At 47.2% G+C, this 144,179-nt stretch overlaps 1 protein-coding gene and 1 pseudogene across 1 annotated transcript; one reads left to right on the top strand and one right to left on the bottom strand.

The window, feature by feature from the left end:
- Positions 1–40,756: 40,756 nt before the first annotated feature.
- MAP2K6 (mitogen-activated protein kinase kinase 6) lies at positions 40,757–104,796 on the bottom strand. The gene is made up of 11 exons (XM_075559686.1): positions 104,657–104,796; positions 69,400–69,448; positions 68,615–68,728; positions 65,287–65,406; positions 63,036–63,152; positions 61,805–61,856; positions 59,622–59,749; positions 58,046–58,123; positions 56,488–56,627; positions 43,713–43,758; positions 40,757–41,022 (listed from the first exon to the last, which is right to left on the bottom strand). The coding sequence occupies exons 1-11, from the start codon at positions 104,794–104,796 to the stop codon at positions 40,945–40,947; spliced, it is 1,062 nt and encodes a 353-aa protein (XP_075415801.1). The 3' UTR covers positions 40,757–40,944.
- On the top strand, positions 46,508–46,999 carry LOC142458399 (S-phase kinase-associated protein 1 pseudogene; annotated as a pseudogene).
- Positions 104,797–144,179: the final 39,383 nt, after the last annotated feature.

The raw sequence follows: 144,179 nt of genomic DNA, 5'->3' as shown, positions 1-144,179 counted from the left end.
GGGGGGGGGGTGCGCGCAAGCGTGCGTGGGACAATCTGCACGTACAGACATCTAGCGCTGCTTGAAGGAACCTGTAAAACTATTGTGAAGGAAGGAGCGAAGCTGAGAGGCAGTGTGGATTTCCAATCAGGAAATCCCACCTGGAAGCAGGCCAGCTTCTACTCCTTTGAATCGAGATGAGACAGGGCCTTTCTTAGAAGTGAATGAACAATACCGCTGACTCGACCACTTCCGAAAGCTTCCTCCTTGAGTGGGACTCTCAGGCATTTGGGTAACATGTGGACTTCTGAAAACGACCAACGACCATGGCTCCCGCAAAAAATAAAAGTCTGAATATTCAAAATGGCGGGGGGAAGCTGCCGGGTCAGTCTCCTTTAAAAAAAAATTCTCAAGTAAAAAGCAAAGGTTTGGAGAATGATGAGGGCAACAAGTGTACAAATGTGCTTGACACAGTGGATGTTTGTGTGGATTGTGCTAGGAATTGTACGAGCCCCCAGTAAAATGATTTTTAAAAGAAAGAAAAAAATTTTAACCCTCTTTCACAGTGTGTGGGTTAAACAATAGGGTGGGGAGGAACTGTGAACTGTGATTAGTAAATAAGCCCGAGTAAGGACCTGGTGGGCTGGGCACTCACCGTGTGGTGGTGGTGCCCACCTGACACGTGAGCTGTTGCTTTGAGTCGTTGCTGACATTGGATCATGATGATCCCGGTTTTTCCCTGTCTGTGTTCAGGGAGGAGACTGCCAGACCTTTCCTCCTGGCACAGAGTTCACCTTAGTCTAAGGGCAGCAGGGATTGCACGTGCGGTGCCTTGGTAGAGAACGTTGTGTCTCCATGGAAGGGTGGGGTCTAGCACAGTCGAGGTGGTTTGGACTCGGGTTGAACCTGGGTGTGCAGAGTAGAATGGCTCCATTGGGTTCCATGGCTCTGACCTTTGGGATGCAGTCTGGCAAGGCACCTCTGGGTGGTTTCCAACCACCAGTCATTGCCATCCTAGGGTCCCTTCGTAAAAAGCATCCAGGCATTACTTAAAGACAACATCCTTTCAAATGCTCTTAACCTTTCGCACAGAAATAGTCCCAGTTTTAGAAGGGTATCTCCTGATCCAAGTTCCAAAGATTTGGCCAAAGGAATGATTTGCATGAAACCTTCTCAAAGACTAAAAGTTAACTGCAAAGTACTTTAAATATGCAACAACGAGAGGGTATAGTCTTACAAAAGTATAAAATGTAATTCTCCAAAGACAGACAATACTTACTGCTAGGAATAAAAGCACAATTCTGTCACTTTTGACCATTTCTTTTTGTTTGTGTTGGCTAGAATGAGACACACGGAGTGACACAGATAGGCATATTGCAAGTCAATATCAGAAGATTTTAAACCCATGTATCTTTGGTGTTAGGATCATGAGTGATTTCCACTTTATCCTTCTTGTTAGCTACATCTTCAAAAGGTGTATCTTATTTTCACACTTTCTATTAAAAATTCCAGAATTGGGGAAGGAAAGGAGGACTTTGGACTGTTTGGTTTGGGCCTTGTCTCTTGTGGTTCTTGTTTTAACAGGTCAGGCTATGAACCAGAACCAAAACCAAGCCCAATCCCACCAAATCATGAGACATTTGATTCTAATTCATCGTGACCCTCCAGAACAGAGCGGAACGGCTCCCTAGGCCTTCAGAGATGGTAGATCTTTCTAGAGCAGACAGCCTCATCTTTCTCTAAAAGAGTAATGCAACAGGCTATTAAAACCAAAACCAAGCCCACCACCATCAAATCAATTCTGACCCATAGCAACCCTATAGAACGCGGTAGAGCTGCACCCCACCCCAGCCCCACTGGGTTTCTGAGACTGTAACTCTGTGGGAGTAGAAAGCCTCATCTTTTCCCCAAGGAGTGGCTGGTAGTTTTGAACTACATACCTTGCAGTTAGCAAGTCACATAAGCCACACCACCACCAGGGCTCCTTGGTCAGGTTCCTAAGGGGCCTTGACTTTCCCCAATCTCTTGTGGCACACATAGGTAAGTACTAACTGCATTGCTGGCAGTTTGAGCTCATTCAGGAGGGCCTTGAAAAACCCTGCAGGTGGGGTCACCATGCGTCTGAATTAACGCCAGGGCAAGCACCACCAACAACTTCACAGACAAAAAGGATTTCTCCTGAGTAGCGTTCCAGATGATACCCTTGTGTATGTATCCATCCCTGTTGACCTGCCCAAGCCGTTCTCACCCACATCTGGGAGGAAAGGGGACTCGGGATGGAGAGTCCCAATAGCAGATGAGATCTGAAGCCTGTGCGAGCAGCAAGGGTGTTGAAGGGGCCATTGTAGAGACAGGCATGGTGGTGGTCACCGCATACATCAGGTCCCATAATTGTCCTTCCTGTGCTCTCGGAGCAAGAGCCTTGCTTTGCCTCTTCCCTGGGACATGGGTTTGGGTGGGGAGGGGGGTTGTTTATTTGTTTCTGTTAAAACACACACCCACACGATTGAATAGTCTTTCATCTTCCATATTGAGCAACGCAAAAGTGCCACCGTCACAAAGAACAAGGAGTCTCCAGCTACCATCAGACCGTGCTACTCGATGCATTTCTGTGTTAGTCTGGGGGCTTTAGAGAAACAAATCCACAGAAACTTGTGTACAAGAAAGAGTTTTATATAAAGGTTAAATGTGCATCAAGAAAACATCCCAACCCAGTGCAGCCCAAGCCCACAAGTCCAACATTAACCCATTAGCCCATATGTCCAACACCAATCCACAAAGTCCTCCTCCATCTCACAAAACACACCTATGATGCCGACTGCAGGAGGAAAGCCATGTCAGTGAATGTGTCAGCATCTCAGCACTGGCAGGGGTCTCCACACGGCTGCTCCAGCATCTAGGGTAGGTCCACGATGTGGCTTAATTCTCAGGGTTGTCTTGCAGGAAGTGAGCCTTGTCAGTTGAAGCAGGGAACTGGCTAAGGCAGCTGCACCCTGGTGCAACCATCACCAAGCAAGAGACCCAAGAACTAGAAAGGCGAGGTTCATGGAGCCATCTAGCTCTCCCCCTTCAATTAACCCCACCTGTGTTTATCGGCCAGGTTGGCACAATAAACTAACTACCTCAATCTCCTTCTCCCAAAACTGCTGCTTCTCACAGACAGGCGTGACCTATTCTAACCTCTCCGTTTCTTCCTGTGCATCACTTTTTCCCTGAGGTCATGTCCAAAAGAGGAAGGTAAATATATGTTTCAAATTATCTTTGACTAGGTCTTAAGTTAGGCTATTATTTAAAGACCGAGGAGGAAGAGGGAGTTAGAGGAAGAGAGAAAGAAAAGAAAGCAGAGGAATAGGATGGGAGTGTTTTAGTTACATGCTTAGTTCACTCCTTTTAGACTGAGATGTCGCCTATGGAGAAGGCTGATCCGACAGGAAAGAGCAGAGCTGCCCCACTGAACTTCCACGGCTGTCATCCGTATGGAAACAGACAGTCACATTGTTCTCCACCGGCCCCTCCTGTCAGAGGTGGAACACTGTGCCACTGGGCCACCAGAGCTCCTCTGTGCACGCGCACGCACACACACACACGTTTCTGATTAAATCACTGTTACCCCTCTTGAGTCACTCCTTCAACAAGAACATAGTCTCAGGACGGGAGGACGGGAGGGAACACTCTAGAACTGATGGTGATTCCACAACTCATTTTTAAAGTGATTTACCTGGAGCGGGGGGCGGTGTCTCAAATTGATTGTGGTAACGATTGTACAACATACAACTCTTCTGGATATGATTGAATGATTGGAATGTGGGATATGTGCATTGAGTCCCAATAAAACTGCTAAAAGCAAACAAACATGAAAAACAAAACACCTAAGTAGAGGTACAGAGGTAGCCCCCCTCCAAAAAGAAACGGAACAAGATTCCATGCTGAGGAAGGACCCTCTCCTTTTGCAAGTGTTAGGAAATGTATCACTGCATTTCTAAAATTGAAGACACAAGGCCAAAATTTAAAAAAAGAAAGAAAGAGAGACTGTAGTGTTTTAGAGTTTACCAATGGTCAATAGATACATCTCTGGGAAGAGGATCGTTTAGGTATTTTCTTATACCTAATTATCTATTAGCTCTAATTTTTCCAGAATCACATCCCATTGGTTTAAATAAACACCGGATAGGGCAAGATATGACAAAATAACAATGTATAAATTACCAAGGGCACATGAGAGAGGGGGGAGCAGGGAGGGAGGGGGAAAAAAAGAGGACCTGATGCAAAGGGCTTAAGTGGAGAGCAAATGCTTTGAGAATGATTGGGGCAGGGAATGTGCAGATGTGCTTTATACAATTGATGAATGTATATGTATGGATTGTGATAAGAGTTGGATGAGCCCCTAATAAAATGTAAAAAAGAGGAGGGAAAAAAAAGAAAATGATTAGGGCAAAGACTGTACAGATGTGCTTTATACAATTGATGTATGTATATGTATGGATTGTGGTAAGAGTTATATGAGCCCCTAATAAAATGTTTCCAAAAAATTTTTTAATAAATACAAGCAAACAGAAAGCCACTGAGCATAATGTATTGTGTTATAGTAGCTTCATAGGTGGGTATATGATATTGTTTAGTGTTATCGAGTTGATGACTCGCGGCAACACTATGTACAACACTACAGGAGCAAACGCCACACAGTCCTGTGCCATCCTCACAATTGTCCCTATGCCTGAGCCCATTGTTGCAGCCACTGTGTCATCTCGAGGGCCTTCCTCTGTGTGCCTGCCCTGTGCTTTACCAAGCATGATGTCCTTCCCAGAGACTGCTCTCTCCTCCTCTCACGACCAAAGTGCATGAGAGGACATCTCGCCATCCTTGACTCTAAGGAGCGTTCTGGCTGTGCCTCTTCCAAGACAGACCTATTTGTTCTTTCAGCAATCCATGGAACGTTCAATATTCCTCATCAGTACCATAATTCAAATGCAGTGATTCTTTTTCTGTCTTCCATACTCAACGTCCCTACGAGGCCATTGAAATACCATGTGCCTATGGTCAAGTGCACCTCAGTCCTCCAAATAACATCCTACCTTTGTAACACCTGAAAAGAAGAGTGTCTTGGGAAACAGATTAAGGGGTGACGCTATTTGACGTCTTGACTGCTGCATCCAGGAGCATTGATTGTGGCTACATAATGCCACAATGAAGATGAGGGAGCTAGTGCTCCGAGTGGAGGCCCTGCGTGGTGCAGGTGGTGCAGGTGCTCCGCTGTTACCCACAAAGTTGGAGGCTGGAGTTCACCTAGAGGTACATCAGAAGAAAGGCCTGGAGATTGACTTCTGAAAAACCGACATGGAATGCCCTATGAAGCACACAGTTCTACTGTGACACACCTGACATCGCCATGAGTCCAAATCAATGCAATGTCAACGTGTTCCGCTATCCAGCATACAGACCATGGTAGTTATGCAATTCCACATCAACTTGATAAATAGAGGGAAGGGGTAGAGTTTAGCCTGTCCATTAGGTCACAACCTGATGATTCCTCCTGGTGGGCATGGCCTTCTCATAAAGATTCTGTGAATTTTCCGCTCTTCCTCCCTGGAGGCAGGCCACTCTCTCTCTCTGCCTTGGTCTTCCTGCTAACAAGCCACACTGATAGCAGCCAGAGCCCTGGAGATGCGTCCACTACTCTTGGATCCACAGATTTTTCACCCACCAGCCTATGATCTTCCTGCATCTGGCATCATTGCATGTGCTGTGTGAGTCTGCAGAGGAATGTATACACGACTATTGGACATATGGACTAAAATTGAACTTATGGACTTGATCTGGGCTGGCCTGTGATGTTTTCTTAATATGCAATTGCTCTTTGATATAAAGCTCTTTCTTATACATCTCTGAGTGCCCTTGGGTTTCTTTCTCTAGTCAACTGGCCTAACACAAGACTGCACCCTTCAGCATGTAAAACCCACTCAGTGGCATCGAGTCCATGCCCACACAGAGCGACCCTGTGGGCCCAGTTAGAATTTCCACTGTGGGTTTCCAGGACTGGACTGTTAATGGGAGTAGAAAGTCCCCGTCTTTCTCCTGCAGTGTTGCTGTTGGCTTTGAACTGCTAACCTTGTGGTTAGCAGCTCAACTCAGAACCACTATGCAAAGGGACTTCCAAACGTTGTGGATACAAGAATTTAAAAGAAAGTTCATTTCTTTCCCACCCGTGCCTCAACAGTGAACAAAAGAATGGGGGGAAAAAGTCAGGGTGTCAGAGGCTCTTGATCCCCAATCTACATTCTGACCTGGTCACCAAATCCCCTGGCCCTGTGAAGACACAAAGCAGAAAGCCAGCATGTGTCACAGGTCTGCCTTCAAGAATAGAGCCGATTCAGACCTCCAGCAGAGGCCCATAGAGTCTAAAATTTCCCCAAACCCAAGCAATCGAATGTCAAGGGCACTGTAATGGAAAACACGTGATTCCCAATTAAGTCTGCGTGCATAGCACTCTGAAATATGATTTTTAACGTTTACAAATGAGAAGATATTTTAGGAGAAACCTCCCTAGAGTCCAGACCTTTTGAGATTGATATCATGACGGGGCCAGATACCACCTGGTATTAGAATAGAGCATCAATTGGCAGACTATCCATCAGGATGGGTCTCGGACAAACCCTGCTTATATGTTGGATCCTCTCGTTATCACACGAGACTAGCTTATTGGCAGGCACATGAGAGTTTGGAGTCACATACATGGTGGAGATAAGTAAGCTACAAAGGAAGTTTCTTATGCTGCTCCCAAGAGTGTATTCATTGGCAAAGCCCCTCCTCCCCACCCCACACCTGTACACGATTGGTCTGAGTACTCGTTGCCACACAAGGAGTCCTGTTGGCCAACTGTTTTCAGCACTGGATTTCTACCTGAAAGGTTGGTAGTTCCATCCCACCCAGAGGCCGCAGGGAAAAGGACCTGGTGGCAGGTCTTCCTAAAGATGACAGAAGCAAACCAAGCCTGGGGGACAGTTGGACTCTGTCACCAAGAGTGGCTCTGAGTCGGAAACACCACATGGGACCCAACCACATACTGCCGACCCATGGGAAGTCACGTGAATGCCTGCTGTCGACCCGGCTGAACTTCTGAGTCACGTGCAAGAGCTGTCACTTGACCATAGGAATGAGCAAGAGCAGGGAAAACATGAGGAGAATTCACCTCCATGTAGAGGCAAGGACAGGGAGTCAGAGGGCCATGGGTTCGGGTCTCATCCTCTCTGTTGAATATCTGATGTTGGCCAAATGATGGCGGACAGAAGACCCACCTTGCCCAGTGGTGCGCATTAAGTGACGTCACATAGATCATACCCTCTGATGATCATCTGGGCAGCAAAACACAATTTCCCATCAGTATTGGGTGGCACGGGGTTTACAGTGCTTGCCTACTAACCAAAGGGCGACCCTTCAAACCTCCCAGGTGTCCCAGGGGAGAAAGATGCACCTCTCTGCTCAGGTAGCACTCGTAGCTTAGAGACCCTACAGGGAAGTTCTACTCTGCCCAGTGATATGCTGGGAGTCAGGGTGAACTCAGTAGCAGTCAAGGGTTTGGGGGCTCACAGGCACTCATCTATTATAATACTTTTCCCTTTAATCTGTGCAGTATGACACAAAGGAAAACATACTCAACACAGGTCACCAATCCTATCAGAACACTGGCACTACCCAACCCCGCAGCGAAGTTGTTTCTCTTCCTCCTCCTCCTTTCCCCCAACTCACCCTCCCTCCTCCCCTCTATGCCTGCTGCTCTTCTGCTTTCACCCCTGCAGCCTCGGGCCTCACTAGAGTTCCCCCCCCCCATTATAATACTTTTAAACTGCTACCCAAACAAACAAAACCCTCTCACTGCCATTGAGTCAAACCTGACTCGAAGAAATCCTATAGGACAGAAGAGAGCTGCCCCTTGGGGTTTCTGTGACCTTACATTTTACAGGAGCAGGAAGTTGCTTCTTTGTTCTAAGAAGCAGCTGGTGGTTTTGAACTACTGACCTTGCAGCTAGCTGGCCAATTCATAACCACCAGACCACCAGGCAGGAAGTCACCTCACAAAAATAAATAAATAAATCGACTGCCCTCAAGTCAATTCTGACTCATAGAGACTCTGCAGGACAGGGTAGAACTGCCCCTGTGGGTTTCCGGGATTTTGGATCTTTATTAAGGATGCAGGCAGCCTCACCTAGGTCCCATGGAGAGAGTGCTGGGTTCCAACCGCTGACGTTGTGCCTAGCAGCTCAGCGCATACCCCACTATGCCGTTAGGGTTTCTTTCGGATTTAGATCTGACCATATTTCCAGGGCATTTGGGGAGTGGGGGAAGGGCGGTCTTGTACTTAATCTTTATAACAACCTATTGCAAGATCCCTATGTTACAGGCGAGGACAAACACCTAGAGATTAAGAAACGTGCCCAAGCTCCTGCCACCTCACACCAGAAAGAATCCAGGGGTACCAGGACCCCAAACTCCATGGCATCATTGTAAGGGGTCTCTGTGCACCCGGCCTGGTTACTTAGCACATGTGTATTTTTATTTATTTATTTATCTATCTATCTATCTATTTATTTATTTATTTATTTCTATGGTAGAGTATCTGTTTCCCTAGTCCAAAAGATCTGAGTTTATTGACACTTCTTCCAGTGGTGAAACCTCCACTGAATGGAGGAAAATCTCCCTGCATGCAGGGCAAGGGGAATTCACAACCGGCTGAGCTGGGAAATGCGCTGAGAAATTACCAGCTTTTAGCCTTTTGGTGTGTGAATGCCCAGTAGTTCTTCACTGGGGACTCCCAGAGCTGCTGTCTTCAGTAAGCAGTTCCCCTAGGAAATGTCGTCCCTCCCCCACCTCCTTCCCCCACCCACTGTGTGTGCGCTGAAATTGCTGCGGCCCAGAGCCATCAATTAGCTCCTTCACTGGGCCCCAAGGCTGGGTGCCACCTGAGGCTGTATAGGAATTTAGCGTATTTTGCTGCCCTCTTGTGGCCGTCATCAATTTCTACTTTTCAGGTGGCCCCACTCAACTCCTAAGGAGGCTACAGGACAGGGTAGAAGCCGCAGAGGGGCAATTGAACACGCAGGTGTTTGTTTTCTCACAGTTCAGGAGGCTGGGAGTCCAAGTTCAGGGTGCCGGGTCTGGGGGAAGGCTTTCTCTCTGTGTCAGCTCAGGGGCTCGGGTCCTTTCTCCTTGGTTTCTGGGTCATTTTCACACCGCCTGGCTTCTGCCGTTCCCATCTCTCAGCCTGCCCTTCCTTGCTTATCCTGATCCTTCTACATCTCACTAGTGATTAACTCGAGAAACACCTGACATGAAAATGGCTCCGTTTCCTAACAACCAAAACGCAATCCCAATTGAAAGGATAACCACAGGTATTTGAGAGGAAAAAAAAAAAAGCGCTACACATCACCTGAGAGTCCATTCAGAATCCTAGAGACCTCCTGTAGGGTTTCCAAGATGACAGTCTTCACTGGAGAAGACGGCCTCATTTTTACCTCTGGGAATGACTGGTGGATTTGAACTAATAACCTTGCAGTTAGCAGCCCAATGCCTAACACAAGAACAGGAGTCTGGATTTATAACACATATTTGGGGGGCGGGGGGACACAATTCAATTCAAACACAAAGCACAAGAGAAAGGTTATGAATCTTTTTATAAGTGGTTTGCTCATCACAGCTATAGAAGTTGGAGAGAATTCAGTCACCGCGTGGAGGCTAGTAGAGAAATTTTTAGAACTATAGACAATGCTAACTAAATATATGAGCTGATCAAAATAGGCTGGGGAATGTTTTACATGCTGTTTTTTATTTTTATTAATAGCGGAGAATCAAGGACCTGATGCTTGGAAAAGCAGAAAGGCTGCAAAAAAGGGGGAAGGGGGCCTCGACAAGATGGATTAGCAGGGTGGTGGCAACAGTGGGCTCAAGCATAACCATCGTGAGGATGGTTTGAGAGTGGGCTGTGTGTCCTTTTGCCGGGCATGGGGTCACTGTGAGTCTGAGCCAACTGGACAACACCTCACTGCAAGAGCAGCTGCAGTCGAGTAAGTCCATTGAAGCCTCTGTTAACTTCTCGCCCTCCAACTTGGTCGTCCCTAAATCCTACCCTGACTCACAGCATCCCTGCAGAGCAGAATAGAACTGTTCCCTGCCATTGTCTAGGTTGTCAACCTTAGGTCTCCCAACTTATTTGGTCTATTGTCCTCTTTTTCAGGAAAAAAAACATACTCCTTGGACCCCTGGCAATTCAAACCATTTTTAAATTGCCCATCAAAAAAGAAAGCATAACAAACAACCAAAAAACACTCCAAGTCACTGCGCTTCAGTAGATTCTGACTCACAGTGACCCTAATGGACAGGGTAGAACTGCCCCCTGGGGGGTTCCGAGATTGTAACTCTTCAAGAGAGTAGAAAGCCTCATCTTTCTCCCGGGGTATGGCTGATGGATTGGAACTGCTAACCTTGTAGTCAGCAGCCCAACCTGTAACTACAACACCACCAGGGTTTCCGCACGATTCAGGATAAAGTGTAGATATCTGCTTTTGCAATGCCCTGTGATCTCAATACCACATAGGGCCACTGTAATCTTTGTTCAGTGTAATCTTTCAGGATCGGGTCATCAAATCTTTCTCCTATGGAGCCTCAGGTAGGTTTGAACTACCAGATTTTGGGTTAGCGTGAAGAGCTTAACTGTTGCACCTCCTGAGTTCTGTATACACTTGCTGTCGCTGTTGTGGAGTGCCACTGCGTCCGTTCCCCCTCATGGTGACCCTGTGCACAACTGTCTGAGACCCTGCCAGGCCCTGCACCATCCTCATGATTGTTCTTATGCGTGAGGCCACTGCTTCAGCCTCTGTGTCCCTCCACCTCTTTAAGGACTTCCCTCCTGTCGCTGCCTCTCTTCTCTACGAAGCATGACGTCCTTCTCCAGAGACTGGTCGCTCCTGACCACATGTTCAAAGAATGTGAGAGGAGACCTCACCACCGTGGACTCTGAGGAGCATTCTGGCTGTACTTTTCCCAAGACATATGTGAAGACACTGAAATTGCCCATGATGTCATAGAAATACTCAAACATTTAAAAAAAATTGGGTGGGGTGCTTGGATTGATCTCTTTTTCCCCAAAATTATTTTCTTTTACTCTCACTCCTAAGACTTGAGATTCTTTCCTAAGACTCATTCTCTAAGCATCAAGGTAAATTGTTATTGGATTAGAAAATCATTCTAAGGGTTATTTAATATAAACTCTTACAGCAAGCCCATAAAGAGACCTTGTTTCACTTGGTGGAAAGCTGGCGTTCATATTTGGTTGCTAATAGGTTGCAATCATTCAATTATCTGGTCTGGCACATTACTAACATTTATAATAAGTACTGTATTGCCTATGAAAAGAACATTTATTTTTGAAAGGAGCTCAGCAGTTTCTTCTCTCTCTCTCTCTCTGTCTCTCTCTGTCTCTCTTTCTCTCTCTCTCTCGACATTTTACCCACTAGGAATACTTTCGTAAAATTTGCATACATTCATTTACACACAATTTCACGAGGTCCACAGCCCTTTTAAACCATTTTGATGGCTCCAAAGGTAGCCCTGGAGACCTTGCTTTGAAAGTTGCCCAGGGCTGTCCAATCAGCACCAACCCTGCTTCTTACATGGATGGAAAGACTGCAGTGCAGGGTCAGACCAGGGACTTCTGCCTGCTTAGGGAATGGACACCATGCTTACTAGGGACAAACATTCCACTTGTGAAGGAAGTGAGCCTTCTTGCAGGCTAGCAAAGTAAACAATGGGCCCAGAAATAACAAGTCAGCTAAATGTCTCAACACGGGTCAGTCTGGATGGACATCCAGCGACATCTTACCCAGAATGATAGCCTGGGGGATGCTCCCCACCAGACTTATAGCCTGAGCTAACACACGAGACATCCTGGCACCAAATTGTAGCCTAAGATACAGTTGAAAGAACAATGTAGCAGACCCAAGGATGAATGGAGTAGTTTAGTAGAAATGCCCTTCTGTGGAGCTGCAATCTCCCTTTTGAAAGTACTCTTTAAAAGCAAGAAACAGTCCCCTCCTAAACAATGTCCTCCTCCTCCTCCTCTTCCTCCTCCTCCTCCCTCACCTGGCTGAGGGGGGTCTGTTTTGATCTCAGCTGCCAAGGCAAGACATATCTCATCTATGTTTAAAATGTCCTCACCTTGAGAGAGGGACCCACTTCATCACTTCTGAGGTGCTCCTGTGCTCAAATAAACCTTTAATGTCACTCCTTGCTGTGGTGTGCTTGTGGATGGGTGAGCTCTGCTGATCTCTAGCTTCTCCGAAACCACATGGGGGTAGAACTGACTGGTTCCCCACTAGGGGTGGCTACTCAGACTTGACCTGGCTCTCCTCTGTGCGACCATACGTCCCCATAGGTGAACCAAGGCTGAAGACAAAAGAGGATCTGACTGACTGGGATTTGCTATGGAAATGCATGAAGCTACGAGGCCCCTGGATCCTGATTCCTGGACTGGCGTGTGTGTGAATTCCCTTCTCCAGGCAGTTTTTGCATTTGGCTGATCGTGTTGGATGAAGAATATTGAGAGAAGCGTGGACTATCAACAGAACTCATAAGTCAGTTTTAAAATGGAAAACAACATAATGCTTCTTAGAAGGGAGGTGAATGAGGCTTGAACTCACTAACTTGAAAAGACCCATCACTAGAAAAAGACGTCACATTGGGTGCAAACGGGGGGTTGGCAAAGGCAGGGCAGTCCTGGGCAAGACAGATCGAGAGTGTCTGAACACAGTAGGCCGGCACATCGCACCAGTCCCGGGGACAGCCTAGCGGACAACACATGGCAGCTTGATCTCCCCGTTCTGACTGCTGGCAAAGCCACTCGTGCACCAGTGAAAACCTTTTCTCTTTTTTTTTTTCTAAATCCAGGGTGTCTCAGCAAGGACAATGGTGCGATTTTAAATGGAGGACATTCTCTGACGAGAATGGCACTGAGACAGCGACGCCCTATGAACATTCTCAGGAAGATGTGCTGAATCGCGATCTGCCAAAGGTTAGTGTGACAGATGTCTGGTATAGAGTTAGCCACTGACCTCGGGAGGACAGTGTGGGCAGGGAGGGCGGTGGCTGAAACCCTTCTCTGGTGCTGCTGCCTGTGGTTTGCAAACCCCATCTTCTGGAATCTAGTGCACCCCGAAGGCCAGGCCAGTGAGCATCTTCTCCTTTTTGAATCGCCCTTGGACATGGCCCACCTTGCCCGCAGACGGTGCGTGGGGAAGTGGACTCACGGCAGGTGGAGGGGGCGGGGGGGGGGTGGCTCACATTGAACACCTCACCATTTGTTCTCTCTTTTGACCCATTTGAAAACCAGTCTCGTTTTTATTATTTTCTGCTTTCTTTTCCATTGAGGTTTTTCTCAATTGTATTGATTGTTGTTGGGGTTTTGTTTTAGGTTTTTCCATGTGAAACCCAGACTGGGGCAATGGGGCGATGGTACAGGAACTGGAGAAAGAGTTTCCTGGGGTCCAGACAGGGCAGTTGGGGGCAATGGGGAGCTAACAAAAATGAGAATAAAAAAGAAAAGAAGGTTTCAACCTGTGGCGGTGATTGCCCAACTCCTTTCAGCCAGTTTAAAGGAATGACTTGTATGGTCCGTATAGTCTGTGTGCTAAAGAACGTTCTCCTCTGTTCGTCGGCACTCCGAAGAGAAGTTAGAATGCCACGGGGTTCGCTCCTGCTAGGCAGATGGAACTCCATGTAACAGGCCCGTGCGTATGATCCATCGCAAAATATTTCCATCTGCTTCTGAAGTTTCCATACGGGAATGCCAAAAAGTCTCTTACAGATTAACAAGAGGGCAAATGGAGATTTTCCCCAACCACATCTTTCCACCCCCTGTCCCACACCTAGAGAATGTTTGGTATCATGTAACTCTGAATGAGCTCTCTCTGCACATGCAGAGAAGATTAACTTCCCATTTTCCATAACTGACTCTGACCTCGAGAGACAGCTACTCACTCGATGTCAGATGATAATGGGACCGTGGAAACCATTTCTCCACGTTCCTCTGGAGGAGCTCCTGTATTGGGGGAAGCTTCCAGTGAGACTGGAGGGCCCTGGCGGTGGAACGGTTATGCATTTGCGCTGCGAACCCCAAGGTCAGTTGTTTGAAACTGCAGGCGCAGTGAATTATTTAACGTGGCTTTCAGCCCACGTCTCTTAACTCCTATCAAATGACCTTTCCCTGCAATGGAAGAAGGTGGGAGAAGATACTGATAGGATTCACCTGTGAGTGACTGCGAACAGGATTCCCTGGCATGTCATCCTGCTGTGTATAAAATGAACCCCTTGAGGAACAGGAGGAAAAATCTCATTACCAGCAAGATCCAGGAATGAAGTGTGTCCTCTAGACCTGAGATCCCTGTGCAGTGAACCCCCTGGATCCAGCAGAACCAGAAACCAGAACGATGGCCCTGTGGGTTTCTGAGACTGTAGCTGTTTGTGGGAGTAGAAAGCCGAGGTGCTGGTGATGGTTTTGAACTGTGGACCTCGTGGTTCACAGCCCAACAAGAAACCACTACACCATCAGGGCTGCATGTGAGAAACTCTTCCTCCCTCCATCGAGTCTGTGCTGACTCACAGCAACTGCCTGTGGATTTCTGAGGCGGTAACGGCTGATGGGAGTAGAAAGTCATCTTCTCCTGAAGACCTCCTGGTGGTTTCGAACTGCCGACTGACAGTGTGGATCGCAGCCCAACATGTAACCACTACACCACCAGGGCTCCCCAATTAGAAACTAGAAAGGTAATATAATGGACGTGAACTAGGACAGCAGCCGAAACCACGAGCTACTCCAGAGAGAAAAATGAGACTGCCAGCTCCTGTGAAGAGTGGCAATCTCATGAGCCCCACAGGCAGCTCTGCTCTGTTCTACACGCTTCGTGTGAGTCCACATTGACTAGATGGCAGTGCGTTTGGTTTGGTCCAGCATGGTCCTAGGACAGGGTTTTTTCCTGAACATGTCTGGGGGCGACGTTCAAAGACGCTGACCAGAGGAGTTTGTCCAGAGGTGGGGCATGATTGCCCTTTGAAACAGCATTGGGATTTGGGTCTGACCCAGGTCTTAAAGAATGAATTTCTGTCTATTGCCCGTTTGAATTCGGGGAATGGACTTCGCCCACATGCTCCGCTGCACTGGTTTCAACAAGTGGCCTGGAGTCTTCGCATTCCATCCGAATGGCCTGGGCAGAGTCGCCCGCTCGCATGCCCCAGGTTCTACAGTCTAAAGCTACCCTGCAAAAGGGTGACACCCCCCGCAGACAGTTCTGAAGTTTCCTTGAAAGGAAAGAGTGAAGCACCGAGGTCCCCCCTCCCCAGCCCCTTGGCCTGTACTTAGCATGTGTTCCCAGTGGCATACAGGCGTTTGTGTCATTGACATGAGCCCTGGATCATGGCCCTGGGTCCACAAACAGAGGCTGAAGTGTAAGAAATGACTCCTGCTAAACTTAGCTGGGAGGCAGTCAATCTGAGCCATTGAGCCAGCTCTGCCTGCTGTGACAGCCACAAGTTATCCGCTGACAGACGCTGTCTGCTTTAACTGAGAACAAGCACAGCATCCCTGTGTTCAGGACGTTCTCCAGTCCGCCGTGTTAGATTCTTTCATGGGTGCTTGTCAGAAGGCAGAAGGATTTTTGTTTCCAGTTCTTGTTGTATTCTGTGTGTAAAGCATAAGATGCCAGGAGAGTATGTGACTGTTAGGGGCCTTGTCTCCAGAAAGAAAATCCACAAACATGGGACCAGCCCATTGGTTCTGATGCCTCACGCTTCAACGTCAATAAATGTTGAAGTTCAAAGATCAACTTTTCAAACTTTTCTTCCCACAGACATTGCGTTGGGCATTTCAAAGGTGAATCTAAGGAAGCATGTGCTTTATTGGTGATTTTCTATACACAGTTTGAATTCCAGAGTTGCTGGCGGTTGGCCGTGTCATGTATTTGAGCAGGCAAACAAAGTATTTTGCCTTAATCGACTAATATACTTGCAAACTGAAAAGTAAGCACGTTTGTTTGCGACTCCGAACTTGGCTCAGGTGCTCCATCATTCACGTTCAGCCAACAAAAGCCAAGTGCGATGGTGACGGGCTGGGTTCTGTGGTCTAAAGGTCAGTCTCCGGAGATGGCTTTAAGGACATCTTTGCGTTTGAAATGGCTTGGTTACATTTCCTGTCAGCACAATTGTGTTTAGTTGGATTTGTTTTCCAAAGGATATGATCATAAGCTATTAAGATGGATGGCAAAATAAAGATGTGACAGAGACTGGGAAGTATTTCATTTAATCCTCACAAGCACTGTGATGATGGGGCCTGTGAGTCCTGCCAAGGAGCCTGGCGAGAGTGCACAGAGTCATTGTGCTCGGCCACCAACTGAAAGCTTGGAGGGCCAAGTTCACCCAGAGTCCACTCCGAAGAAAGGCCTGCCCATCAACTTCCAAAAGAGTCAGTCATCAAAAATCCTCTGGAGTAGAGTTCTACTCGGAGTTGTCGTGAGCACGCATCCACTCCATGGCCACAAGGTTTCTGTTTTGTTTTGTTTGGGCTGCTTTGTTTACCAGCAAGCTAACTTTACTGTACAGGCAATGGGGACTCCGTGCACGCTTTACAAATGGCCGCTTCTCCTTTTCCATCTGCAAGCTTTTTGGTTCATTATCTAAAACTGAAAGGCAAATTGTACAAAAACCCCAACCCAAAGCAAACTCACTGCCATCGAGTCAATGCAAACTCACCGTGATCCTACAGGACAAGGTAGAACTGCCCCTTTGAGTTTCTGAGATTGTAACTTTTTATAGGAGTAGAACACCCTGTCTTCCTCCCACGGCCATCCAAAATCATTTCGATGATTTGATAGTTGGACATGTAGAAAGACATCTAGCATGTGTATATAAATAACCAAATTACAATGTTAGGTGGTTGAGCTCACACAGCATGGATGCATGTGGCTTTTGTTGTTCACATATCATGACCACTTACCCAGTCAACGTCCCAAAGCCATGAGTATTTGACAAACAATAATACATGCCAGCACTAAAATGGATTGTGTTCATGTATATGCAACTCTATTAAAACGCAAGTTGACTATGGACGTTCTGATATGGGAACATTATATCAAGAGAACTACTAAAAAAGAAAGAAACCAAACTTGACCCATGATGACTATGGGTGATGGAGATAGAGTTGTCCCTTCGGGGACATTGAGCTTATGTTAGTGGTGGGAAATAATTTGGAAAAAGACATCAATAATGGTTGTACAACACAAAGAGTATAATCAATGGCACTGAATTATACACGTAGAAGTTGTGAAACCGGAGGCTGTTTTGTTGTGTACATTTTTATCACAACTTGAAAAAAAATAATTTCATGACAAACAATGAGTACAAGGAAAAAGAAAATGTTCTAGAATTGATGGTGGTAATGATTGTACATCTCTTCTTGATGCGGTTGAACTATTGAATTGTATGGGATGTGGATGAAGTGGTAAAACTGTTTAAAAATAATAAAGTGACCATAAATATTAAAAATAAATGCAATAGGCTGACTCAATTAGGAAAAGAAGCAAACACACAAAGTCTTCTTTTGGAGAGAGGAAATAAAAACCATAAAGGATAAAAATGGTACCAGGTCTCTAGACATGGATATTGGCAGAGTTTCCATTAAAATACTGCATTCCCTTAGTGCTCAACTGGTTTTTATTACCATCTACACCTGAGGAAGCAGAGCCTGGAAGCACCGAGAGGTAAGATGTGGGTCCAGGGTCACAAGTGGTGGTGTCGGACTTTTGAATGAGCCTGTATGTCTCTGCACGGGAGCCCTCCTCTGCTTCAATTGCAGTTCTACCTCCTGTTACATTATTTCACAACCGCTTTCACGATCTTAAAATAATTCCCCACCCACTTTATGAGCACGATCAAGCCCTCTCTCAACTCACATTACCCTGCAAAGGCAGGCCATGAATCATGGCTATTTTGCCACTCCGACCTAATTCCCGGCGAAGCTAAATTAAAAGGCACTGGCTCCTTTTCTTCTCTAGAAATTGCTTACATTCTGCAGATGGACAGAATTCCTGCTTTCTGTTGTTGGCACACACACAGAGTCTGACTGCCACTCGCCCTAGGCTTGTGTTCTGAAGCACACGCGATCTATTCTTCACTGTAAAAGACAGCTTTGGGAGCTGGGGGCTCTGACAAATCAGATGTTCCATTCAGCTCCAAGCAGTGGACCAGTTCCCCAAACCGGCCAGCTCAAGAAGATGGCTCATCCAAAGCTCTGACAAAGGAGACTGATTCAGTCACTTTGCAGGCGAAGTGGTGAATTGGTCAGAAGTTTTCTAAAGCACAAGATGTCACTGGCTTGGACTTTGCCGGCTGCCAAGTTGGAGGTGCCGGGAGAGATGGCATGCTCCTGATAAACGGGTCTGCAGCTGTTGAAAAGGTCAAGTGGTGTAGCAAGTTCTGGTCTACGAGCAACTCTTTGCTTCCCCCTCCAACAAGTCACTCTGGATCATCGAAAACAACAGACTCTGTGGAGCTGAGCTGACTATTCTTGGGTTGTCAGGCGAGTATCCTCACATTCTTCATTTGCTTAGTGAGCTTTCCCGAGAGACGCGGGGCCCATCCGTGCCAAGGGAGCTTCTGACCAGATGAGTTGTGCGTGGAGACCCTGGCGGATGCCCTTGAAAGGCCGGTAATGGCATTCGATTTAGAAACAGTGCAAGTAGCACTCTTTTAAGTCATTAGTTAAGCTTCCGGGTCTCCATGGCCTAGACCTTCCTTACAGTGAACCTCCCACGATGGTTTGCCTCTGCGAGGTGGCCTTTCAGGTGGAATCTAGAAGATCATTTTAGCTGCACCTGGGAGCGAAGTGTCAAGGATAAGAATGTATTTGTTTCTCCCCGCAATACTTTAATCATCTTGCAACGGAGAGAAGAAAGTAAAGCATCCAACAAACATCAGAGCGTGGAGACAGTCAAACATCCGCCTCTACCCGATACGGGTACTGGGCATCATAAAGCATACACTTTCTGCTTCCAGAGACATCTTCAGCCTTAATGAGGATGACTTTCAAAAGAATCGTAACAACAAACATCATATTTTGAGAGAGAGTTGTCATTTAAGAAGAAAGAGCCCAAGGTCTGAATTTCGCTAGAGTAGATGTCTTAGGTGACATTTAAACTATAAGAGTTAGCCTGAAACTTTTCATAAAGAGTTTAATGTTTCTAAAGTGAATCGTTTCTCCCACATCACAGACTTTAGATAACACTTGTTTGATTGCAACACATTTCATTAAGATGTAAATAATAAACAAAAATATATTTCCTTCTCTTCCGTTGGCGGGGGAAAAAAAACCAAAGAATCATAACACGGTTGGAGAGGTCTAGCCATTGAATCTCAAAAGGATAAGCAGTGAATATCAAACTCCAACGTGGTGACGAGTCACCTGGGGATATTGCTCGGCACTCCAGATTCTGATCCGTGGGTATGAGGTTCTACTAACAAGCTCCAAATGTTGGCCAGGAGGACATAGCCTGGAAGAGCGATGGGAAGACAAACCACAGGGCAAATGCAAACCTTCTCAACGACCACAGCTGCAGGGCATCCACAAAGCATTTCTGGAATTGGTGTGACTGGTTACGTGATAATTAGTTTGTTCTCAGAGTTCTAGTTTGGGCTGCATTGAAGACTTGAGTGGGGTGGGGGTGGGGTGGGTCTTACAGGAATGGAGTGCTCACTAGATCAACCAGGAACGCTGCTCTTCAATTTGATAGGATCGGAATTACAGCCATGATACCAAAACTGCAGGTGTCTTATTTAAATGCAGACTTTTGCCTCTTGGAAGCAGATTCTGCATCCCTGTTCCCACGCCCTCTGCTTTTCCATCCAGCCCTTTCTGCTGAAAATGCCTTCCCCTAGGGATCCCTGATAAGCTGTCCTTGGGCTCCAATCTCTCCAGGAACAGCCCTTCAAGACATCAGCACTCCATCTGGTGGACAAGCTCCCACACTGCAAATTCCTAATGCTGGTTTACTGTCAGGCTAATCTGGTCTCTAAAACCTGACCTGAAGAACAGAATGGGTTAGGCAACATGTGGAGGGATGGTGTTGAGATAAGTAAGCGAAACCACTGCTGCTGTTCAGCCCTGGAGAAAAGGGCTGAAGTCCTTGCTGCACTACAAGGCTATTCATGAAAACAATCCAGAGGAAGGAGTCAAAATTTCCACCAAGATGAAGGTATGCTGGGGGTGGGTGGGATAGAAGTGTGTGTGTGTGTGTGTGTGTGTGTGTGACATCAGTACCAGCTGGTGTGTGTTTTGTGTGTGTGTGTGTGTGTGTCTGTGTTTTCAGTAACAGCTGCTGACAGCTAATTGGTTCTGACTCACAGCGACGGCAGTGTGTCAGAGGCAACTGGGCTCCATAGAGATTTCAATGATCATTTTTCAGAAGCTGATTCCCATCCAGGCCAACTGGATGACCCATTCGGGAGCAAACCAACTTCTCTTGAAGGATTCCCTACAAACTGCCAGATAGTAAGGAAGCCCATGCTGGTCGCAGAGAGAAGTCACATGGACAGAGAGCTGTGCCCCCAGCTATTCACACCAACCCAGATCAGACATCAGCTATATAAGCCAAGAAATTCTCAGGGACTTCAGCCGCAGCCACCATCTAACTATAGCAGCCTCAGAGAAACCCAGCAAGAACCACCCAGCTGAGCCCAGCCAGCCCTCAGGGCTTGGGAACATCATAATAAACTGTTGTTTTATGGGACTAAGTTTGGGTCTTTGGCATGCTCTATTAAATTATGGATAAACTTAGAAACAAGATCCTGAAATCCTTTTGTCAGTCACACAATTGACCTTCGCTGTGGGAAACAGAAAGATTTCTCCCAATCGTATCCCCCAAATATGTTAGACTTAGGACAATTCTTGCTGCTAATGGTAAACAATTGTCAAGTTAGTGGCCAGACAACTGTCTAGTCCCACCACAGGTAGGCCTGCTCTCTGCTGCTAAGGACAATGGGCTACTTCTCCCTAAAGGCTTGAAGACATTGATTTGGTTCTGGAGTGCACATCCTACTGATAATGGAACAGGTCAAACCGGCTCAGTGAGATCCAGAGTTAGGCTGGCATCCTGAATCTAGGATCCGCCCATCTTGCCACATGTCTACCCCCCCATCCCTTCTCTGCCTATTGTGTGTATACACCTAGATCAACCTCCTCCTATACTGTGTTACCTACAGCACAACCCTTTCCTGTGACATGTGTCTTCACATGTAATTAGGGGGCCTGCATGTCCCCAGAGAATATAAAATCCTTCGTTAGCATTAAATATCTCTCTCTCTCCACCAAGTGAGACAGTGGTGAGCATGCTACCATGAAATGTGTCTGACTCCATTATTTCAATCTCTCTTCTATCTCTCAGGCTCTTTATGACTTTACTATAATCTTTACTGATTATCACTGTACAATTGCACCTACCGGACTCGTGATGATGTGTTACAGGCTGGATTCCCCTGACACTTCACCATTTTCCACTTCAAATTTATTTCCTACAAATTCTTGAGTCATAGGGGGCGATTGCCAAGTCCATGGTCCACCAACATGAGGGGTGTGGCAAAGCAAGTATGCCTTAAAGTCAGCCAGTGAAAAACAGGTTAAAATCTGATTGTATTTCTAAGTGTGAAAATAAGGAAAGACAGGAAGCGGATGAACCAAGAGCCTTCAGATCTATGATGCTGGTGTCTTCAGGTTGGTTGGTGCCTTGGCGTCCCCCAACGGAATCCCGCCACCTGTAGCAACTTAGAACAACATTCCTAGCGATGAAGAAGGTCTAGCAATTAAGAAAGAGGAAGGTGTGATAAGACCCACTTTACTGGGAGGTCACTGAGGGACTTAGGCAGAGTCAGAGCTTTGGGTTCTAACCCCTGAAATGAGGAAAACCAGGAAGGAAATACCAGGGCTTTTAAGATGTCACTCCTGACTCAGCAGCATCAACTCGTTTGAGCAAGGTATTAATGGGCACATGCCTCTTGAGAATGAGTCCCTGAAACCATTAACATTAGTGCTGCAAATCTCTCTAAATGAAAATAACGTGAATACCAGTTGACTAGATCTCCTGGTCACTCAGCTTCTAGGAGCAATGAGCGAACTCTGCAGGCCTGAAAGGGTCCTTGTGGTGCTGTGGGTAAAGCCTGTGAGACGCTAACCACAAGGTCGGTGGTTCAAACCCACCAGCCACTCCTGGGGAGAATGAGATTGTCTGCTCTCATAGAGATTTACAATCTCCGAGACCCTGTCTAGGGTCATTCGGAGTCATAACCGACTCAGAGGTTAGGGGTGTGCAGATCCCATCCTATTTACACCTGTGCAGGCAGACCTCCAAGATATGGGGTATTTGGGTCCAGATGTCCGCAAGGGAGTGAGTCTCCTGAATTGTTGGGTTCTATAGAGCATGTAAAAGTTATGTGTCTCCTGTCATCTATGGAATGTGCATTATGGATAAACATGCGACACAGTGAGAATGACCAGAAGGTGGTGCTGAGAAAGCGCACCGATAGACTTGCTCGATCGAGGATGGTCCCAAACTTGGCATTTGTCTACCTGCAATGGCCTGTACCCTCTTCCCCAGAGCTTCTGACTCACTGTGCCACATGGCTGTACACAACAGGTACTTGTGTTACCCGGATGAGACCAGGTAAATCTCAGAAGGACTCGTTGGTCTCAGCCAGAGGGCTCGGGGTCAGAATCAAGTAGAAGTCAGAATGTCATGTTGCCCATATTTTCACTCTAGCCATCTGGACTCTTCCTCACCACAAGGCGTCTGCTCTTAAGACTGAAACCGCGCCCTTCACCTCTAACCTTGAACATTGAGTGCCAAGTCCACAGGAGAAGACATTTGACTGCCTCATGTACCTTCAAGCCTCGGGCACCAATTCGTTTCATCATGTGTAGGCATTGACTCCCTGGGAGTGAGTTTGGAGGAGGAAAAGATGGGGGAGGATGAGAATAAATAGTTCATGCAAGGCATTTACCTGGAGGGCTCTGAGATGGAAGAGCAATATTCCTGAAACAATGGAATCTTTCCAAAAACAATTGAATTAATATGCAGACACTTTGTGCATTGGGGGAAAAAAAGTCTTTTATTGGTTTTACATTTTCAAATGAGATCCACACACCGCTGCTCCCAAGGACACAGTGCTCCCCAGACTCGAGGTTGTTCCTGGAGTTTAGCTATGGAAGGGGTCACAACAAGCATGTTTACAGAAAGGGGCAGTTGACAGTTCTTCACCTGGGCCCTGCCTTCCTCTTTTCTGATCCTTCTTTGCACCATGTCCTAGATAAATGCAGCCTGGAACCTGACACACACCACGTGAGGTTCTACACACACACGTGCACACAAACACCCAGAGAGTGTGACGGTACCTGTAGCTTGCTCCTCTGCAGCCGCAGGAAGAACCCCCAGAGCATCCGGAGACAGGAAGCCAGAGGGCTAGCTCCCCATGGATGAGTAGTTCAGGTTGAACTTGGTCTCCCAGGCTCCTTTTCATTTGGAGGGCAGTGAGGAGAGCCAGGGGCAGTCCAGCTCCCCAGTGACCACGTGATTCAAATTCTCAGCTATGTCCTTGGCCAAACACACAGATTGAAAGACACACTCATATTCCACAGCACAGGGGCCCATCCTCATTCTTTGTTTGGCTCTTAGGTCAGAAACCCAAAGCTAAACTCACTACCATCGAGTCGATGCTGACTCACAGTGACCCTAGAGGACAGGGTAGAACTGCCCCTGTGGGTTTCTGAGACTGTAACTCTTTATGGGAGTAGAAAGCCACATCTTTCTCCCAGGAGCAGTTGGTGGTTTTGAACTGCCCACCTTGCAGTTAGCAGCTCAACAGATAATTTGCTATACCACCAAGGCTCCTTCTGGGTCAGAAAAGAGGAAGGAAAATAGACAAGACTGTGACTGGAACTTTCATCATAGAGCAAAAAGGGTCTTCCCCCTTTGGCAAGCGTGCTAATCTCGGATTTCGTGGCAGCTAAAGGCTATTCAGTACGTCCTATCAATGGTGTTTGCATGGAAAGGTAAACTTTCCAAGATGAAGAACCTGGGGCTGGTTGTTCTCCAAAGGTTGAAACACGAACATGACTCCCTGAACGTGGCATTCTCCCTCAATTCAGTGTTCCTTGGAATTCGATTAGAACGGAACTTATATCAACATTCATGTTTCCATCTGCCCCCAGGTCCTAAACCTTACTTATTTCCATGGCCTTGGGAATTTGAGATCACATGACCGATGAGCAAGCATAGTTTATAAAAGAAGAAAGAGCACACACGCACACACACACCTGTAGCCTGAATACTGCAGGAAAAGCTGGACTAAGAGGCAATGCATGGGGTCACCAGTTTCAACAGAGCAAAGACAACCTGGGCCTGCTTTCTCTGAAGCAGGTATTTAAAATGCACCCAGAAGCTGTCCTAAAATCATCATTTGTCACACAGAACTCCCCTGTCCCCCCACCGTGATGGAGAATGATTTTGCCTTCAGAAAGCTACTTCCAGATTCCCACACAGGATAAATCAAAGCATCTGATTTAAAAATAAACATCAACTCCCTGCGGTTCAGACTCATAGCGACCCTGTAAGACAGGGTAAAACTGCCCCCTGTGAGTTTCTGAGACAGTCACTCTGTACAGAAAGCCTCATCTTTCTCCCAAGGAGCAGCTGGGGCTTTGGACCAGACCAGACCTGGCAGTGAGCTCTCCAAAATGTAACCACGCCACCACCAGGGCTCCGTTTTAAGTATGCGACAGGGCTTCAACAAGTGCACGGGAAAATCCCATTATCTTTAAACTCTCTTTCCCGTGAACTTTGGGAAGCCCTGTCAGACGCCCCAGATCCCTTCTCTCCTTCTGCAGATGACAATTCCTGGGCCCAGGACTCCAAGTGAACACGCAGCTCAAAGGCCTTGAAACATGGCGCCACCATCTTCCAAGGTCCATACTTAGAGAAGGGGTAAGGAATCCCACCCCTACGGTCCATCTACCTTGTCCATTAAAGGAGGCATCACAAGGATGAAGGGGAGAGGGTCCCCAGGAGGCAAGGCTGAAGTGTGCTGCACGTGGAAGCCAAGGCGAGTCCCCTGAGATGCAAGTCCCCCCAGAGCGGCCTTTCTTCTGCTCCAAACTCTCCGGAGACACCAAGCTCCACAGGGTTTCCCAGTTGGGTTTGGAAGGACAGAGTTAACCAACCTCTCCCATCTCTCTTCAGAATATGTCAGGAACCAGATGGATTACTTTCATCTCAGGGCCAAGGGGCTAGTTTGAGACGAGGCAGAGGGTTAATGTGCTTAGGGGCTAACCAAGAGGTTCGGGCCTCAAGTCCACCCTGAGACACCTCAGAAGAAAGATAGAGCTCAAGTTTCCACGGGAAGTGTATAGAGCACAGTTCTTTGTATGTGACACTTCTACTTATGCCAACACACGTGGGCAACAGGTGACAGTCAAGGGGCCACAAGGACCACGCATATTTCCACCTGCCCACAGCTGTCCTTACATCAGGAGTGGTTCACATATTGATGGGAAGGGCAGCCTGGGAAAACAGCTAAACAAATAAGACATCTCCATTATGATGCACCGAAGGCAAGGGAACAAGTGTGCTTATTCTGACCAAGACTGCATTCATAAATGGTAGCAGCATTTTTTTTAAGCCAGCAATGAGAGTGGAGCAAAGAAGTTGGGGGGAAAGCCACCAATGTCCCTGTAAGTCTCATGAAGTTCAATGCCATGTGCAAGTCACATCTGGGCCTTCATCGAGGCTTACAAAGCTATCAAGGGTGGGTGTGGGGAGGAGTGTTTCTATACTTAAATAATAAATTGGAACTATATCGCCAACATTTCTTCTAGACTTGTAAATGACCCGAGGTGTTGATTTAGTGTAACACTTGTAATGGTGGGGCGTGGTGGGGTACTCATTGGGCATGGTGGGGTACTCAAGGTGAGCAGTTCGAAACCACTGATGGTTCCTCGGGCAAAAGATGAGGATTTCTCCTCTCCTAAAGATTGACCACCTCAGAAAGCCACAGGGGCAGTTCCACTCTGTCCTAAAGAGTCCCTGGGAGTCAGACTTGGCTCGATGGACAATAATGGCATAAAAGCAGCACAGATGTGCTGGATCACTGTGCTCAGAGAATCAATGTGAGACTAAAGAAGAAATCAAACACAGGGAACAGAGACAGAACGTGTTCAAATGTCCTTAAATGAACCTTCTCATAGGACTTCTACCCAAACAATTTGGCTAAAGCCACTCGAGTCATTGGGAATGTGAACTTTCTGACTCAGCATTCTAATGGGGCCACAGTGCAAGTCCCCCAATGACATATTCATGGTTTGGGGGCAAGCATACTACTGTCGGGTTTACCACCAGCTCTCTGTTGGGGGGAGGCACCTGGGATGAGTCAGCTGCTGCCTTAGGATCCCCTTGAGTCTTACACAACACAGTTGACACCGGTATATTTTGCAGCACCTAAGGGGCACGTCAAAGTTCTTGGGAGGTGCAAACAGTATCTCAGCTACTAACTGAAAGGTTGGCCATGCGAGTCTACCCAGAAGCACCTCAGAAGAAAGGCCTGGTAACCACTGCCAATCAATCAGCCATTTGAAACCCTCGGGGCACAGTCTACTCTGACACACATGGGGGCGCCCGTGAGCTGAATTACCAAAAGGACAAACAAATCAGTCTTGGAAGAAGTCCAGTCAGAGGGCTCCTTAGAGGCAAGGATGGCAAAACTCGGTCTTGCATACTTTGAGCAAGGTTCTCTCTGGAGAAGGAGGTCATGCTTAGTAAAGTGGTAGGGCAGTGAGAATGAGGAAGGCCCTCAAGGAAATGGAATGGACACCCCGGCTATTACCATAGGCTCAGGCACTGGAACCGTTGTGAAGAGGGTGCAGGACCGGCTGGTGTTTCGTTCCGTTGGGCGTAAGGTCGCTGTGGGTGGGCGCCAACTCCATGGCGCCTAACGGCAACAACAACCAGCTGTGGTCGTGCCACCTTCAACCTATGAGACCTAATGTGTGTCATAGGAAAACTGGGCTCCACAGTTTTCTGAAGCGGATTGCCAGGCCTTTCTTCCTCAGTGCCTCTGCGTGGGCTTGTGCCTCCAGGTTCCCCTTCAGTTATCAGCCACGTGCACTCACTGCCTGGACCACCCAGGGCCCCTCCCACAGGCTTCGTCTCCATAAACCGTGCAAGGGTAGCTCTGTTGGCTTGAGGATCAGGTAGTACCCATCTCGGGGTTAAAATTGCCCATGGAGTGGTACTTCCCCCCCATCGGCCCAGCCACAAAAACGATGATTCCTATCTCTCTACAAACATAGAAGTAAAAAAATAAAATAAAAGTCCCACTGTCTGTCAAAAACGAATCACGCCACTCATTCCTCAGCACAGATCAGGCCTTTCTGAACCACTCTACAAGAAGAGGCAATGTCTGGCTCTACCTGGTCTGTCCACCATATATTGATTCCACACCTTTGTTTCCAACTACTCAGACTTTGGCCGGAAAGTGGATGACTTTGTCTTCGTGCGGCTCTAGCTGCCCTGGCAGGCTCCACACACCCCGAGGCTCGCAGGCATTGCTGGCTGTAAAATTCCAGGATGGTTGCGCTGCTCGGGGTCTTCAGGTTGTCCTCTTCGCCAGCCTCCTCAAGTCATTCAGAGCCCCAGACCCCTTTTGGTCAAAGGGAATGCTATTTGGCAGCAAGGGTTTGCCCTTCACCACGCGGCCTTCCCTTCCCTCCCCCACTGGAGGTTCTCAGGTCTGAACCCACTTCGATCCCCTCACCCTGGCCTCTCCAATATGAGACACGGACTCAGACGAGGCCCACACATCCAACTACTACTTCCCCACAATCCCCGCTGCTGAAAAGCCAAGCTAGCTCTGCGTGTTCTCTTTTAACATAATAAGCCACTGCGCCTCCCGAGCAGGCCTAACGGGTCTTTCTAAGAGCATTCGCGGTTCTCTGCAGCGTGGGGAAAATCACATTCATCCAATAGCCTTCTTTGGAGTTAACCCCTTCTTCAACATGCCTGGCCCCAGCACTGGTGTTTCAGTATTCTTATATCTTTACGCAGAGAATGGATGGGGTGGGGTGTGGGGGTGGTGAGCTGGGTACTCTGCTTCTACCACTTTTGTTTCTGTTTCTCGGCCATCCGATCACCCTGTCATCATTTTATTTCTCCAAGTGACATCGTGTACACTGGTAAGTACTTAGCGTGAACGAGGTGTGGGGAACAAGAGAAAGTGTTCTGGTGATCCAAAGGAATTAGCCTGCGCGGGACCGTCTTATGGCTCCGTGTTTTTAAGAGAAACAAATCATATAAACTTAGCTTTTCAGGGTGGCTTCGAATTGGAGAGCATCTCGCTAGTTTCTCACAGCTGCCAAGTCAATTCCGACTCAGAGCGGCCCTGAAGCAGACAGTCTCTCCTTTCCCCCAAGTAGCTGCTGGTGGATTCAAACTGCGATCTTGCTGTCAGTCGCTCAATGCCTCACCCATAGACCAGCGGTTTCAGCCTGTGGGTCATGATCCCTTTGGGGGGTAAATGACCCTTTCATAACAGGAGTCGCCTGATTCATAACAACAGCAAAATGACAGTGATGAAGCAGCAACTAAAATAATGTTATGGCTGGGGGGTCACTACAACATGAGGAGCTCTATGAAATGGTCGCAGCATGAGGAAGGCTGAGAACCACTGCCTTAGACTGAAATTAAGTTCAAGGCTAATTTTCCCACTTGCTGGCCTGTTTTAATAGCTTGCTTGCTCTGCCAGCGGTTCCTAAGATGTGCCCCCTTCTCATAGTTCCCAACCCGTCCCCCAGCATGTTTTCACGGCACAGATCAGGCCTAGTGCCAGTGGCCTAAATTGCTCGGCTGCAGTAATGTGCAGACCCCCGTACAAATGTCAGCAGTGAAGGGTCCATTCTAACTGGGCATGGCTGGCCCTTCTCTAGGCTTGCTAGAACATCACTCAGCCCAGCTGCCCTTCCTTTGAGGCCCTTTAGAAGTTCTTACAAGCTTTCAAAACTCCAGAGAGGGGTTGGCTAAAAGTCCTCTTTGATGGCCTTGGCGTGTTTCAGGACTGGAGAACAATAGAAGCAGGCTGATGCAAACTTGCTGACTTTGATATTTGACCCAGGCGTTGGTCTGAATCCACTTCTGTCTGCAGGACCCAAGTCAGCCCAGGTCATTTGTGACTCATGGAGGGAAAATAACCAGCAAATGCAACAGACTGTTGATGGCTTGGGCTGAACCCCAAGCCTCAGGGATTACTAAATGGGGATGTTCTGCTCCCCATTAAGGGCCTGGACTTGCCTTCGCAGTACCCTCACCCCTCCTCCAAGCCACTGAGCTAGCTTCGGCGTCATTCCTGGACCAAACCTGTCAAAAGCAAACTCACTACCATCAAAATGATTCTAAGTCATAGTGGCCCGAGAGGATGAGGTAGAACTGCCTCTGTGGATTTCCAAGACCGTAACTCTACAGGGCTAGAACGCCTCAGTATCCTGCAGAGCAGCTGGCGGTTTCAAACTGCTTCCCTTGCAGTTGGCAGCCCAGAGCATGACCGCTACTCCACCAGGACCCCATATGGTGAGAAAGAAATAGAGTGTAAAGCTCCCCAACTCTGTCAACTCTCCCTAGTCAGGAGCTCAATCTCCAAGTTCAATGTCCATGTTCTATAAATTCAGAGGACAATACAAATAGGAGTCTCTCGGGTTCTTTAGTTCTTAGCAGGAGGTGGCTGGATGTTTGTCAACTCCATTCACGCTTATTTGTGTTACAAGAGGGTAATGGTTTCTTGTGGGGGGGGCGGTACAGGGGGGGGCACAACAATCCACTAGAGGAGGGCATGGTCTTTGCTCCAGGCTCAAGTTCTCTCCACCTCCTACAAAGAGGCTTTTCTGAGGAATTCTGCTCAAGAAAGGAACTGAAAAGATAAACACTATCGAAGCTTTGATGGAGGACTCCTGGTGCTGTCGTTATGCAATGCACTGCTGAGGTCAGCAGTTTGAAACCACCAGCCATTCTCTAAGAGAAAGAATAGGTTCTCTATTCCCCCAAAGACTTAAAATCACATAAACCCATAGGGGACAGTTCTACCCTGTCCTGTATGGTCACTGTGAGTCGGCATTGGCACCCTGACAGTGAATTTGGTTTTCAGTGAATTTGGTTTTTGAGTGAATTTGGTTTTGAGCTGTAATTCCAAACTATCCCACTTGATGAACAGCCTTGGTTACATGGACAGCCACAGGGATGTAAAAGGTGACTCGAGGCCACAGAAAGAGGACACATCTTCTTGAGAGTCATCAGGGACAGATGGTGAGTGATGTATTCGGTGGCCATGTGTTTCCCCTGGGAAGGATACTTCCATGATGAAGGTTCTGGAAGCCTGGTTTTTGTTTCCACGGGTGAGAACCTTCTTCTAGGTAAACTGACCAGGTACTGTATGCCCACTTAAGCTTAGGTTTCCACATGGCCAGCTAAGTGCGACTGGGGTGCGCCTGGTGATGTGGCAGGGGGAGGGGTGGGAGAAATGCCTGAATGACAGAAATCCTGCAGCTTAAACTCCAGAGGTGTCTATTCAGGAAAAGGAAAAGCAAGAGGACGCCTCAGTGGTCCCTGTGACAGGTAGTTTAGCAGGTGTGCGGCCAAGAAGGCCCAGGCAGTGACAGAAGGAGAAGAGAAATAGACGTACAGCCGAGCAGCATCCACAAGGAAGGCAGGGCTTACTCAAGAGCTCAGAAAACTCAGCCAGGCACCACAGCCCACGATGATTGCACACACCCAAAAGCCAAGCCGAACTCACCGCACAGACTCGATTCCAACCCACTGACCCTAGAGGACAGGATAGAACCGCCCCTGTGAGCTTCCAAGACGGTAACTCTGTATGGGAGTAGAAATCCCCATCTTTCCCGAGGATCACTTGGTGGTTTTGAACCACCGACCTTGCAGATTGCAGGCCAAGGATAACCACAGTGCCACCAGGGCTCCATAGTAGTGAGACAGGGTTAAGAGAAATAAATAAAGAAGGCAGGGCTTACTCAAGAGCTCAGAAACTATGACAGGTACCACAGCCCACGAAAATCATACACACACACACACACACACACACACACAACAATCTCACTGCCATTGAGTCGATTCTGAGTCATAGCGACCCTAGAGGACAGTTGGAAACTCCCCTGTGGGTTGCCGGGACTGAAACACATTACGGAAGCTGCATCTTTCTCCCAGGTATTTTACAGACTCGAAACAGAAATTCACTGATAAAAAAGGGAGTTATAGGGGCCCAGGTCACCCACCGTCATCCCACATCCAGGCACAGTACTCAACAGGGCAGACCTGAGTCAGTCCTGTGACCCCAAACGACACTGTTAAATGTCTTAAAAGAGAGACAAAGAGATGGAAGATGTCCAGACGTGGGCTCGCCATTGGCAAGCCCCTGGGTGGCATTCACAGCCAACAGTGCCCCTCAACTGCCAATGAAAGATCGGACGTTTGAGGCACATCGCAAAGAAAGCCAGGCGATCTCCCTGTGAAAGAAGAAGCCACTGAAAACCCAGCAGACGCCAGCTCTACTCCAAGGAAGATGGGGTCACGGTACAGGTTGGAATCACCTCAAAAGCCACCGGTTTGGCGAGTCTTCTGGGAATATCTGCTGAGCTTAGTATGCGCTCCCAAATTCCCAAAGGAAATGGCATTCAGGAGACAGAAACCCAAATGATGTGTGCATGAGTTCCCGACTTCCCATGTCCGGGATGCACTGCTGCAGAGAAAGCTTTGTTTCCAAGGTGAAACATGTTCTGCCAGTTGATATATCAACCTCGCTGACACGGAGTCAATTCCACCTCTGAGCGATCCTCTGTACCAGGGTAGAATGGCCCCTTTGGGGTTTCCTGAGACAAACTTGTCATGGAGTTGTTGTGTTGACCACCCAGGGGCTTGAGAATGGGAAGTCCAATGCTTAAAATCTTTGCATTTGGCCGCCTCATCGTTTTCCCACAGAGTGAACGGTGGTTTCAAACTGCTGACGTTGTGGTTGGCAGCCCAACATGCCATACATGACTCCACCAGAGCAATGGACACAGTAGAAAGTCAGCTTAATGTGAAGCTCTTTATTCCATTGACCTCGAGAGCAATTACTACTTATCTGAGGAAATTAATAGTCTACTTTCATGAGACTGAAGAGCCTGCCCCACCTCCCCATCCCACCCCCCAACAATTTCTGGTTTCATAAGTAGCCTCAACAACTGGACCAATGCCAATAGAAGGAAGAACTCTGCACCTGTAGCTAATCAACTGAAGTTTTGTATTTCATGAGCTAAGACAAGATGGACCGCATATGGTCCATTTTGCCTAATATTGCAAATAAAGTTTTATTTGAATGCAGCCACCATACTTGCTAATGTGCATATTGTTCACAGATAAGTTTATACAGTAAGAGCAGACTTAGTAATGGCAAGAAGCTAAACAGACTACAAATCCAGAAATAGGTAGTATCTGGCCCTTCATGGAAAATGTTCAGTAGCTACAAGCTTATAATACAGAGGTTTAGATCTCATGGGTCTCTAAACTGCACTGCTCAACAACAACAAAAAATGTTTGTAAAGGGATGTGTGTTTTCTATTATGTAAAGATTCCCAGAGGTGTAGTGCATTAAGCACTGAACTGCTAACCAGAACATTCAGTGGTTCAAACCCAGCAACTGCTCCCGGGGAGAAAAGATGAGGCTGTCAGCTTCCATCAAGATGTATAGCTGCGGACGTGCTATGGGGCTTTCCTGCTCTGCCCCACAGGGTGGCTGTGAATTAGCATCAAGTGGATGGTAATGAAGTTGTCGCTGTTGCTTTTCTCGGGTTATGTATTATGTGCATATTGCAAGGGAAAAGGCGCTAGCTTTTGCAGAGGACCAAAAGAATTCAGAGAGCCCCAATGAAAACCAGTAACAACCAAAGCCGATCTTCAGATGCCCTCGTGTTTAGCAGTGTCCGATAAATCCCTCAGTACCTACGCAACCAACACGTAGGCAAGAGGGAAATGGACCTCTTAGAATAAAATAATCTCTGTTTTTCACCTTATTCTAGCAGGTGTGATGGCTTGCTTGTCTCAGATTCTACTCTGGCATTTTCCAGGGTGAATTGGCATAACCAAATAAGAAAAAAAACAAAACAAAAACTATTCCTATGAAGACAACACTCTAACTCTAATAATTGTCCTTTGCCAGTTCTGAAAAGGGGAAAACTTCCATTAAACCAAGTCCCATGTAAAGTCACAGATTATGGCAAGAAAACGGCAAATTCACCAAAGCAATATGCATCCATTTGGCAAGATCTGATGGCCTAGCCTGGAGAGTTTACTAACTCTAGGAATTCTCTTTCCGGGTCAGAGGGCATTATCTAGCCACATCAGTGTCTGGGTGGGGAATGAGGAACCTGGTGTCCTTTGAATGTTCAGGCCAAAGATAAAAGGTATTATTAGTCACTCTGGTGAGAAAGAAAGTGATTTCTATGAGCAGGGCCATTAAGGTCCTTTGGTCAGCAAAGATGTTTTGGAGTAAATAGGAAGACGGCAGCTCATCTCTGTCTCCATCATGACCTTGGTTGTTGACACCTGCCTGCCGCTCGATTCTGACTCAAATTCGATCAAGCGCATTTGGGGAGAAACCAGTGGTCGCTGCAGTGTCTGCACTGGTGTCCGCCTATGCTGGGGCCTAGGCATCGCTTCCTTTTCTGAAGTAGGACAGGCAGTAATGCAGGACTGCTAACTAGCTAAGGCTTGGATTAAAAAGCTAACCAGCCAGAGGCAAACAAAATACACAAGTCAAGGGAGAGGGGCTCAAATCACCAAGAATTCCATGATGACAGCCACCACCTGTGAGCACCTTAATTAGGAGAATGTCAATCGCTGGTCCCACCTGGACCACTGCAGTGACACCTGGTAGGTGCTAGGCAAACTCAGACAACAGTAAAGACTGAGAAAGCCAACACTTCTAAAAGACAGAAACTGCCCAAGAAAGAAAAATCCACTATTTTTCCACTGCTGGAAAATACTAGGAAATTGGTAAGAATATACCCTGTCAGAGGTGAAAATTATACAATACAGTCTCATGGAGTGCCTTGTTTGGCTCTAATCACTTAATGGTTGCAATGATTGATCATTTATTCTGAGGTAGGGCCATTACAGGAAAATTTCATGTAGAAAATTAATGGTGTCATAAACAGAGATGGTCTGGGGATCTTTGGCATGTGCGGTCTGATAAGTTGTTGTCAGGCTTAGATGATGTGATGAAATCTTACATACAAGCAAGCTATCCCCACAGCTGCCCAATTCCATTTCAGAATGGTTTAACGAAGAAACTGCTTATTTAACCAAATGGTTCTGAGTATACCAGTGTAAAGGGTACACTGAGCTTAGAAATCACTGGCTGTCCTTCCAGCCAGAGACTTCAATCATGCCTCCCAGAGCAGAGCCAGGTGTGACATCTGTAGCTCTTGGTTACTGGTTTTGTCAACGAAAAGATTCACCTGTGCAAGTTCTTTCTCCTTCAGTTACCATTTTTGGAGACTCTGCACTTGCCCCACCCAACAAGGTTGATTTTACTTAAACACACACACACACACACACATTGGAGGGGATGAATCTTCACTTCAAATTATATTCAAAATCCATGATAGTATCTTTTTAAAAGCCTCAGCTCTGAGGACTGATGTGGTTTCTCAGACTGCTAAACAGGGCTGTGTGCTCAGCTGATAAGGTGGATAGTGTACATGGTAAGTCTCCCGATGGGTAAGTCTAACCTGATGACTTTACATATTACATGGATGGGTGGAGACTGGATTCAGAAGTCTTTTCTGAAAGTTATGTGTCAAAAATACTTCGGTAGCATCTATTTCTATATAAATATAGATAGATAGATTTTCAAGGTAGGTACTTTGAAGGACAAAAGTCAGTGATATGTACACATACCTCAGATAATCGTTTTGAAAATCACTCTCATTATTTTCTTGGCATACCTCTGAAAACAACAATATATCTCAGTATTTTTTATAAACATCAGGACCATTTGTAATGTGGACAGATATGATACCTAATCAAATACACATAGAAAAGAACATGATCTCTGTTGTAGAAATATACTGACTATGTAATACACTGATAGAGATCGATGGCATTCTGATGGCTCATGCTGGCAGAAGTACAAACACTGTTAGTGATGGGATAATACTCAAAGCCTGCGATGAAGGTCAGTTAATAACACTATTAGCCAAATTTATGCACCAACTACTAATGTTAAAGATAAAGGCATTGAAACTTTCAGCAACGCCTACAGTCTGCAATTGATGAAACATGCAATCAAGATACATTAGCAATTCCTGGTAATTGGGATTCCGATTCTTGGAAACCGAGAAGGACCTATAGTTGGAAAATATGGCCTTCGTGATAGAAATGACATGGGCGATCACATGACAGGATTTTGTAAGACCGGCTACCTATTCATTGGAAATACTTTTTCTGACAACCTAATAAGTCCACTAAAGGGTGACCTCACCAGGTACAATACATAGGAATCAAATCAGCTACATAGGTGGAAAAAAGACCAAAGGGAAGTTGGGTATCATCAGTCAATAAAACGTTCACGGACCAGTGATGGAACTGACCATCAACTGCTCCTATGTAAGTTCAAGCTAAATCTACAGAAATGTGTTTAAAGTTCATGAGAACCAAATACTGACCTCGGGCATATCCCCCTGAATTTAGAGACACTCAGAAATAGATGTGATCCGTTGGATTTATGATGTCCGTGATGCCATCCTAGAATTCATCTGGTCCTGGACATCACCAATGAAGAAAGCAAGCCGTCCTTAGAAGAGAAAGAAAAGACCGGAATGTGTGGCAGATGAGACTCTCAACCTTGCTGTGAACACCTAAGTCCCCAGGACACGTAGCGAAGGAAAGAAGCTGTACAGAAGCTTCCAAAGGACGTCTCAGGAAAACCAAGAAAAATCTTACGACAAACTATGCAAAGAACTCGAGTTACAACACCAAAAGAGAAGAACACACTCAGCAGTTTTCCGGCTGAAAGAACTAGCGAAAATAGTCAAGCCTCACGGTTAAGAATTCTTTGGACAAAGTATTGAACGAAGCATCCAAAGAAGATGGAAAGAATACTGAGTCACTGTACCAAACAGAATTGGTCAATGATCAACCATTTCAGGAGGTAGTATCTGACCAAGAACCAATGGTATGAAAGAAGTCCACGCTATACAGAAGGCATTGGTGAAAAACAAGGCTTTGGGAATTGATGGACTACCAACTGAGATGCTTCAATAAACGAACATCAGACTGGAATTGTTCGACACGTACACCAGAAATTTGGGGCCAGCTATCTGGTCGACCAACTAGAAAGAGATCCATATGTGCCCATTCCAAAGAAAAGTAACCCAGAAGAATGCAGAAAGGATATAATAACATCTTCATTACCAAAGGCAAGTAAATATCTGATGAAAGTTATTTTTTTAAGAAAAATAGTTACAACAGAAGATCAACAGGGAAATGCCATAAATTTGAGCCACATTCAGAAAAGGACATGGAACCAGGGATGTCATTGGTGCTGTCAGATGGAGCTTGGCTGTAAGCAAAGAATATTAGAAAGATGTGTATCTGTGTTTTATTGACTATGCAAAGACACAATGGATGGATATCAAATTATAGATAATATTGTGCTTAATACTGCCCGTGCATAACTTGTACATCGACCAAGAGGCAGTTGTTCAAACCAACCAAGCAGATAGTGTAAGGTTTAGAATCAGGATGAGTGTGAGTTATGATTGTGTCCTTTCGCCATTCTTATTCAATCTACACACTGCATAAATAAGCCAAGAAGTTAGATGATATGAATAAGAAGGAAGAATCAGTATTAGAGGAAGTCTCATGAACAGCCTGTGATGTGTGGATGTCGTTGAATGCCAAAAAAGACTTAGATCACTTACTGATGAAGACAAAAGAATAAGGCCTTCATTATGGATTAAATCTCAAGATAAAGAGAGGGAAAAAAACTCACCTTTGAACCAATAAGCAACATCATGATAAATGTAGAAATGATTGATCTTGTCAAGAACTTTTTTTTTCACATTTAGATCCACGATTAATGCCGACGGAAGCAACAGTTATAAATCAAATGGCACATTCCCCTGGGCAGATCTGCTGCCAAAACCTCTCTCGAATGTTAAAAGGCAACGATGTCCCTTTGAGGCCTGAGGGGGGTCTGCCCCACGCCATGGTGGTCTCAATCATCCCGCATGCACATGGAAGACCAGAGAAGGGATGCCATTCAACTACGGTGTTGGAAAAGGATACTGACTCTATCGTGGGTTGGCAAACAGATGGAGAGACTTTGTCTTAGAAAAAGTCCAACCAGAATGCTCCGTAGATGTGAGGGTGGTGCACTGTTTTTGCCTCACGTACCTTGGAAGAAGCAGTCCCTGGAGAAGGATATTGTACAAAGTAAAGCAGAGGGTCAGAGAGAAAAAGGAAGATACTCAACACAATGGATTGAGACAGCAGTCACAATACTGGGCTCACAGACAGCGATGATTACAAAGAGGAAGGAGGCCGGGGCAGTGATCTGTTGTGTTGTGCATGGGATTGGGATGAGTCAGAACCGACTCAACGACTTCTAAAAACAACACGCTGGCAGATCATTAAATATCTTGAAAAACCTTAGGGTTTTTTCTCTATAAACACATTTGCCTATACATCCAGGATACTTCCAAACTAAATACAGTTCATGCACCCCATATATTTATTTTATAACTGGTGTTGACAATGACCAACATAATTCTCTAAACCGAACCTATTATAAAATTTAGACTCAAAAGTTTATCAAGCCAGTCCACTTTAAGACACGTGACACTTAATTATCAGGTCACTATCACTTACTTGGGCAAAAGGGAGTCCAAATTTCCAGTGAAGTATTGTAGGAATACAATAGATTGCTTTCCCCCAGAGTAGCAACAATATCGTCCCTGGTGAGGTAAGGGGAGATGTGGGAGCCCTTGTTACTGTTCATGGGGAGGTTTCTGCTCTCACACCAACATTCAAGAGGAAGGCATTTTTAAAACGCTCAATACCGGTGTTCTGCCCATCAAAATCATAAGAGAAGTTTGTTTAAAAGAAATCACAGCAAAGAAGCTACCTGTGCCGAAACCCCACCCTGAACGAAGTAATTTCGGATCTCTGGGGGCTAGCACGTTGACATGGATAATCTCCTTGGTAATTCCGCAGTGTCGGGGCTTAGAGTCACAGCCTCACTCCTCCGCTGCTCCTGGTTACCCATCAGCATTCCGACTCTGGGGTCACCGTTTGGAAAGAAAGTGCCCCCCCCCCAAGAAACACCCACTTTGTTAAGAATATTTCAAAGCAAACTGAGGAACGTGTTAGAGTCACCTGACCCAGGTGAGAGAGATTGTTCGGTGATTCACCAAAAACTATATGGGAATGGCCCCCAGATGTTGTCCCCCTACTACTATTGTCTGTTTAACACAAACGGGGTGAAAAGAGTCAGGAATACAATTGTGATCCCTACACACAGCCCCCTATGGTCTCAAAAGGAGACCTATTCGGATTTATAAAGACGTGGCAACGTGACTCGATCGCCATCAACAGAGATAAGAAGTGGTTTCCTAGCTGCAGAGTGACAGGGCGACGATAGCCTCGGAGCAGGTAAAGTTGGTGTCGAATCAAACAGACAAGAAGGAATGGACGGGGGTGCCACTTCCACACGAGGCAATCACCATGAAGTAGACAAAAACAAGCAAACTCACTGCCATCGAATCAAGGCTGACTCGTGGCGACCCTATAGAGCAGGGTAGAAGTATCCCTGTTGGTTTCCTGGCCTGTCACTGTTTACAGGAGTGTTCAGTCTCATCTTTCTCCTGAGGAGCAGCTGGTGGTTTCGAACTGCATAACCACTCCACCACCCAAGCTTTAGGAGAGTTTCCCAAAGTGGCTATCTGACCCCCTAGGGAGTGCCGGAAGAAAGGAGGGGCAGGGAGGCAGGGCTCAAAAGCAGATAGCCACGTTTGATCCTGGAGGATGGGCTATGGCATAAACGTTTTTAATTGCGAGAGCGAGCCGCTGAGCAATTTTCAATTTTTTCCTGGAAGGGGCGGTAAGCCAAATCCATTTACTGGGCAAAGGCAACGAGAAGAAATGCAATTGGAGATCAAATGATGACTGACTTAAAACTCAGAAAATGGCAAGGGAAGAGGAGTGGCTTAAAGGACCAACCTTTTCTAGACTCGCAAACAAGGGCAAGAAACCGCTTGGCTTGGTTTTTCATTCTCGATTCCTGTCCACATCTGAATTCTCTGTCCCTGTACTCCAGAACCCACCTGGCAAACAATGCCTTAAAGTTATACACCTACCTCTTGCCTGGTTCTCCTGGACCCCAGCGAACCAGAAGCCGCCCATCAGAGAAACTGGGAGGGTTAAGAGGCTTTTCCGTGAAACCCACCTGCTAAGAATTTACATGGTGCACTGGAAAGGTCAGACCCAGCAACAACAACAATGGGCTCAGAGGCTGGAGCAGGACCGGGCAGTGCTCTGTTCTGTTGGACACAGGGTTGCTGGGAGCTGGAACCAGCTCAAAAGCAGCCACCAAAGAACAGCAAAGAAGTTGCCGCAGAGTTCGTTTCCTGCCTGGATCTAGTAACTGCACGCCTTGAACTCAACCGGCGGAAACCTGGAAGTCTAAGGGCATCAGCCAGCTCATGCAACAGCCCCGTCACCACTGTCTTCTCATCCGCGTCCGACTGGCTTTTCCTGTCTTCCACGGATGGTGGAAGGCCCCTTCATTGAACCCGGAAACCACAGAGCGCAGATGAGGACATTCCTACAAAGGCAATCCGTGGGGCCTCTGGATGTGGAAGGAGAGGGAAAGGCGCCAAATCACTGTGTGGCTTGACATGCTATTCCTCCTGAAGCCCCAGCCCCAGCCCCAAGTCCTCCTTGCTGGATAGAGACGGTCACCGAAGCTGCTGGGCGGTGCTGGGGACTAGCCCCGCAGGTTGATGGCCGGAGAGGGAAATGATCACGTCACGTGTCCCTCTTCTGAAGGACTACGCCTGGAGGCCGTGATTAAAAGTGAATTTCGGGGTTTCCAACGTTAGGGACACAAGGGGAGGGGGCCTGAGACGCACGGCCACTTCCGCTGAATCACGGGATGGAAGTCCAGGGAGGTGGTAGTGGCCACGACAGCAGAAGCAGACATTTCACAAGAAAAACTCCTTATTGACACTTTGATCATAGTCTCCGAGATGCAGATCAGATAATGCCCTCTACACGGCAGCTACAGCAGAATAAAAAAATCCAAAGGCCTCTAAATCCGGTCTACCCAACCTTCCTGTTGCGTCCTCAGGCTTACATCACACAGGATCTTTTCTGCCAACTGCTTAAACATAAATATTAAAATCATAAGTAGGACCCAACTACAGATCTACTTACAATTTCATCACTACCATAGCACCTTTTTTTTTTTTTCAAACCACGGCCAAGGTATTCATTTTTGTACAAAACGAGAGGGCACTGAGAAGCTTAAGGACTCATATGACACGTCATTAAATATTTAATCACCTTTGTACAGTCCTAAGCCTTTATCATATGTCATCCATCTAGACAGTTCATTCTATCCTAGATTCCAAGGCCCCCTGGTGGGGGAAGGTGGGGGAAGGGAGGGGAGAACCTTCTGAGCAAGTGGCCGGGTTAAGTGATCTCCTCTATCGGGGTCTCCATGGGTGTGTCCGTGACCTTGATTCGCCCTGTAAAACCACCAATCCGCCGGAGGGTCGGTTGACTGAGTCCATTGCTTTTAATCTCCAAGAATCAGTTTTACGAAAGATGCCACATCTGTTGCTTTGGATTCGTGTAAGGTGAAAAAAGGATGTTGCTGGAGGGGGGTCGGGGTGGGAGAGAGAAAAAAGCAAAGCCATGATCTCAATCTTAGTTACAGACAAATAAACAGATCTCTTTGGTACGTAGATTAAACAGGCTTCTCGGGCTCTTGCAATCCCTCCCTCACTGCCTTCGAGTCGTTCTGATTCAGAGTCCCTGGAGAACAGGGACTGTGCGTTTCCGAGGATGGGCACTCTGTACAGGAGTAGAAAGCTCCCCTTTGCTCCCAAGGACCAACTGGTAGTTTTGAACTGCTGACCTTGCGGTTAGCAGCCCGGCAGTCCCCACCTAAAGCCACCACTTCACCCCAGCGGTGTTATCGTCAACGACCAGCCGACCAGTGGAAAGAGCGCGACTCTGCAGGCAGCCACGGGGCTGACGCGCTTTGCCTTCCTGGGACTTGGGGCGTTTTCCTTGGCAACCTTCCTGTGCTCAGTGTAGGCTTTCTAATTTGGTTTTCAACCTGACAGCAAAAGGCCGGGTGAATCAGCTGTGTGGAACCAAGCGCCCACCTCTGGGAGCAAACAATGCCAACGGGAAAGCCACGCAGAATGGGAGGTGGCCCCTGGAGAGGGCTGTGACTCAGAGCATGGAAGGGACAGGCTGGGTGCTAACCAGAGTACTGGGTGAGGGTTGTTCACACTAAGCTCCCAGAACCGTGAAATCACTCCCCAACTTCTGACCAGGAACCACGTGCATAACACCCTCACCAAGCACTGTACCATTGTGCTTATTTGCTTTCCCACATCCTCTTGACATTTCAAGATTTCTGTAAGCGCTAGAAAGCCTATGCCTATCAATGGTTGGGTTATTGCAGTCAACTTCTGCCAAGCTCACCTTGCCTCTGGTTCTGCTGATGGCTCTTAGCATGGTGGAGGGAGACTGAGCTGGGGGTGAATTTCATGGCCAGCCAATGTCTTATTAAAAAAAACAAAAACACAAACACCCTCAACGCATCTTTCAGTCTTTTCTCGGGCTAGGGGAAACGCAGAGGGAGCCAGGGGTGGGGAGGGGAGAACCGGCAGGCCTGTCAAAGTGGAAAGTATGAGTCTCCTTCCTTGTGGGCTGCTAGGCTGGAAGGGAACCGAGTCCCAGGCGGAAGTACTGCACCAAGCATTGCAAGGACAGCAGCAGGAGCAGAGCACACGAGACACCAGGGAGTGGCCCCAGGCCCAGGCTTAGTGTTGGCAAAACAGGGTCCAGGGACAAGAAGGGGGGTCAGTCCTGCCTTTGGGGTTCACTGTTGTGCACCAGGAATCGCTGGGTGGTGGCACATGGTTCAGGCACCTGGCTACTGGCCCCAAGGTGGGTGGTCCAATCCACCCAGAGTCGTCTCATTTATTTCTGAAAACGCTACTACTGAAAATCCTGTGGTACCCAGCTCTCCTGTGACACATCTGAGTTGGCCCTGAGTCAGAAGTGACTCAGATGACAACTGGTTTGGGTTTTCGTGGGTTTGCTGCTGCTGTTGTTGTTGGTTTGGGGTTCACAGATGACACAAATGTTGCCCTTGCATGCGAGGCGGCATAAGCCAAATAAATAAAACTCTGTCTAGATGGAGGAAGCAAAAGGGCTCTTTCCTACAAAATAAAGCAGAGGAAACAGTGAAACGGTCCATCGATAACTCTTAGATATTCTATCAAATCCTTTATTGGCATGGCGTGGGGTCTGTCAGCTGTCATTCGATCCCGGCCTTGTGTGACTCCTGGAATCACACTCTGGGGTGTAGTGGATGAAACATTGGACTGCTAACTGCAAGGTCAGCAGTTTGAAACATGAGCTGTTCCTTGGGAGAAAGTCGAGACTTCTCTGTAACCCTGAAGCAGGTACAGTCTTGAAAAGCAACAGGGGCCGTTCTACTCTGTCCACCGGCTGGCCATGCATTTGGTTTGTTTTTCGGGTAGCCCTGTGGGCTCGGTGCTGCACTGCTAACCTCACTTTACGGATGATAGGGAGTTCAAATCCACTAGCTGCTCTGAGGCTAGGCTGCCTGCTGCCACCAAGATGGCCAGTCTCAGAGAACCTAGATTGCGGGGTCACTATGAGTCGGAATAAAGCTGACTGCAGGAAGCTTGTTTGGTTTCATTGAAGATAATTTTTAAAAAGCAATTTTGATGGGCATAACTTAGTCTATAGCACCTACTAAGTTTAACAGCCTGGAAAAACTGGGGGTGAAGGGCACCTTGTCCTCGGTGGTCTAGGAATAGAAGGCTCACCTTCCTTGGTGGAGACGGGGTGTAATTCCCAGGCGACCTCTCTTGTGAGCAGCCACTGCCTGCCTGTGAGTTAGAGGCATGGGTGCTGCTGGGGCTGAACAGGTTTCATGGGAGTTTCCAGAGTAAGATGAGGGAGAAAGGCCTGGTACTCTACTCCCAAATATCAGCTCAAGTGCACTCTACAGATCACACTGGTCTGATCCACAGGTGATCATGGAATGGCACAGGCCTGGGCGGTGTTTTGATCCACTGAGCAGGGGGGTTACCATGGAACAGGGTCCAACTTGATGGGGGCAGCCAACCAGCCAGCCACAGGGACAGGAGCAAGGATGCCAGACTCGGGGCTCTTTTTTCTGGAGTGGGATCCCTGTCACTGATGTCTCCATGAATTAGGTCTTCTAGAACCTGTATCATGAAGGTCTCTGCGACTCTCCCCTCCCTACCTCAGACTTGGCTTAACAACACTTACCATAAGCTCTGGATACGTTGGCCTTTCTTTGGAATTCTTCTTCAAGCTGGAAGAAAAAGAGAGAAATCACATTGAAATCTAGAAACCGCCTTTGTATTGTCTTTGGACTAGGGTTTCAGAGTCTGCAGATGATTGAATATCGCCAGTTTAAGATCATATTGAAAACATAGGCCTCCTCTCTGAGCTTCCCGCTTCTGATCAGCTTCAACTCCAAACTCCTTTTGGGAACGTATTGCTTGGAAGACTCGGGGGGGGGGGTGGTGGTGGTGGTGGTGGTGGTGGTGTGTGTGTGTGTGTGTGTGTGTGTGTGTGTAGTTGGCTCTAGTCTTGTTCCTTTATATTTTTATTATCCCCCCCCTTGGTCCTTTAACAATGACACACAAATCAGCTTCTCTGCTCCATGGCCATCATATTTGAAAATGACCTACCTATTGTTCTTCAAAGTGGTTTAACCCACCCCCACTGGAAAAAGAAATGGATAGTTGTTAGTTGTTTCTTCAATTGCATCTGTGTTATGTTCAACTCCTTGTCGCCCCATCTCTTTGTTCCTGGGTCCTTTCACATAATCCTACCCCAACCTGCCTGAGAGCAAAGCAACTGATCAGTAAAACACCTAAAGCTGATGAACTACAACTTGGTTGATAAATAAGAAAGTACTGCCTGCCTGTCCTTGACTTAACAATTCTCATTAGGAGTATTTGGTAGCAGCCCCCGACAGTCAGGTGACTTCGGTTCATTCAGAACAGCTGTTGTTAAACAAGTACTACTGGAAGGAAGAGCAATGTGAAGAGGCTAATCCCTTACCCCCCCCCCAACCACCCCCGCCTTTAAGAATGGGATTTTAAAAAAAGAAAAGAAAAGCAGTTTATTTGGAATAGGGGGATAAAAACTCCAATGTACAGAAATGGAGACAAGGAGGTGCTCTGCCAGGCAGCCTCCACATCCCTAGACCCCCGGGGCCATCACACCATTGATGGATGGAAAGGGCCATTGCCTGGGTTGGAAGGAACCAAAATGTGACAGGTTGTGTACGAATGGATCATTTGGAGCAAATGAGATCTAAGATAAGTGGTGGGACTGCTACTGGGAGCAGACTGGCTCATCATGACTGGCAAGGCCCAGACCTCCCAAGAGAGTGAGGCCATGAGGTGCTTTAGGAAACTAAGGTTGAAAGCAACAGGAAATGAAATAGAACAAAGGCAGCAGGGAGAAAGGAGGAAGCTGTTTAACCCCGACAAAGAAGGTGGCCTACGGGTTTATTCCAGAGTGGGCTGTGGGAGAAAGCCAGGGAACCTGAGAGAGGGTGCAGGTAGAGGTGAGGAGAGCCAGCCGTTCCAGCTGGGCTCCTGGGCACACCTAGGACCTAGTGACGTCGGTGTCCAGATAACCTCTGAGAGAAAGTCTCATCTCCACTGAGGACACAAACGAGAGTGAATTAGGCAGAGGAAAGAGCAACTGTCAGTCAGCTTGATGTGAAAAGGACGTGGCGGAGGAAGATGGAACCACCCGGTGAGTGAACTGGGTCATCGGGTTGCCTATAACTACAGCTTCAGACTCTAGAGGGTATAGCCGGTGGTGATGTTTGCCTTCCCTATGGGATATGTAGCAGCCCTAGAGGCACTGTGGGTTAGATGTTCGGCTGCTAACCTCAATGTCAGGAGTTCAAATCTACCAGTGAGACTGTCTGCTCCTGTAACGCTTTAGTCACAGAAACTCTATAGAGCAGTGTTTCCCTAAGTAGGCGATCCTGTACACTGTGGGGTATGCGGAGCGCGGGGGGGGGGGGTGTTTAAGGGGGGAAATGCAAAAAGGATCCCTGGGGGAGAGCGCTTCTCAAAAGCAGATCCCTATATTTTATCCTGGATTATAGGTTACTGTTGTTAGGTATCGTCATTCATTTCTGACTCACAACAGCCCTATGTCAAGCGAGGCACGTCCCTGTCCAGACCCTCCTCATAATAGTCCTCGTGTTTGAGCCCACTGTTGCGGCCAATGGGTCAATCCATCTTGCCGAGGGCCTCCCTCGTTTCTGCCCCCCCCCCCCGACTTTACCAAGTACGAGGTCCTTCTCTGGGGACTAGTCTCTCTTGACAACATATCTAAAAGTACATGAGACAATGTTTCGCCATCCTGGCTTCTAGGAACATTCACGCTGTCCTTCTTCCAAATCAGGTTTGTTCTTTTGGCAGTTCCTGGTACCGTCAATGTTGGTCTCCGGCACCGTCACTCAGAAGCATTAAGCCTCCTTCAGTTTCCTGATTCAACATGCAACTTTCACACGGGTGACAGTACAAGAGTTTTTAATCACCAGGGGGAAGTGGAGTGAATTTTGTTTGTTTTTCTGAAAAGGAGGCCGTACACCAGATGCGCTTGAGAACTTCGGCTATCGAGGGTCACTATGAAGAAGAATGAACTTGGTTCCTTGGTTTTATGGGATACTTGGGAATCCCTGGTGGCACAGTGGTTGAGCACTCGGCTGCTAACTGAAAAGGTTGGCAACTGGAGCCCACCAGCCACTCTGCAGGACGCCGAAGCTGCAGTTGGCTTCCATACAGACTGTTTAGCCTACAGGACAATTCAGGAGCCATGGTGGCATAGTGGTTCCACGTTCAGCTGCCAATCACAAGGCCAACAATTCAAAATCACCCGCCACTCCTCCGGAGAAAGACAGGGCTTTCTACTCCTGTAAACAGTTACAGTCAGTGGCCTTGTTCTCTGCCTTTCTCTGCGGTAGCCGCTGATGCCCCACAGTTCTCAGCAGCCTTGGGTCCGCCGCCTCCTGAAGAGAGATCACCATGCCTTCAATTAAGTTGCAGAGTTCTGCTGGAGAGAGATTTGAAGGTGATGTGGAAATTGCCTAGCAATCTGTGACTATCAAGACCATGTTGGAAGATTTGGGAATGGATGATGGAGGAGATGATGACCCGGTTCCTTCACCAAGTGTTAATGCAGGAACATTAACAAAGGTCGATCAGTGGTGCACCCACCACCAGGACGACCCTCCTCCTCCTGAGGATGATGCGAACAAAGGGAAAAGAACAGATGATGTCCCAGTTTGGGACCAAGAATTCCTGAACGTTAACCAGGGAACACTTTTTGAACTTATTCTGGCTGCAGACTACTTAGACATTAAAGGTTTGCTTGATGTTACATGCAAGGCCATTGCCAATATGATCCAGGGGGAAACTCCTGAGGAGATTCGCAAGACTTTCAATATCAAAAGCGACTGTACTGAGGAGGAGGAAGCCCAGGTGCGCAAAGAGAACCAGTGGTGTGAAGAAAAGTGAGACGTTGTGTAAGGATGATTCCAACTACTAGTTGCACTTCCCTGTTTATAATTATTAATATTCGACAACACAGTAGACAAATGGCAGCAGCAAATCCATTGTATTCGCAGAATATTGCTCTCGTTGCATGTGGAGTATGGATTCTAAAATGGATAGCTGAGATTCGCCTGGTGTGATCAAAAGTTTGTTTTGTTTTTCTTTCTCTTAATAAACTGAACTGTGGGTTCTCTATAGAAATTTTTAAAAATAGTTACAGTCTTGAGAGCCCACAGGGACAGTTCTACCCTGCCCCGTAGGGTTGATATGAATCGGCATCAACTTGATGGCAGGGAGTCTTTGTGTTTGTTTGTTTGTTTGTTTGTTTATAAGACAGTTCTACTCTGTCCTATCATGTGGCTACGAATCAGAAATGAGTTGAGTGCAATGCTTTGTTTTGTTTTTGTTGTTTGAGGGGACATTTGGCATCATCTGGCAGTGTTCGGATCATCGCAACTGGCAGGGAGATGTGGACTGGTGTCTATTAGGCAAAGATGTTTCTAAACACCCTACAGTGCATAGGACAAGGAGTCGTCGATCCACGACGTCACCAGAGCCGAGGTGGAGAAACCCTGCAAAGCATTCCTTGTGTGAGATAGACTGACCACTAACCCAAAGTCTATCTCTTCCTGAGACGGAATCCACTTAAGCTCTATGTCAGTGGAGAAGTTGCTCCAGCTGCCTTGTCTGTCATTGGGTCCCACTTTCATCCACACCACCAAGCATCAAATGCTCTTCCACGCTCCCAGCAACATTCCTGCCTGCACAGAAAACCAACAAGAAACTCTCTGCTGTCCTTTCCAACTCCAGAGACCCTGCAGGGCAGACTAGACCTGGCGCCTAGAGGTTTCCCATGCTGTCGGGCTTAGCTGAAGTACAACTGGTACATCTGTGTCCCAGGCAGCAGCTGGTGAGTTCCAGCCACTGCTTTTCCAGGTAGCAGCCACGTACTTGAACCACTGTGCTGGTAGGGACCCCTTGATCGCACATAAACCCTAGAATAAAATGAGCGCACACACAAACTAGCAAATGAGCAAAAGCCCCGGATTTCATTCTGCCTCAAGCTTCAAAAGAAAACCCAGAAAAGGAGTCTTTTCTTGAATTTTACCAGTTCAACTTGCTCAATCAATAGTGAAAATGCCAAGTGCCACATTAAAAGCACACGCCATCTCCAGGCGGTTATTTCTGGGCGTCTCAGTGGAAACGGAGACTTCGTTACGTTAGGCATCAGGCCCTGGGGACATGCTCTTCTTTAGGACCACAGCCCACCTTTCCACCCCTCCCTGGACCAAGGAAATAAATGACAGCAAGAGAAGTTTGTTTCTCAAATGTTAAAACAATGGTCCCTTAAACCAACGAGGGATCTTGATCCTGCTACGGCTAGTTCATCCTGGTGGTGTAGCGGTTGCAGAATAGGCAGCTAACTTCAAGGTCAGCAGTTCAAAACCACCAGCCACTCCAAGGGAGAGTAAAGCGTTACAATCCCAGCAACCCAAAGGGGAAGTTCGAACCTGCTCTATAGGACAACCACAAGGCATCATTGACACGAGGGAGTATATTTTGAGTACTTTGGACATGTTGTCAGGAGAGACCAGTCCCTGGAAAACAGTATTACGTTTGGCAATGGGGAAATAAAAATGAGAAAGATCAACTAGATGAATTGCATCGTGACTGTAACAATAGACTCAACCATAACAATTGTGAAGATGGTGCAGGACTGGTCTCAACGGCACCTAACAGCAACAAGAACGGCAGCATTTAGGGCATGCAAGACCTGGATCACACAAATGATTAATTTGCTGACCACTGACCCAATGTCTATCAGTTCAAGTCCATCCAAAGGCGCCTTGGAAGAAAAGCAGGGCTGTTGTGGTAGTTACATAATCTGGTGTCAATTTAGGACTTGAGAGGATTATGAGTGAAAGGGTGGAGTCTGGCCTGTCAATCAAGATATACCGTATATAATCGAGTATAAGCCAACCTGAATATCAGTCGAGGGACCTAAATTTACCACCAAAAATTTGCATTAAAAATGTGCTGGAAAACTAGGCTTATACACAAGTATATAGGGTAGCCAAGGAGGCCTCTGTGTAGGCATGGCCATCACCTGAGAATTCTGGGAACTCCTGGATTTCTTTCATGGAGGCAGAAGTTACTTCTCTTTCTCTGCACACTCCCTGGGAGACATTAGAGCTGAAAGGACACATGCAACTATGCTAGTGCCCTGAGCTGCAGGAGCCACATGGACCTACCCTGATGCAACCAGACCTCTGAAGCCAGAGAAGCCGCGTAGAGACCCCTGTCAGCTCTGAGATGCTTACAACGCCACTGGATCCAAAGGCTTTCTACCCACTGGCCTGTGATCCTCCTGCATGCGGCGTCATTGCATGCATTTCACGAGTCTGAAGAGAACTTTATAGATGTGTATTGAACATATGGGCTAATATTGGACTAATGGACTTGATCTGGACTGGATTGGGATGCTTTCTTAATGTACAATTATCCTTTATATAAAACTCTCTCTTATGCACCTATGTGTCTCTATGAATTTGTTTCTCTAGTCTACCCTGACTAACACAGCTATCGATTTCCAAAACACCAGCCTTCAGTGCACAGGTTCATCATGACACTCCTGGTTGGGCTTTTTGGTTACACAAACCAAACCACTGCCATCGAGTCGATCCCAACTCATAGTGGCCCAATGCACCTCGGTAGGGCTTCCAAGACTAAGTCTTCATAAGAGCAGACAGACTCATCTTTCTCCTGGGGAACAGCTGGAGGGTGTGAACCACCAACCTAGGTATGGACAGCCCAACGCTTCCCCAGGAGCATGACCAGGGCACCTTAATAGACTAACTCTCCCTTCCCATTGAATAATAAAGCATACGTGCCTCCTTTTTCAAGGAGAAATAAATGTAAGTCCGGATGCCTCGTCTTTTTTTCCTTCTGGGCCATTGTCAAATACCTCGAGCTGCTATAAAGATAAAGAAGAGAAGGGGCCCTCAGCTGATGTACCGTAAACATGTGATGGTTTCCTGAAACCCCAGAGAGTCAGCCAATAGGCTAGTTCTTGACTTAGGACCCTGGGTTGACCCTGAGAAAGGTCAACCTTGAACCCCAAGCATTATCCTGGCATCTGGATATAAAGTACTTACAAAGCAACCCCAGGCCGATTATTGAATTACAATAACTGGTAGAAGTCATTCTCTCCATCTCTTAAATCGACACCACTTCAAACCATGAGTTAAGAATAGCAAAAGCCTCGGGATAAAGTTGGAGGGGAAGGGGGAAGCAAATTTTCCACGTGGAAGAAGAGGAAGTGCTTGAAATTTAGTATAAAATAACAACTGTGGAGTTCAAAGCTCTACCCATTTATTTTGGGGATCTGAGTCAGGATATTTGATTTTCAAAGTGGCTTGTCATTTTCAAGCGTGTCATTAACTGCCCTAATTCCTTTGCCATATGCCACAACACACACTCCAAACCAGAGCAGACACTCCAACACCGCTTCATGCTGTCTTGCGAATTGCTGGTTTGGAGTCTGCACTGACCGGAGGAGGTCTGCCTGTTTGAAATCACCCAGAATGTTTCCAAGAAGGGCTGTTTGTGCTTTCACAGAATTAAAACGCACGGTGCCTCTGAAGCCATGCATTTGCCATCAAGGGAATCAATGGGCCGTGGTCCCTCTTCACTGTCGTTCTTGAAGAAGTTAGAGTGTGTCATGATGGCCTCTACTTTAAGAAGCTCTGATGGCACAGTGGTGAAAGCATGTGGCCACTACCCAAGAGGTCGGCAGTTCAAACCCACCCAGTGCTCCACTGTTTTCACAATGATTCTAGACCCATAAGTGAGCCAACTGTCTTGTCTTTCTCCTGCAGAGAAGCTGGTAGGTTTGAACTTCAGGCATCCCCCTTAACAGCTTTCCTTGTAAACGCTATGCAGCAGTTCTACTGTGCCCTCTACAACCCTTATGACTATTAAGAATCAACTCTATAGCAGCGATCTCTACAGTTCATCTGAGACGGGCAGTATCTCATGAACCATCAGGCAAGTGGATACAGCTATCTGGCCTCTCCGCCTCTGTAATAGACCTGGAGGAAAGGCCTAAAGGACGCTGAGCTTTTCGGAAACTCCACCGTTGGTCTTTGACGACTTTCTTCCATCCTCGAGCCTGTGAACTGATGGGAAGAAGTTACAGTGAAAAGTGTAAACATGCTAAGAGTCCCATTTTTTGGGAGAACCTCATTTGTGGGCCCTTTGGTAGCCCTTGAATGTAAGGTTGTTCTGTTCCATTTTTTTAATATGAATCCCAAAACAAGGCCTACAAAGGAGCTGAAAGTTCATTGGAAAGTGGAATGGAAAGACAATGGAATTCCTTAAAGTGTTTGTGGTAAGAAAGCTATGTGGGAGGGGGGAGTGGAGGGGAAGAGGAAGAGCAATATCATCCAGTAGTCCTAGTTCAGAAAGAGAACAGAAAGGAAAGACTAATAAGGAGCCACTAGGTTATTCCTCAAATTCACAGGAAATAATAAATAACGCTCTTTGGGTGTGGGGGTAGTGTTTGTTTGCTTGTTTTTTGTTTGTTTGTTTTTCTTCCTTTCTTTCAAGATCATGTCTCTCTTTGGGACGTTATTGCAAAAAAAAAAAAACAAACAAACAAACTGGGCTCACCAGCTAACTCTGGGTGTGACTGTGTTCATCTGGCATGGCTTTCTATGCCACCCACAGCCCACAGCAATCAATACCAATAGGTCAGGGCAGCAGAACTGCCAAGGTGGTTCCCCGGATGCAGGTGGACAGACCACAGGGCACCATGATGCCGCCAGACGCATTGGTGCATCCGGGAGCCTCTGATGCTTCGGTAGAAAGGCAACCACACTTGGTTAAAAGAGCCCTGATGACCTGAGCTGGTAATAGGTCCCTTCTCTTCTAGTCTGACATTGACCCCAAAGGCAAATGGAAGGAAAAGCAAACTATAATTGTATCTACGACCTTGAGATTTGAGAGTACATTTCTCCCTTTCCAAATCTGCAGCCTCTTTCCCCATGAACCAACAAGAGCTGGGGCTTTCTAAGAAGCTTTGCAAGATCACAGCCCAACAAAGTTGTGAATATACAAGTGATCACTCCAGTTCCAAGGGTAATTTTGTGAAGACGTGTCCACAGAGCCCAGCTGTATGCACCGAGGTGTGGCAGGAGAGCCGATAGGGTGGAATTGGTACAGGAATAGACCCTCTTTCTCACCATCAACGCACCGGTGCTTTACATGAATGATCATTTCCCCAGTCTTTCAACCTAACTCCACAACAAATTTAAAATCTACTAGTGACTTTCTTAAGTGAAATAACTAGGCAAGTATCAAAGGGAGTTATGTATATATGCATACTAATGTATATGAAAAATAAAATTGTCTCCATAAAGATATATGCCCATTACACAATTTTAAAAGAAACTAGTGTTTGTTTTTTTGGTAAGGATCAGACAGCTTTTCAAACTCAGCCTCTAACTAATTTAATGTTCCTCCTTAGGGGATAAGCAAAGTTAATATCTTAGTGATTAATGGCAGGCAGGAAACATCTACTGGCCAGGGTCTACAAGAAAAGACTCCACCTCCAACAACAACAAAAAAAAAGACGAGACTCCATACTCTTTAAAAGTCTGACTGATAACAAGAAAAAGTGTTCATCAAAAGAATGAATGATCCTCTTCCATGTTCCAATTCTCACATTGACAAAAATGACTCCCTATTTTACACAATCCACGTTCTAAAATATTAGATTCTAACCAGACTACCACTGGGAGTTTGAAGAAGAACATTCCTAAATGACTTCAAAGTTGAAATGATTTGCATTTCTTTTCTCTTATTTTCTTTTTTCTTAATTTTTTTAAGTAAATTCCCCAACAGGACTTTTTAAAACTGTGGTAGAGCAAGCATGACCCTTTGAAGACTAAGCTGCACTTGACCCAATATCGCTCCGTATGCGTGTGCAAGTATGTAGCACAGGAATAAGGAGGACGAAGGACGGATCGATCAATTTGAATGATGACGCTAGTGAAGAACACTGAGTGTAGCAGGGAGGGCCGCCAGACCAACCAACCAGTCTTACAAGAAGAAGTAGAGCCAAAAATGCTCTTTGGACGGGAGGAGAGCAAGACTTCTCCCCGTGCATTCGGACAAGTCACCACAAGAAGCCAGTCTCTGGAAAAGGACACCAGGCTCAGTCAAGTCCAAGGGCATCATCAAGGAGATGGACGGACAGCAAGGACTCCACCCTAACAATGACGGTGAGCATGGCACAAGAGGGGCAGCGTTTCTCCTGTTGCTCACAGTAGCTGGGAGTTCGAACCAATTACATGGCACCTACTCACAACGCAGCACGCCGACTGGCTGTCACGGGGGCAAATGGGGAAGACAGCAGACTTCAAAGACTGAAGAATTCAAGCGGGAACATGTCTGCGGCTCACATGTTTAAAGAGACTAGCAGCAGGGACTAGACTTGTCAGAGGAGAGAGTGGCAGGGAATCTCAAAGGGACTGCCGTACAGACACACCGTGCGCTGTGCTGTCCAGGGCCACGCTGGTTCCCGGGTAGTTGTTAGAGAAAGAAAAATAACACAAGGCGTTGGAATATCCACAGACGTGGGCATCTGTCAAAGTCAGAAAACAGCCATTTCTCTTTCAAAGGTTGCATTGTAAACTCTCGTGGATAGCTTTAAAGCTTGCATTCTTTCAAGGGTGGTGGGGGTGAAATTCTATGTGAGCTGACAGAGAGGACAGTGACTGAATGGTTTAAAAAAAATAGTAGAAGAATTAAAAGAAGCTGACAGCAGGTCTGCAGATGCTGAGTCTCAAGTAGACAGTCTTGTCCCTGTCCCTACATTAAGCTGGCGTGCGGAACATGTGAAAAATCCCTGATATTCGGGCCCCTCTTCAGACCCAGGAAGTCAGAACCTCTGAAGGTGAGGTGTAGGTCATAGCATTTCTGGATGCTCGCTGGGGTTTGGGGATGAGCAAAGAGAGCTGAACGCCCGTGGGTGAAACAGATGCTTCACAGGGGGACATGCTTTCTGAAACGATTCACACCGGCCTCGTTCTTAACCAAAGTGTTGGCAGCACCGAAACTCTTGAGCAAAGGGGCTAGTGGGAGGGTACTTTGAAGACACTCCCCCAGGTAGAGCCTTTGACGTCCCCCTTGAGGACTATTGGTTTCGGCACTCCCAGATGATGCCTCACTTCACCCAGATGACCTTCAAACATTTGAGGATGAAGGTGAAATGACATCAAGCTCCAGATCCGGGTAAACTCAAAAGGCCAACATCATGAGCCCCCCTCCAACCTAGCAGGGGTACCACCACCTCCAGCACTCTAGTAGAGGAGACACAGAAAGGAGGACCCATCTCAGTCAAAGGACTCATCCAACAACTTAACACTCTAGAGCTCACTGCCCAGGCTGCTCTTTCTCCGGGCACGCAACCCAAACAGAAACAACCACAGGGCAGCCTCAGATTCATTGGGGAACAGATCAGGGGAGAGGTGGTCCAAGGGGTCCAAGAGGCCTTCACTCCATCAGCAGCAGTTGCTGTCTCTCATCACTTTCCCCAGTAAGAAATCACAGCATTATTCCAAAGGGCATGCCAGTCAAGGAGTGATAACCGGGAGGAAGGAGTGTCTTTGTTATTCTCTGGGCTTCCATAAGCGTTCTGAGTTCTAGCTCCTTCCTGAGCAGTAGCTGCCCAGGTGCTCGCACAGGCTCACAGAGTGTCTCACTACCGTCTCTAACCCTCCTTCCTCCCAATCCCCATCTATGTGTTGGCCGACTGCCGAATGAACTGACCTGCTGCTAGGGCGGGTGCTTTACTTCTGGCATCCTGTCTTGTTTTGCTTTGACCCAGCAGCGCTTGATGTCATGGCCATTCACATCAAGTTATGCTAGGACCCACTGTTGCCATGCCGACAGAAATCACTAGGCTTTCCAGAGCTCAGGCGTCTCTTCTTTTACTTGCCTAGAATCCACTGGCAATTTCCATGAAACAACACATTTAGAATATTACTATGTTACTATGACTCCTTCGTGCATTCCTGGGCACGTCACATCTGCTGAGAAAGACATGCACGGTGTGCAAAAGCAAACGTGCGATGGTGAGGAATAGGTGTGCATAACCCAAGCTATCTGTCATCCATTGCCTCATATGCGTGTGAACATTGAGCAATGAATAAGAAAGACAACGAATGGAACCCTCTGAATGATGGTGTTGACAAAGAAGAATAAGTGTTCCGTGGACTGGCAGAACAACAACAATAACAAAGCTGTGTTGGAGGATGTACTGCCCAAATGGACTTCAAAAGTGAGCACAGCAAGACCTCATCTCACATATTTTGGACATGCTATTAGGAGGGAGCAGTCCCCAGAGAACATCCTGCTTGGTAAAATAGGGAGTCGGCTACAAAGAAGAACCTTCCAGAAGATCGGTGATATGGAGGTTGCCAAAATGGGCTGAAATGTAGCCATGATTGGGAGGATGACCGAGGGCCGGGCAGGGTTTCCTTCCATGGTGCGCAGTCTCACTATGATTCAGAAACAACTTGAATGCATGTAACCGCCCCAGTAACCGCACAGCTCATTCCCTCTTTCAGCAACATGTCTCTTTGGATTCCTTCCTTAGATCCTCAACATTAGCGACGGATGCCCTCACAGACAATGATAGCCATCGCAGGCAGATACTGTGCTTAAAACAAGCCTTCTAGGAACTCAAGTAACAGACTGCTATCTTCTCACCCAGAGTGATTCCTTGCACCTTTCCCACTCCCTATCACTAGACTTCCAATGGATGGGTGCTAGCAGCCTCCGCCTCTACTCTCATCAGCATCAAAGTGCTCCCATCTCTGACAAAGGTATCCCCCGCTTGGTTAACAGTCTGCATGCAGAGTCCTGGGGGTGCAATGGTTAAGCGCCAAGCTGCTGCCCAGAATGTTTGAAGCTACCCTGAAGTTCCGTGGGATTCTGCTCTTGGCAAGATTACTGTCTTAGAAACCCCACAGGGAAGGTGTACTCTGTCCCACGGGGTGGCACCCAACAGCAGTGATGGTGTGCATAATGTTCCTTCTTCTTCAGCCCCCTCCCCTCCATGCCCCCATGACTTCCCCTTTGCTGGAAACATGCACCTCACCCAGTCTCAACTCAGAATCTACCATCTCCATAAAAGCCTTTCCCATTTCTGCTCTCTTGGGCTCTCAACACAGCCGGTGCACATCTCCATCATTGGGCCTGCCATATTGTCCCACAATTACTACTGAGGGCAGGGAGTGGGGTCTGGTGGTTGGTGATCTCCAGCGTCGAGGGGACACTGGGCACACGCTTTCGGAAGGACGGGATGCACAACGGACCAAGCCTGCTGGTGCAAATTCATAAGCACACATCTTTGTCCCGACACCAGGAAGGTGAGGCGCTCTTACCACTGAGAGGTAAAGTCAACAAATTCTGCGGAAAACTTGTCTGCTGGGAGCTGTGGCGATGGCTCTTCTACCACCTGTTTGAGCTGCTGGAAGGGGGTTCCCCACGAGTCATAGGGAAACCGGAGGATGGCCAACTCAATCTGGGAGGGGAGAAGGAAAGAGGCAGAGGAAAACAAGTTTACACAGGGCTGCTTTAGGGAAGCAGGTATGCTTTATCCCCGGAAAACCAAAAGGAAGTACAAGGGCAAAGTTCAAGTACAACTAGGAAGGTACGAAAGGAAGCCAACTTAGTACTATATACTCAAGCACATGTCCCATAATTCCTAGTGATCGGGATTTTCAAATCGTATCTTCCTTGATGTGGCGGTTGGCTGCCATTGAGTTGGTTCTGACTCATTGTGACCCAGCGTGAAACAGAAGGAAACGCTGTCCAGTCTGGCATTCAGCACCACGGATTCCAACAAATTCCCTTCTATCACTAGGGATAGGGACTTCTGAATATGACATTACTAGAGGCAGTAACAAGGAGCTCTGGCAGAGTAGTGGCATAAGCTTGGGGCTACGAGCTGCAAGGTCAGCAATTTGAAACCACCAGCCACTCTGTGGGAGAAAGAGAAAGTTTTCTACTCCTGTATAAAGTTAGTCTAGGAAACGCCCATCCAGGGGCCAGTTCTGCCCTGTCCTGTAGGGTGGTTATGAGTCAGAATTAACTCAATGGTAGTGAGTTTGAGAGGCAGAAATTTAAGTGTATTTAAAACTGAGTTCCCAACTGAAACACCCCCAGTCCCCCTCCCCACCTTGTGACCCATAATAAAAATCACAAGCCAACAGGATTCAACATGTTGCAACAACTTGGCTCTCAAATGGTTGGTCTGAAAAGTAATCCTCCCTCTAAGATCTATACAGAGCTGTGGATCTGTAGGTCCCTTGCTAGAAGGAAAATAAATAAATAAGCAAACAAACCAAAATAGCCTGCGAGGCCAAATGACTTGTCTTTTTTTGGACCTGAATAAAGGCCACTTTGCCATTATGAGATCATGTGTTTTCTGGGCAGAGGACGTGAATAACTCCCAGTATTTAATCAGCTGCTGTCCTTGGGAAGGAGCCAGGACCACAGGGGGTAACTCCAGACCTTGGTGATAATAAACTGAACGTTTATGATCACCTGGGCTACTAACGGAGGAGTTGCAAGTTCAAATCTCCCAAGAGGTACCTTGGAAGTAAAACGCACTGACCTGCTACCCCCCAAAAAAGGCCCGAGCCTTTGAAAACCCTATGGAACATAGTTCTATTCCAACACACAGGGGGTTGCCCTGAATTGATATTGATGCAACTAGTTAGGAGCAGAATGGAAACAAAGACCGGGCTCGTCTAATACCAGGTGCATGTTTTTATTACGCACGCTGCAAGCCCTTGTCAGGGACAATCTCCTGCTATTTCAGGCAGGAAAGGATGCCCAAGCCCATCCCTTGGAGTATTGGCTCTGGGTCCCAACATCAGAGTCACGTTCCACGTCTCTCCTAGAATCTCAGAATCCACGAAGATCAGCATACGTTACCATTGTGATGCCCAGACTCCAGATGTCGGATTTCACGCTGTATCCCTTCTGGTTGAGCTCTGGGTTTATCCTTTCAGGCTAGAAAGAAGGCAGAAGAAGACACCTGAGATGGGATTCTTAGCTCAATAAATTCTTCTGGGGTGGGGGCGTGGGGTGGGACGCGGGTGGTAAGCCACTGCCACATGAGTTGTTACAAGCTGTTTTCATCCCTCCCCAGCCAAGGAGACTTGCTAACGATGATAAACAACCACCTCCCCATGGGTTTCCCACATTCTACGCTAGTCTCTTGTGGGCCAGGGCAATGAATCAAAGTGCCTTCATAAATCAGAACGAATTTCCACTTTACCACATAAAGAAGGGAAGTGTGTGTTAGAAAGCTACTCTCCAGTATAGAATCAAGCTGACTGAAAATGCCAACAGTCCAGCACTCAGGGAGAGGACTCTCCAAGGCTCCATAGATGGAGCGCTCAACCCAAATGGAAACTGATTCCAGCTCATAGCTACCTTCTAGGACAGCAGTTCTCAACCTGAGGGTTGTGATCACTTTGGGGGTCAAACGACCCTTTCACAGGGGTCGCCTAAGACCATATTTCCGATGGGCTTAGGACTGAGACACCGCTCCTCTATCTGTCTCCAGGCAGGTCCGCCCACATACGGGGTCACCACCACAAGAGGAACTGTATGAAAGGGTCACGGCATTAGGAGGGTTGAGAACCACTGCCCTAGGGTGTAGTACAACTGCTCCTTTGGGTTTCTGAGACTGTAAATCTCTATAGGAACAGAAAGCCTCGATTTTCCCCTGCAGAACAGTGCAGGATGTGAACTGCTAACCCTACGGCTAGCAGCTTAATGCTTAAGGTCAGCAGCCGGATGAGGAAGCCACGAAGCCCCCAGGGCTCCTGGATGACTGGGGCTTGTTGTGATAAAGACCTAAAGGGCTCTTCAATGGAGGGAACAAGTTCTCTGCTGACAACCATGAACTGTTACAGTCATGAGCCTGACCCAGGAGGAGCCTGACCAACTTGTTTGGGCCGTGGTACCGCTCATGAAGCAAGGCTACGCACTTGCTTTCATTCAGTGTGGGAAAGGGTGCAGGCTGTGTTGTTTTCCAAATATTACAACACAGGCTGGCTGACTGATTTCCATAAGAAAAGCAATGACCTTGAATCAATTCACTAAGGATTGCAGGCAGGAAATACTCCTACCATAACACCCATGAAAGCTGAAACCCATGGAAGGCAGAAACCTGTCAGAGACGGAACACGCACCTATTTCCCCTACCAAGAGAAAATAAATAAATCATCCCACAAAGGAAAGTTCAACAGAAAATGAAATCAACATGGACAGGCGACAACCCTTCAAAGGTGGACATCTTTGGAGAGTCAGAAGACCAAGGCAATGCCGTGGGGTTTCAGCTGGCCCATGCTTTGCTGCATTTAGGATTTACAAAGATGCAGCTCTTTCTGGGGTCTTGGACAAGGCAGAGGAACGGCACATTTTCCTGGCCCTCTATGCTTTCCACTTCCTCCTGGCTGGCAGCTGCCGTCTCAGGTGTCAGACTCCACCCCCAGCTTACGGCCATGTAGGGTTTGCATCCTGCGTCGATCGTCTTAGCTACAGAGTCCACAAGATAGCCGCTGATTCCGAAGTCGCACATCTTCACTTGGCCCAGAGCATTGATGAGCACGTTTGAAGGCTTGACATCTGAAAGCAAAAACAAGCAGGGCCGTCACTCCCAGAACATGCACCTCGCCACCACCAGAGGGCCAGGAATCTCCGGTTCTCCTTCACCTGTGTCCACACAGCCAACACAGAAGTGCCCCTAACTCACTCCCACAAGACTGCAATGGCTTTGGCCTTGATTTTGTTTCACGTGTCGCCCTGCTAGCAGGACTACGAAATGGGAAGGACTGTTTCCCCTGCTTAGTGTATCTACTCCGCACTCAAACGCACTGCCCTGGGGTGCATTCCAACGTATAGACCCTGAAGGGCAGGGTAGAACTGCCCCCTATGGATTTCTGAGAAGGTAACTCTTTACAGGAGTAGAAAACTCCATCTTTTCCCCAAGGAACGGCTGGTACAGCTGGTGGTTTTGAACTGCTGGACTTTAAAATCGCGGCCCAGTGCATAACCACTACGCCACCGACTCTTCTCATTGTACTACCATTGACCCCACCCCACCCCCAAATGCAAGTTGATAATTTTTTTTTGCATTACTGAATTAAATGCACAGTGGAAATTTTATAGATACATTGAGTGTAGGAGTAATAGATTCTGGAGTGGGTAGGTAGATGATGTCATACTGAAACACAAAACCCGATCAAAACAGCCAGTTTTGATTGATTGGCATCTTTGCAAACAGTGTACCTACCAGAAGTCACATAGTATAGAGAAACCCCTCTGCTGTCATAAACCCAGATGACAGGGCAGGCCCCAAATGACAAGTACTCTCTGAGCTGCAGTGGAGAAGACAATGAACTCCCGGGCCCCTTGATTCTGATGTAAGTTAAATACCTCTTCAAATTTTTTTCTGTTTTAGTTTTCATTATTATGGCCTTTTAAAAAATCAGTATTTTAAAAATCATTTTATAAGGGGCTCATACAACTCCTATTACAATCCATGCATATATCAATTGTGTAAAGCACATTTATACATTCGTTGCCCTCATCATTCTCAAAACATTTGCTCTCCACCTAAGCCCCTGGCTTCAGGTCCTCATTTTCCCCCTCTTTCCCCATTTCCCCCTCCCTCATGAACCCTTGATAATTTGTTGGAAAGGGGAACCTATTTCAAGGATCTACATATGACCTCCTTCCTGGGGGACATACAACAGAAAAGTAGGGGAAGGGAGATGTGGAAAAATCAGTATCTTTAGAAATGCATCTGAGGGTGAACCTCTCAGAAGGATAATGCAGGAAAACGATGAGCTGCAATATGGCATGGAGTATTTGAAAACGTGTACACCCCCCGAAAAAAAACCCCAAAACCCCAGATGTTCAGTGGGTTTCATGGTAAATGGAAGACTGCCTGTAGACATGTGGATGAAGGCGTATTATTGAACAGCATTTAAGTGAATCCTTCAAATGAGAAAGCTAGAACTTGCTCAAACGCCCACACCTTCACCCCCAAAGTGAACTGTGGTTATTTTTCTCTTGGTAAGAGAATTAGAAGTCACCATCACTCCCCACCCCCTTGTGACACTTTTCGGAAAGGACATGTAGTCTAGAAGACGAGCATTGTGCAAACAAAGTTCAAAATGGATCCTCTATCATTTTCACAGACGGACTTGCAGACACAAGAGTTTCATTTATCATCGTTTAGCCCTCATATGCATGCAACCGCATATGTTCGGTAATGTTGATGAACTGTTTCAATGATGAGTGGATGGGTGGATGGATGAAACACTAAGTCAGAGGGAAGGGGGGAGAGAGAAAGAGTCAAATCCATCGATGCCATTTTATTCGCCCCCTGCTGCCTGAAAGGCTTGTGCTTTCTACGCAAGCTTTTCATACTTAACTGGGCCGTTAAAAAATGCAGGTTCACGTGCATCTGGTCTTGAGATCAGTGATTCTGCTTTTTTGTCAAGAGGTCCCAGGTGATGGTCATTACTAGTTGCCCGTTCATCTAGTCTCTAACATGCTCAGCAACACCACAGCTGTTGCTTGGTAACAGGTAGTTTACGGTCAATGTAGGTAGAACGGCAACATAAAACAAAAGACCGAGTGGAAAGGATGTACTTTACAAACGGAGCTGCTTACCTCGATGAATCACAGAGAGTTTACTATGTAGATGCTCTAACGCCTTAACAATCTGCAAGAGAAAGACAAGATCACTTAAGCACCCATCGCTGGAAGGGCATGGAATGTCAACTGTATTCATGTGTATCCGGCTCGGCTTCAAATCACACGTGGGCGATTTTCCTAAAGATGAGCCCTATCCAGGGAAATGCACAAGAAATTACATTACAGAGAGGGGTGGATGAATTGATGAGTGGATAGCAGGATGGACAGGACTCCATGGGTTGAAGAAACTCTTATGGTAGAAAGGACATCTCCCTCATCTGCTTGGTTTTTCACTTGGCCTCCAGCATTGCCATTTAAAATCTGGTGAACATATTCACACATCCACTCACCGTGTCAAGAATGTCTACATGTACAATTCAGGAACATCCATTACCTTCCTCACGTGGTGCACACCATCTCGTACTCCTTCTCAAACTGCCCTCTCAGCTTCCCCTCTAACCTCTAGGGCTGCTCTGGTCCATTTGAGCTCACGTGGGTAATTCTTTAAGGGGGCCCAAGGTAGACAATTCTTTAGAAGATCAGAAACATTTATTTCTTAAGATGAACTATTGGGTGGGCTCAAGAAAGACTTCAGGAAATCATTGTGCTATCTGGTTTATCAAGATCTTTTCAGGGCAATAGCTTCAAGGATTCATCCAGGCTGACTAGCTCCAGAAAATTGGGGTTTCATAAAAATTTGAAATTGTTTCTAGACACCTCTCTCTCTTTCCCTGTCTCTCTCTATCCTCCTGAGCCTCCGTTCTCTTTAAGGTACCATCCTTTCTTCCCATCGCTTTTTCTTCTGCTTCCTTCTACGGCCAATAGTGCCAGGAAACAACTAGACCTCTGTGAGTGAAAGAGGGATAACCATTTCAGACTAAAGACACCAGGGCTGGGGTCCTGCGGGATGGCATTTAGCTTTGAGTTTACTAACCAGGTCAGTGGTAAAAGTTTCCACCCACAGTTGGGAAGGAAAGTACACATTTATCCATCCAGTGATCCATGCATGCATTCAGCCAACATGGAGGAGACGGTCGCTACGGTCTTGACAGTGTTCCTTCTTACTGGGGACATTTGAAAATGCCATACTTAGAAGATGCCTTTCGCCCCAGAGCACATAGGCATTGCATCAACCCAAAGGAACATGAGGACACATCAGACGTAAACGTCTCAGACCTTCCTTCTCGCAGGTTCAGGATGTACTCACAGAAACGGCTATTTTCCCTAAGATGTCTTCTGGAATCGTTTGGTTCTGATCAATGACTTGCTTGTAGAATTTGTCTAGCGAGGTATCCATGAGCTCCATGCAGATCCACACGTCACCCTGAAGACCAAGCAGGTGATGAAAGAGAGACATGAAAACAAGAAACACTGAACATTTCTCAGTGAAAACCAGGGCGTACACACCAACAGGCACAAGCCTTTACTGTGCCTGCTGCTGGCCTGACCTCTCATTCGCACTGCACGGGGATAGCCAGTCACAAGGCTGGCTCAACGACTGAGGGGAGACCTCACAGTCCACATGCAGGTGAAGGGAAAAGGAGAGGCAGAGGACGGGAGTATATTCAGCCTGTTTGGGGCACAGGCAGGCTCAGTGAAGCTGGTGTAACCAAAAGCCCAGGATATTTAGAGTATTAAGGAATCCATACAAGTCAAAATCTAGATCATGGATAATTTACAGGCCACCCCTTGTCATAGAAGTGATCCTGACTCACAGGAGCCCCATACAGGTATCTGAGCCTCTGTGAATCTTGATGGGAGCAGATAGCCTCAAATTTATCCGAAGCAACGGCTAGTGGATTTGAACCACTGATCCAGGGGTTAGCAGTCCAGCACTTACCCAACAGTACCACTAGGGATCCTTTGTTCTGCCAAAACAGGCCAACCAAACCAGACAAAAGGAAGCTAATCACACTTGAAATACCATACTCGTGGGGTGACTTTGCACCAAGGCACATGAACATTGCATAGTACTTATACCATCGTCTGACTCATTGTTGCGGTTCAGTGCGAGCGAGTGGGTACCTGCTCATCATGACCCAGACACATCACAATGAAGCACTGCTCACTCTCAAAAGTGTGATTCTATTTGAGCCTATTTGTGATTTCGACTGAATCAATTCATCTTGTCTAGGGCCTTTCAGTTTCTCTCTGTCCCTCTACTGTACCAAGCATGATGTCCTTCTCCAGGGACATCATGAGGAGAATCTCACCCTCCTTGTCTCTAAGGAGCATTCTCGTTGTACTTTTTCCAAACGAGCTTTGTTCGTTCTTTTGGCAGTCTACGGCACTTTCAATGCTACAACTTGAGGCTTAGTAGTTTTTTTCCCCCCTTGGGTTCTTTCCGTTGAAGATGTGCTGAATGTGTTCGTCCTTTTTGGTTTGCTAATTCAAGGCTTTTTCCACATTTCATTATCATATTGTATTTTCTCCATATCATTTCCACATTTCATTATCATATTGTATTTTCTCTTCTTGTGAGGGCCTTTGACATGTTCTGTTCTGCTTCTTGACTTCATCCTTTCTTCCATTTGCCTTCACTACTCTATGATTAAGAGGACGTGTCAGAGCCTCTTTGAACACCCACTTTGATCTTTTCTTTCTTTCAAATCTCTTGAATGACCTTGGTCTCTCTTCAGGAATTGTGTTCTTGATGTCCTCCCACAGCTCAGCAGGTCTCTGTCATTAGTGCTCCATGGGTCCAATTCGTTCCTGCGATGTTCCTGAAATTCAGGTGGAATACACTCCAGGTCATAGTTTGGCTCTTGGGGACTTGTTTTAATTTTCTTCAGCTTCAACCTGAAATTACATATGTGCAGTTTGTCATCTGTGCCCCAGCCAGCTCCTGGCCCAGTTTCACCTGCTGATGTGTCTCTATCGGGTCTTCGCAGAGATGTGATCAAGTTGATTTTGTTCCTTCCACCTGGAGACGTCCACAGGCATCATCCCCAGTTGTGTTGTTGGAGAAAGGTGTTTGTGATCAACGAGTCATTGGTCCTGCAGAATTCGACCATGTGATCTCCAGCTTCGTTTCAATCCCCAACTACTCTCCTCTCCTCTTCGATTCCAACGTTTGCACTCCAGTGTCCAGTAATGATTCCTGCAGCTTGATGGTGGGGTGACCGCAACTCATGGGGACCCTTTTAAACAGAGTAGAACTGCCCCGTGGGGTTTCAAAGCTGTCATCGTTAAGAAAGCAAGGAAAGAAAGTGGGCTTGAAGGCCTGCCTTAGGTTAGCAGCTGAGTGCTTAGCCAATGGGTGCCAGGGTCCCCTTTATTAAGAGACATAAAACCTTCATTATAAGCCATGCCGACAGAAGAGTGTCCCCTTTATTAAGAGACATAAAATCTTCATTATACATCATCACGACAGTGTCGTGAGTATGGGGAGTGGGGCTTTGGTGATCTGGGGAACTTCTGTTACTGTTCTGCTTGGGGGGAACTGGAGAATCACCTACCTCACGGAAGAGTGCGCCATAAAAGGTGACCGTGAAGGGACAGTCCACCGTCCTCATGGAGACATCCAAATCCATCAGTAGCCTTTTCTGCTCTTGGCTGTTTACCGTGGCCCGGATTCGCTGAGGGAAAAGACGGGGGTAAACTTACGTTACTGCTCTAAAGATGAGTCAGTCATTACTAAGGCAGGGACTTTGAGGCCGGTCATTGGGAAAATAGTACCAAAATTTAGGACACAACTTCCAGCAACAACCTTTCAAAATCGCCGGGTGATTCGCTCTTGGCATCTGATGACAGATAAGGCCGAACGGTACTCACTGGATTTCCTGAATCCTCCTGAATAGGAAGCGAACGTCAAATATATGTATGTGGGGGAGTAGGCAAATGTCTAATGCGTAGGAATGTCTTTTCCAAAGTACAAAAACAGTCTGATTTCCTTTACGGTGGTTTTGCAAAGAGCCACCAGATAAATCAGCTCACTACTGATTGGGAGCCCGGAGACACCAAGTCACCCTGTCCCCCGCCCCTTGGGAAGATGGGAAGGGCTCTGACCAATGGGCAGCTGGCAGTGTCCTGCACTCAAACTCAGTGCCATCGAGTCGATTCCGACTCCTCCCAACCATACAGGACAGGGGGATCTGCCTTGCGGGTGCCCCAGACTGGGATTGGAAAGCCCCACCTTGCTCCAGAGGCGTGGCTGGTAGTTTCAATTCCGAACCACTGGGCCACCAGGGCATAGTCAAAGATCAATGGCAACCCCGTTCCTTTCTGCCTCGGTGCTTCGGAGGGAAGAGCACTTGGCATGCCATCAAAGAGATCATTAAAGAAAGAGGGGCTTATTTCATATGATGAAGTAAAATATATATAACGCCACTTGTGTACCGTTTAGTCGATTCTGACCCAAAACCCATCTGACAGGGTAGAACCGCTTCATGGGGTTTCCTGGGCTGCCATGATTCCGAGAAGGAGCCCTGGTGAAACAATGGCTACACTATCGACTGCTACTGAAGGGTTGGGGAGGGGGGAGGCAGATCTGGTCATTTGTTCTAGTGACGATGGATTAAATCAGACAGCCTCTGGGACAGTTTGGCTCCATCACATGGAGTTATTAGGAGTCCAAATCAGCTGACAGGTCTCAACAGCACCTATCTTTATGGGAGCAGATGGCCAGATCAGTTTTCCAAAGAGCCTCTCTGAAAGAAATAAACACATCGCTATCAAATTGATTCTGGGTCATAGTTATGCTACAGGGTGGGGTGGGACTGGCCCCTGTTGGTTTCCGAGACTGTAAATCTTTACAGGACTTGAAAGCCCCCTCTTTCTCCTGTGGAGAGGCTGGTAGTTTCAAACCTCTAATCTTGTGGCTAGTGGCCCAAAGCATAACTTAGGGATTTAGGTAAGTTACAATCTCTGACCTTTAAGTTAGCAATCTCTGAACATTTCATGGTTGAGCCACCAGGAACCCTGGATAGCATCCCCAAACCCTCTGCCATCTAGTAGATGTCGATTCACCATGACCTTATAGGCCCTACAGTTTCAGAGGCTCTGCAGGTACAGAAAGCCTCGTCTTCCTCCTGCAGAATGGCTGAATGATTTGAACTGCTCACCTTCTCATTGACAGCCCCATGTATAACCCATTATGGCACTGGGGCTCCTTTGAATATCATTAGATGTTTGCTTCTTCACCCCACCCCCAACCCCCCACTTCGGCCTACGTAACCAAAAGTCAGCAGAAGTACACACCAAGTAAGGGAAAGCCATTTCCATTCTCCAAACATAAGGGGGGCACAAGCCACAAGCCATGGGACCAACCACATTCCCAACGTAGGACCAAATCTGCTAGCTAGAAGGTTGATTCTCTACTGTCCCCCAGAACAGACTTCCTGGTTGGATGGAGACTGGTAAATAGCCTGAGATTACGACCCTTAGTCACCTTGAGGCCTCAAACGGAACTGACCTTCTTGGCTCAATTTTCAGCTAAACAATAGAGGCCTATAAAATAAACAATACCATTAAGGAAGGTCCACATTCCTTACAACAATCCACCAATCAAAATCCAAAGGGAAGTGTTTGTCCAAGGGAAAATCTCAAAAGGCCAGAAGGGGGAGGGCAGAGTGACCCTATTGGACAGGGTAGAACTGTCCCCTGTATGTTTCTAAGCCTGTCACTCTTTACAGATTAAAAGCCTCTTCTTTCTCCCTCAAAGCTGCCAGTGGTTTTGAACTGTTGACCTTTCAGTTAGCAGCCCAACACGTAGCCCATGAAAGAAGAACAGGGAATAGAGGGAAGAAGTGAAATGAAAGGTGTTAGTTACACTGTGCAGATTGCAATCAAAGACATGAAACAAAATGCGCATGAAGTGTTGAATGAAAACCTGACTTCCTCTGTAAACCTTCGCCCAATTCACAAGAAAACGTTCTATAAATATAGGCAATCCTTCCAGTATCTGTGCAATCAATAAGCCAAAACTCAAAACTCACTGCCAGCCAGTCGAGGCTGACTCATAGTGACTCTACAGGACACAGCAGAACTGCCACCGTGACTTTCTGAGACTGTACATCATTATGGGAGTAGAACATATGTTGTGAGGGGTGGTTTTGAACTGCTGGCATGGAGCTTAGCAGCTGAACGCATAAGCCACTATGCTACTAGGTCATAATGGATTATAATTCTACATTAGGCAAAATTTAGGCAGCTCAGCTCCTTTTTCCAGAATTGGCGACAGAGTTCCTCTCTCTCAATGGTTTTCAGGGTCAGTTTCTTTAAAAACAATAAAACGATGAGAAAAGAAATTGAAGAAATACAACCACCAAGTAGAGATTGTGAGTGTTGGTTGTTGATGTGGACAATCAACAGGCCAAAAAACAAACAGCCAAACTAAAACCTCTGAGACAAGTCTTGTTGGTTCAGTTCAGTGTCATAAGGACGAGTAAGTGAAAAAATAAAAGCAGGGGGTGGGCCTCGTCCAAAGCACCATGCTCCCTGCCACTGAGTCGATTCTGACTCCCAGCAGCCCTGAAAAAGACAGTCAAACTACAGGAAGACAGGGCCTCATTTTTCTCACGTGAGGCAACTAGTAGTTTCGCACGGCTGACCTTGTGGTTAGCATGCAACTTGTAGCGAGAAAGTGTCCTCCACATGTTTGGGGGGAAAATAAGTTTCCACAAATAGTCTTTTCTGTCTCACCCCCATTAAGCACGCCCTGCTTCTGTGACAAGGTCAAGTGGCTCATACTTTTCTGTAACCAGGTTCCCTGTGACTTGCAGTGGAGATGGACAAGTGGACACACCACAGACATGAACTGCAGGGGTTGGGGAGCCCCAGTGATACCTTCACCGCCATGATCTGCCCGCTGGGCACATGCCGCATCTTCTCCACCACACCGTACGCGCCTCGCCCCAGCTCCGTTATAGGCTCCAGGTCATCAGCCTTGACCTCAAAGTTCTACGAGAGAGAAAAGCAACCATGCAATGGGAAAGAGAGCAAATCAAGAGGGCCTGCACTGTGCTGTCCTCTACTTGCTCCCCCCACCCGCATCCCTAGGTTCTTGGGCTTCTGTTCTTGGCCAGAAGCATCCTGGAGGCCCAAGCGACCACTGAGAGCAAGGAGCTGCAGGAAGGGCTGGAAGGGTTGTAGCTTCCAGCAGCACGCCACCTGCCTGTCATGGCATGGTCCTCTGAAGGCCTAGCCAACTCCCACTGGGCTTATTTTCAGCTGGTCAACCCCGTGGCCCTCCAGCTGTGCCTCTGGATTAGGTTTCGAAGCCATATTGCTCACCCCTGGCAAGCGGCTCAGTGGATGGGTTTTGAGAAGTCATCCACTCTTCTCGAGCATGTCTTTGGCATCAGGACCCAAGGAGCCTGATTTCAATTCACCATTCAAAATAGGAAGCGTGCCGCCCAGCCCCACCAATTTTGGCTTGGAGCCGATTCTAATCCATGCCCAGCCCGTGTGCATCAGAGCCGAAATGGGCTCTCGAAGGTGGCCAGTGGTGGATGCTTGGGAAGCAGATCCCCACACACCAACTCCCGATGACTGCACCTTACGGCAAATGCACTTTCCTAGCGGTCAGTCAGAAAGTGGTGCGTACAACTGGCGGACTTGACTTTGCTCACCTGGTTTCCAATAGAAATGCAAGCCTTGGAGTCTAAATCCCGGGGTGGCCTGAGAAAGAGAACAGAGCAAAGACAAAAACATGAAGGGCGGAGTCAAATTGGTTCTTCCCCGAGCCAATGCGACAGGAGAGATGTTCTCTTAGCCAGGAGAGTTCATGAGTGAAATAGAACAGAGTGGCCGGGTAAATGACATGGAACTGGGAAGACTCCATGTTCAGGGTAAAGTGCGCCTCTCATGTAAAAGCAATATGAACTCAAGTAAGTTCGTCTCTTTGAGATTCCTTTGCTTCATGACCATGAGATATTAATACCACTACACTGTGAAGTATCGGTGGGCATGAAATGCAATAGCCCAAGTAAAATGATTAGAATGTTTTGTATCAATATTCATATTTAGAACTCATAAATGCATGTATGTGTTGGTGCATGTTATTATGAGAGACCAGTCCCTGGAGTAGGACATCATGCTTGAGAAATTGGAAAAAGAGGAAGTCCCTCAATGCGATGGACTGATACGTGGCTGTAATCATGGGTTCAGGCATAGGAATAATTGGGAGGATGGAGCGGGTCTGGGCAGTGATTTGTTCTGGTGGGCATAGGCTCGCTAGGGGTCAGAACTGGCTTGACGGCACCTCGCAACAATATGTGTATGTGTGCATGTCTATATCCACCACCCACCCTCAAGTCTATTCCGACTCACAGTGGACCTACATCAAGGTTTCCGAGACTACACATCTTGATGAGGGCGGGTACCATCATATTTCTTCCAGGGCTGGTGGGTTTGAAACCCCAACCTCAGTTAACAGTTTTCTAATGTTTACCCGATTGTGCATTAATATTCTTAATTATTCTGTCATTTTTTAACACAGTTGCTTTTTAAAAGACCGGTCATTGACCTATATGGTGATGTTGAGCGTACAAAAGTCTTAGAACATCAGAATTCTAACTCCAATCTCTGCTGCTGCTATTGAGAAGGAACGGTCCAGAGGAGTGAAGTGACATGCTCAAGGCTGCCTGACTAAGCCAGGTCTCCTTGCTTGCAGGTCAGCATACTTGCTATATGACCCTGGTGTCAAATCAAACCCAGGGGTACCCCATCCATACATACACAGCCCCAGGGGGGTTCGTGTCTGCTCAGACGACTCTACAGAAGAATATAGGGTTTCCTTGTGTGTATGTATCTGCACTGCTTCAAGGTGATCTTCACTGAGAGTCACCCCCTTACAGAAAGGCTTCAACCATGTGGCTAACAAATCATTTGCTGTGAAGTGAACTCTGATTCAGGGCAACACCTGTGTCAGAGTAGAATGGTGTGTTTTCAGGAGCTAGTTTTTTTAGAAGTAGATCTTCAGGCCCTTCTCCAAAGGCATCTCTGAGAGGACTTGAACTGCCAACCTTTTAGTTAGCAGCCAGGCCAGCACTTAGCCATATGTGCCAGTCAGGACTTCCTTGAAATAAACTGAAACCCTGGATGAGCATTTCTGTGGAACATAAGCAGCCAGGGGGCCCTGACAAAATCACTGCATGCCAATAGCTGTGGTATAAATATGATCAAAGAAGTAGCTACAGCCAGAGGCTGACGCCCACAGAATCTGGCAAGCAGAACACAGGCCAACACTGAGGACCCGAGTCACCCTGCAGAGATGCCTCCTGTCAGAAGTGCCCTTAAAACATGCGAAGGCCGACAAGTGCCTGAAATGCATTCAATGAGGATGAGTTAATCTCATCCACAAATGGTGCTGACAACATTGGATTTCCATTTGCCGAAGAATGAGACAGGACCCATGTCTCACTGCACATACCAAACTGAACTCGAGATGGATTAGAGACCTAAATGTATCCAAGCAAACAAACAAACTCACTGTCCTTAAGTTGATGCCGACTCATAGCAATCCTATTGGACAGAGTAGAACTGTCCTGTGAGTTTTCAAGCTCTTTATGGGAATAGAAATCCTACCCTGGAACTACAAAGATCATCCATGAAAAAAATCGGGACAACGTTTAAGGGCCATATACATGGCATACACACACTAACATAAGGCAGGAAACACACAAACACACACAAACACACAAAGCAGAAGCCAAATTAGATGGCAGGGCCTCCTAAACAAGGACATTTATGTACATCATAAGACTTCCTCAAAAGAGCAAAAAGAGAACCCACAGATTTGGGGGCAACGAAGTATTGGGCAAGGGACTAATATCTACAATCTATAGGGAATTGCAATGCCACAAGGAAAATAGGAATAATGCGATTACAAAATGGGTGGAGGATATGGACAATTCACCGAGGAAGACATCCAGGTAGCCACCAACATGAACAAATGCTTGTGATCCCCAGCCATTCAGGAAATGCAGCCAAGACAGCAATGAGACACCACCTGTGTTAGGCCGGGTTGATTAGAGAACCAAATCCAGTGACACTCACAGATGTGAAAGAAAGAGCTTTATATCAAGAAGTAATCATATATCAGGAAAGCATTCCAGCCCGGTCCAACTTAAGCCCATAAGTTCTCATACTCGTCCATAAGTTGTTCTTCAAACTCACTCAACCACATGCAATGATGCAGAATGCCGAAAGAGCACAGGCCAGCAGCTGCAAAGTCTTGTGGATCCAATGGCAGCGGATGCATCTCCAGGGCTCTGGCAGCAACTGGGGTCCACTAGCAGAAAGGTGTAGGCAGAGAGAGAGGGGGACGTCCCCAGGGCCCTCATGAGAAAGCCACACCTACAGGAAGCCACCATCAGGCTGTGACCTGATTGACAGGCTAAACCCCACCCCTACACCCTTATAAATCTTCAAGTTAACGTGCAATTATGTAACTCCCACATCACCTCACACCAGCATCAATAGCAAAGGTCGAAAAACAGGACATAACAAATGCTGGCGAGGGAGCAGGGAGATTGGAATCCTCATACATTGCTGGTGGGGGCTATAAACAGATAGAGCCACTGTGGAAAGCAATATGGTGTGCCCGCAAACAAGTAGGAACAGAAATACCATGAGGAACCAAGCACAAGAAGATATGCACACGCTCCTGGTTATCACAACACTGCCAACAATAGCAAGACTACGGAAGCAGCTGAAACCCCATCAGTGGAAGAATGGAGAAATAAACTGGTACATACCAACAATGGAACACTACGCATCACTGAAGAATGATGAACCTGAAACATTATTGGACGAGATGGATTTGGGAATATGTGAGAGAAATTGGTCAATCATCAAAGGACAAATATCATATGGGAACACTGCTCTAAAAGTGAAAATTCAAGATAAAAGTTTCTATCCCAAGAGGAACACACTTTGGTAGTTACAGGAGAGGTTGGGTGAGGGTGGCGGGAAGGAGAACTAGTGGACGACGGGGTAGGAAGACGTGAACTTGGGCGAAGAGGAAGATAATCTACAAGAGGGCGCGCTCCCGGGGCGTTAGATAGTTGCCTATGTTGTTGAATACAGAAGTATGATCTGAAATGAAGCCCCACCTAACTCAAAACAAAAAGTTTTTTTAAACCATACAAATGAATAAAAATGGGTGAAGGGAGATGTCAGACAATGTAAGGCATGACAAAATAATAACAATTTATAAACAATCAAGGATTCATAAGGGAGGCGGGGAGGGAGGGGAAAAAGGAGGAGCTGATCCCAAGGGCTCAAGTAGAAAGCAAATGTTTTGAGAAGGATGATGGCAACAAATGTACAAATGTGCTTGACACAATGGATGGATGGGTGGATGGTGATAAGAGTTGTATGAGCCCCCAATAAAATGATTTAAAAAATACAAATGAAAAGGAAAATGAATAGGGGAGGGGAAGAGAGGCAAGGGGGAGGGAAGAAACTCCTCACCAAGGATATTGTCCCCCAACTCGGCTTGTTCTGTTCGACCCCTTCTTCCAAAATGTCCTAAATAATATGAAAGAACTAAGGCTACAAACAGGCATTAAAATGAATTTATGGTTTTAATACCAAACCAGCTCTCACCTCAAAAACCCCTGAATATGGGCAAGATACTCAGAGTCTTTCTCTATTAATGTAAGACTAAGGGCTGGCAGGGACACACACACACACACACACACACACACACACACACACACACATTTATTTGTTTGCTTGTTTTTGTAATTTATGTTCCTGAGCAGGGACTCAGTCTTCAGAAAAGCTTTCCAAAGGAATCGAATTTCTAAAATTTTTATTTCCCCTTCTTAAATGTTTATCAGATTACTATGAGTCAGAATGGTTTCAATGGCAATGAGTTTGGAGCATTGGTGGCATAGTGGATTATGCATTGGGCTGCTGACTGCAAGGTCAACAGTTTGAAACCACCAGTCGCTCCGAGGGAGAAAGATGAGGCTTCCCATTCCCATGAAGAGTTATCACAGGGGTGTTCAAAATGTCCATTGCGATCTAGTCGATAGCAAATGTAGTGTGGTAGATCGCATGGCATTATAAAAAATAGACGTAAGCCTATCATCAATCCCGTCACTTAACTGATACACAGCGCAGTCAATCAGACGCGATCTTAGGTGTCAAGCGCATGCGCAAACAACTGTGCCAAGTGCAGCAAAACTGATAAGGGAAGTTATCGCCAACTTTTAGACCTTGGTTTTTCTTTCCTCTTAAACTTAAGAAAGGGTATTAAACTGAGTTGGGGAGCTGGACCAAGTGAGAAGATAAAAACGTATCACTTTCATACGGAATGGGAGATTTTGACACTCCAAGCCGACAGTCAGCTGCAGTCCAGAGTGCAGGGACAGTTCTAGAACTTACTCGCAGAGGGAAAGTACCCAAACATGAGAAAACGTGCTACCTCCTTGACTGCATTATACGGCTCTACTTATTGATGTGAGTCAGCCTTTTCCCACATCAAGATCATTAAATCATTTGGAAGTGTGCTTGAGGCTGGCTGTCAGCAGCTGCTTACTGTCCAGACTATGCATCGCTGGCTCATTCCATTCAGTGCAAGTCATCAGAGTCAACTCAGATAATGACAAAAATGTACAGAGTTAATCGTGTTGTGCAATACGGACTCATGCGGTTATGCAAGGTCCATAAACATACATTGTGCATATTAAGAATCCTCCATGCATTTATGAATAAATGTAATAAATAAATAAAAATAAGTGCACATTTCGCATTTTCGTAGCCGTTGATCATTTTATAAGTAGCTCACCTGCTGAAACAGTGTGAGCACCCCTGGGTTACAGTATCCGAAATCCTCACGGGCATTTCTACTCTGTCCTGCCGAGTGGCTGTGCACCAGAGGGCAGTGAGTGGGAAATTTCCAAAGGCTACTTGTCTTTCATTTTCACTTTCATGTAGCACTGATTGTGCCATAAGACCACCTGTTTAAGGTGCTAAAGACCCAAGATGTCAGTTTCAGGAGGAAGCACACCTGTCCCAAGTCCTGGGATTTTCCATTGCCTCGTAGCCTGCAAAACCTGGACCGTGAAAAAGGGAGACCAGAGAAGGGATGCTTTGAATAACGTATGTAATTGGCAAATGATCCTGATTACCCTAATGGCCTTCCAGAATAAGGAGCAAATCTCATTTTGGAAGATGGACAACTGGATTGCCAACGAGGATGATGAGACGTCTCCTCCTGTCCTTTGGATACGGTATCAAGAGGGGCCAGTCCCTAGAGAAGGACATCCGGCATGGTGAAGTGGAGGGCCAGAGAAATAGAGGACGACCTTCAAGGAGATGGACTAGCCCAGTGACAGCACTACTGTCCGCATCGGACACTAACAATGATCGCAAAGGAAGACACTCTTATTTGAAGACAATATCGTTTGAAACCTGTGGTGAATACAAACAATCTAAAAATTCCTTGGCATCCTAAAGTTACGTAGAAATATGGGACAACAGGAAGCCGACTAGTCACTTAGGGCTATGTATCTGATTCACTGTTCACCTTCTGAGCACATTGAGAAAGGTCCTGCCCGGTCTATTGCTGCAATATTCCATAGCCCTGGTTGCTTGCAGCTTGTGACTGAGCTAAGAATGACTTGTGCAAAGGTAAAGAGTTGTGAAAAAGCACACAGCAAAGACTCTGTGACAGAGGACACCAAGATACTAATTATCTGGCCTTTGACCAGAAAATGAAGTTTGCTGACCATGGTCCATCCAGCCTGGCCTTATAAAACCAATTACCATCAAGCAGTGGCCACGCCATGGATTTCCAATGGCTGTTTTTTTTGCAGAAATAAATCACCAAGCTTTTCTTTCAAGGCACTTCTGGGTGGATTTTCAATGCCAACCTTCAGGGCAGCTGGCAAGCATACCAACCGTGTGTCCCACCAAGCACCCAAACTTGCATTATAACTGTGCCTCATATCAAGGGACCACTCTATCTTCCAAACTGAGAAAAATGAGGCTCAGACAAGTCTGTTGATTTCCCGGAGCCAGGAACCCAAAAACAGAGCAGAACATACACCATGGGTCTCCTGAATTTTCATCTTCCTTCCGGAGGGAAGGACATAGCGAAAGGACTGTGTGAAGCATCTTCTTAGCTGTGTCACTTTTACTAACCCCTTCTCCTGCACAGAAACAAGAACAGAAACCCATACACAGTGGGTGTCCTTATTCCCATGTTTGAGTCCACCCCGATGAGAAACCGTTTCATTTAACAAGCTTGCTCCAGTTTAAATGCTGGCAAGTGGCAAAGCGATGACTCTAACCCAAGGCTGATGGAATCTAAGCAACTTGCTCCCAACACCCAGGTCTGCCTCTGATGAAACTGATCCACCCGCCCAAGCCCGGGGCCCTTGGGCTCATCAAGTTGGCCAAAAGCATCAAGCAAGGAGGCCAAGACTAACAGCTCAGCTTTGGTGAGTCGGCCGTGTGTCCTGACCAGCGCTGGGTGCATTAGTTTTCTGGGGCACGGAGATTCTACAGCAGTTTAAATGTGGGAGGTGACCTCAATGTCCTCTGGGGAGAGAGCCAAGCTTATTACAAAACACTTTCCCTGGAAGGCCAAAGTTATTCCCAAGGTCACTGAGGGTTGGTTTGGTTTTTTGTTTTGTTTTTATAAGATGAACAACCAGCTTTCTGTTTATTCTTGCAAGTACGTATTTATAATGCTCCGTGAACACCCCAGTCTTTGGCTATTGTTGGAAGAGCCGCTCTTTGATTAGGCATTAGGTGTTAAGCACATATTTGGGTGACGGAAGAGGCCCTGGTGGCACAAATGGTGAACATGCTCCACTGCTAACCCAAGAGTTAGAAGCTTGAGTCCACCCAGAGGTGCCTTGGAAGAAAGGCCTGGTGAGCTTCTCTTGACAAATCAGTCCTTGAGAAAACACCCACGGTCCTACTCAGAGCCACATGGGGACGTCATGAGGATAGTCAACATGATGGCAGCAGAGGGCTCCTTTTGCTTGTTTGGAGGGACAAGGCTTGTAGCTCCTTTACACCAAATATCACCTTTAATTTTCATAATTCTGGGAGGCATTCTTATCTCAATTTTAATGTGAAGGACAGATGCTGGACAAGACAGTATAATTTAAAGCCCTTCAAGGAGAAGTGAGATTGGAACTCAAAGACCCTCCTGAAGGCTTCTCAGCCTCAGTTCAGGGGGAAAGGGCTCTGCTTCTGGGCTCCAGAGCCATAGCTATCAGCCCCAGCATCCATCCGTCAGTCTGATAAGCTTCTAGGACAGCGGTCCTCAACCTTCCTCATGCCGTGACCCTTTCAGACAGTGCGTCATGTGGTGCTGACCCCCACCATAACATTATTTTCGTTGCTACTTCATCATTGTCAGTTTGCTCCCGTGATGAATCGTCATGTGCAGGATGTATTTTCATTGTTACAAATTGAATATAATTCAAGCATAGCAATGAGTCACAAAACAATATGTCACTATATATTGTGAGCTATGTATTTCTAATGACAAATAAATGAAATGTTGTCTTGAAGCATGGTGCAGCATGGGTAACAGTCTTCATGCCCGGTACTCATAGGTGGGCAGAGCTGCATGTGGGTAGACCCGCCTGGAGACAGACAGAGGAGCGGTGTCTCGGGTTCCTAAGACCATCAGAAATATATGTTTTCTGATGGTCTTAGACGACCCCTGTAAAAGGGTCATTCAACCCCCCCAAAGGGGTCGCGACCCACAGGTTGAGAACCGCTCCTCTAGGACAGCCTCTTAGGGTTGATGTGCCAGCGCTTCCACCCCAGAGTGGCGCCATCAAAGCAGAACACTGAGTGCTCCTCCCCACTGAGAAGTCAAAAGGGGCCAGGTGCTGTGCTAGCCACTTAGCCCATGTTATCCCGTCCAATCCTTAAAACAACACACTACTTCCTACCCCATCCTTCACAAGGAGAATCGTGGAAGAGTGGGATGAGGTAATTTGCCTAAGGCATATATATAATTTATATGTGTATTTTTGTGATATACTGTTTTATTCCATATATAGATACACATGTATATATGTAGGTATATATACATCTATATATGGTAAGATAACTTACCTAAGGCTTTCAAAGATATATCTTTATGAATATATTATATAACAATATGTCATAAAACATATCAAGAAAATACAATATATATAAATATTATACAATAATGTATGGTAGTGTACATTACTTAATAGTATTGTATAGTAGTATATAATAAACCAGATCTATTATATATTTATATATAAACATATTTATTTCAAATATATATATATATTTTGAAAGTCTTAGGTGTGTTATCTAATCAGAGAGATGATAGATAGATAGATAGATAGATAGATAGATAGATAGATAGATAGATATGGAATAAAGCAGGCTATCACACAACAGTCATGAAAAGAATAATATAATATAATATAATCCCAACTATGAAGCCAGGCATTCTGGCTCCACCAAGCTACGCTCACCTGGCTTGAGCAAAGGTCGCTGAACCTTGCACGGCTCCGTTCTTTACTGTAAAGCAAGCATAAAAATGACAGCCAGCTGGGTTTCTCGGGAAGGCTAGGTGAGATGGTGCTGGCTAGCACACACGGATTTCAGAACGTGTGTCCATCAAGTGAGGGGCGAACACAGAGACACGTTGGCAGGGAAAGAACTCCAGCAGAGGGACCACACACAGAGATCCAAGGAGAAGGCAGCTCTGTCCAGGGCTATTTATTCTGTGCAGCACGGCAGAAAGAGGCAGGCCAGGAATGGTAGGAATCGCCAAGCCAACCTCGAAAACTTTGCCAGGAAAAATGCAAGGAGAGGAAGCCCCTCCTTTAGGCACTCTGACAGAAGCCCCAGTATCAACAAAAAGTTTGAGCCGTTCCCTGGACTGGACGGAGGCAGCACAGGGTATGCACAGTAAGGAGGAAGAACGAGGCTCATAGCTCAGCACAGGAACCCTGGTGGCGCAGCGGGTTACAAATTGTGCTGCTAACCACAATGCCAGCAGTTTGAAAACACCAGCACTCCCAGGGAGGAAGACTTTCTACTCATATAAAAAGTTACTGCCTTGGAACCCACGGGAGCAGTTCTGCCCTGCCCTCTAAGGTTGCTATGAGTCAGAATGGACTCGATGGCAGTGGGGATTTGGGGAGGAGGGGGCTGGGGGTGGGGTTAGCTCTTACACAATGAAGCAGAAAAGTACATTCAGAGGAGATGCCCTGCCCAAGAGAAAGGTGAACTATAAATTACTTTTATGCTAGCACAGCCTTGAAGTAATTAACTCATAACAAGGAGGAGCTTACAGTGGCTACCACCACCTTTATGAAGTATGGGAAGTTCCTGTAATTGGAAGAAGGGAAGAATAAAATGATACAAGAGGGAGGGGATATAAAACAGCTGGGAGATTGATATAGCCCAAAGGATATAAGAAAGAACTGAAATCTATGACACTGAAAATAGAAAGACAACAGGGAACAAAAATATCATTCTTAAAATCAACAAAATTGATGAAGCTCTAGGGGAGAAGGGGGAGTCGAGATGGCACTCTGGTAGAATCACCCACCAGGCACTCCTGCTGTTAGACCAGAAAATTAAGAACTAGGCAGGGGAAGCCAGCTCCGGGAGAAGCAACAGGACAGACCAATGGTTCTGGAGGGACTTGAGGGGAGGAAGAGGCGGGGGAAGGAATCAGTGAGCAAACAATGCCATAAACAGGGAAAGAGCTAGGGAATTAAAATCAACAAGGTGGAGGACGTCCATTTCCTGGGGGTGTTGGAGTAACAGCAATCTAGCTGAGAGGAATTACTAAGAGGCAGAAGAAAGGCAAGTGTGATGGCGGGACAGGAAGAAGGTAAAAGGAAACAGAGGAAAGATCTACTAAGCAAAGCTATGGATAGAGGCATAAACATTGGTGTGTACATATGTAAATACATGAATTCATAAAAATAGAGGTATTGGTGTATGTGCGTATATTTATATGACAATACATTGAGGTACTGGACAGACTTTGGGCCTCTGTTCAAGCCCTGCCTCAGCACAAGAACACTTTGTTCTAATAACCTGGCATTCTGTGATGCTCACTCTCCCAGCATGATCGCTGAAGGCAAAAGGGGTGCACAAGCAAATGTGGTGAAGAAAGCTGATGGTGCCTGGCTATCCAAAGATGTAGCATCTGAAGTCTTACAGGCTTGAAGTTAAATAAGGGGGCATCTAACACAAAAGAAACAAGCCCACATGGAAAAAGCACACTAGCCTGTGTAATCCTGAGGTATCAATGGGATCGGGTAACAAGCATCAGAAGACCCAAAATAACAAACAAACAAAAACCATATTGTTGAGAAGGAGGGGCGGTGGAGGGGGAGGTTGGAGCAGCAGAGACCCAAAACCCATCTGCAGAAAATGGGGCATCCCTTCACAGAAGGGTCACAAGGAAGAGATGAGTCAACCAGGGTGCAGTATAGCACCAATGATGAAACACATAATATTCCTCTGGTTCCTTGAGGCTTCCTCACCCCCCACTATCATGACCCCAGTCCTGCCTTGCACTGCAGTCTACACCAGAGCATGTACACCGGTACAGATAAGAGCTCACGACACACAGAATCCAGGTCAGATAAGCCCCTCAGGAACAGAAATGGGAGTAGCAATACCAGGTGGGAAGAGGGAAGGTGGGGAGAAGAGAGGAGGAAAGGGGAACTGACCACAATGATCAACACAGAACCACCGCCACCCCAAGGGGAACAAGCAACAGAAACCGTGGGTGGAGGGACACAGCGGTCAGAGTAAGATATGAAAATAATAATAATTTATAATTTATTAAGGGATCACAAGGGTGGGAGGGGGGTGGGAGGGAAAGAGAGGAACTAAAACCAAGGGCTCAATAGAAAGTAAATGTTTAGAAAATAATGATGGCAACATATGTACAAATATGTTTGACAGAATTGATGTATGAATTGTTATAAGAGCTGTAAGAGTCCCCAATAAAATTATCTTTTTAAAAAAAGCTCTATCAAGAGTGACAAAAATTTAAAAGTCAGAAGGCACAAAAGGCCAATACAAGGAATAAAATGAGCTGTCACACAGTATCCTGCAGTCAGGAACAGAAAAATAAAGAAATACTGCGAGTTTTACTGTCATAAATGGACCAATTCCTCAAAAACATCCATCTACTGAAACTCAGCCAAGATGCAATAGATCATCTGAATAGTCGCGTAAGTATTAAACTATTAACAGATTGAATTGATACTTTTAAAAGCTTCCAAAAGAGAAATAGCCAGTCCCAGATGGGTTCACTGGAACATTTTATCAAACATTCCAAAAAGAATGGATAGCAACTTTATATACTTTCTAGCAGAAAAATTTGGAATACTTCCTAATTTTTTTATGACAGTACTATAAATCATAAAAACAAAGCCAGGAAACACACGCATATATACAGACCTACCTTAGATCAATACCTTTCACACATGAACTGAGACCAAAAAAATCTTCAACAAAATTTTAGAAAATTGAATCCTCCCTTATGGACACGGTTATGGTTCAGAAACAGGTCATTAGGCAAACTCAGCATTGTGTGAGTCAGGGGCTATCCCCCATCCTTGGCATCCCTGGTGTCCCCTCTCCTCAGCCGCTCCATCACTCACTGCCTGCCTGTTAGGTGTCCTAGTACATCTCCTGTCCCTACCACATCTCCCCCAACACTTCAAAGCCTCACAGCCCCTTTCCTCTCCCATCTTCCTGCTCCTCTATCTCTCTAGCACCTTCAAGCCCTCACTCGGCCTCTCTCTGCCAGCCCATGACCTCACTTGCCCCGCTGTCACCCTGTGCCCTCGGTGGCCAGATTGAGACATGGAAGATGCAACTGGAGAAGGCATCCCACATGCTACTCTTCAAACAGCCTGGTCATCAACAGGACCGCATGTATCTCTCCCAGGGTGGCCTGTAAAGGGTGACCTGAGCCTGGCCATGGCTCAACGTGGGGCCCAAGTCATCGGAGGTGCCACTTGAAACTTTTGTCAAAGTCCCCGTAAATGCAAATGATCAGGTAACAAAATTGTTGCTAAGCGAGGATTAGGGTATACCACCACCCTCTGGTAGGCAAGGCTGGTTCAACAGCCACCCGTTAATCAGTGCCATTCATCAGATCCTAGGATAAGGAACAAAAAAGGATGTTCGTATCAAGTGATGCAGAAAAGCATTCAATAAGAGTCTGCACCTCTGCCTGATCAAAACTCTGTGTACCAGCCTTAGAGACAAACTTCTTCCAGCTCATAGACAGCCTCCACAAAAGTCCCTTAGCGCTCATCACACTGGATTGCCTATTGGCCACGGGTTGAGAGTTTAGTTTAACATCACACTTAACCATAAAAGGATGCATGTATTCCCTCTAAGGTAAAGACAAGGCAAGGATGCCCGTTCTCACCAATCTTACTTAAGAAACTAATGGACACCGGGTGGTGGGTAATTTTTATGCCAACTTGATGGTACCTAAGTAGCGGTAGGGGTAGAGCCCAACCTGTCAATCAGGTGGTGGCCTGATGATGCCTCCTTGGGGGTGTGGCCTCCTTCTAAGCGAGACACTGCCAACTTCTCCCTTTTTGCCCCTCACCCTCCCTGCTTGCTGGGATTCTGTGTCTGCCTCCAGGGATGGCCCCATCTGGATTGTCAGCACCCCACCACATTCCCAGGGACCTTGGATCCATGTGACTCTGTACCCGTTGGCCCGTGATCACCCTGTTTCTCACTTCTGCTACATCAGCCTGCAACTGCCTGAGTGTGAAGAGGGAGGCAGCTAGCCTCAGACCCACAGACTTGAGTTGGACACTGTGACACTTGCTTGATATAAGATTGTTTCTTATAAATATGTGTGCGTGTCGCTGGTGTTGCCTCTCTGACAACCCAGCCTCATCCACATCACCACCATTAGAGTTCAGCAAGGAATGCCGAATGGAACCATATTGTCTGGTGACCTATGTGTGCAGAAAATGCCACCCACTCAACAAAAATATCCTAAGCGCGCCCAGTATGTTTGTAGGAGCAGCCTGGGCTCTGCTGTGCCCTTGCACATCCTTTAGTGCAGTGGTTCTCAAGCTTCCTAATGCTGCGACCCTTTCACACGCTTCCTCATGTTGTGGTGACCCTCAACCGTAACATTATTTTCGTTATACCTCATCACTGTCATTTGGCTACTGTTATGAATCTGGGGACCCCTGTGAAAGGGTCATCCTACCCCCAAAGGGGTCACGACCCACAGGTTGAGAACTGCTGCTTTCGTGTCTATTGCTGTACAGAATGGAATGATCAATGACCTCAGCAATGTCTTATAACGGACATGGATCAATTTTACTAGCACTTTCTGACCAGCTGGATTATGGTTCAAAAACCTGTGCAAAGTGAGACCCTTTTTGTGGAGCTGCACAAAAGCATCTAAAACGCTGCCTTCCATTGGGATGGGCTCTCCTTGGACTTCCCATGCCTCTCTGGTCCCTCTATTGTGAACTACTCCCTTGGATGGAATTTCCATTCCTTCTACGCAGGTGCTTTGTTAAGTGGTCCTACCTCCAGCTGAACAGGAAGTGCTCACCTCACCCCACAGGAAGTTCACGGACCGTGTGTCCTGCCTCATCAGAATTTGAGCTCCTTCAGGATCTGAGCCCAAACCTCGCCAAGGAAGCTGTTTTCCTTTACCCCATTTGGTCCTCTGTTGATGTAGCTCTCAAGGTCAGAGTGCCGGGCCCTCACCAAATACCACCTTTCTCTGCCAACCCAAGTGTTCTAAACAGTGGTTCTCAGGGATTGGCTTCCATATCTACAAGGAAAAGGAATGAGAGACTACTTCTCTGGACTTCTCTTGAGTTACAGAGGCCCTCTCGTCTGCCAAATACCTTGTGGCAACCAATACATAAGATGCTGAGCACAAAGCTGCCCGTACAACATCAACTGCCCGAATGGTGAAATCAGGGCTCAAAACTCTGAGCAAATAACGCTGCCTCATCGTGAGCTCTTCTTCAAACAGCTCTTTCCAAAGGACATTGCTCACCAATCTGAACATGAACTCTCCTCCCGTGGAAAGCTGTAACGTCCAAGTATTTGAGGGAAAGTAATGATCCCGCCAACTTACGTGGAACTGGTCTGAGGCTGCTCAAAGGCTTCTTTGGGGATCTTAAGGCCAGGGTTTCGCTTTTTGCCTATGGGGAAAATACAAAGAGAAGGTTACGATCGCAATTATAGCAGAAGAGTGGGGCAGAGAGACCCAAGCAGAGGGAAAGGACTGGTCTGGGCATGTAGCTCTTGTTTCCCTGTTCAGTGCTCCATGTCCTGCCCAGGAAGTCAGAGGAGAGCGTCCCATATGCAGGTTGGGGTCCAGCATGGGGGCTGGGGTGTTGCCAGTCCAGGGGGTACAAATCAGTGTCCATGTATGAGCTCTCCATTCCTGTGAAGATCAACCTGCCCTTTTCTCTCTACTTGGAGTCTATATTCTTTGATCTACACAGAATGGTGGTGATGGTTGCCTTTTTACTTACTTAGTGGCCATGTCAGTCAAATGTGTCTTGTTAGTTGCCATGGATTCACTCGCTCAACTTTGAGTACAGCAGAACAATGCTCCATCTATCCCCATGCTTGGTGTGTTGGGTTTCATGTCAACTTGGGTGGGCCAGGGTTCTTCCATGATATGGTCTCACACAGTGTGGTCAGACCCACGATGGGACCTTCTGTGAAGCAGCCAAGCACTTGGAGGGAGAACAGACCTCTTTGATCTGGTCACAGCCTTGATATGACTGGGGGAGGTTTCATTCCGGGCGCGGTTTACTCTTAATATAAATTGACTGTGTGTGGAAGTGAGCTGACTTCCATTGGTAGATTCCGATCCTGCATCTGGATCATCGACAAGCTCCTGTTACATCCCCTGCCTATCTCAGGAACCATCAACAGACTGCCAAGCTTAGATTTATTTGGCCATTCTTGGTTCATTCAGCTCATTGTCCACCTGCATGTGGTTCTCCTACTTCATCTTCCTGCTTCCTATGCATCAGGCCCTGCAGCTGCAGGACTGAGAAGAAGCCTTCAGTTTACATCTGACCCACGGACTTGAACCAGGCGGGAGTCACCCACGTCTACAATGGTGTGAGCCATTTCTCAATATAAATCTCTTTGTACAGACACACGGCACCATTGGTTTGACATCTCTCAAGAATCCGGACTAACCCACGCGGTATGACGTGTGAGTCCACTGTGAAGGCTATTCATGCAGCGTGATCCAGACAAGAGGGCTCACCTTCCGGCACTATATCAGACAATGCAGTGTTCTGTGGTGGTCCCTAAGGCTTTTCAGCTAATTTCTTAGAAGTAGATCAGAGGCCTTTTCTTCTAAGTAAATTGGTCTGTGAATAAGAGAGTTACCCGTGGACATAAAGTGAAAATGACTTTTCCATTGCCCTGACCTTCCCCCTGTGAATCTACCTGCTATTGGTCTAAAAACCCAGAGAAAGATCACTTGCTCACCCAATACTGCCTAGACTAAGCCAACTCATAGCAAACCCCCCCTATGGGATTCTGAGACTGGAAGTGTTTACAGGAGCAGAAAACCCAGAGCTGCTGGTGGTTCCAATCTGCTGATCATGCGGATCAAAGTCAACATGTAACCACTACAAGGATACCAATAATAAACAAATAAACAGCCCCACCTCCGTTGCAATCCTGGCTCATAGCAACCCCCGGGGGCCAGAGCAGAACGGCTTCATTGCATTTCCAAGGTGGTAAATCTTTGAAGAAGGACCCTGCCCCAGCTTTCTCCTGTGCTGTGAGCGATTGGTAGGTTTGAACTGCTGACCATTTGGTTAGCAGCGACGTGCTTAACTCTTAGGCCAGCAGGGAGGCTTCTTCAGAGAAGGATGGGGTACTATTTATTTACAGTTTCCCTGCTCCAAAAAAAAAGGATTAAGATAGCAGATGGGCTCAGACCAAGAGGTTATCTCTTCCCTTTTAGGCCAGATGGGAACAGGGCCCCGATGTGTTAGTTCTTGAGCTGAAACCCACACGAGAGCTTGGCTCAAATACTTCTGTGGATGAGTCAAAGGGAACAGGCTGAGAAATGCCAGCTCAGGAAGCAGATCAAAGGAAACAGTGTGGCCGGGCGAAAGATTCTCCTCGTGTGCACAAGTCCCATGCCCCTCCGCATCGGCCAAACCCCAAGAACTGAGCCCACTGCCCTCAAGCCAACTCTGACTCCTGGTGACCCAAGACAGCCAAGTAGAACAGGCTGCGGGGTTTCCAAGGAGCGCTTCGCCCCTGCCCCATCCAGAGGTCTTTGGAGCCAGGCAGGAGGATCCAGAGCAGAGGGTGGGGGTGTAGCCACCGCTCCACTGTCTCTCTGGGCTTTTCTGGATGGAGGTGAGCATGTCCGAGCGGACACAAGAGGACAGAAGGGGCCAATGGAAATGGTGAAGGTGCTGGGAAACTGAAGACATCAAAGAGTCGAACTTCCCTGCAGGAAAATTAGATCCAAAGACTCCTGTGTCTTGCTCAACCTCCTGGAGCAACAGCAGCCCAGTCACAACCAGAATCCTGGTCTGGTCACCTGGCAGCCAGGCTGGGGCTCCCTGCTCTCTCCAGGCAGTAAGAAGGTCCGAGCTGGCTGGAGAGCATAGGGGTGGTGGTGGTGGTGGTAGTGGTGGTGGTGGTGGTGGTGGTGGTGGTGGTGGTGGTGGTGGTGGTGGTGGTGGTGATGGTGGTGGTGGTGGTGGTGGTGGTGGTGGTGGTGGTGGTGGTGGTGGTGGTGGTGTGTGTGTGTGTGTGTGTGTTGGGGTGGGGGCAGTATTTTAAGTTTAAAGACAGAGCTGACAAGTTAGCTGCTTGTCCATCCCAGAGACCACGTTTCATGTGACTCTCCCTCTTCTTTGGGGGTAAAATGGAGATGCTCCAGGGATACCCACCTCCTTAGACCAAAGGGAGACATCCCATGGCCATGAACGTCATGGGGCATGGGGATGCTTAAGGAGCTGCTAAGTAGACTCCTTTGTACAAGTATTTTCCAAAGTGGGTGATCCCGCCTGCGGAGGGGACCACTGGAATGATCCCGGGCACGAAGACCAGGGTTTTTCTCTGGGGGTGGGTGGGTTACACTAAGTACTGGACTTTGGTGGTGGCTCTTGTTGTTGTGATGGTTGGATGGCTGCTGTATTCTGAAAAGGGGTCAGGAGACCAAAGACCGGTGATTTCAAGAAATCATCAATGCTGCCATGATTACAAAACTCCTAAGTCCAGTCGGAAATTCATGAGCAGCATTGATCATATCATTGCAACCCAACATAATGTCTAATGGAGTCTTCTCTTTATCCCATGCTTTAGAAATCCAAAACCAACCAGATCCATGCTGACCAAGAAAAAAGCACCCGGCCGGGTGGTAATTAGCATAGTGAGGGTCTTTGAAAAGCATCTTCGCTATATCCGTTGTCTCCACTCTCTCCTCATTTGGGCCCATGGACGGGTTTATTAGGCACTCTGGTGGCGCAGTGGCTAAGGCGCATGGCTGTGAATGGAAAAGTCATTGGAAGGAAGAAGAGGCAGTCCGTTTCCTCAAAAGGCTAGCGTCTTAGAAAGCCTGTTCAGTGGTTCTGTAGCTCTGCCCCCTGGAAGGCTGTTACAAGTCAACATCGGCTCCATGGCCACGGTGAAGGGTTTTATGAATGTGGGTCCCTGGCATGGTTCCATGGCAGAACCCCCATCCTCCATGCAAGAGAGACCAGGTTCACTTCCCGACCAATACGTCTCCCACGCAGCCACCGCCCATGTACCAGTGGAGGTTTGTGCGCTGCTGGGATGCTGAACGGTTTCAGCAGAGCTTCCTGAGGACAGAGAATGAGGAAGAAAGACTTGGTGATCTTCTTCCCATGTAAATCGGCCAATGAAGCTCTACGGGTGACAATGGCATGATCCCTGGCTCTTGGGGGCTGCCATGAGTCCAAGTTGGACCCAATCACTCTAACAAGAACAGCAATGGGTTTCTAAGATTCAGGATGCTCACTTTTCCACTTCCTGGAGCTCAGGTGGCCTTTTCGTACAGGTTAGTACAAAACAGCGCTAAGTTAGCCCATGACAACATACAGAGTGCTCCTGTTTGGCAGTGACGATGCACTGCTCACCCAGGGCAACAATTAAGAGGGTGGCACAGGACCAGGTGCTGTTCCATTCTGTCGTACACAGGGTCACTGAATGTCTAGAACAGCGGACTGACCCAACACACTAGGTGCTAAATATAAAGAACTCTGAAAGCACATGGTGAAGGGCTTGGCTGATACCCCAACGACTGGTGTTTAGAATCCACCAGTGGTGTCCTGGCATCTTGTCCCAGGGAGATGACAGTCCAGGAAACTCTAGGGCAGAGGTTCTCCACCTTCCCTCGTGCCACGAGCCTTTCCTACAGTTCCTCATGTGATGGTGACCCACAACCATCACATGATTTTCATTACTATTTCATCGCTGTCATTGTGCTACTGTTATGAATCAGGCGACCCCTGTGAAACGGTCGTTTGACCCCCAAAGGGGTCGCGACCTACAGGTTGAGAACCGCAGCTCTAGGGGGCTGTTCCACCCTTTCATATAGGGCTGCTCTGAGTAGAAATTGACCTGACAATAACACGCTAGGCACTGCGTCCACTCTGCAGGGACCCAAACTCATGGCCATCGAATGGACGCCAATCATAGCGACCCTACAGGAGAGGTTAGAACTGCCCTGTGAGTTTCCAAGACTATAAGAGAACCCAGTAAGATCTTAATCCCTTCTAGTCAAATTTCAACGATTCCCCTTCATGGGTCTCTGTCAAATAAAAGAGGAAAATATTTTAAACAAGGCACTCTAGGGAGTAATGAATGGCAAGTTCGTTGTATTCAGATACCTGCATACAAATCCCAGTGCAAATGACTTACAAATAAGAGCCGTGAGTGCTTCAGAAGTCTTCCAGTTCACAGAACCTAATAGCTCTCTGGGTAAAACAAGCAGAACTCAACTAAAATAGGTTTTGCCTTCAAAACAAACTCCTCAGCTGCCATGAAAGCTAACCAGGTGCAGATGTTCCTACTGGACAATTTCCATACCTGTCTGTCCTTCATTTCTAATCCTGTTATCTTGATGGAAGAAGCCCTGCTGGCATAGTGGTTATGTCTTGGCCTGAGATCCACAAGATTAGCAGTTCGAAACCACCAGCATCTCTGTGGGAGAAAGATGAGGTTTGCTACTCCTGTGAAGATTTATAGTCTCAACAGATTAATCCCTCAGGACCAATAATGAGAGTGGAGATACCAGGAGGAGAATGTGAAGGTAGGTGGGAAAGAGGGGAACTGATCACAATGATCTATATATAACCCCCTCCCAGGGGGACGGACAACAGAAAAGTGGGTGAAGGCAGACATCAGTTAGTATAAGACATGAAAAAATAATAATAAAAATTTATAAATTATCAAGGGTTCATGCGGGAGAGAGGGCAGGAGAGGACAGGGGATGAGCCAATACCAAGGGCTCTAATAGAAAATGTTTTGAAAACGATGATAGCAACATATGTACAAATATGCTTAACACAATGGATGGATGGATTGGGATAAGAGCTATATGAGCCCCCAATAAAATGATTTAAAAAAAAGATTTAGACAGTCTAGCAAACTCACAGGAGCCATTCTGCCGGGTCCTGTAGTCAGCCATAACTCAAAGGCAGTGAGTTTTGTTTGGATTTGGATATATCTTTTTGGAGACAGCAGTAAACTGAACTACGTACGGAGACAGTGTCCTTTGACAAACTTCAACAGAGCAATCGGTTATTACACTTTAACTGGACAAGTCATCAAAAAACCTATACAAGGAACGTGAAAGAGAGCAAGATTGAGACCCAGCCAGCCCAAGCAGAACAGCGACCATGACCAACAACAGCCATAGCCCAAACAGCAAGGACGTCTCCCAGGTGTGGAAAAAAGGAGGTCTCCGGTCCCCTCTGACCACCCGCCACATCTGTCTGCATCACTCTCCTACTCTGTGCTGCCTGCTGGGTGGGGTCACCAGGTGGGATCGCTGGCCTCCCGCCTCCACGTGTTGGACTCCTGACAATGTATTGGCGAGGTCTTCAAACAGAGCTGGCTTTCGATCTAGCACTTCAAAGCATGCCGATTGCCCCCGGCATCAAGAAATCAAGTTCCAAGAAGCACCAAACACCAAGCTGAGTTACACAATTAGAAAGGACCCTGGCTTTATAAAAACCAAACTCAAAAAACAAAAACGCCCTCACAGCCAATGAGTCGTGGCATCCCTCCAGGGCAGGATAGCATGTCCCTGTGAGTTTCTGAGACGGTCACTGTTTACAAGAGCAGAAAGCCCCATCTTACTCCCGCCTGATGGTTTCAGATTGCTGACCTTGCAGAACCCAGCCCAATGTGTAACCACTGTCGCACCAGGGCTCCCTGACTTTATAAAAAGCTGCACACATTTAGCAAAACACACACACACACACTGCTGTGGAGTCCAATCTGACTCGTCTGGGACCCTCTCAGGCAGGGCAGAAGTGCCCCTTACAAAGCCACGTCTCTCTCCCCTAGAGTGACTGGTTGGGTCATGGGTCCAAAATGCCAAACTTAGGTTTTGCAGCCAAACCTTTACCCACTTCACCACCAGGGATCCCAGTCACACCAAGATGCCAGCATCCACAGCATCCACTGGCTTGCCCATCACTGAAAGAGTGGGCACAACCTTGAGGGGGTTGCATGAGAAGAAAAACTGCGGAGGAAGCTGGTGGGAGACCGCCGCACACATGCGCTCTTTATTTGGCTATGAAGGCCCCATCAGCCAGAGGAACAGGGCCGGACCCAGCTCCTTCTCCAATTCTGTCCGTGAGCGCACCTGGCTGAGGTTACCGTCCCTGGAACACTGAGCCTTTGGGAAGGGAGAGGGAAATGGGCTTCTCTGGATACCTAGGATCAGACTCAGGAGAATCAATCTATAAAGCAATCCCAGAAATCAGTCACTGGATAAAGTCACCCGGTCTTGGAAGGATTGCAGCCAGTCTGCTCCTTAGAAGCAAGGATGGGGAGACTTCCGCCGGCTGCAAGCTCAGGCTCACACAAAGCAAGGATTCCGAGGGCGAGGCAGGCAGGACCAGGAGTTGTTCCATTCCGGTCCGGTCCGCGGTGCGTGTGGTCACTATGGGTTGGAAAGGACTGGCAGGCACCTTGCAACAGCAGCCACCACCCTGCGTTCTCCTGTCTTTCCATTAATGCCTTTCCGGGGTTCTTCAGAGAAAGAGAAACAATGTGTGGTCGGATTCCAGCCCTGTTTCTTTAAGAGCAACCTGTCCCTCCCAGGAAGGTTGCCAGCCCCTGACACTGACATTTAGCACTCCATTCAAAAAACAAAACAACAAACTGGCGGGAAGCAGTCTGAATGATGAAGCTAAGGGACCACACCATGTTAAGTGGCCATTTCCCTTGAAATACTAAAAGCGAAACTGAAAGGCAAACAAATGGTAACAAAAAGGCTCTGTACTAGTTCACATGCTAGCAACAGGGCTTCTGAGAAAATGAGCCAATCCTGGAATTGTGCAGACAGCCACCAGCAGTGCCCTGTCGTGGGGCAACCTGCAACCCGCCCGGTCACCAAACAAGCCTGGAACCCACAAGGAGTGCACTGTGACTCACAGAGCCCCCACTCGAGAACAGAACAGAGCTGAGCTCGGTGGGCTTTCTGAGGCAGTGATGTTACGGAAACAGATGGCCAGGCCTTGCTTCTGCAGTGCCCCTGGGTGATTTCAATATGCCAATCTCCTGGTGAATAGTCAAATGGGTGCCACTCACAGACCTTCAGCTGGGGATGGGCATGTTCTACGATTCCCAAACCTGCCACACTGGGGTCTGTTTTCTATGCAAATAGTGCAACCCCACTACACAGAGAGATTTGCAAAATTCTTCTTAGACCAACGCTAGGTCTCGTTGATTCCTAGACCCAACCCTGTCCAGCTGAGACCCTCTAGAAATGCCCCCAGAGAGTTCCCAAGGCTGTACATCTTTACGGGAGCTAACTAACTTCTCATCCCAACCTTCTGGTTCACATCTTAATGCGTTAACCACCTCACCACTCCACTAGGGCTCCAGGATGATGCACAGACCTCTTGCCGACCTCCACTCAAGGAGAGAAAGCACGACTCGCTTTTCCATAAAACTCGGTAGATGCGGTGGTCAGTGCCAACACCACGGGAGGCCCGCAGACCAGCGGACGGGGGCATCTCCAGAAGCTGCCGACACTGGAAAGTGTCTGCTTGGCCCAGGGCTGCAGAACCAACGTTCTGAGCCTTTACAATGGTTGACCCCAATGCACCAAAGGCTAGGGGAGTTTGTGTCCAGTGACAGCTTTATTTTAAAACCCTGGTTCCCAAGACACAGGGGGCTTTCTAGCCAAGTCCCCGGCTGCCTAGAGGCCTTGGCTGTCCTCTCCTTCCTACTTCAGTCCCAAGGGTGTTTGGCACACAGCTTACCAGAGAAGCATCATGAAATCTTGTTTTACTGCAATGACAGGACACAAAGGGACTAGGGATCTGGGCAGGGAGGTAGGGGAGTGGCGAGGAGGGTGCTGGTTCTTAACAACAGTGATAGGAAGTAGACAGGGGTCCTTCCATTGCCCCAAACCACTGGGAGCAGGCCAGCTTTCTTCAGAATTGCACAAACTTTCCAGAAGAAAAACTGAGCACGTTTTTAAACTCGTCATTTTTTTATTTCAAGAGTAAAGGGTTATTATATGTTGGGCTGCTAACCAGGAGGTCACCAGTTTGATACCACTGGCCACTGTATGGGGAAAACAATGAGGCTTTCCACTCCTGTAAAGGCTTTCCACTCCTGTAAAGGGTTACAGTCTTATAAACCCACAGAGGTAAAGGGTTACAGTCTTATAAACCCACAGAGGTAGTTCTTCCTTGTCCAATAGGGTTGCTATGCATTGGGATGGTCTCAACGGCCGCAAGTTAGAACACAAACACACACATTCACATACATAGAAAACCCTGTGAAGCACAGTTCAACTCTGACACCCATGGGATAGAATCCCTTTATTTCTAGATCATCCTTTTATTTACTCATCTTTCCTCGACAATAGCAACGTCACCCTGCACGTGGACAGCATGCAGCGTTTGCTGACTGAATAGCGGTTCTTTGCTGTACTGTCTCTTCATTAGTCTTGAGCCCCGCCTCCAAATAACCTACCAACAAACACAGACTGAGCAACAGCACAACTTAAGCATCGCTAAAACCTCACTTCTAATCGCAGCTCGGCTACCCTCTATGGGTGTGACTTCGAGGATGTTCCGTAGCTTAAGCTCACTTCCACACATGAAAAAATAACACCAATCCTCGTGGGACGCATGTGGGACTATGTAATTACTCGTACAGAAGTCAAACATAATAGGGGTCCTTCTGGTGCAGAGGCTAAAGCACTCAGCTGCTAATGCAAAAACTGATGGTTGAAACCCCCCTATTCCCCTTCCCCTTCCCCTCCTCACTCCCCCACCCCCCACCATCCCAGCTGCTCAGAGGGAGAAAGATGTGATAAGCTGTGTTGGCAAAGACTTACAGCCTTGGAAGGTAGTAGACGGACATTGGGCCTCTACTCAAGAACTCCCTCAACCCAAGAACATTTTGTTCTAATAACTCAGCATTCCATGATGCTCACCTTCCTGACATGATTGCTAAAGACAAAATGTGTGCATAAGCAAATGTGGTGAAGAGAGCTGATGGTTCCCGGCTATCAAAAGATATAGCACCTGGGGTCTTAAAGACTTGAAGATAAATAAGCAGGGGCCATCTATCTGAGAAGCAACATAGCCCACATGGAAGAAGCACACCAGCCTATGAGATCATGAGGTGTCAATGGGCTTGAGTATCGAGCATCAAAGACTCAGAACAAACAAAAAAAATCATCAATATGAATGAGGGAGAGGGCGGCGTGGAGACCCAAAGGCCTTCTGTAGATAATTGTACATCTCCTTACAGAAGGGTGACAAGGAATAGATGAGCCAGTCAAGGTGCAGTATAGCACTGATGAAACATACAACTTTACTCAGTTTTTTAATGCTCGCCCACTCCCCCCAACACTATTATGACCCCAATTGTACCTTACAAATTCAGCTAACCCATAGCATGCACACTGGTACAGATAAGAGCTGGAAACACAGGGAATCCAGGACAGATAACCCCTCAGGACCAATAATGAGAGTAGTGATACCAGGAAGGGAAGGGGAGAGAAGGGAGGGACCAATCACAGTGATCTACATATATTCCCCTCCAGGGGGATGAACAACAAAAAAGTGGGTAAAGCGAGACATTGATCAATGTAAGACATGAAAAAAAAAGTATAAATTATCAAGGTTTAGGAGGGAGGAGGTAGAGGGGGAAAAGGAACTGATACCAAGGGCTCAGGTAGAAAAAAAAAATACTGTGAAGATGATGAGGGCAACATATGTCCAAATGTATTTGACACAATGGATGAATGTATGGATTATGATAAGTGCTGTAGGAGCCCCCAATAAAATTATTTTAAAAAAAAAGACTTACAGCCTGGGAACCTCTAAGAGGCCATTCTATGCAGTCCTAGCAGAGTCGCTAAAAAGAGAATGCACTGGAAGGCACAGCTATGTTTTGGTTTTGTGTTTACATAGAATAGGTGCTCCAACAAAGACACGTTTCCTTCCGGGCTTCCACGTGGCATGCCTGTATGATTAAAACATGATGGGATAACCACCACTTCCTACTCCGCCCCTTCAAGAGACACAGTGTCTCTTCAGACAGCTGCCCTTGCTGTGGTTTCTTTACTGCCTAAAACTTTCCCCTCTGTGTGTATTTCCCTGCAGTCCTCAGAGGTGGATACATTTTATTTACCCTCAAAATATTTTTTCCTGTTTCTCTTGAGACTTCTTCATGGACCTATGGGCTATTTGGAAACCTGTTGCCAAATCTCCTTTATGTTACAATTACAATTGCCAAACAGCTCACCAATTGCAGACCATAATACTCCCTCTGCTCCTGCAGACCATGAGCCTGCTTCTGGTTTCCCACCATCTCCGGAAGTGGTTCTACATATAGTGGTCAAAGCTACACAGGAGACTGAAATCACAGCCAGGATCGAGAACCTCTTGTCCAGTATAAGGTTTCCCCTTTTTTGCACCATTTCTCACTGTGGGTCACTTGTTCCTAAATTCCCATTACTTACCCCTCAGGCAAGATCACCAACAAGTTACTTCTGGCTAGTAAGCACTACAATTCCAAATTATATTCTTCTGTGGGCTCACTCATCTTTAAACGGAGACTTTCAATAATTTACAACTGTCAGTGGCAGAGTTACATGTTGAGCTGCTAACCACGAGATCAGTGGTTCAAACCCACTAGTGGCACCAAGGGAGAAAGTTGAGGCTATCTACTCCCATTAAGATTTAGAGCCTCAAAAACACAAAGAGGCAGTTCTGCTCTGTGCTGGAGAATTTCCAAATCTGTAACTCTCTACAGGAGTAGAAAGCTCTGTCTTTCTCCATTGGAGCTGCTAGTGGTTACGAACTGCTGACCTTGCAGTTAGGAGCCCACCATGTAATCACTACATCACCAGGGCTCCTTGAGTAAGCACTAGACAGGAGGAATTCAAGCCAGAAACCACTGGACCCTAATTGATAATTGCTCCAACCTTGTAGAGGCAAAACCCAGAGACTCTGCTGACTGGCTGGATAAAAAGGAGGTGGGAACAGAATCTAAGAAAATCATCATCGCCTGGCTCTTCCATGCTGAGATGCCTAGAGAGGGAGAGAGAGGAGAATGGATGGGGAGCAGAAAGGGGGACAGTCGAATGAGATGGACAGTGAGACAGGAGAGGCACAAGAAGGGAAGGCAGCCAAGCTAAGCACACCTTCAAAGAGTGAGGTCTGAATGGATGGTCAGCAGGGGACAGGGGCATCGCTGGACTCAAAGGATGTCCCAGCACGGAAGGGCAGCCCTGGGACCAATTGGTAAGTGCTCCCAATTCCAAGGCAGGCAAGCAATCAGAAGGGTTTTCTGACAGCTTCCTGGGATCAAAGCTCTTCTTGATGCCTGTGAGGACTGGTGGATACATCTGTCTTGTCACGTCAACAATTTGGTGCTGCCTGCCTAGGGGCTCTCAAAAGAACCCAGAAGCAGAATCACAGCCAATGCCCTCCCCTTGTGGTCTGCGCCCAGAGCGAGGGCGGGGGAATCCCCCTGGCCTGGGCGAGTCTCCTTCCTCATTTCTGAGCAGCTTCATTCATGAGTCTCTATCAAAGGGAAGCACGGGCCCCTTTAAAACAACATCAAACACACAGGGCAGTCAAACTGAAACCTGATTTTTGCTCTCAAATCCAGTGCCCTATCTCTGGAATTCTTTTAAAGAGATAAGCACGGAAATCTGTACATGAGACAAGGCCCTGGGGATTTGCCACCAAAGACACAGCGGGTGGGAGATGGACAGGGAGGTCCAATGCTGTCCAGTGTTCTTGATCCTTGCCGTCACAGTAAATTCTCTTTCCCTATTTAAAAGAGTGGGGTGGTGAATTACACCCAAAAGCAAATAAATAAGTAAGCCCTCTGTCATTGAGTTGGCTCATCGTGACCCTATTAGACCAATCAGAAACGCTTCTCAGGGTTTCTGAGACTGGAATCCTTTGACAGCAGCAGACAGCCTCATCTTCCTAATTCAGAGAGGCTAGTGCATTTGAACTGCCAACCTTGCAGCCCCAGGCTTAGTCCACGGTGCTACCAGGGCTCCTTGGGATGAATAGAGCATGGAATAGTCTTCTTGGCAGACAGACTCCAGGTGACACCAAGTCCAGTCCAACTCATGGCAGCCCATCATGTGTCAGAGCCGACTCTTGTCCTCTCTGGTTCACGTCAGAGTTTTCATACCACGATGGTGCAGTGGGGTGGGCATTTGTCTGCTACCATCGGGTCAGCAATCAAACCTACCAAACTACTCCGGGGAGACAGACAAGGCTGTCTGCTCCTATAAAAATATCCAGTCTCAGAAACACTGTATCGGGTTACTATGAGTCTCAGTTGACTTGAACGAAGTTGGATTGGTAATAATCTCTTCCCCTCCTAGGCAAAGAAATGTTTTGCAGTTGAGATTTGGCCAACTGCTTGAAGACCAAGACACGTTCATCTATAACCCTTCTTTGAATGCTACCGGCATAGGCTCTAAGTCAAGGGTCCTCAAACTTTTTTAAACAGGGGGCCAATTCACTGTCCCTCTGACCATTGGAGGGCCGGATATAGGTTAAAAAAAAAAACTATGAACAAATTCCTATGCACACTGGATGAGTCGGCTGCTAAGCAGGATAGGCAGCAGCGGCAAAACACCCGGCGGGTCGCATGTGGCCCGCGGGCCATAGTTTGAGGACCCCTACTCTAATCTAACCCCATCCGATTTCTTTCTTTAAAAACAAAGAAACCCTTTTAATGAAAAATAATCATTACTGATACATATATCATTCCATAGTTCAAAGACTTTTTATGGTGAATTGGGTGAAGGTTTACAAAGGGGTTCTCATATCTACAACTCTGGTTTCAACTCATTAACTGCAGTTCCCTCCAAGTACCATCCCCTCTTCTCATCCCTGCTGTGCGTCCTGTTGCCCTTCCTCCATCTTCCCTAACCCTCTGGACTTTGCCCTGGGTTACATGCTGCACCGCTTATCAGAAATGAACACATGAACAAGACCAGGTGCCAACCTGAAGGGTAACTGAGGGACACAGTCTCAAGGAGGCCGCCTTCTCTTTCCAATCAGGAAGCCTGGTCTCTTTTATGATTGTGAGGAGTGCGATCACTCTATCCAGGACCTTCTAACATGATCTTTTTCTGAGCAGTTGGTGCTGGCGGCTGGGAACCAGCTAGTTCTGGCCCTCAGAGTGTGGAGATTGATGTCCGTGTGATTCAAAGAGTGAAGTCAGAATGGAGAGTTGGAAGAGGACAGGAGACACCACCATTCTAAGGGCAGCTCTCGGGGCCATCTGGGAAGTGGTCCCATTTCCAAGGAAGGCAAGCAGTTAGTTCCATTTCCAGGGAAAGCGAACAATTAGTTCATTGGACTGATTGCTTCCATATGGATGTTGACTTTGATTTGGATTGCTCTCCTTCCCTCCTGATGGGGAGAAACCAGTGGTTGTACCTTAGATGGTTGCTGGCTGGTTTTTAGGACCCCAGTCAGTCCTCACCTAAGTAGGATGCAGAACATTGTCCTTGTGAACTATACTGTACCACTAGACCTGAGTATCCCTTGAGACTATGGGCTTGATCCCATAGGCCCAGTAGCTCATTCTTTGGAGGGATGTGCTTATGTCTAAGATGCATGCTCCTGGATGCTCCAACACCTTCATGGGTATATTTGTACCAAAGATAAATACATACGTACATATATGTAAATGTAGAGATTTGTGTATATGTATGTCTGTGTACATATAAATACCTTCTGTCAAATCTCTATATATGCACGGGCATGCTTCCACTCTCCTTTTCAGGTCTTTGCGTCTGTGTGTCTATCTAGGTAGATACTCATAACTCAGCACCTACTTCTGGGTTGTAACAAGGTTGGTCTCTGTTGCAGTTCACTCTTGCAAACCTCCCAAACTCTTGTTGAGCTCCAAGGTGTCATGGGCCCGAGGTGAATTACACCTTCAAAAGATGGCTCTGAAATTCATTGCCATAAGGATGTTTTTCGTTGTATTACAAAATGCCTCCTTAAAAAGACCCTTAGGGGAAAAAATGTGTTGCTATCTCTTTCAGGAAGAGTGAACTATTCCTACCTAAATGATCTATTTCTCCCTTATGGATGACATGAATGATTTGCTCAATGCTTCTCTTCCCTTGGCTACAAAGCCTACGGCTAAACTAGGTGCTCATATGCATCTCTGAATCATTTTATTGGGGAGTTCTATTTTGTTTGAGTCTCACTCTTTTTATAACATTTTATTATGGGACATTTTAAATACATGCAAAAGTAAACAACTCTGATATAATCAGTCCCTTTTAGTGCTACCACCCTCTCCAACAATTACATGGCCCATTGGTGTCATCTACCATTCACCCACTTTCTCAGACATTACACTATTTCATCCATGAATATTTTACCAAATGTGTATAAAATAAATTGACTTAATTTTTTTCAAACCTAAACAAGAAAGCAGTAATTTCTTGTTCTGAGCCATTTCAAAATTGTAAACGTCTCACAAATATTATTGTCAATAGTTTAAAAGGACTGTGTGTTTGAATCAGGATCAAAATTACACCTGTACTTTACAATTCGTTTGATAAGCTTTTAAAATCTCTTCATTGAAGGGCTCACTCACCATTTCTTACTGACTTACTTTCCCTTTCCCACTGCATTTTTTTTTGGTGGGGGCAGGTTTGGGGGAAATTGGGTCTTTCATTGTCCTGTTAAGTTTCTTAATGCTTTTTCTGACCCTAGCACCTCCTGAGTCACATGTCCCTCTGCTGCTTAAAACTTGATCAGATTCAAGCTTGATTTTGTTTGTTGGTTGGTTTGGCAAGATTGTTCCACTGATAGTCTTACTTCCTTTGAGCTATACTGCTGGATTATAAGCATCCTATTTAAACTCTTGGTGGAAAAATAAGGAAATAGAGAAATAAACAGATAATTCCCTGATGACTTGGTATTAATTCTCTGTGTCAATCGGATATGTCAGCAGGGGAAGCTCACGGTTTCTGATCCCATTCTGAAGGCATGTAATTAAATGGAATGCTTTCATATGTCCATGTGTTCTCTACAGAGAATAGCAGAGAGATGTTTACTTGTGTTTACTGGCTACCCCCAGGCATTTGACTATGTGGATCCTAACAGATTATGCAAATCCTGGGAAAGAATGGGGATTCCAGAACACTTCATTGTGCTCATGAGAAACCCGTACATGGATCACAACGCAGTTGTGCAAAAAGAACATGGGGACACGGCAATGCTTACAATCAAGAAATACATTCATCAGCATCATATCCTCTCTCCACACTTTGTCAAACGCTGTCCTGAGCAAATCATCAGAGAAGCTGGATTATATGGAGAAGACTGTGGTATCAGGATTTGAAGAAGGATCATTAACAACCTGTACTATGCAGATGGCAGTACCTTTCTTGCAGAAAGAAAGGAGGACCTGAAGCACTTGCTGGTGAGAAGCAAAGTTTGCAGCCTTCAGTGTGGATTACAAAACTCAATCTCAAGGAAGCAAAAATTCCCACCACTGAACCAGGAGGTAACATCATGAAAAACAGAGACGAGATGGCAGTTGTCAGAGATTTTAATCTTGCTTGGATCCACAAGCAATGCTCATAGCTGCAGCGGTCCAGAGATTGACACATGGCATTGGGCAAATCTGCTGCACAAGAAGACCTCTGAAAGTGTTCAAAAGCAAAGATGCACCTGGAAGACGAAGGGGCACCTGACCAAAACCATGGTGTTTTCAGTCACCTCATATACACGTGCGTTGGACATTGAGAAAGACAGAAAAAGAATGGATGTCTCCGAATGACGGCGCTGGCTAAGAACACTGAAAGTACCGTGGTCTGCCAAAAGAACAAACAAATCTGCCTTCGAAGAAGTACAGCCAGCGTGTGTGGAAGCATGAATGCCAAGACTTCATTTCATGTTATCAGGGGAGACCAATCCCTGGAGAAGGACATCATTCTTGGTAAAGTGGAGTGGCAGTGGAAACGAGAAATGCGGTCAACAAGACGGGTTGAGAGTGGCTACAAAAATAAGAACAAGTGTGCAGGTGGCCCAGGGCCAGGCAGTGTTTCGTTCTGTTGCACACGGGATCACTATGCATCCAAACCGACTCGCTAACACTGAACAACAACACGTGGAAGCTGCCTGTTCAGGTCATTGGTCTGTTTCTTTTTTTTTTTCTTCGGCTATAATGTAATTTTTATTTGTTTTTTTCTTTTTTTACATTTTATTAGGGACTCATACAACTCTTATCACAATCCATACATATACATACATCAATTGTATAAAGCACATCCATACATTCCCTGCCCCAATCATTTTCAAAGCATTTGCTCTCCACTTAAGCCCCTTGCATCAGGTCCTCTCTTTTTTTGCCCCTCCCTCTCCTCTCCCCCCTCCCTCATGTGCCCTTGGTAATTTATACATCGTTATTTTGTCATATCTTGCCCTATCTGGAGTCTCCCTCCCCCCCCCTTCTCTGCTGTCCCTCTCCCAGGGAAGAGGTCACATGTAGATCCTTGTAATCGGTTCCCCCTTTCCAACTCACTCACCCTCCACTCTCCAAGCATCGCCCCTCACACCCTTGGTCCTGAAGGTATCATCCACCCTGGATTCCCTGTGCCTCCAGCTCCCATATGCACCAGTGTACAGCCTCTGCCCTATCCAGCCCTGCAAGGTAGAATTCGGATCATTTCTATATTCCATAACAAACTCCTGGTCGTTGAGTCAGTTCTCACTCACAGTGACCCTACAGGACTATGTACAACTGCTCTTGCGGGCTTCTGAGACCGAACATCTTAACTGACTATGAAGCAGTGGGTGGTTTTGAACTGCTAGCCTGGTGGTTAGGAGCCCAAAGTGTAACCACATACTATCAGGGCTCTCTGGTTTTATATTAGTCCATTATTGTTGTTTTATTTGTTAGTGAAGACATGAGCCTTTGTGCAACAACACACAAACATGCATGTATGCACTGTCTACGGTTTATCCTATTGTTATACAGATATTAAGATTTGTAGATTCCCACATGACTTGCATTTCTATAAGGCAGGGACTTCCTTCCTTCTCTTCCCAGTGGCTAGAAAAGTTGCCCCGGTATCATTGTGAATCCATCTGTTTATTCCCCCCATTAATTTCAAGTGCCTCTTACATAACCAGTGTTCTTGTGCATCGCTCTGGCTACCACATCCTAAGAAACCCCACTGAATACCATGTACATACTCCCTCGATCCTGACTGCAACCTAGTTCTGCCTCTTCATGCAAAACATGATGAACATGGATGATGTTATCACAGAGGAAGTATGGCTACCATATTCTATGGAATTGTTAGGAATGGGCACTGAATCTTCATCAAACACCCTTTCAACACCTATTGCAATCACCGGGGTCTCAGCTGCCACCATTCCTTAGCAAATACATTTCTTTTCCTTTTTTAAGATTTTTTTAATCATTTAATTGGGGCTCTTACAGCTCATAACAATCCATACATCCTTTGTGTCCAGCATATTTGTACATATGTTGCCATCATCCTTTTCAAAACATTTTCTTTGTGCTTGAGCCCTTGGTATCAGCTCATTTTCCCCCTCCCTTCCACACCCTCCTGAACCCTTGATAAATTATAATTATTTTCATATCTTACACTCTCCCCTGTCTCCCTTCACCCATGTTTCTGTTGTTTGTTACCCTCGGTGGGAGAGGATTATACGTCGATCATTGTGATCGGTTCCCCTTTCTCCCCCACCTGCCCCTTTCCCTCATGGTATCATCGCTACTCCCATTACTGTTCCTGAGGGGGTTCTCTGTCGTGGATTCTGTGTGTTGAGAGCTCTCATCTGCACCAGTGTGCATGCTCTGGTCTAGCCGGATTTATAAGGTAGAACTGGGCTCACGAGAGTGGGAGAGGGGCATTTAAGAATTAGAGGAATGTTTTATGTTTCGTCAGTGCTACACTGCACCAGCCAGACAGTATTTTAAAGTATCCATTCTTCCTCTGGTTCTGGCCTCACATGCTTTGCTCACGTTCCACTTTTCAAGGTCCTTCAAACTTGCTGTAGGCGGTATTGTCTCCCTTTAGTTGTTTTCCTCCCCGTGGGGACCTTCTTTGAAGATATGGAAAAACAAAACAATCTTCAAGCTTATGTAGATTGCCAACGGGTCCTGAATACTGAAAACCATCTTGAAAAAGCAGAACAAAGTGACAGAACTCTTACTTCCGGCTTCTCAGCCTCCGGTCTCACAGCAGCATGGGCTCTCCCCACTTCAGGCGGGGATTTCAAACATGCCCCCCTGGTGACTCTACTTCCTTGATGGTCCCCGGAATTCTCTGTCTACTGCCAAGATGTTCATCATCACAGCGAATGGCTTGGATGGAGGTGTGGTTTTTGTCTTTCGGCTGACCATACCCCGTATTTGGCAATGATGATCACTCTTGGGAAGCTGTGCGATTGAGGCAAGATGTCAATGATGACAATGGAAGGTTCTTGGGGCAGCCAAGACCTCAAGGCTAATCAGTGACCGACTGTGGGACCACGAACTACTCCTCGTGACAGGTGAAGCTGAAGCTGCCTCCGCCACCTTGGAGATGGGAGACGGCGATGGCTGTGGTCCTTCGGCAGCTGTGGTCCTAGCCTCTAGACACAAGTACATTTCTTATGGCTCCTTTTCCCTTGTCTTTCTTTCACCCACCTCCTTTTTATGCTCCTCTCTTTTTCTGCTCATTTGCCCCCACACCATCTGTACCTTTGTCTTTTTATGTTCTTCTCAATGATTTTCCCCCTTGGCTTGCCAGAGCACCCAGTGGTTCCACATTGCCACTGGGAGGAGGAATATGAATGGTTGGCTAATCGCTAGACCAGTGGTTCTCAACCTGTGGGTCGCAACCCCTTTGGGGGTCAAATGACCCTTCCATAGGGGTCACCTAAGACCATTGGAAAACACATATTAACATATATTATATTAAGATGTTACCCATGCTACACCATGCTTCAAGACAAAATCACTTACTTTTAAAAATAAATATTTCACAATATATATAATTACATATTGTTTTATGATTAATCACTCTGCTTCATATGTTCAATTTGTGACAATGAAAATACATCCTGCCTATCAGATATTTAAATTGTGATTCATAACAGTAGCAAAATTGCAGTTATGAAGTAGGAATGAAGATACTTTTATGGTTCGGGGTCACCATCACATGAGGAACTGTATGAAAGGGTCGCAACATGAGGAAGTTTGAGAACCACTGCTCTAGACTCATGAAACATCTAGAAAGTCACAACTTTTGCCAGTTGCATCAATTCAGTTCCAAACTCCTGGCCAGCCCCTGTTTTAAAGTAGAACTGTGTTCTATGGTGCTTTCAGTAGCTGGAGGTTCAGAAATACATTGTCAATTGTGCCTTCTGAGGTGCCTCTGAGTGGATTTGAACCACCAACCTTGTCTGCCACCCAGGGCACAAAGCAATCGGAGTTGAGAAGTCAGCCACAGGCCATAAAGAATGGACATTGGTAGATGGGTCCATCCTGTTCCTTGGTACATACTCTTCACTAGAACGAAAAAGAGGAGCGACTGGCCTCCTCCTCGGCCTTTCTTTCTAACTCAATGCCATCTGGCCAGGGAAAAATCTTAAGGGAGAAATGTAACCCTTTCCCCGGGTCTGTGACAAATTCTGAAATTCCCCCCATTCTCTGCCAGCAAGAAACAAGAGGCTACAAAACCAGGGCCAAAGCAGTATCCAGAAACACGACAGAGTACTTTACCCTGGAGGCCCAGCCCCCCAGCCTGGAAAACCTCCTGAGACTCCTCTGCCCCACGGTTGTTTCTGCGATGCGAGTCTCCTTTCTCTCTGGGGATGCTGGACTTTTCAGGAGACGTGGTTTGCAAACCACAGCCTGGTCAAGGACCAGAGTGGCCTTAGCCTTTTGCTCTGCCACATGCTTTCCTGGCTTATGACCGCTCCCACGGGTGACACTCCTGGTTAGAAGTTCGCAGCAGCCAATGAAAACAAATGGCTTCAGAAACGGCTTCAAAGAGAAGGACAAAACTTAAACGTGAAATGTTCTGAAACGGGAAACCTTCTCTGCCAGAAGGAATGGCTCATTTTCAAAGCGGCTTACCGTACGCAGGTGTACTTGTGCTTCAAGATGGTTTCAGATCCTCGGGTAACCCTTAGGAGAAAATCCCACACGCCTGGACCAAGACTTCGAGCCTGCTTTTTCACTCCTACACAAACCATCACGGCCACCGGCAGTGCCATAGCTCAGGGTGCCGGATGAAGCAGCGTTTGTTCTCTGCTTAGGTAATAAGTCTGGGAGTTCTTCCAGACAGTCACCTTGAAGCATGGAAACCAGTGACTTTCTAAGACAGAGCACCAAATGTTCAAAAGCAGACATGTCCCCTGCTGTGCCACGCGGGTGTTCCCCCAGCCCGTGTTCTGAAATGCAAAGATGTAAGACCCACATTGATACTCATACAGTTTCCCCAAACTTGTTTTAATGACAAAGAGCACTGTCGGCCATAGGGGGCCATGTGCTGGGCTATTAGACTCAAGGTACCCACCAAGGTTAGGGATGGCGGATGGAAAACCACTCTACATGGGTCTGTGAAGAGAAGCCTACTGGGAGGAGCCCAGCCCACAGCCTGTATTAGCTCTGAGACAGTAGGAAGTTGGTACCCTAACTCTCACTCTTACACTGGGAAAAATAATATCTAGTTTCCCGGGTTTAAAAGAGCTAGTGAATATATAGTGTGTTACTTGATAAATGCAGGTTGAATAAATGAATGCCCAAAGTTACCGGGACAGCTACCTTGCTTTTTTTTTTTTTTTACAAGTATTGTCCTCTTTTTTTAATTGAATGTTATTCTCATTGTGAGAGATTATACACAGTAAAACATACACCAACTCAACAGTTGTGATAGAGGGGTTTTTTTGTGTTAACATGGCTCCCGTAGGAACATGTAAGCGGAGGTTGGCCTATTGATCAGGTCATAGCTTGATTGAAGGGTTACTGAGATAAATAGCTCTCTGGAGCCTCTTTCACGCTCAGCTTTCACCTTCCTGTTGACAAGCCATGTGGAGCCACACTGAGACTTCCAAGAGCCCTGGAGATGTGTCCACCACCATTGGATCCACAATGGCCTGTGATCTTCCTTCATTCTGCATCATTGCATGTGGCTACATGAGTCTGAAGAGGGATTTATGGACTAGTATCGGATTTATGGAGAATATCACACTTGTGGACTGGATCTGGACTGGGCTGGGAGGTTTGCTTGATAGATAATTATTTCTTGATATAAAGCTCTCTCTTACACATATATAAATGTCCCTGGATTTGTTTCTCTAGTCTACTCAGACTAATGCAATCCTGTATAAACCAAAAAATAAATCCAAACACACTTCCAGTAAGGCCATTTTGATTTAAAGCCACCCTATAGGACAGAGTAGAACTGCTGCCTGTGGGTTTCAGAGGCTATAAATCATTAATGGAACAGAAAGCCTCATCTTTCCCCCTCAGAGAGGCTGGTGGTTTCAAACTACTGACCTTGTGGTTCTCAGATCAACTCATAAAACGGCACAACGCCAGGGCTCCTTCTTGATCCCATCATTCTTAAAATAACTTATGTTCAAGGCAGGGTTTTTATTATTATCAGTTAAGTTAAACTCTGGTTGGATTCTGAAGACTTCCAGGATGTTTGGGGTTACAGGTTTAAGCATGAGCTCATGACATTAGTTTCAAGGATTCATCCAGCCTTCGTGGCTCCAAGAAGTCTCCAGTCCATGGAAACTTGAAATTCTGTTCTGCGTTACCACCCTTTTGATCAGGATTCATCTGTAGAATGTTGGTAGCAAAATGGTCAGCAGTAGTGACCAGGCAGCATGCAGTTCTTCCGGTCTGGTGGCAAAGGAGGCGTTCATGAAACAGTGAACCACACATTCCATGTTCTCCTCCCACTCCAGAGACTCCTTCTTCCTCCATCACTGTTTCTCAGGCAAACAAAACTCAGTGGCACCCCAGATGGCTACTCACAAGCTTTCAAAGGAGGCACTTTGTTATTGATGGAGTCTAAGGAGCCTTGCTTGGTGGCACTGAGGGTTAGGCATATACTGCAGTATATTTATGGGGTCTTTGTGACATGTTGTGTCTAGTGTAAAGCCTTTTCCGTGATTTAATTTCATGATTGCTACCATGTAAGAACAACAGTGAGCATGGCCTAGGATCAGCAGGTGTTACATTCTGTCGTACAGGGCGGGGGGTGGTGGGGAAGAGGGGTCATGGTGAGTCAGCACCGAGGCCACAGCACTTAACCACAAATCTTTGGGCAGAAAAAAAGAGGAAGGCCCTCAACAAGATGGACTGATACAGTGGCTGCAGCGATGGACTCAGACAGAAGGACCATTGTATGACAAGTGCAGGGCCGGGCAGTGTTTCCTTCTGTTGTACATCAGGTCACAATGAGTCGGAACCGACCGGACTGTACCTAACCAACAATGCCAACTGTAACGGCTAAGTATTATTTCCTCCGTGTCACGACCTACGTTTCATATACAAGAATCCCGGGCGGTGTGATGATTCGATACTTGGCAGCTCACTGAAAGGACGGTGCATCAAACTTGCTAACCTCGCTGTAGGAGAAAAACATGGACGTTCACTTCTGTAAAAAGCACAGCCGTGGAAACCCCGGACGGTGTTTCTACTCTGAGCTATATAGGTCTCTAGGAGTCAGGATTGTTTGGCTTGGGGGGGGGGGCGGTGGGCTCAGAGCAGCAGAGCTTGTACAGATGTGAGCAGCCAGCTGTCCTGTATAACTGTAGCCAGTGCCTCAACTGAAATGACTCTTCATCACAAGTCAGTTGCTACCAGCGAGTAGAATTATGATGACAGAGTCACGTCGGGGAGCTTTCTAAAGTCTGGAGTCCACGGAGCAAGTGCTGGATCAAATGTGTTCAGCTCGCCAGTCCTGTTACTCCCAGGCCCAGCCTTCACCAGCCCTCAAGCTGCCTGAGCTATCGTGACATAATTTAGGTCTATGACGGTGGGAGTGGGTAACTCCACTACTCAATCAGAAAGTTATTCCAGGGTCTCTACCCAAGATACATTTAACCTCTCTGGACTTTAGTTCCCCCCAAGGCTAAACCCCTATGTGATTCCCCATGAAATTGGAACACCTTGGTCCCTACCTGGCATAAATTATATTAACAGAGAGGCAGTTGTTAAGTGAAGCATGGGACTGTTTGAACAGTGTGCCCTGCTTGCAAGGCGCCGTGTCTACGCCGCTCACTCAAAAGTGGACAGAAGGTCTCGTTGCCAACCGATGCACTCTTTGATCAGTTCTATGTGATTGTGATCGAACACGGATGCCTCTCTCTACCTGGAAAAAAGACTTACCTGTCCCAGATTAGACTACACACATAAGGTCTCTGACGATCTTGAATCTGTCTTTATGCCAGAAACCTCAGCATTCAATCCCATCAAAACAACAACAAATATCACTGCCATTGAGTTGACTCTGACTCACGCCCACTCTATAGACAGGGTAGAACTGTCCTTGTGGGTTTCCAAAACTGTAACTCTGTATGGGAGTAGAAAGCCTCATCTTTCTCCCAGGTAGTGTGTTGATGGTTTTGAACTGCTGACCTTGTGGCTGTCAGGGCAATGTATAAGCACTGCACCACCAGCGCTCAAAATCAAATAAATACACAAGACCAGATACATCTCCATGGACCCTCTGAGGGACCCTCTCTCTGGGAAGGACTCCAGTGTCTTAACACCCAAGACTTTATTTTCTTTCCCAGCAATACCCCAAGGCCCCAAGAACAAAACAAACGCCCCAAACGAGAAAACTCAACCACGCTTCCCATCAAAAGGCAGACTCACTGCATCTGGTCAAATAAGCAGACTATAAATCTGCTGCTGGTGGTTAGCCTACTGCCATAATGCTTGGGGGTGGGAGTGGAGGTGGAGGTGGGGGGTATAGAAGAAATCTGTCCTCCACCCTGGTGCCACCTCGTTTCTCTCTCACATTCTGGATTCTCAGCATGAGAAATTTCAGACTTAATTTTAATAGAAGACTCTTCTCCATATCACCTTAGCCCCTTCATCAAGAACGCAAAGGACATGAACATGGGGCAATGCCTAGGCTTCTCCACAGAAGCTCGCTGTGAAACAGACAAACTATAATGTACTTGGGAGGAAATCAGGGTCTAGGGAACGTTCTGGCATGCGGGTTTATGTCCATGTGGTGCGTACATCTTCCTGAGAGATGATCAGAGATTTGAGCAAGAGTAAAGTCAAGACAAAGAGGCCAGTAGGGCGAAGGGACAAAAGAAGCTAGAGACATGCACAGAAAGGATGTCCCATGGCCCCAGCGGGGACTGTGGAGATGAGCCCTAGAGCCCAGCGGAGAGAAGCCAGCCTCCGAGAAAGAAGCAGAGGGTCTCTCTGGAAGAAGAGAAGGGAAAAGAGCAGTCAAGGCAACAACAGAGAGGTAATCCCGAGTGCAGAGAAGTTGAGCGAGGCGCTCAGTATTGACGTATCACAGGGTGTCCTGCCAAGATTTCCCACAGGGTCCTAGGTAACACACAGCCAAGAGCCATTACACGCAGCCAGACTCAGCCAAGGCGTCCCTGTAGTCTCAAATGAAATTTTACCGAGTGCTCTTACAATATATAAGCTCCCGGGGAAGAAGCTAATGTTCTATGAGAAATGGAAGAGAAAATTCTCATGGGCAACCCAACTCTGTACGGCTGGCCAGCAGGCATGATCTAAAGCCTCCTCATTTCTTCTAAGAGTCCCCCTCCCCCGCCCCCGGCAAAGCTACCGTAACTCACCATCAAATCTGGAAACGTATGAGTCAGAAGTGGTTCACCGCTGAAGATTTAACCACCCATGAGTCCCTAGGCTCACATGGGATGTATTTCACTCGTCAAGGGAGCTTTAGAAAGCTTGCAACTGGAGAGTATGAATTTCATTCGCTGGAGTTGCAAGCCTCAAAGTGGCAAACACAAGCCATGGCATCCCCTCTTCCTCTCAATCCTTACCTAACAGCTCCGTTGAGCTAAAACCCATAGAAACAGCACTGCCATTCTCTACAGAAAGGTATACGAGGGGGTGCTCCCCCAATAAAAAAACACGGATTTTTTTTCAAAGTTAGGCATTTAAACTTTTTTACAAGACAACCTTATCACCTTCAAAGCACGTTCCATTACACCTAGTACATTTGTCAAATCTGCGATTCCATTCTGGGGAACATTTTTCAAACTCGTCTGTTTGGATGGCTCACAGCACTTCCCTCATTTTTTTCCTTCACCTCTTCTACATCGTGAAATCACTGTCCTTTCAGGTCCCTCTTCCTTCTCAGAAACAAAAAGAAGCCACGCAGAGCGAGGTCACGTGAGTAAGGTGTGTGGGGCAAGAGAGGCCTGCTGCTTTGGGCCACAACCTGGACCACGGAGATGACTGTGTGAGCAGGTGCATTGTCGTAGTGACGAAACCAGTCCCTCATCTGCCCCAAGTCAGGCTTTTTTGGGTCACACACTGTTACATCAGAACCTCTAAAAGAAAGCTTGATTAACAGTCTGAACTGGTAGGATGAATTCCAAATGCACTAGCCCCTTCACATAAAAACAAATCAACATCGTCTTGCTCTTTGATTTCACTTGAGCGAGCTCGTTTTGGACAAGGTGATATTGGGGTCTTCCACTGGCTTGACTGATGTTTGCTTTTGGGGTGGTGAGAATAGCTCCGTGTCTTGTACCAGTAATGACCTAGGGGGAAAGTGTGGGTCTCTTCAAAGCTGTTTACAAAGCACTCTTTTTCCAGGTCAGTCAGAACCCAAGGCACACATTTCTACATGACCCTTCTCATTCCCAAATCTTCAATTAAAACTTGCTGAACCAAGCTCCAAGATGATCCAGTTAACTTCCCCATCTCTTTAAAGATCCGTCACACCACAAGTCTCAGGAGTCCAGGCAGTATTACAGCAATGGGGCACAAAGTTTCATGGGACAGAGTATATGGGAGAATAAGCAATCAAGAAAATTAAGAACAGATCAACCACTGTTTGATGCTTGGATGGGTGGAACTGATTGCTTTTAACCCACCAGATTTTATCTAACAAGTTACTAGGACTTGAAGAAGGGGCATTAGTGGCAGGCTGGGTCCTGAGTTGGGCTGCTAACCACATGGTCAACCATCTGGAACCCCCAGCTCTCTCTTGGGGAGAATGGTAAGGGTCTCTCTCTGCTCCCAGGAAGAGTTCCACAGTCTCAGAAACCCCCGAGGGCAGTTCTACCCTGTCCTACAGGGTCGCTATGAATTGGAATGGACTCAATGGTGGTGAGCTTGAGTTTTTTCTTTCTGTTTTGAGGATTCGAAACAAACTCGTTATACATCCTAGACTTCTGTTCTACTCTGACCCATAGGATCGCTTTGGTATTCCCTTTTCCTGGATAATTCCCTTAGCATCAACCTCAGTACAATGATGGGTCGCAGTGGCAAGAGTGGACATCCTTGATTTGTTTCTCCCCTGATGAATATGTCCTCCAATCTTCATTCCTACCAAGCCGTCCAGCCTGTATTCCTCCATAGATAAGTCAAACCTGGTCTAGTATTGGAGTGTCTCTTCATTATATAAAGTTCCATGAGATGATAGGGTTAGAGTGAATCAGGTCAAGCCCTGTGAAGGGCAGTTTGACAGACATCTGTCTTACCCATGCTGATACCCTTGCCTTAGAAATTCTACCACAGGAAGCAATCCTACAGAATTATACTCCACTCATGAGAAAGGATAGACATGAAAGTTTATCTGCAACAACCAAAGCCCAACAACAGAGGAAAGGCGTAATGGGCTTTGGGGCGTTTGCACAATGCAATTGTGTGTAGCTGTGGGGAGTTGAGGGGAGAAGATGGAACTTTTTCTAGGAATTAACAGAGAAAGAGCTCACAAACACATTGAGTGGAAAAACTAAGCTCTGGGAGACGATATACTATGATTAATATAAAAATGGCAAGCCAACGCACCCACAGATTTGCATCTAAGTGTGGATGTCCATAAAATAGCATTGGAAGAAAATGCTAGAAGGGAGCAACATTGAGGGCCTCTACCAGTGTGGCTGGGAGGCTGCGGCTCCAAGAAGGAGCCTCTGCAAGGCAAACTTTGGATTCTTTCCCACATTCAGTCATGTGAACATGCTTCCTCCCCAGGAAAGCTTTTGTGGACGCCACATGCCATGAAAGCCAGAGAACAGTTAAGAGCCAAGAAACAGAATGGTGCGGAAAGTAGGGGTGGGTAGCGGTACCCAGAGCCCTGGGCTGACCCAGCACCAAGGCTCCTTTGCTGAGTCTGCTGCTACCGACAGCCTCTATGAGCTGGGAAACAGAAGTCGTTTCTCAGGTCTGGGCTCGTCCTTTCAGGAACCTGTCGATTCAGGAACGGGGCTAGTTCATGTGACAGGCTACTCGAGGAGACTTCGAAAAGCTGGTGGGAAAAGTCCATTCTTTTTTCATTCTGTTTTCTCACCGGTTGTTGGAAACCTTTCCACCCACCCCCCAGCCACCCCAGGGACGAGCAGAAAGCCAGGGCTCTCAGAGGCAGCCATGATACCATGTCTTTTTTTTTTTAATCATTTCATCGAGGGCTCTTACAACTCTTATCACTCCATACATACATCAGTTGTATAAAGCACATTTGTACATTTGTTACCCTTGGCATCAGCTCCTCATTTCCCCCTCTCTTCCCATGCCTGCCCCTCATGAACCCTTGGTAATTCATAATTATTTTGTCATCTCTTACACTGTCTGAAGTCTCCCTTCACCCACTTTTCTATTGTTCATTCCCCAGAGAGGAAGTTATATGTAGATTCTTGTAATTGGTTCCCCCTTTCTACCCCACCTTCTCTCCACCCTCCACTATCGCCACTCTTATCACTGGTCCTGAAGGGATCATCTTTCCTGGGTAACCTGTGTTTCTGGTTCCTATCTATACCAGTGTACATCCTCCGGTCTAGCTGGATTTGTAAGGTAGAATTGGGATCATGATACTGGAGGTGGGAGGGAGAAACATTTAAGAACTAGAGGAAACTTGTATGTTTCATGGTTGCTACACTGCACCCTGACTGGCTCGTTTCCTCCCTGTGACCCTTCTGTAAGGAGATGTACAGTTGCCTACAACTGCACTATCCCTATCTGCACTCTCCCTCATTAACAATATATGATTTTTTGTTCTTTGATGCCTGGTACCTGATCACTTGAACACCTCATGCTCACACAGGCTGGCATGCTTCTTCCATGTGGGCTTTGTTGTTTCTGAGCTAGATGGCCATTTGTTTACCCTCAAGCCTTTAAGACCCCAGATGCTATATCTTTTGGTAGCTGGGCACCATCAGCTTTCTTCACCATATTTGCTTATGCACACATTTGTTTTCAGTAATCATGTCGAGAAAATGTGCATCATCATAGAATGCCAATTTAATTGAACAAAGTGTTCTAGCATTGAGGAAGTACGTGAGTGGAGGCCCAATGTCCATTTGCTACATTAATACTAAACCTATAAATATATGCACATATATCTATTTCCCCATCAAATTATATAAATATATTTACAAATGTACATGCCTGTATTTAGACCTCTATAAATGCCCTTTGCCTCCTAGTTCTTTCCTCTGTTTCCTTTTACTTTCTTGTCCCACTATCATGCTCAGCCTTTATTTGGGTTTCAGTAATTTCTCTCAGTTATGGTACCGTTGATCAATCCCTACCAGGCCTCTCACACCTTCCTTGCCACTGATTTTGGATCACTTGTTATTTCCATGTCCCTGGTCAACACCATCTCCTTTCCCCCACCTCCCACTCTCCCATGTCCCCCCAGAACCCTCAGTCCTGTTGTTTTCTCCTCCAGACTGTTCATCCAGCCTGTCTTACCTAGATAGACCTGCAGAGATAATCACATGCACAAAAAACAAGGCAGAGCAAGACAAAGCGACAAAAGAGAACAAAATGACAATGACAACAAAAAACCAATGACAAAAAATAAATAGATTTTTAAAAACAAAACCTGTAAATAGTGTAAATAGTTCAAGGTCTATTTGTTGACCTCTAGGAGTGTCCTCCAGTCAAGTCCGATGGGGTGCCACACCCTGGCCCCAAAGTCCATCCTTGGCACTCCCTCGGGACCTCCCTGGTCTGCTCCCCTACCCCCCGCTGCTCTGCCACACACCTTTAGTGTTTTGTCTCAGTGCGGTAGGGTCAGACTGGGCCGATCCCAACACTGTGTCTCCAGTGTTGTCCCCCATAGGACCATGAGTCAGCCAGGGACATCGTGTCTCATAGTGGGACCAGTCACATGGTCCACTCTGTGCCTTGGCTGTTCTGAGTGGGGATATCGTCCTCCAGGTTTGATAGGCCAAGACAGGCTCCACTCTTCCTCCCCCTTCGTTTGCTCCCGCGTGCTCTGATCAGACGTGTCCCTCTCCCCGAGCTGCAGCGTCAGTGCTGTCCTCTGAAGCCCATTCTTCTGGGGAGAGGGGCAGTTGTCGCGCCCTTTATCTGAATTTCCATTATATAACCAGGCCACAAGAAAGAAGCAACTTTTGTTATTTTGCAGGAGCAAAAAAATTAAATAAAATGTGATTTTGATGTTCGCTTTTTTTTTTAATCACAGCAGTCGGCACTGCCAGAGAGGCCTGAAGCCAAAGGCCAGCTTAGAGATGCTACTCTTCCACCCTCCCATGAAACGGCATGATTCTACCTGAAAATGGCACCCTCTGAGCATGCCAATTGTTCCTTCTTTGCACCTAGCGCTGAGCTCAGGCCGGTTTTACGGGCCTCTGCTTTCCCAGGAGGCATTGTGTTTGCTTAGCTCCTCGGCAGTCCAAACTCTCTTTGGAAGGAAGCGTGCCCAGCCCTTCTCCCTCCTACCAACCTCTATTAGCCCCGATGCTCCGGATGGCCTCTGTTTCAGAAGCCCTGAAGGGAAGAATGAAATCGCATTGGTCCCAAACGCCCAGCGGCGACAATGACACTGGCCCAGGCAGCTTCCTCCTCTCAGACCAGAGACGTCCAGTGGCATTAAAGGCAGCCTAGCTCCTCCCAATGGCCTATGTCCCCCAAGACCAGTGGACCAAAAGCCTTGGGTTCTGCAAAGAAAGCTACAGAAAGTTCTGTCCCAGGGAGGTGGGCAGGGTGAGAGTGTGCAAGGAAGCCTGTTCTCCGAGGGAGCCAGCCAAGTTGCAAACAGGTTGGGGCTGGTGGGGAGAACGGAATGTCCTGTGGAAAAGGGGAGGGGCAGTGAGGTGGCCACAAGTGAGCCGGCTGAGCTGCCAGGCAGTTTTCACGTGCTCTGGAAAGAAAGTGACAGTGAGGGCTGAGACAGGGCTGTGAAATTCTGGGGAAGGATGCTAAGTCTGCTGGGCTCTCCTGAACACCAGGCCCTACACGGCTGGATGAATTTTTTTTTTTTAAACCAAGAAACATTTTTCTTACATTTTTATAAACAAATCTGAAACCCTTCCACAGGACACCTTCAGCTTACCGCTTCAAATCCCCCCTGCCTTTGTGAACTGCAAAGAGGCAAGGAACGATGAAATATCATCTAGACTAGGGAGGAAAAAGAAAAGCCCAAGTCCCAGCCTCAGCCCTTGCTGTACATGTTCTCACAGTCCAGCCAAGTGTTTTCCATCAGCGCCAAGATGGTGATCGAGAAATTCTATTGTCTTCAGCCCTGCGTGACATAAGTAGGCCCTGAACCAGGTCTACGACAGCATCTATCAAATCCATAGCTACGGCCAGTGTCGTTGCCGCTTTTGTGACAGCATGTGACCTGTCCTAAGATCCTCTGCCAGGGGTTGTAATCACTGCCCATGTCTAACTTCCTACACGGTGTTTATTCCACCAGGCTATTTTTCAGTCAATGAAACACTACTGCAAGCACAGGCTGAAAAGCAGCTTGGTGTGACCTAGGAAGAAACACGTGCGTTCAATGGGTATCTGACCAGACGTCCCGCTTTTGGCGGGATAGTCCTGATTTTTAACAATGGTTCCCATGTCCTGCGGCGTTTTTAAAAAGTCCCAATTTTTGGAAAGAAGGCACGACAAGCTAGGTTTTCGGTTGCCATGTGGCTATTTCACCAGGAAATGAGTTTTATCAATGGTGTCCCGCTGGTGTCCCGCTTTACCAATGTTAAAATCTGGTCACCTGACGACCCTTGGCGCCCAAGGCTCAGGAGAAAGCGCCGCTGAAGTAGGTAGCTAGGAAGCAGGCTGGCTGACTCTTCGCAGGTTGCCTCTGGCATAAATCAAAATCTCCCTGCCACTGAAGTAGATTCCTCCTCTCTGCGTCCCTATAAGAGATGATAGAACTGTCCTCATGGGTTTCTGAGACTCTAACTCTTTACGGAGAGGAGCCCTGGTGGTGAAGTGGTTACTTGTTGGACTGCGATCCGCACGGTCAGCAGTTCAAAATCACCTGCAGTTCCGAAAGACAGAGACCGGGCTTGCTATACCCATCTAGAGTTACAGTCTCTAAAACTCACAGGGGGCCACTATGAGTCAGCATTGTCTCCATGGCAGTCAGTTTGGGTTTTTTGGGCAAACTCTACGGCAGTAGAAAGCCCCAAGGTTCTCCCTTAGAGTGGCTGGTGGTTTCGAACTGCTGGTCAGGCGATTAGCAGCCCAATCAATGCCCTAACACCACTAACATCACCAGAGATGACAACAGATGTCTGACCCAAGGGACCACAAAAGTGGAACAGTGCCATCAAGGACATGGGGAGAGATAAGCGCATGAAGCTTTTATTCATCCTGTCCCTCTGTGTTGACCAGATACCTGCTCAGTGTCAGCCCTGAGCTATGCCCCGAAAGTAAGAAATGAATACAAACTCGCCCTCTAACCCCTGCTTCGAAGGCTGACTGAACAATCCAGGTGTCCCCCCAGCTCATTTATTACACGTCTGCCTCCAGCGCCGGACTCAGAGGGCTGTGCAGTCTTTGTGCAAATGCAATTGGTACTCTCCCTCAGCTTGCTCCTGGAGACTGATTTTTCAGGCTTCCAAGGCAATTAAGGGGCACTCAGCCCTCAGTGAATTAGACACGCTGCCTTTTAAACTCCCATTCTTCTCAAGAAAAGGGGAGTGGGGCAGGAGTCCCTGAGGAGTAAAGGAATGAGCCATGCAAAAGGCCATAAAGAAGAAGTCAATCCATTACTGAGGTGCCAGAGAACAAACACCCAGGCAGCCTGTCAGCCTTAATGCACCCCGAAATGCAGCAGTCAGGGGGCTGGAAGTGTGACCACCATTTGGGACAGCTGTGGAAACAGAACAACTTGCCCAGGGCTTTCAGCCCCGCCAGGGCTCACCCGCCAGTTCCACATAACTATCTGCTCAGGACATAGGCATCTACTGCAGAGATTATGGGGGGAGGGAGGGGGACCAGGCATGAAAAAGTATTTACCCTGGGGTGGGGCCCTACGATTTTGCCAAGAAGACAAATGCTGGTCCGACAGAGATGAAATCGTGGCCTGAGACGGTCCTTAGCCACCTCAGTCCAAGGGCATCCCTATCATCTCCGACTCAAAGCCAAACTCTCCGCCATCTAGTTGATTCGCACTCCGGGCCATCCTAGAGGACAGGGTAGATCTAACCCCGTGGGTTTCTGAGGGGCAGCTCTTGATGGGAGTGGAAAGCCTCATTTTTCTCCTTCAGAGATGCTGGGGGTTTCAAACTGCTGAGTGTGCAGTTCGCAACTTAACAAGGAACCACCACACCACAGGTTCATCCCAAATGAGGCCATTTTGAGAGTGAAATAAGGAACTGTGGGGGGTTCTGGGTAAAGCCAGGGATTCCGGAAAACGAAGCCCGGGGTCCCCAATTCACTCACCACTTTCTACCACTCTGCTCTGCTCCTGGACTCTGACCTCCATCAGATGCTCTGTACAGACCCAGCAGGTCCACGTAAAGATCTGACCGTGTGTGGAGCATCAGGGAGGATTGGGGCGGGAGGCGGCGGATGACTGCAAAACTTGCTGCGCCACGTCACCTCTGCCCATAAGGAGTCATCTCGAGTCAGCCTAACGTTGCAGCAGCCATCCGGAAGCTTTGGAATCAAAGGTAAACTGGGGTTTACTCGGAGCGGGGCCATTGGAACAGTTTGCAAGGTTGGGTTTTAAACCTTGGAGTCAGAATATGCCCTAGTGACTCATCCATCTATTTTGGTCCGGGGATTCAGCTGTATTCCGAAAGCCCTGCTGTGATTGCACATGCCAGACAGAGAGACAGCCACCTAGGAAACCTCTGGAACATCTGCCCGAGCTGGAGGAATCAGAGAGATCCTAGCAGGCAAGTCCTGGACAGCGCTTGAGCATTGAGAATATTTTTACATCCTAAGTCATCACTGAATCCCACCCTGGATCAGTTCTTCACCTCGCAAAATTAATCTCCACTTGCTTGTCCTCATGCTAAACCAACCAACAAAAAACCCACTGCCATCAAGACCATTCTGATTCACAGCGACCTTCCAGGATCAGACAGAACTGCCCTTGGGGGTTTCGGAGACTAACTCTTTCAGGGAGTAAAAGCCATGTCTTTCTCCCCAGAGCAGCAGGTGGTTTCAAACTGCCGACCCAGAGGTTAGCAGCCCAGCAGGTAATGCACTACCACTACCTGAGACCACCAAAGTGTGAGTTCACCCAAGGGGTCACCAAGGAGAAAGCCGGAAGTGAGCACACGATGCTTTCATTTGTTCAATCTGTCCCACTGGAAGCCCGCTCTGTATCATCCCAGAGATGCGCCTTGAAAGTAAGACGGGATTGAAAATGAGCCCTCTTGCAGCTAATGACCATGAGCACCAGAGAGAAGAGGATGTTCTCAAATGGATGGTGCTGATGATTAAACAATTCTTTTTAATATCATTGGACTATTGAATTGTGCGATGTGTGAATTATATGCCGGTAAAACTGCTTAAGAAAAAAAGGCATCCTCTAATTCTTCTGAGCCTGAATGCAGAAAAATGTGAGTGTTTTTCCCATCTCTTTTATTACACTTTCATTCCCAGCCCCGGGCTCAGAAGATGCAGCCTGTGTGGAAATGCAAACATTTGTCTCGACATGAGCCCTCCCCTCACCTTGTTCCTGGAGACTGACTTTTCAGGCTTCCGAGCCAATTAAGGGACAGGCAGCTCCTCCTCTTGCTAAAAGACATTTCAAATCTAGACATCCTGGCTTCTAGTTCTCTTTATCAGCAGGAGGTTGGGGGGAAGCTATTTTATCACTGATGTTTAATAAGTAGACATTTTGAAAATATATTATAGACTTCCTGACTTCCAAGATAGAAATTACTTGTTACACAACTGAGAAAACCAAGAAATGTAAAAAGATGATTGAAACTACTTAAAATTCCACCAGCGACACCGAACCATGGTCAATCTTTTGTTGCCTTACTTTGCCATCATTGTTGTCTACTTACCTGCAGCTAAATAGTTAAACTAAAATTTTTAAAAGCCAAACTCACTCCTTACCATGCAGTCAATTCCAGCTCCTAGGCACTCTGCACAACAGTGTAGAGCTGCCGATGTGGGTTTCAGAGACTGTGACTCTCTACAGAAGCAAGCCTCAGCTTTCTCCCACAGAGCAGCTGGTTGTTTCGAACTGCTGACCCTGTGGTTAGTAGCCCAAAATGTAACCCACTACTAGTGTAACATGTGGGTCATGTACTTTCTTCCAAAACCCTCTGCTATCGAGTTGATTCTGGTTCATGGCCACCTTATAGGACAGGGTAAAACGTCCCTTTGGGGTTTCCAAGACTTTAAACCTTTAGGGGAGTAGAAAGCCTGGTCTTTCTACCACAAAACAGCTGGTGGTTTCAAACTGCTGCTCTTGTAGAACCAGGATGCATCCAGGAACCTAGATATACTCGCATAGTTGCTTATATTTCCAGGAAATCTAAGCCATACCCTGGGCACGGTTTTCAGCACTGCCGTTAACGACAAACATGTCATCAGGAGCATTTTCTCCATTATGTGCTTGTTGTGATCATTCATTCCATTTCCGTAAGCACTGTTTTTAGTTACAAAATATTCTCTGCAATGGACAACGCAATGCTAGTGGTGAGGCTACCCCTGCCGAGGCTGCCTCTGCAGGATCACAGCTGTGGCCATCGGGGGGGAAGGTAGGAGGCAGTTCTAATCTATATAAAAGATATACCAAAAGCTACTGTATTATTTCATATAGTATATATATATATATATATATATATATGAAGAATAAAAGAGGTATAGAAAACTAGATTCTAAGAGACAGATTTAAATTTTAATGCAAAGATTAAACAATGAAACTATTGTTTAAGATATTTTCATATTGCTTCTTGATTGGCGTCTTCACTTGCCATATTTTTTGCTCTGACCGGTGCATAATCACCTGGGTGACTTCTCCTTCACCAGCTTGTCCCTGTAGCAGTAGGAGCCCATGCCTTTAGAGGTCAATTAGACAGACGGCAGCCATCGTGATCCATGGATTAGAAATAGGGAGGGGACTTTCCTTGCCGAGGGCGTGATGCTCATGTTTGGGAAAAAAACCCTTTCTCTTGCTGCTGAGCGTATAGCAATTGTCTGGCAATGCTTTCAATTCTTTGGACACTTTCAGGAATGGCATAATTCACTCAGAATGTCTCATGGGAATTTGGGGAGAAACACGAAGCTGAAGCAAATGACGGCTGGTGCTTTTTCTCCTTATGTTGTGTGTTTACTGAGGGAACAAACGTAAGGGAATTCAAAGGGCGTATGTCACCAAAAGTAAAATGAGCTCAATGAAATGAATAAAGATTACAAGCCTAGTACCACCTCACGTTTTTCTACCTATGCCTGGAATGAACGTCACTACAGGTGTACCAGGCATTTAGAATATTCTGCTGCCCAGAGGGAACATCAAAAACAAGTAAAGGAATATAAATCTGTGGTTTCCACATTGGGCAGCTGCTCACACCCACCTTAGAGAGAACCCTGATTACAAGGGCCATTCTAACACCCAGTTCACCGAACTCAACAAAAAATTAGATATTGATTCTGTCGAACAGGGGCTGAATCCCACCAGTGACCTCGACATTTCCTACACTTTGCCACCTTTTGCCTAGAGTCCATGCTCCCAAGCCAACTTTGCCAGGACTAAGGGTAAAGGGGTGTGGGGGGAGATTCATTGGTTTAGGAGAATCTGTCAACAACAGGTAGCACCTGTGTTCTTCAGTCGTTGTATGGGTAGGCTGCAGATTCTGGAAGACATGGAGACTGGCCAACCAATTAGCTGGCCAGCAGACATTCTTCAGAGGGGAGACGCTAACCTCCTCCTGCTAACCGAGGCTGACGTCTCTGTCCTGTGTTGCTTCTCTTCTTGTCAGTGTCCCCCTAATGGAATTCAAAGCGTGGTGGTGAAGAATGGTGCCAGGCGCCCAGGGACACAAGATAAATCAGGAGAGCCTCTGGAGGGGCGGGGGGTTCAGCATTCATTTGCATGTTACAAACCCCAACGCGTGTGAGTCACTCCAAACGTGTGCCTTGAGCTGAAAATCGCCATCCTTGCCAAGCAGCATCCTAAGTCCTCACTGCCATGGCATTGTCTGCAAAAGAAAGCCATCTGATTGCCAATGGGGGCGGAAAGGCAGGGGGCGGTGTCACACACACAGCTGCCGCCTTTCTTGGAAATGCATGCCTGACGATGCCGGCCTGGGAGTCTTCCTATCTTCAGGCATAAACCCCTCCAAATATCCGACACCATCATGGAGTCCCTTCTGAATGACTGAAACCCTACAGGACAGAGTAGAAGTGCCCCTTTGCCAGTGCAGAAAGCCTCATCTTTCTCCTGCAGAACAGATGGTGGATTTGAACCGCTGACCTTGCCATTAGCAGCCACTACACCTTCTGTGCATACCTTGCAGCTATTGTTAAAGTTCACTTCTGTTATTGTGAGGTGCCCTCATGTTGGCGTCAACGCATAGGGATAATAGAAAGAAACATTGCCCTGTCCTGGACCATCCTCATGCATCCTGTTATGGTTGGAGCCTATTGTTACAGCCACTGTGTCCATCCCTTTCATTGAGGGTCTACCTCTCTCTCACTGCCCCTGTACTTTACCAAGCATGATGTCCTTTTGCAGGGACTGGTCTCTGCCGTTCACGTGAGACAAAGTCTTGCCATCCTTGCTTCGAAGGAGGACTCCGGATAGTCCATGGTACTCTCAATAATCTTTGCCAGCGCCATCATTGAAATCACCCTTTCTTCCTCCACCTTCCTTATTCAATGTGCAACTTCCACATACATGTGAGATTTCGTTCAAGACCACCTCGGTACAGTGGCTTTTGCAACACAGAGAGCCCCAGGGTGTGCTAGTGTTGACACGGGAGTCCTGCAGGCATAGTGGGGGACAGGTTGAAAGCCCTATCTTTTTCCCACAGAGTGGCTGCTTGTTTCGAACTGCTGATCTTGAGGTTAGGAGACCAATCACTCCCAGGCAATAGCATTGTGAAACTTCCGGAAGGGTGTGAGAAGGATCCACAGGGGACCCAGAGCCGCGAGGTGAGCACGTGCGGGTGGAAAGCACGGAGCGGACAGACTTACAGAATGCGGGGCTGCTACAACCCTTCCGTTGGTTGAAAAGAAAACAAAAAGTAAAAAATCTCTGAGAAACCCAATCATGCAAAGGACTTTAGCAAGCCAACTGCTAAAGCTGCCGAGTCTCCCGCCAAGGACTCAGGCCTCAGATGACCTCCACTGCCGGCTTAGGGGTGCCTTAAGGGTGGTAAAGTGCTGCTCTCTGGGGGGGCTTGGAGATAGCCCCAAAGGAAATGGGAACCCTGCTCCTTCTCAGCGGCCTGCTTTCTCAGCCAAGCTCTCCCCAGAACAAAACCGACCCTGTCAGGCACCACAAACAGTCAGGAAAACACACAGCCAGACAAAGCCACCCTATTCAAGCCGTCCCCAAGCTGTCCCCTCCGCCCCAACAACTCACACTGAGCTTGCTGCGAGAGCTGGAAGAGCTTGCTGCTTCCAGGCCAGGAAGCAGGGGTGAGGGCATTCTCTGTCTCCTCATTCCCATCCCGTGCACCTGGCCTTGCCCGCAGAGCAGGTAAGTGGTTTAGAAACCATGTCACAGGCAGCCTCGCCCAGACAAGGGAGAGCAGCGTGTCGCCCAGACAAGGGAAAGATTGAGGATAACCACGCCAGCTGCCTCCTGATCGGTGCAGAAGCAGTCACGTCCAAATGGAAGCAGGTCTGTTCTCAGCTACAACCAGGCGGCCAAGCAAAAAAGACTGGCGGTGACGGTTCTCACAAGAACCCTTCCCACCACACCAGTCTGGAAGCTACTGCGGTGGTCTCCGCCGCCGCCAAGTCAGTCTCCGGACTCATGGTGGCCCCACGCACAAGGGACTGCAATGCTGATGCCCAGGCCTACCCCATCCCTGAGACTGGAAGGGCATCCAATTGCTATGATCCTTGGGGGGTCCTGTGGTGACTTTGTGGAAGGGGACCGCCAGGCCTTTCTTCCTCATCTGGCTTGGACCAACAACTCTGCTGAGATGCATGCAACGTCACAGGCAAGCCTCCCCTGACAGACCGGTGGACAGGCCAGGGTCTCCTGCATGGAAGGCATTCCAGCATTGATCATTGAACCACCAACGCCAAGTCGAGAAGGGTAGCAGGCACTGAGGTGTGCAGCAGACAGGGTTTCCTCCTGCTTCTGTGAGCCTTGTGCCCTTCGCCTCTGGGAATCTTCTCAAGGACATGTCTGCAAGACTGAGCCTCAGTCTATCGAGGCTTTACTGGGATGTTTTGTTGTTGTTGTTTCCGTTTTTATAAACCATTTTATTAGGATAGAATCCAGACATTATACACTCCAATAGCTCAGTCACAGGAAGATGTGCAGTGTAATCGTCATCACAATCCGTTGTAGAACATTTTCTCCCTTCTTGCACTCCTCGTTAGCAGCTCCCTCCTCCCGCCCCCAACCTCCCTCGCGGTACCTTCAAGGAGCCCTTAATCCAGTCATCGTCTCTATAGATTCATCCATCCGGGGTTTCATATGCTCCAAAGTCACAGAAAAGTATATAACGAAGACTCAAAAGGGCTGCCCATGGTAGCAAAACGCAGCAGAGATAAACCCCAGTTGGAAAGAAAGCAGAGTAATTAAAAACTGGAGCAAACTTAACGTGTGTCAAGATGACAAGGTCTTGGCCTTTACCCTGATTACACCTGTCATAAGCCACGTTCCAACGTGTTCTGCATAACAACGGGGCCGTGCACATCCTGGTCCGTATTCAGAGGGAATTCATAGACTTCCTCCACGCGTATTTACTTTACACACACACCCTTTTTTAAAGCTGTTAAGTACTCTTAGATGTATCCGAAAGGCGGTCAGGTCAGATGTTACATTTTAAGCATTTAAATCATAGGTCGCAGTTTAATCGACTGTTATCCTCTCGACGGTACTCTCTGTCTGATCATCATCATTTCTCGATTATGGCCAGGGGGGCAAAAAGGGGGGGTTATTCAATGTGTAGATCCTGCCAATGGGCTTTGGAGCCTCCGCTTTCATCCATGCAAACCAGGATTTCACAATGTAAACTCTGACACCGTTCCACCTTTGGATTGGTGTTACATTATTTGCGTTCCTTGGATCACACAGGCCGCGTGCTTCTTTCACGCGAGCTTGGTTCACATCTCACTTAGGCGGCTGTGTGAAGCCCTCACAAGCCTTTCAGATGTCAGATGCTATTCTTTCTGAGAGTGGGGCACCATCTAGTTTCTTCACCACACTTGGCTCTAGCACCCATATTTTCTGTGTTCTCCTCATGAAGGCATGTATCAAGCAGGGCCATGTAGTAAAATATTCATTGTTCTTAGATGGTGGCTAGGGTTAAGTGAGACCCAAATCCATTCCTACAACTATGTTTTATAAAAATCTCGGGTTCACCTGAGACATATATAAATAGTATGCTTCCGGTTCACCTGGAGCACTAGTGATGTACTGGTTACACATTGGGCTGCAATCTGCATAGTTGGCAGTTTGAAACCACCAGCAGTTCCTTGGGAGAAATACTGGGCTTTCGACTCCAGTAAACAGTTGTAGTCTCGGAAACACACACAGAGTGGTTACTCTGAGTCAGCACTGACTCAAGGGGAGGTAGTTTGTGTTTGGGTCTAGCTCACCTTAAAGATATCTTTGTTATTTTCTGTTACAGAACATTATCAATCATCTCCCTGGGTGATAAGTTCACTCTGTCCACAGTGTCATGGATTGACCCCACGGCACTGCATTTAAAACACAATTGAGAAAAAGAGATTAAACAAGGGCAGGCTGGTCACAAATCACACTATGTGGCTTATGGACTTGGGCAGATTAAATCCTTAAGTGACTGGACACTATGTATATGAACAGTGGGGGTTGGTGGTCAGGCCAAACTTACAATAATTGTCAATGACAGTGGCAGACACAGGTCTACCCAAATAATAAACCTCTTAAGAAAGCAAGTAAGGCGGTGAAGTAGGAAGTAGATGGCAATTTTCCTATGGCCTCTTCTAGACTCGTGGAATAGCTGTCTTTTGCTTCTTCACACACCATGTTGCCCTCGGGCTACAGGTACGCTTCACCCCAGTACAGCCAAGTTCACCTCATGGGAGTTCCCCATCAAGTCCCTCTGGAATGGCCTTTGGAGTATATTGTGTGTCTTGAAAACACAGGGCCCAACATCCTAGTGTTTCATAACACATGACCTGGGTCTCCAGGGGCTGTACAGAAACCAGGTCCAATGTGCCCTCTTAGGAGAATACCAGGCGCATTCTCCCCTTGGAGTTTGTGTAAGTACTGTTAATCATTTTTCCCCACTAGGAGGTGGTCTTTCCATTTTCTACCAACAGGGATCCACTTGTCTTTCTCTGAGCCATGCGAGCTCCCTTTCCCCGCTCTTGACTTGCTGTTCCCATCAGTGTCGCTTAGCACTCTGGTAGGAATGTCTGCTCCGATTTCTTGCTATTGTGGACTGTGCTGCGAGGGCCTTCGGAGAGCATACGCCTGCTCTTCAGTGGGACTTTGCATTGGTCTTCTTATTGACACCTCATCTCCCCACCATACCACCCCCACGCCCACCTCAAGACTGCACTTCTTCCGTCCCTGATCTCCTCTGCTGTCCTCGATGCACAGGTATGCTACTCTGCACCTTCAAACCCTAACTTCTTAACCCGGCACGTGTGTGTCTCCTGGGTCTCCCTACTTCTCCAGCCTCATCTCTCAGTACTCTCAAAAGACCTCGGCTGCCCCAAGTCATCCTGTACCTCCAGGCCCCTGCATCGCCTGAGGGGCCTCCACCTGTGTGCCTGCAGGACACATGACACCTTCCAAGATTCAGCCCCACCAAGATCCCTTCTATGATGAGTCTTCACTCACCCCACCTCCCTCACGCCTGCCCCTACCTTTGAGCCTGCACTGTCCCTGTTTGCTTGGCAATCTGGTGTCGTGACTTGGTCACAGGACTGCCCTGTGTAGCTGGAAGCTTCCAGAGGGAAGGAGCTCTGCTTGTTTCATTGCTCGATCCCCAGAGCCTACTGTCCTCTCTGGGATGTGTTTGGTAAACATGCAAAAAAAGAAAGAAAGAGTTTGGAAATGGATGGGGTGACGGGTGAACAACACCATGACTGGAGTTAATGCCCCTGCATAGGACATGTAAAACATGGTGAAACAGCCCCTGTTTGGTTATGTCCATGAGATTATTCCATTACCTTTTTGCTTTTTAAAACCATCTCATTAGCACATATCCACATGTCATACAATTCAATAGTTCAATCAGATCAAGAAGAATCGGACAAATTATTACTACAATCAAGTTTCAAACATGTTCTTTCTTGTACTGATTGTTATAGCTCCCCATTTCCCCCACCTAGCCTCCCCTGCCATACAGCCAAGAACTATTAATTCAGTCACTGTCTCTATAGATTTACCCAGCCCGGATTTCATATACCGGTAAACTTACCCTGCGAAAAACCAACAACGGTAACAAAGTAAAACAGCAACAACAACAAAAATCAACCAAAAAGAAAGCAGGAAATATTGAAAGCTAGAACAAATATGAAATCAGTCAAAGGGGAGCAAATGAGAAGTTGGTCAATTTCAACATAACTGCAACCTCAATAACCCACTTTCCGTTGCCCTCTGCATGACAGCAGGGCGGTCAAACCCCCAAGCTACAGTCAGAGGGGACTCACCAAAGGCTTCACCCACAGGCATTTCCCCATCACTTAAAAAAAAATGGAACTATTTTTAAATGGATCAAAGAAGAGAACAAAAAATTCCATTATCTCTGAATTCCATTTTCCATAAACTTTCTGAAGCCCTCTCGTAGATTTATAACCCAAAACCAAACCCAACCCCCTGATGTTGAGTCAATTCCAACTCACAGTACCCCTCTAGGGTGGAGCAGAACTTCCCCATGGGGCAGCGGTTCTCGACCTTCCTAACATCATACAGTGCCTCTTGTTGTGGTGACCCCCCACCCAACCATCAAATTATTTCGTTGCTACTTCATCACTGTAATTATGCTACTGTGATGAATCAGGTGAAAGGGCCATTCGACCCCCAAAGGGGTCTCGACCTATAGGTTGAGGACCGCGGCCGTAGGGCTTCCAGGGAGCAGATTGGCTACCTTTAGGGAGCAGATAAGCACACCTGTGGAGCAGGTGGAAGCACTAACGTTTTATAAGCAGCCAGGCACGTAACTACTGAAGCACCTGCACTCCCGCCGGCAGCCAAGCCAACCCCATTCCCCTCAAGTTGGTTCTGACTCTGAGAAACATCTAGTGTTTCTGAAGCTGTTCGTCTTGACGTGTGCAGACAGCCTCATCTTTCTCCCTTGGAGCGGCCAGTGGATTTGAACAGCCAGCCTCGAAGTCGACCCACCCCACTGCATTCCCAAGGCTCCTTACCTACAATGAAATTAACCAAATATGAGAATGGGCGGGAGGAGCTGAATTTGACTGGGGGGCTCATGCGTCTGCTCTATCGCCAAGTGGGGCTCCTTTTGCTTTCCGCTTTCCCCTTCCCGGGGGATTCGAAAGATTTAGTTTCCTGATTCGATTCGCAAAGGCAAGGTAATGACTACCCTTAGCCACCCTGCAGACAGGCTCATCTTCTTAACAAGGGGAGATTCTAGTCAGACCCACGTCAGGAGTAGCATAGCTTCAGGCCACAGGCTCGCTCAGCAAAATTCTTGCCCATCATTCAAGTGCAGAGCTTACCTGAAAGCTTTAAAAAATTTTTTTTCAGTAAACCAGAATTTTATAAAGTGTGTTTTTCAGGTACAAAAAAATCTCCTTGAGAGTGGCGCATGTGCCGCGTACTCAGCTCTGCACAGCGGCGTGAGGAGCTGAGAACCGCCAAACGTGATTTTTTTTTTTTTACAGACCTGCCAACAGGAGGCTTGTTTCCGAAGGCAAGCCGAGAGGTCAGCACCTGGGAGAATAGAGAAGTCCCAGGTGACCTTGGAGAGAAGCGCCTGCGTGGTGGGTGACGGGCGGGGAGAGCCATGCAGGAGGGAGACATGGGGAACCCACCGGGAAGCCGGCAGAGGACAGGCGGAGCCCTGAGCTGGGAAAGGCAGGAGGCACAAACAGGGTGAATTTTCTTTTCTTCCTCTCTTGGAGATTCTGGGCAGCCGTCTATTTGTCTATTGTTCCCTTTTATTCTTTTAAAATACAAGCTACAAGAGTCTTTGAGTCATGGGAGCGAAAGCCATGTGGACAGGGAGTGGTAGCATAAGGACAGCAATACAGTGACCAGAAAGGGGGTCGCCGAATGGTGCGCATGACGAATGGCTGCGCACTGAAAGGCTGAAGGTCCGCGTCCATCCAGGGCACCTCAGAGGAAAGGCCTGGCAAGCCAGTTCTGCGAAAACTGCCATTAAACCCTGTGCAGCACCAGCCACTCCGCTTTGACCCACACAGGGGTGTCCTTAGTCAGAATGGACTTTGGGCCACTGGTAATTAACAGTCACCTGGAGCCAGGAGGAGCCCTGGTGGTTTCGTGGTTACATATCGGGCTGTGATCCTCCAGGTCAGCGGTTCAAAACCACCAGCCCCTCTGCGGGAGAAAGAGCTTTCTACTCCTGTACAGTATTACAGTCTTGGAAACTCGGCATTCTACCCTGTCTTATGGGGTCACTAATGAGTCCACAGTGAGTTTGGCTTGGGGTTGGGGAAGAGGAGAGACCAAAAGGGGGCAGTGATGAGTTAATATTAACTTTTTAAATAATTTCTTGGCTGTTGCGGAGACGAAACGTACAGCAGAGCATGTGCCAGGACAACAGTTCCCACAGGTGCACTTCTGTAGCCTGATGGTGTTCTGCGACTTGTGGGGTTTTTTGCACCCTCTTTTACAGACATGCCCCCCACCCCTGATATAAATGCCCTGCCCCCTAAGGTGTCTCTCTGATCATTCAAGCCGCTGTTGTCAAAGTGATCCCATCTAGATGGACCGTAGAAACCCACAGTGCTCAAGACAGGCATTCCTGACTACTTGAGCTGAACTAACAGTTGTTTTCAGAAGAACATAGGGGATAGCTTTGGTTTGAGGCTTATGATTGAGTTAATGCTACTTTAGAGAGTGGCCATAAGGCTCTGTCCAAAGGTTTGGAAGAAATCAGAATCAACTGCAAGGTTAAGGCTTGTCTTACAAGGTGGGTCCTAGACCCAGGGGTAGTCTGAATTTCCTGGGTGTGGATTTATAATCCGATGGCCCTGTGAAATGGGATAAAGATTCGGGAATCCTGGGAAAAAAAGCTGTGGATAAGCACCCCAGGTGATGGGGCTGCAGATGGTTATGGAAGATGGGCCCAGAGCAGCTTCGGGAAGTTAACTTGAAGGTCAAATTTCCGGCGACCTTGGATGGAGGCAGAGTCTGAGGCAGCCAGTCTGCAAGGGGATTGAAGATCCTTCTTGCTTGACAACTCCTTGGTGCTGCTCAGGCTGCTGGTTTGCTGATCCAAGGCCACACGGCGCAGCTGGGACCAGTTCTCGTGGCGAGGTGCCATTGAGGCTGCTTCCCGCTTTGCAGTCTGTCATCTTTATGGAAGTGGCCCATCCGTTCTTTCTCCACAGAACATCTGGCTGGGTTCGAACCATCAAGCTTTAGGGTCAGTAGCCAAGCATTTAAACTCGGAGCCACCAGGCCTCTTTCAGTGAGACTTTAAGGAGGAGAGGACGCCCCATGAAAAGCTTGAATTAGACTCCTTCATCCGGGCAAACAGGTATCCAAAGCACTTAGTGTGTGCTAAGCATGGATTTCTAAAGGAGTGCAGGTCCTCATGAGCGATAAGTATTAGCAGGCCCGGGTTTGGGCAGGGAAGCGCTGTACATTGTGCTTAGCGATGGCAAACCAACAGCCAGTCGCTATCAGTGCCAACGCACAGTGTCTCCGAGCAGAACGGCAATCCACAGCGTCTTCAAAGGTTATCCCCTTTCGGAAATCGATTCTCCAGGCCTTTTTCTTCCAAGTGCCTCTGGCTAGATTGGAACCACCAAACTGTTGGTTAAGAGTCAAGCATGTAACCACATGGGCCAACCAAAGGCTCTAGCAATGGCGGTAGCCCTTGTGGGCTGGGGAGTCCACTCAGCCGGACACCGAGCCTATGTGACAGAGTCAAACTGTCGCCCAGCCTTTCAGAGGCAGTAACCTGTATGGGAGCAGATGGCTGAGCTTCTTCTCCTGTGGAGCCACGAGTGAGTTGAAACCACTGACCTTTTGTTGAGCAGCCGAACAGAGAAGCCCTGTGCCACCAGGGCTGCTTTTAATGATGGGAATCAGGCTTAAGGAGCGCTGGTGGCGCACTGGTTGAGCACTGGACTGCTAACCCACCGGTGGGCGGTGTGTGATACTAGGTAACCAGAGGGAGGATGATGTGGCAGTCCGCTTGTCCTTTAGAGTCACTGCGAGTTGGGAGCAACTCAATGGCAATGTTTTGGTGTTTTGGTTTGTTTAATCTTTCTGAAATGTTTACTGCTGATGCAACAAAGTCCTTCCTTAGAGGCAGGGGGGAAATTCCGTCGTTGTGGAAAGGAGCATGTTCTGGTTGAGCAGATGCGCGGGAGACTGTGACAGGTCTCGGGGTGGCCTGTGCTATAGGTCACATGAAGAACCCAACTAAAAAGCTGATTTTGACAACTCAGGCCAAAGGAAGCACAGGGGCAGCCCGTACACTGTGGCCCTTAGTCACCCTTTGTGACAGTTATAAATGCCTGTCAATTTGAGCAAAGGGGTGGGGTCTAGCCTGTCAATCAGGTCATAACCAATAATGCCTCTGTGTGGGCACAGCCTTCTCCTGAGGATTCTGGGAATTCCTATTTCCTCCCTGGAGGCGGGACACACTCTCACTGCTTGGCATTCCTGTTGAGAAGCCACATGGAGCCACATTGAGGGAGCCCGAGCCCTGGAGGTGGAGGAGACATGTAGAGACCTGAGCCAGTATTGAGATGCTTCCCCTGCTACTGGATCCACAAGACGTTCTAGGTGCTGCATGAATCTAAAGAGTATTTTATAGACAAGAATTGGACATGTGGGTTAATATCAGACTTGTGGACATGGTCTAGAGTGGGCTGGCATGTTTTCTAAATATATAATTATAATTGTACTCTTTGATATCAAGTTACTCTTACATATATATATATATATATGAGTGTCTCTGGATTGTTTCGCTAGTCTACCTGGACTAATACCCTTCCAGCCTGGAACTGAACTCAGTTCTCAGCTGCACGACTGCCAGGCACAGGAGGTGAACAGTCACACCAGGAAGGCAGCATCAGTCAGACAACATCACCAGGCCAGCGTTCGCCCAGGAAAATGCTCAGAATGCAGGAAGGAACAGGGAAAAAGGACAGCTGGGAATGGGAAGCCCGGGGAGGACATAGGAAGGCCAAGGATACATGGCTGGATTGCAATCAGTGTCATGAATCAAAATGTGAGCGGAAGTGTGAGTGGAGAATCAATTTGCTCTGCAAACCTCCATTCAAATCACAGAATACACATTTTTCTCTTAAAAATGGAAGCAGGGGCGTTTTAAAGCAGGAAAGGGGTGGTAGAAATATTTAGAGAAAGGCCTTTGGCAGCAGCGTCAGGGATGGATTTGTAGAGACTCAAAACCCAAACTCAAGACCATGGTATCAATTCCAACGCATAATTGTAGAGACTAGGAATGAAAAATACAAAGGCAGGAGGCGTCAGGATACCATGAGAGATGACTTCTGCTCTAGGGCCAGGTTGGAGAGGGGCTAGCTCTGAGAACAATAACAGGATTTAGTGATATAAAGTCAGTGGGGGAAACCATTTAGGGCAGTGAGATAGTTAAGGTTTATTGTGCCAACCTGACCAATAAACACATGTGGGGTTAACTGAAGGGCAAGGGGATAAATGGCTCAGTGAGCCTTGCCTTTCTAGTTCTCGGGTCACTTGCTCTCTGATGGTCAGACCAGGGTGCAGCTGCCTTAGCCTGTTCCCTGCTTCAGCTGGCAAGGCTCACTTCCTGGGAGACATCCCTGAGGAGAAGCCACATGGACCTACCCTGACGCAGCCCTAGGTGCTGGAGCAGCCACTTGGGGACCCCTGCCAGCGCTGAGATGCTTACACGCTCCCTGATTCAGCTTTCCTCCTGCATTTGGTGCCATTGCTTGTTTTGTGAGATTGAGGAGGACTTTGTAGATTGGTGTTGGATATATGGGCTAATGTTGGACATAAGGGCTTGGGCAGCACTGGGTTGGGATGCTTTCTTACTGTACACTTACCCTTTATATATAACTCTCTTTTATATACAAAAGAGTTCCTATGGATTTGTTTCTCCAGTCTGCGGAGACTAACACAGGCAGGCATCTCCTGAAACTCCTAGAACACACTGAGAAAACTATTGCCAACCAAGCATCGTTGTATAAACCCCAGCAGCTGTCTCCTCACCTGAAACCACTGGAGCCACTAGGGCAGTGGTTCGCAACCTTCCTCATGTCACGACCCTTTCATACAGTTCCTCATGTGGTGGCGACGCCCCCCCAACCATAAAATTTTTTTTGTTGCTACTTCATCACTGTCATTTTGCTCCTGTTATGAATCGGGTGATCCCTGTGAAAAGGTCGTTCCACCCCCAGAGGGGTCGGGACCCACAGATTGAGAACTGCTGCACTAGGAGCTGGGCAGCCACTATTAGGTGGGCAGCACTCAGCACATGACACTACAGATCTGCTGAGCACGATGGAGAAGGTCAATTCACACCCATTGGCAGAGTCAACCATTTAAGGTTCTTTAGAAATCGAGGACAGGGAAGGGCTGAAGAGCGGACGCTTCTGAAGTGTGGTGTTGGCAGCGGGCACTGTGCATGGGCGGCCAGAGCAACAAACACATTGGTCTTGGAGGAAGTATAGCCAGAATGCTCCTTGGAGACCAAACTGGTCAGCCTTAGCTGTCTTACTCACTGTGGGTGTGTCCTCAGGAGGGACCCGTGGGAGAGCGACATCACGCTTGGTAAAGGAGAGGGTCCGCAAGAAAGAATGAGACCCTTCCTGAGATGGAGACTGGCTACACTGAGAGGTAGCGAGGAAGGCAGAGGATGGGCACTGCTTCCCTGTGGTTACAAATCAGTCCCCATGATGATCATTTGATGGTGTAGTGAGTTACTTGTGGGGCTGGGAACCACCAGGTCAGCAGTTCAAAATGACCAGCTGCTCCACAGAAGAAAGATGAGTCTTTCTACTCGGTAAAGACTTGCATTCTCAGAAACCTACAGGGGCAGTTCGACCCCGTCCTATACAATGGCTGTGAGTCAGCATCGACTCGGTGGCAGTGAGATGACGAGTTAAGATTAACTTGACAGCACCTAGCAGCAGCAGCAGCAGCAACAACAAGCACATAGAGCTGCCTTACTTAAAATAAGAACCAACACAAACCCCAGCCAATCCCTCACCAAGGTGCATCCCTGTAGGACATCTCCACTCCCAAGTACTAGTTTCTCCAAAGAGGTCAAAAGCATGAGCGAGCCCCAGCCAAGAACATCCAGTAACTAGTACAGGTAACACCTTTTGGTTCGTCAGAGGTTTAAAGCTGTAGGTCTGGCATCCACCCTGACTTAGGTATATCTAGACAGTGGGTGATTCCAAAGCTAATGAAAACCAATCCCCACAACTTTACCAGCCCAGGTTAAGAAGAATGTGGTGAAGAAGCAAAAAGAAACTGTAAAGTCAGACAGTCCTACTCATTTAACCTTTATCATACTCCTATGAGGAGCCCTGGTAGCACAGTGGTTCCGTATTGGGCTGCTAACCTTGAGATCAGCAGTTCAAAGCCACCAGCAGCTCCATGGGAGAAAAGAGAGGGTTTTCGATACCATAAAGAGTTACACTCTCAGAAACTCACAAGGGCAGTTCTACCCTGTCCTATAGGGTCACTGTTGAGTCGGAATCAACTGATGGCAGTGAGCACTCCAGCAGAGTCTGTTTTGCAGGTGAGTAGACTGAGACACCAGAGAGTAAATAACTCATTGGACTAAATAGCATTGGGCATGAAAGGAAAGCCATGAGGAACCATCTAGACCACCTTGGGTATGTCACATTGTAAAACTCAGTGAACCCTTGAGTTAATTATTACTATTTGTTATTATTATTCAGATTAGTTTATGCCAGGGCCCAGAGCCCTGGCATATACCTTTAGGGCCCATCATGATTTTTATATCTCTAGATCATTAAGAAGAAAAAGTGAAAAAGAATTGGCAGCAGAGACAGCAGGGATCTGCACCACCAGAAGTCTTCACTCTTTGGCCCTCTCCAGGGAGGTCTGATGGCCCAGCAGTTGAGCATTCAGCCGCTAACAGGAATGTGAGTGATCCTAACCCACCAGCTGCTCCATGGGAGACAGATGTGGCCATCAGCTGACGTAAAGATTGACAGCTTTGTGAGCCCTCGGAGGCACTTCTGCTCTGAGTTGTATTTGGGCGTGGGGCAGTTGGTTCGATTTGGTGTGAGGCCCCTTATAAAAGTGGTCTCCCCTACACTGACTTCCCAGCAGCCATGGTGATCTGCTTGACCATGCACAAGAATACAACTTTAGGCTCCCGGTATGAAGCCTGAGACGTAGTTTTCTGGGAGCTCCTGGAGGGGAGCTGACTAACATAGCCATCTTGACTAACATTTAAAAAAGATGATAAGCCCCAGGTAGAATTGAGATCATGATAGTGGTGGGGGAGGAAGCAATAAAGAACTAGAGGAAAGTTGTATGTTTCATCGGTGCTACACTGCACCCTGACAGCTTGTGTCCTCCCCATGATCCTTCTGTAAGGGGATGTCCAGTTGCCTACAGATGGGCTTTGGGTCTCTACTCCACACTCCCTCTCATTCACATAGATAAGATTTTTTGCTCTTTGATGCCTGATACCTGATCCCATCAACAACTCATGATCACACAGGCTGGTGTGCTTCTTCCATGTGGGCTTTGTTGCTTCTCAGCCAGATGGCCGCTTGTTTATCTTCAAGCCTTTAAGACCCCAGACACTATATCTTTTGATAGCCAGGCACCATCAGCTTTCTTCACCACCTTTGCTTATGCACCCACTTTGTCTTCAGCGATCATGTCAGGAAGGTGAGCATCATGGATTGCCAGTTTAATAGAACAAAATTTTCTTGCATTGAGGGAGTACCTACACTGGTACAGATCAGAGCTGAAAACACAGGAAATCCAGGACTGATAAACCCCTCAGGACCAATAATGAGAGTAAAGATACCAGGGGGGAAAGGGAAGGTGGGGGAGAAAGGGGAACCGATCACAATGATCAACATATAACCCCTTCCTGGGGGATGGACAACAGAAAAGTGGGTGAAGGAAGACATCGGACAATGTAAGACATGAAAAAATAATAACATAAATTATCAAGGGTTCGTGAGGGAGGGAGAATAGGGGAGGGAAAGGGAAAAATGAGCTGATACCAAGGGCTCAAGTGGAAAGAAAATGTTTTGAGAATGATGATGGCAACAAATATACAAATGTGCTTGACACGGATGGATGGATGGATGGATGGATGGATGGATGGATAGATTGTCGTCAGCGTTGTCTGAGCCCCCAATAAAAAGATTTTTTTTTAAAGACCCAGGAAGGCTATGTCTCTTCTCTTATGGCCTTTAGATGCTATAGGGGTGAATCCTGATGATGAATGCTACAGGAGTCCTGTGGGATCAGGACAGACAAGACTCACGGGAACCTCAGATGGACACTATTCAGATGCCAGCTTTGACTGAACCATTGAAATAACTGATGCCGAAATGGTGCCTCTCCAGACATCTGCATGTAGCAAACCCCACTGTAGCAACCACTTTCGCTGGGTGTCTGATTCATCCTCTCTTTGTACCACCCTTCAATAGAAGAAGCCACTCCCATTTCTCTAGTCTACTGGAAGCTGAGAAACTGCAGCGACTTCAGACACTGTTCCCAACTGCAAGACCTTGCAGAAAACTACATCCCCCCCAGTCCCTTCCCACTCTACCCCTGCCCTTAAAAATAAAAGCCATGATCCCCCAACTTGCTTAAGAAAGAACCAACCAGTTGCCCTGGAGTCAATCGTGACTTGTGGGGACCCCGTGGGTCAGGTAGAACATGCTCCAGGGCTGGTTTATCAGACACAGATCAGCAGGTGTGCCTGGTTAGACTCAAACCGTGTAACCTTCTGGTTAGTAGTCCCGCTTGTTAACTAGTTGTATCGCCCGAGGGCCAAGAAGACAGAATTGTGTCTTTGAAGTTCAGTCTATTAAATGCTTGAGCCGTGCCACTGTCATGGGTTAATAAATTCCATTTTTAAGACGAAAAGAACAATGCTTGCCATCAAAACGCTGGGCAGTGGGGGTGGAGAGAGGTGCTGCTGGAGAAATCTCTGCAAGAAATTATGTGTATTTTCTAATTAATATAAGAGGGCTGCAAAAACGTTTGTGGGGGCGGGGGCGGGCATCTATTATCGTTCTGTTCCATCTTTCCACAAACTGTTTGGAAACTGTTTTCAAATTCATTTTGACATCCTCTTCATAAAAGCTCCTGGAATTGACCTCTGTCTCCTTGCATTAACCAGGAATCGCCACGGCCTGGGTCAATTACGATCTCTTTGTGCAATATCATCACATATCTACGCACCCGTGATGATGTTAGGTAGAAGGCCATCCCCCGGGGCCACAGTGGCACAGCTGCCTAGTCATTTACTCTGGTAAGATTGACTTCTGCAAGGAATAATTTAGTCACTAGGACCTGGAAGCTTTCTCTGCACTCAAAGACGGTCCCTGCACTTGCTGATAGAAAAAAACACTTCTGGCTACAGATAGAGACATCAGCGAAATCACAATAGCTTCCTGATATTTCTTTTAGTGGCTCTACCAAACCACAACAAATAGACTTCGGCTTTTCGGGCACTAGGAAATACATTTGTCTGCACAAAGCCTTTAAAATCGGAAGAGTCCTATGTTCGCTGCTATTACCCAAGGGCCTCATGCAGGTTAGTGCCCCTCTCTTTGCTTCTGCATCTAACACAAACACTAAAGAGATATTGGGGTTTGATTTTCTTGAAAGTAAAAGCAGTGATTCTCCACCCTGGCTGCTCGCTGGAAGCACCCAGGGAGCTTTAAAATATAATGATGGTGGGGTCTCTCCCTGGGGTCTGGTTTAATTGTTCCAGATTTGGGCTGGGCATTGAGAGTGCTAACCATCCCTGGGAGGTTCCAATATGCATTCAGGGCTGAGAATCACTGGCCAAAGTCAATAACAGATAGAAGGAAACATAATTAAGAGCTATATATACCTAAGAGAAGAAGAAAGGAGACTCAAATAGAGTACCAGAAAAGGATCTTCCCACCACCTAATGTTCCCCTTCCCGCCCCCCCCCCCGGAAAAAAATACTAATGGTAAATTAATTATTACCCCATCAATAAGCAACACAAATATACACCCCCTCCCAATTAATTATTAAAGAGAAGAGGGAAAATGACATGGAGAAGATAACAAAAGGGGAGCAAGACTCAAGGCAATGTGTTTGAACCTGTTGGTCAAAACCCCCCATCATTCCCATGCTTCCCTATCCCACGCCTTCCTCAAATAGCACGTCAGGCCGTAGCCTTCAGTGTACCCGGCGCCTGAGGAACCACATCTAAGGGGGCCAACAAACCAGTCTGTGGGCCAAATCTGGCCCACCATCTGTTTTTTGTAAATAAAGTTTTATTGGAATACAACACGCTCATGTATTTACTGTTCTCTGCCTGCCTGTTCACCACAGTAACAGAGTGGAGCTGTCGCAACAGAGACCACCTGGTCCACAACACCAACACCTACAATGTGGACCCTGTGATTCAGACCCTGCAGAGAAAACACGTGCAGACAACTGCCTTTGTCTGTCACCCAGTCTTCTGGGGTTCATTCACTCATCCCCATAAGGGCAACTAGAGCCCAGAGCCCACCTAGAAATCTGCATGCCTGCTCCACTGAACACCTCTGTCTACCTCTGTCACCTTGCCAGTCCCATCCAAGGGCAGCCAGTACATGGCCGGGAGGCACTGGGCTTCAACAGCCCACTTGGTGCTGCCTCTTGGGTCCTAGCAGACCTGAACATCTCTATGTAGAACACACCCCCTTGAAAACCAACAGCCCCCAGGCTCTCTCCCCACTTGTTAGGCAGCCCAAGGGGTTACTGTCAGGGAGCAAACTACGACAGTTCACGGACCCCAGGGCCTACACGCTACGTGTGGTGGGTGGCAATGCAGCTCCCTTTCCTTCACTCATTTGACTACATTGCTCCAACCTAGCGGTTGCCCTGTAGAACCATCCCCTTACATCTTTGGTTTCTTCACCGATTTTGTTTTTGTTTTTGCGATGATGGCATGGGGGGGAAAAAGAGGTTCTTCTCAGAGTCCTCCTTATTGGCTTGCTTAAACCCACTTCTGCCTCTCATTTTTGTAATGCAGGCTGAATCTCTAATTTGCTTTCCTCTTTCAGGAGGCAGAAGATAAAGGAAAGACATGGGAAGCGTTTACTTCATAAAATGACCATTTTCATACAAGACGGCTGGGAGCTGGGCAGTGTGGGGGTAGAAGGGACGCGGGTCTTTGGAAATCATGGGATATGGACTTGCTGGCTGGATGAAAACCCTCTCCCTTCCCGCCTCTCTGCTCCCCCTCCCCTCTCCATCACTCCTCTGCCTTCTCCCTCTCCCCCTTCCCCTCCCGCTCCCCCTCCCTTTTGGTTAGCGTTCCAGTGCTTACCCACTGTGCCACCAGAGCTCCTTAAGATAGGGTCCCTCTGAGAGGGAACCCTGTTTGATGGCATTGGGGTTTGGGGATTATTATAGTACTCAACTCAAACGGCCTCCTCGATATTCCAGACTGCACTGGGAATTCGGGGGCCTGAGGGAGGCACTGCTGGGAACACTTTAAGACCCGCGGCATCTCCCAGAGCTGCCTTGTGTGCTCCCTAAACGGCCCTCACTAGGAAAGAGCCACCTCAAGGCAGTCTTGCACCCTCCCCAGGGTGGCCCGTACCCAGAGACTGCTCCTTGTACCGTGGCACCACTCTGAAAGGCCACTCCGGCCCCAAAGCATCCCCCTGGGGGTGGCTGAGCCTTGGCCACACCTGCTTGGTCACTCAGCTTCTTCCTCCCTCTTCCCAGTCCTCTTTGCTCACTTCCCATCAGCTGCAGGCCCCGAGAATACTTTCCAATAAACTCCCTCTCCATCCTCCTCTCTCCCCAAGTCTCTTTCATGAGGGACATGACCAGAGACACCGGGGAATCATCCTGAATTACAAACCTGCTCCTGTGGGCCCCTCCCCTACCATGCAGCATTGCCTGTGGCCTGCGCTGCGAGGCCTGCAGAAACCGTTTTGGGGGGCATACAGGGCCTTTCATGGCCAGGGAGGTGCTGGCAAAGCAGCTCTTTGTGGGAGGTGGGAACTAAGAGAAGGCTGACAGTGTTCACTGATCTGTCTGGAATAAACATTGCCACGACTGTCCATCCAAGCTACCAATTCAGGGTGCCCGCAAGCACCACAGAACACAGCCCTGCCTGGTCCTGTGCCATCCTTATGATGGGTTGCAGACAGGACCCTAGAGTCTGTTGGGTTGCAGGTGGCAGAACCACAGGGGGTTGATGTGAGACGTAAGGGTTTTGTTGTCTGCTTCTCAGAAGATCACCAGGCCTGTCTCCCTAGTTGTTTTTGTCTGGGATCTCCGCTGAAACACGTTCAGCATCTGGGCAGCACGCAAGCTGTGTGCTGCGCCTGAGGTGCCTTGGCTGGGAATCAAACCCTGGCCTCCGATAGAAAGACAACAATTGTCCCACTGAACCACCATTGGTTCCAAATAGCTATTTAATCATCAGCTCATGAGCTAGGCACAAGCCAGTTCCAGCATGCCATTGATCGCCTCTGGCCCGGTGCTGTTCCAAACGCTTGGTCTTCTTCTTCATTAATCCGTCAGTTCTCAGCCCACTGGGATGCCATGGGCTTCTGTGCCCTTCTTCCTGCTGTTTTCTCTGCCGAGAAAAGTCTTCCTTCCCCTGCTTGACTCATGCAAGCCTATTCAACCTTCTGGAGCCAGCTCCAATAAAATTCCCATAAATATTTTCCAGATCCGTTCCCCTCTCTGCCCACCCCACAACCCCACTTCCTTTGCTGGTGACATTGAAATGTCTTTCCTTTGTGCCTGCATGAGTCCTTCCCTAGCCTTGTGCTTCTACTACAATGTATTATATTTGTGTAATAAAATCTAGTTCCTTTATTTGACCTAGTTACAAAGCTGTACTCTCGCAGCCATAATTATTCAGTGGGCAGAGCTGTCCTCACATTCTGAGCAGATGCCTGGCTCGGAGTAGGCTCACCCAGATAGGCTGTTGAGTTAACCCAACAACGGGCCCCAGTTCCGGCCTTGACTTCATGTATTTTGAAATGTTTCCGCTGTTGGATGCCATCAACGGCTTTCGACTCACGGCCACCCCCGTGTGATGGAGTAGAACTGCCCAATCTTGTGATCTTGAAGGAAGCAGACAACCAGGTCTTTCTCCTACAGACCCACTGTGTGCGTCCAAATTGCCAACTTTTCAGTTAGCAGCGGAGTGCTCGCTTGTTGGCCCCACTAGGACTCCTATCATGACATACCAAACCAAAGAAACCAAACTCACGGACATCCAGTTGATACCGACGCATGGTGACCCTGCAGGACGGGGTTGAATTACCCCTGTGGGTTTCCCAAACTGTAACTATTTACCGAGTGGAAAGCCCTATCTTTCTCCCATGGAGCAGCTGGTGGCATTGAACTTCTGACCTGGTGGACTGCAGGCTAATGCCTAAGCACTATGCCACCAGGTCTCCGACTGGGCTTCAATAAAAGAAACTCAAGGAAAAGCTTTTCCCAAATTGGAATCATGGATTTGGGGCCTTCATTCTCCAAAGGATGCAGAGAGTACAAGCGCAGATGAAGGCTAGACTTGAAGGGAGGGACTCAACCCAAGAGTCTTGGAGCCAAGCAGAAAACTGAAAGCCAAACTCACTTCCATGGAACCCATTTCAACTCATAGTAGCCCTCGTAGCATAGTGAGTATGCATTGGGCTGCTAACCACAAGGTCAGCAGTTTGAAATCAACAGCCACTCCAAGGGGGAGAATATGAGGCTTTCTAATATCATAAAGATTTACAGGCTCAAAAACCCACCAGGGCAGTTCTACTCAATCTTACAGGGTCGCTCTGTGAGTAAGCAGAAGAACACATACAAAAATTAAAGCCGGGTTTGCAGGCCTGGAGGTGGGCGGCGTGCAGGGAGCACTCTAGGACCTGTTGGGAACCTCCTGGCTGGGCAACTGAGAGGTCTATCTTTTCAAGCGCTGCTGCCTGAGACTCAGAGTCAAGCCATCATTGATGGTACTTCAGCTTGAAAGCAAGCTACGGGCAGTGCCTGCTCCCTGAAAAATAGTGCATCTCCAAAATCCGGCTAGAAACGCCCATTGGCAATGCAGAAAAGTCCGAGCAATAAGAATCAGCCTTGCCTTGCTTTTCGATCAAAAGTGAAAAGACCCCACACAAAACTCACAAGAACAAACAATAAACTCGTAGGAAGTGCTGGTTTGTGGCACATAGTTCTATCCCCAGTGCTTCCCATCTATTAAGTCACACACTGCTGACGTCAGCCCTGTGGAGACGGGTCCATGTATGGCACCATGTTTTGCAGACTAAGAAGCAGAGGTGTCAGCTGAGTTTCCCAAAGCGACAGAGCTAATAAGTGAAAGAGTTTGGACTTGAACGTGGGCAGTATGGCTCCAGAATCTATACTCCTCATCATGCTAATAAACTAATTTTAGACTCGGGACAGGAGCCCCAGCTCCGTGTCCTCTCTCATCTGAATCAGTGGTCACCCTGTGCTACGTCTGCTCCGTGGGGCAAGAGAAGAGCCTTCTGGAAGGTTCTGCCGTTAACTTCCTCACCAAGCTCTGCCCTGCCCCTGCCCTTAATCACTGCAGTATCAACCAGCCCTTTGTCTGATCACAAATACTAAAGTGATTCGAGTCAGTCACACCCTGTTGAAAAAAAAATAATTTTAAACCCACTGCCATCAATAAATAAACCTATATAGGATTTCTGTGACAGTTAAGTCTTTATAGGAGCTGACAGTCTCATCTCTCGCCCATAGGGCGGCTGGTGCTTTCAGAAAGCAAGCCTGGTGGTTAGCAGCCCAATGCCCACATGCTCCCAGGTGCCATCATGCTGACAGAAAAACACATAACATCCCACCACTCTCATCAAGGATTCCTGATGTCTCTTTTAACGACTACAACCCAGTAGAGCTGGCCCTTGCCCTTGCCCTTGCCCTTGGTACACCAGCTGTGCGCAACCAGTAGGGGACCACTTCTATTGTCAAGGAAGCTTTTCTTCCGACAACGTCAGCATGTTCAGGATTCATCCAGGAGTCCCAGGGACAGAAGACAAGAGAGGAAGAGAAAAACGGAAAAGAAAGTCTTGGCAGCTCCAGCAAGGCCATCAGGTTCTCTGAGCAATGCTACCAATAGCTACAAAGAATGGAAGCACCTGGAGGACATGTTGGCCCGCCACCATCTCACTGACCAGAAGGAAAGAGACTTCTCATTACCTGAAGATGGCAAAGAAAATGAAGTCACAGGGGCCAAGTGGAGACGTGTGGACATCTGGACCAGACTGACTGGACTGGTTTTGACTGAAGGACTTCCACGTCACAATGGTCCTGAGATACTTTCCAATACGGAAGTGAAACTAAACCCTGAGTTCAGTCACCTTATAGGTAAAAACAGATTGGTTCACAAGATCATGAATATAACCTATATGTACACAGCTCCTTTTGTAAAAAAAAATTTTAAAGCCCATATACAGGGGCTTCCAAAAGTTCAAGGAAACTGGAATGAAAAGATAATGGAATTTTCCCAACAAGATTTGGAAGCCCCCTGGTATACAGCTAAGCAGTCAACAATGACTTTAAAGCAAAGATAAGCATATAAAGGGGGCAGGGAGGCTGCATGGATCTAAATTCATGAAAAGGGTGGATAGAATGACACTGTCAGGGCATTGGGACAAACAAAACCAGCATCACTGAGTGATGTGTATGAAGACTGTTGAATGGGAATTTAAACTGTTGTGTGTACCTTCTCCCAAAACACAATAGAATAGTATTTTTTTTTTAATAATGAGTGATCACGTGGTTGGGGGAAAAGAACAACAAATGGAGGGCAAAGAGCCGTGGTCAGCCATGATTGCAATGGGAAGCCCAGCGTGCAGGGACCAGCAGCCATTCTGGTTACTGAGCACAGCAAGCAAGTCCGCGATGGAAAGGCCGAATCTGCTCAAACGCAGATGGAAATGCAGGTGGAATATCACTTTAGAAAAAATCGAGTCAGCTATCCCTGCACAATATAGACCAGCCACAAAACTGGCATTTCATTTCATAAGGAAAACATTCTACTACTTTTCAACAAGAGAAAGAGGTCATTCAGAAAAAGTCCCATGGGGGTGGAAAATTAGGTTAAATTGGGCTTTCTCTGCTTAAAGGGCTAAACTTGCATTTTCAAGGGAAATTTTTTTTAAGTCTTAAGATATAACTCATCTACTTGGCAAGGCTAACTAATGGTGGCATTGCTTCATTTTATGGTGGGGCAGGGAGCCCTAGGGTATGAAGTAGAAGCAAGAAGACTGAGAAGAAATCAATTCTCCCACTAACTAGGCAAGTGTGCCATGGCTTTCTGGTGGAACGGGCATTGAAAGAGAGCTGGTTTCAGTCCTGGAGTCCCTGGGTGTTTCAAATGGGTCACCACTCGGCTGTTAATGGAAAGGTTGGAGGTTCCAGTCCACTTAGAGGTGCTGCAGAAGAAAGGCCTGGCTATCAGCTCCCAAAAGCCCAGCCACTAAAAACCACGTGGCAAGCAGTTCCACTCAGACACACATGGGTTGCCAGGAGTCAGAATCCACTCCATCTGAACGACATGCCGGCACCAGTACTGTCAAGGCTTCCTGAGCAGAGAGGCTTTCCAAGATGTCCATGCCCCATTCCGTTCTAGACGCAGTGACTCACTTCCCTGCCTGCCACTCTCAGAGTAATTCGGCCCTTTGTCTGCCAGGATC

The sequence above is a fragment of the Tenrec ecaudatus genome, chromosome 10 (genome assembly GCF_050624435.1).
Source record: "Tenrec ecaudatus isolate mTenEca1 chromosome 10, mTenEca1.hap1, whole genome shotgun sequence".
Lineage (NCBI taxonomy): Eukaryota > Metazoa > Chordata > Mammalia > Afrosoricida > Tenrecidae > Tenrec > Tenrec ecaudatus.
The sequence above is the reverse complement of the archived record's forward strand: the minus strand, read 5'-3'. Positions and strand labels throughout refer to the sequence as shown.

What these genes read in the sequence shown, in the direction of transcription:
- MAP2K6 (XM_075559686.1), bottom strand. Translation starts at nt 104,796, where the DNA reads ATGGCACTGCCGGTGGCCGTGATGGTTTGTGTAGGAGTGAAAAAGCAG. An exon ending in GCATTTCTATTGGAAACCAG is followed by an intron (nt 68,729 to 69,399) that starts GTGAGCAAAGTC and finishes TCTCTCTCGTAG; the next exon opens with AACTTTGAGGTCAAGGCTGA. An exon ending in ATGGCGCACTCTTCCGTGAG is followed by an intron (nt 63,153 to 65,286) that starts GTAGGTGATTCT and finishes CTTGGTCTTCAG; the next exon opens with GGTGACGTGTGGATCTGCAT.